This window comes from Budorcas taxicolor, chromosome X (genome assembly GCF_023091745.1).
Source record: "Budorcas taxicolor isolate Tak-1 chromosome X, Takin1.1, whole genome shotgun sequence".
In the NCBI taxonomy this organism is placed as follows: Eukaryota; Metazoa; Chordata; class Mammalia; order Artiodactyla; family Bovidae; genus Budorcas; species Budorcas taxicolor.
In genome coordinates this window covers 15,094,907-15,239,085 of record NC_068935.1, presented here as the reverse complement: position 1 = coordinate 15,239,085, position 144,179 = coordinate 15,094,907, and the positions used below count along the sequence as shown (strand labels likewise).

Sequence of the window (144,179 nt, the reverse complement as noted above, 5' to 3'; positions counted from 1 at the left end):
TTTAGGCTAGTAGAGACATCTTACATGCATGGGTTATAGTTTCTAGGTAAGTAGAATTCAGTAAAATACATTTAACCTAACTGGAAATTAATGAGAAGACATTTAGGATCTTGCTAAAGCAAAATGCAATTAATAGAGTACTGATTTATAAGCCATATAAGCATGGTTTTATTGTAGATGCCTCAGATATTTTTTTTTTCTCACCAACATTATTTGACAATTTATTCTTTCTTTTTTTCCCAGTAGACTGTGAAATTTTCCAGTTTTTATTTTTTATTTTTATATTTTTACTTTACAATATTGTATTGGTTTTGACATACATCAACATGAATCCACCACAGGTGTACACGTGTTCCCCATCCTGAACCCCCCTCCCTCCTCCCTCCCTGTACCATCCCTCTGGGTCATCCCAGTGCACCAGCCCCGAGCATCCTGTATCCTGCATCGAACCTGGACTGGTGATTTGTTTCACATATGATAATATACATGTTTCAATGCCATTGTCCAAAATCATCCCACCCTCGCCCTCTCCCTCAGAGTCCAAAAGACTGTTCTATACATCTGTGTCTCTTTTGCTGTCTCGCATACAGGGTTATCGTCACCATCTTTCTAAATTCCATATATATGCGTTAGTATACTGTATTGGTGTTGTTTGTTTGTTTGTTTTTTTTCTGGCTTACTTCACTCTGTATAACCGGCTCCAATTTCATCCACCTCATTAGAACTGATTCAAATGTATTCTTTTTAATGGCTGAGTAATATTCCATTGTGTATATGTACCACAGCTTTCTTATCCATTCATCTGCTGATGGACATCTAGGTTGTTTCCATGTCCTGCTGAGTGAGATATTTAAGCATTTTACTTTATGGTATATTTTATTAAATTACATATTCATAGTCATGATTTCAGAGCTTTTAGAATCAACCAAAAAGGTAAAGTATTTTTACAATTATAGGTAATAGAGAAATAGCTTATTTATAATTTGTAATAATTGTATAAGAAGTATTTTCATACCTGTGATTTCTGTTGGTGACAAAAATCACAGGTACTGCTAACCTTTGTAATTTGTTGCCTACCTTTATAATTAAGGGAAATGCTCAATTTCTGCTAGACATTAGTGAAGAGAGATGTAATTCCCCTCCCCCCCCAAATAATTATTTTCCCCCATTTGTTTGTTTTATTTTTCTTAGAATTTTATGGATATTAAAAGATTTTAAATTTTTTAATTAAGCTTTTTATTTTGATATAATTATAGATTCTCATGCAGTTGAATGAAAAAATACAGAGATCCCACCCACATCCTCTTTGTCCATTTTCTTCTGGTGGTAACATATTGCAAAACTACAATACAGTGTCACAACCAGGATGTTGATATTGGTAGTCAAGATATAGAATAGTTCTTCTCACTACTAGGATTCCCCATTTTACCCTTTGATAGCAACACCTACTTTTCTACTGCTCCCATACTCTTTAATCCTGGCAGCCATTAATCCGTTCTCCATTACTATAATTTTGTCATTGCAAAAATGTTGTATGGGGCTTCTGTGGTGGTGCAGTGGATAAGAATCCACCTGCCAATGCAGGGGACACAGGTTCGATCCCTGGTCCAGAAGATTCCACATGTCGCAGGGCAACTAAGCCTGTGTGCACCACAACTACTGAACCCATGCTCTAGAGCCTATGAGCCACAACTACTGAGCCCCTACATGCCCTAAATACAGAAGCCCATGAGCCTAGAGCCTGTGCTCTGCAACAAGAGAAGCCACCTCAGTGAGAAGCCTGCACACCACAACAGAGAGTAGCCCCCACTCGCCACAACTAGAGAAAGCCCCCACCCAGCAAGGAAGACCCAGTGCAACCAAAAATAATAAATAAATTTTAAAATGTTGTATGAATGGAATCATATGGCATAAAATCTTTTGGGAATGGCTTTTTTCACTCAGTGTACTTTTCTTTAGATCATCCAGATTGTTATATGTGTGTTTTTTGTTTTATTGCTTCATGGTGTTCCATGGTATGGATGGACCTTAGTTTGTGTAACTATTTGTCATTCAAATAATTTTTCCTCTATAGATCAGATGCTGTTTTTCTCTTGCTGTTTTCAATATTTCTTCTTTGTCTTTAATTTTCAGAAATTTAATTATTATTAAGTGTCTTGGTGTGAATTCCTATCATTCTGTCATCAAATTCACCAATTTAGGATATCCCCTTTAGTTGACTGCTGAGTCCTTTTGCTTAGCTTTAACTTTGTATTTTGCTTATTGGTTATCTGGTTATCTCAAATTTCCACTTGGCTCTTTTTTCTGTCTTCTGTTTCTCTGTAGAGATTTTTATTTCTTCTTTTTTTTTGCTAAGGCTATTTTTTTTGTGTGTTTTAAGTGTGTTTGTAATTTCTTTTTGATGCATTTTTATCATGGATGCTTTAACATTTGTCATCTTGGTATTGTCTTTTAAAACTCTTATCTGAGATCTTTCTGGTTCTTGGTAGGATGAGTGATTTTTAACTGAAACCTGGACATATTATGTTATGAGACTCTAAATCAGATCGAAGATTTTTGCTTTAGCTGGGTTTATTTGGCATGAGAAAGAAGGGTTTCACTGTGTTACTGTGAGGTGGGAGTAGAACTTTGTTTTCCCCAGTTCGTCTCCATTGCTACACGAGGCAAAGGGCTGCTAGTTCCTGCTGGGCGGCAGTGGGAGTTCCTGCTTCTGATGTGGTTTCCCCTGACACTGTGAGGACATGGTTCATTAACTGCTGGCAGAAATGACATCCTGGCTCCCTACTTGACCTCCTCTGATACTATCCTGGCTGGGATGTTGAGACATCTCATTGTAGCTTCACAGTGGCAGAAGTTTAGACTCCTCACTTGCTGTTCTCTGGGATAGGTAGGTTGTGGGGCCACATTTTTTTTTTTCCTGTGGTATTTGGTTACTGGAGAGTGGTTATTCTCTACAAGTTTTCTTATTGGTCTGTCTCTTTCTTTGTCTTTTGTCTAAAGAGCAGGCTTTTGTTGGGTTTTGTTTTTCTATACCCATTGTTGTTTCTTGCGGGCCAGCCTATTCGACTCCATGCCTGGGAAGTGTGAAACAGAAAGAAAACCTATGGAATTCGTTACCACAATGTTTCTTGGGTCTCAAGATTCCTAGCTGATTTGCCTTCTTCTCTCCACCTTTCAGGGTTTTCTTGTTTGCTTTATATATAATGTCCAGGGGTTTTAGCTGTATGTAGGAAGAGGAATAGGGAAAAGTACATTTTCCTGGAAATGGAAATCCTTAAGATTTAAATTTTCATGTTTTCAAATCTCTCATTCTTCTGAATTTCTCTCTCTGGACTTCTTTGTATAGACATTTTTCATCTTAAGATTTAATTCTTTTTGTTCTTTTATGGTTTATATTTTTAGGAATTTCCTACCTCCCTATTGATTACTTGAACATTTTTAGGAATCTGATTTTTTTCTAAATGATCAGTGAATTAAACCATTTTATTTCATTAAATAGCCTTTCTTTCGCTACTGATTTAAGATGCTGCCTTCCTCATACACCAAATTATTATATATGGTTAGTTCTGCTTCTGGGTGTCCTATTTTGTTCTATTGATTTGTCCTTTCTTGTTCTAGTATCACCATTTTGTTATTGTAGCAAGTGCCACTGTCTTGTAAGGTATGGCCACCTTCCCCTATTCTGTTAAAAAAAAAAATGATGCTTACTTTCTGTGGTCAACAATTTATTAAGATAGTTGATATTTTCCTGTGTTCATAAACATGAAGACATTAAAGCTGATTTTCTTATCCTTATAATACTAGATGGAGAAAATTGTGATATTGAACTCTTCCTCTCTTGTCCAGTGGAGGTGATTTTCACCCTCTCTCCCAGAGGATGTTTGGCATTATCTGGAGACAGTCTTTTAAAATAATATTTCTTTCTTTCTTTTTGGCCATGTCGAGTCTTATTTGGGGCCCTGGGGCTTGTCTGTAATTATGGGATGCGAGCTTAGCTGCCAGAGAAGGCAATTGCATCCCACTCCAGCACTCTTGCCTGGAAAATCCCATGGATGGAGGAGCCTGGTGGGCCGCAGTCCACGGGGTCGCTAAGAGTCGGACATGACTAAGCGACTTCACTTTCACTTTTCACTTTCATGCATTGGAGAAGGAAATGGCAACCCACTCCAGTGTTCTTGCCTGGAGAATCCCAGGGACGGGGGAGCCTGGTGGGCTGCCACCTATGGGGTCGCACAGAGTCGGACACGACTGAAGCAACTTAGCAGCAGCAGCAGCAGCAGAGCTTAGCTGCCATGCTGCATATGGTATCTCAGGCCCATGACCAGGGATCAAACTCTCGTCCCCTGCATTGGAAGGTGAATTCTTAACCAGTGGACCACCAGGGAGGTCCCTCTGGAAACATTTTTGGTTTTCCAAACTGTGTAAGTGTTTCTGCGTCTAGTGGGTAAAGCCCAGGGATTCTGCTAAATATTTCACAGTGCACGTAAAGGAAATTTTTACTGTCTTTGACACACGACACTTTTGACACCAAATATGTAGGGGTTCTTCCCATACCAACTAATTCTCTCAACTCTCCAGACACCAGCTGGGTATTCTACAGTTCAGTTATGACACTCACCACCGCAAAGAACTCTGGAAAACACTTGACTTACAATTTCTGGTTCAGAAATGCTGCAGTTTAGGAGCAGCCAAATAGAGAGATGCTGTAAGGCTCAGTATGGGGAGCAGCACAGATCTTTCGTGTCCTCTCCAGGCACCAACACCCTCCTAGCACCTACACCAACCCAGAAGCTCGCCAAACCCCTTCTTTTAGGGTTTTGATGGAGGTTCCATTATGTTGGCATGAATGATTAAATATTTTGCCTCTGATGATTAAACTCAGTCTCCAGTTCCTCTCCTCTCCAGGGAGGTCAGAGGGTTAGGCTAAAAGTTCCAACCCTCTAATCACTGTGTTGGTTCCTCTGGTAACCAGCCTCTAAGCCTGAGGGGCTTTCTAAAGTTCACCTCATTAACATAAATCAGGTGTGGTTGAAACCTTTATTGCTCTTGGAGCTGTTTCTGGAATTGTGAAGAAAACTCAAATAAGCCTCTGTCTCTCTCCTTGCTTAGGAAGTTACAAGGGGTTTAGGATCTTTGTCCCACAAAGGGGACAAAACCAAATATACATGCCTTATATCTTACCATGGGACAGCCCTCTGCCATAAAGAATTATTGGGTCCAATGTCACCAGTGCCATGTTGAAAAACTCTCCTCTAGTCCTATGATTAGGAAAATGAGACTTTGTTTTTTAAAAGAAGAGCTGTTGGTTTTGCATTATTTATTTTGTAACTGGCCCGTATTACTGAAACCTCTTCAATAAAGAGTAAGGCTTTAGCTTGAAAGCAAGTCATATTAAATGGCATTTGTTTCCTTAGTTACCTCTGGGTATGTGATTTAAGGTCAGGCTCCTGAAATTATACCAGTATCTAAGACACATGATCAAGATTTTAAAATATGGGCATAAATCAAGTGTAAATTTAATTAGTGCTAGTGAAGAGGTTTCAGTAATGCAGCCAGTTACAAAATAAATAATGCAAGAAACAATAGCTTTCCCATGTTTAAACAGTAGTTATTGGGAATTATAATGGAGAAAGTTCCCATGAACAATTTCAACCAAAAGTATGAAGTACCTAAGAGTGAACTTAAAAAAATGTGCATAACCTATATGAAGATGACCATAAAAGTTTACTGAGGCATATAAGAAAAGATATGAATAAATGAAGAATACACGGACTCAATAGTATAAGAATGTCATTTAGCTCCAAATTAATCGATGCATTTAATATGATTCTTATAAAACCACAGTGGGAATCTTTGGGGGAAGAAAAGGAAGGAGGGTCTCAACAAGATCCTGAAGTTTAAATGGAGGGGATAAATACATGAGATTAGTCATCTCCTGTTTTTTAAGGAAAGTAATGATAGCTTGCTTGCAGAAAAACATGAAAATATATTGTAAGTTTATTATCTGACTGTAAATTTAAAATATTTAATATAAAAATAAATGAGTTTTAGTGCTTCAATAATTGGAAATCTCTTGTAGAACAAGGATAGAAAGAAAAATCAGTGAAAAATTTTAAAGTACAGAATCAAACCTGGGTTTATGAAGATGACATTTCCATTCTGGAGAGAGAAGATGGAATAGTGAATAAATGAATTGCAGTAGCAGGCTAGCCAGGTGATTTGGGGGAAACGGGTTATGTTTTGCCTAAAGAGATTAACTGAAAGAAATACTAGGTGAATTAAAGCTAGAAAATGAAACCATAAATATTTAAATTGTATAAATATGAATATGAAAATGTATAAATAATTGTTGGGTTGGAGAGAAGACCACTTATTGAAGTATAATTTAAAAATATATAACACAGTCAGTCAAATGGTTCAAGAATAAGACTATAAACATAGTATAAATAAGTTTACTGACCCCCATCTACCTTTATTACTCCCTTCCCCTCCCCCCATCTATTCAGCTAACCACTGTAATTGTATATATCCTTCCAAAGTTTCTTTATGGCTTTGCTAGCAAATAAAAATATATGTTCTTAACCCTCTGCTTGTTTTAAAAATATAAATAATAGTATATTCTACATATTATACCTTGCTTTTTAAACTTAAAGCTTTATACACTTATTTTAAACATTTTGTAGCTCTTTCCACATCAGTCAGTATATGAAGAGCTAGGAAGCAGAATTTTTTATAGCATCATACATTGTCTGCATGTGCTATAGTTTATCTAGCCCCTTGCTGGTGGGTGTTTGGGTTGTTTCCTCTTTTGCTAATATAAACAGTGGTGCAATGGATATCATTTTACACGTCATTTTACAGATGTAAATCTTTGTAGATAAATTTCCAAAAGAAGTATTACTGGTTCAAAAGATAGATGCATTTGTACTTTTTAAAACATTGGCCACTTATTTTCCATAGGGATTATACCAGTTTACACTCCCATTAGAAATCACAGAAGTTGCCCCTTTCTTCACAGTGTCCTCAAACAGTGTATTACTAGTTTTTTAAAAAAAATTTCTTCCCATATATTAGGTAAAATTGTTCTTAATGTAGATATAATTTGTGATTTTCTCCTAAAAATGAGGTTAAACATTTCATATGTTTGAAGGAATTTTGAAACATGATATGGAGCCATAAACCATAAAGGAGAAAACAGTGGAAAGATTTGACTACATAAAAAATAAAAACAAAATAAGAAAAGCAAATGACAAACTGGGGTTGGGAAGTACTTGCAACATTTGACTAAGTAGATAAAAATCAGTAATAAGAAGATATTAATCCAGTGAGAAAATGGGCAGATGATATGAATAGGCAATTTTGAATGAAGAAATTAAAGTAACCATTAAATCCATGATAAAAATTTAGTCTCACTGATAGGTATTGAATTATAAATATTAAAACACCTTTGTGATAATTGGTTATTTCTTTAAAAGTATATATGTTATACATGTGGTGCTTCTCTTAAATGAAACATAGGGATATTCTATGATATACATTTTATTTATTATATTTTTAAATAATGCAATGCTACCATTTAAATTTTTTTCTTTTTATCATTTTATTGAAGGATAATTGCTTTAGAGAATTTTGCTGTTTTCTGTCAAACCTCAACATGAATCAGCCATAGGTATACATATATCCTCTCCCTTTTGAACCTCCCTCCTACCTCCCTCTCCATTCCACCACTCGAGGTTGATACAGAGCCCCTGTTTGAGTTTCCTGAGCCATAGAGCAAATTACTGTTGGCTATCTATTTTACATATGGTAATGTAAATTTCCATGTTACTCTTTCCATACATCTCACCCTCTGCTCCCCTCTCCCCATGTCCATAACTCTATTCTCTATGTCAGTTTCTCCATTGCTGCCCTGTAAATAAATTCTTCTGTACCATTTTTCTAGATTCCGTATATGTGTGTTAGAATATGATATTTATCTTTCTCTTTCTGACTCACTTTACTCTGTATAATAGGTTCTAGGTTCATCCACCTTAGCAGAGCTGACTCAAATGTGTTCCTTTTTATACTTATTAATATTCCATCGTGTATATGTACCACAGCTTCTTTATCCATTCATCTGTCAATGAACATCTAGGTTGCTTCTATGTTCTAGCTATTGTAAGTAGTGCTGCAATGAACAGTAGGATATGTGTGTCTTTTTTAACCCTGGTTTCCTCAGGATATATGCCTACGAGTGGGAATGCTGGTCATACAGTGGTTTTATTCCTTGTTTTTAAAGGAATCTCCATACCATCTTCCATAGTGGCTGTATCGATTTACATTCCCACCAATTCCCACCAACCGTGCTAGAGTGTTCCCTTTTCTCCACACCCTCTCCAGCATTTATTGTTTGTAGACTTTTTGATGATGGCCATTCTGACCTGTGTGAGGTGATATCTCATTGTGGTTTTGATTTGCATTTCTTTAATCATGAGCAGTGTTGAGCATCTTTTCATGTGTTTGTTAACCATCTGTATGTCTTCTTTGGAGAAATGTCTATTTAGGTCTTTTCCCCACTGTTTGGTTGGGTTGTTTGTTTTTCTGGCATTGAGTTTATTTCTGGGCTTTCTATCTTGTTCCATTGGTCTATGTTTCTGTTTTTGTGCCAGTACCATACTGTCTCGATGACTGTAGCTTTGTAGTATAATCTGAAGGCAGGAAGGTTGATTCCTCCAGCTCTATTCTTCTTTCTCAAGACTGCTTTGGCTATTTGGGGTCTTTTGTATTTCCATGTGAATTGTGAAATTTTTTGTTCTAGTTCTGTGAAAAATGCCATTGGTAATTTGATAGGGATCATATTGAATTTGTAGATTGCTTTTGGTAGTATAGTCATTTTCACAATATTGATTCTTCTTACACAGGAACATGGAATATCTCTCCATTTTAAAAAATTAATCTATTTATTTTAATTGGAGGCTAATTACTTCACAATATTGTAGTGGTTTTTGCCATACATTGACATGAATCAGCCATGGGTGTACATGGGTCCCCCATCCCGAACCCCCCTCCCACCTCCCTCCCCATCCCATCCCTCAGAGTTGTCCCAGTGCACCAGCTTTGAGTGCCCTGTTTCATGTATTGAACTTGGACTGGTGATCCATTTCCCATATGGTAATATACATGTTTCAATGCTATTCTCTCAAATCATCCCACCCTTGCCTTCTCCCACAGAGTCCAAAAGTCTGTTCTTTATATCTGTGTCTCTTTTGCTATTTTGTATATAGGGTCATCATTACCATCTTTCTAAATTCCATATATATGTGTTAATAGACTGTATTGGTGTTTTTCTTTCTGACTTACTTCACTCTGTATAATAGGCTTCAGTTTTTTTAATCTATTTATTTGGCTGCACTGGGTCTTAGTTGTGGCACCCAGGATCTTAGTTGCTGCATGTAGGATCTAGTTTCCTGACCAGGGTTTGAACCCAGGCCCCTCACATTGGAGACTCAGAGTCTTAGTCACTAGGCCACCAGGGAAATTCCCCATGATAGTTGGAGGTAGGAGGTAATGTTCCCAATTCCTTCCCAGTATCTCCTCCCTGTCCCCAAACCCCCAGTGGCCTTACATGTTTTAGATAGCAGGTCTTATTTATTGTCATGAATTGTTTAACAGTTGGATGTAGGCAGCAACAGATTCAAATAAAGTTACTTATTAAAACATTTTTCCCTTTGAAAAGGAAGAAGAATATCTGTAATTATGTATTGAAGTCTGGAAACGGTTGGTTCAGTTTAGCATAAATATTTATTGAGCACTTAGTATCCTGTGCCCTGTGCAGTGATCTATAGTGAGGATGAAAAGATAAACTGTTTTCTGTTAAGCAGTTAATCTTATTTGTGTCTTTATGTACTTGATTTCTCAAACTTTATTTCTTTTATAGTTTTTATTTTAAATTTTCAAACAGCAGCCAAGTAATGTATTTTGAAATTTTATTCCAGACTTCTATTTATTATTTTTTCTCACAGACTTATTGTATAATTCACATACCACATAATTTACCTATTTAGAGCACACAGTTGATTGATTTTTAGGATATTCACAGAGTTATGCAGTCATTACTGAAGTCTGTTTTACATTTTCATCATCCACCGAAGAAACACCATGCACACTAGCAGTCACTGCCCATTCTTTCTTCACCCCAGTTCTGGCAACCACAAATCTGCTTTCTGTCTCTCTAGACTGCTCTGTTTTGGACATTTCATATAAATAGAATCATACAATATATGGTATTTTGTGATTAGCCTGAGCATGTTTTCAAGGCTCATCCATGTTTTAGAATATATCAATACTTATTTTCCTTTTTATGGCCAAATAAAATTCCATTGTATTAATATACCACATTTTATTCATCGTCTCATCAGTTGATATTCATTTGGATTGATTTCTTTCATCTTTTGTTATGAATAATGCTTCTGTGAACATTCATATACATATTTCAGTGTGGATTTATATTATCATATCTTTTGCTTGTGTTCCTAGGAGTGGAATTATTGGGTCATATGGTAACTTTATGTTGAACACTTTGAGAAAATGCCATGCAGTTTTATTGAAGAGATTACACTGTTTTACATTCCTATCAACATTGCATGAGATTTCCAATTTCTCCATCTCCTTGCCAACACTTGATATTATCTTTTTTACTTTAGCCACTGTTTTTTATTTTTTGACGTGAAAGTTGCTCAGTTGTATCTGACTCTATGCAACCCCATGGACTATACAGTTCATGGAATTCTCTAGGCCAGAATACTGGAGTGGGTAGCCTTTCCCTTCTTCAGGGGATCTTCCCAACCCAGGTATTGAACTCAGGTCTCCTGCACTGCAGGTGGATTCTTTACCAGCTGAGCCACAAGGGAAGCCCTTAGCCATTCTAGTTGCTATGACATAGTATCTCATTGTGGTTTTGAGTTGCAAGTCCCTAATGACTGATGACATTAAGTATGATTTCAAGTGTTAGGTGGCCATTTGTACCAACAACTGCATCTTTATGACCATTCTTGTTTAGTCACCATCTTCTTCTGACCACAGCCTGGAAAGGATCTCTACATTTAAGGATTCATGTCCTTAGTTTTGCTTACCTGGATAATCCAGGATAAACTCCCTATATCACGTTACTTAACTAATTTGACCATTACCTCATCTATAAAATCTCTTTTGTCAAAAAAGGTAATGTGTTCACAGTCTCTGGGTATTAGGTTGTGACCATCTTTGGGGGACCATTTTTCTGTCTACCACACCATCTTAACAATATAAAATTTTCTGATCTATGCACATGAGATCTTTCCATTTTTTTAGGATGTCTTTCTTTCAGTAATATTTTTTGTTTTTCTGGATACAAGGCTTGCACTTCTTTTGTTAGGGTTGTTCATAACTATTTTATTCATTTTGAATAATCATAAATGAAATACTCTTAATTTCATTTTTGGATTGTTCATTGATAGTATATAGAATTGTAATTTATTTTTATATTGATCTTGTATCCTGTAACTCTGCAGAACTTGTTTATTGTTCTAATAGATTTTTTATGGATTACTTAGGTTGTTATGTATTTGTGATCATATCATCTGTTAATAGAGATAATTTTATTTCTTCTTTGCAATCTGTTTGCCTTTGTTTTCTTGCTTAATTGTTGTGGCAAAAACTTCCTATGTATTGTTGAAGTGGTAAGAGCAGACATCCTTGTTTTGTTTTTGGTGGCAGTAGAAAAGTATTCTGTCTTTCACTGTTAAGAATGATGTTAGCTGTAAGTTTTTCATAAATACCCTTAATCACATGTAAGAAGCTCCCTTCTTTTTCTAGTTTGTTGAGTGTTTTCATCATGAAAAAGTGTTGGATTTTCTCAAATGCTTTTTCTGCTTCTATTGAGATGATCATGTATTTTTAAAATAATGAGATAATTAAGGTATAATTCATATATTTTAAAATTCACCCTTTTGAAATGTACAATTCAGTGTTTTTTAAAATGTATTCACAGAGTGTGTAACTATCACTGCTATGTAATTCAAGAACATTCTCATCATCCCAAGAAGAAACCCTGTAACCATTAGCAGTCACTCCTCATTACCCTCTCCTCCCAGCTCCTGATAACTAACTACTATTATACTTTCTGTCTATGGATTTTCCTTTCCTGGACATTTCATATAAATAGAATCATACAATATGTAACCTTCTGTGTTTGAAAGTGAAAGTGTTAGTCGCTCAGTTGTGTCTGACTCTTCGTGACCCCATGGACTGTAGCCACCAGGCTTCTCTGTCCATGGGGATTTCTAAACAAGAATACTGAATGGGTTGCCATTTCCTTCTCCAGGGCAATCTTCCCAACTCAGGGATCCAACCCAGGTCTCGTGCATTGCAGGCAGATTCTTTACCATCTGAGCCACCAAGCCCAAGTATTCTTGCCTGGGAAATCCCATGGACAGAGGAGCCTGGTGGGCTACAGTCCATGGGGTTGCAAAGAGTTGAACACAACGGAGTGACTGAGCACACACGTGGATGTAACCCACCAGGCTTCTCTCAGTGGGATTCTCTAGGCAAGAATACTAGAGTGGGTTGCGATTTCCTTCTTCCAGGGATCTTCCTGACCCAGGGATTGAACTCACATCTTCTGCACTGGCAGACAGATTCTTTACCACTGAGTCACCGGGAAGCCAATACTAAGCAGTACTGTTGAACTGTTTTTTGAATCAGGATTTTACTATGTCATGACAGGACTTCCCTGGTGGCTGAGATGGTAAAGTGTCTGTCTACAGTGCAGGAGACCCAGGTTCGATCCCTGGGTCAGGAAGATCCACTGGAGAAGGAAATGGCAATCCACTCTAGTACTATTGCCTAGAAAATCCCATGGACAGAGGAGCCTGGTAGGCCACAGTCCATGGGGTTGCAGAGTCGGACACGACTGAGCAACTTCACTTTTACTATGTCATACTTATTAATTTTCCTTGCTTTGTTGTTACTTTTCTATATAAGTAAAGTTTGTTATAATGGTGTTACTTGTTAAAAATGATTTTGACTTTTTCTTTTTGCTTGTTACTTTAATTTAGGGTTACTCCAGCATCTACTTTTGCTGCCACTGCTAGTTCAAACACCATGCTATTTACCTCGTTTTCAGATTCTTCTACCTGCACTGCTGCTACTGGGCCCTCGTGTAAGTTACTAGTTGCAAAGAAAATACTATTACTTTGTATTAGGCCATTTAACTCAATTTGCCAGTATAAGCTATGGATCTCTGACACCTCATAAGTTATCATTATGCTCGATCCCATCTGTAATTGCTGATATCAGTAGTAGCTTTGCTTAAGAACCTAATTGTCATGGCTTCCATTGTGAATTTTATATTAACATGATTATTACAGCTTAACATGATGATTTTAAGCATATAATTCATTAACATTGTAATGTTTTGAAACAATTTCTTGAAGATAATGGGAATAGGAAGAGTGGGAGTTTTGCCAAGTATGTCTGAATGGTAGAAGTCTTATTATCCTTGTGAATCAGATAAAATGGGAAACAAATGTTGGAGCCTTGCTATATTTTCTTCTTCTATATAGACCATGTTTGTGATCCTTACATTTTACCTATAAGAAGTGTTACATGACAAAAGGATCAGCTGTAGTTTTGTACTTTTATGACACTGTGAGATGTCTCCTGTTCTCTCCTCTTAAAGATGAACACCTGGATGCTTTGAGCTGAGAAGTGGGACATTAATTATCTCATAACCCAACTTCTTTGCTACACATCTTCCATTAGTAGAGTAATAACAAATGTTGAGAATATTGAATTCTGTATATATCTTAGGTAATTATTTTTTACAGGTCCACATAAACTGCTGGTGCTTTGGAGGCATCTACACAGTGCCATGATATTAACCATTAGACTTTGTTACTATAATCCTAGCAGTAATACGGTCCTCCCAAAGCTCTGTTATAGCAAAATTGTCACCATTTCTGGTAATAAAACTTGCCAGGAATTCCTAATACCTAGTTCAGCATGAAAAATGGTGGCTTGCCATCCCCATCATCTTGTGCAGTTGGCATAGGTGAACATTGGTTGAAATTGCAGGTTACCACTTGAGTTGTATTTTCTTCCAAGTAGGCATGATTTTAATCTTGAGACATGACTGAGATTCTGGAAACCTCTTGATATATAATATCTTTCTCAAGTAGAATAGATGTTGTGAATATGACACTCTCTGAGGTTGGGAGTTAGAATTATTGAATGAATTCCATTTTCAAAGTCTTGACTTCTGACCTTTGATAGGTTTTTTTTCCTTTCCTGTCCTTAATGTCCTTGCCTACAAAATTAAAAGAAATCTTGACCACAGTATTTTTTAAAATTAACTTTAATGAGGAGGTATAGTCTACATGTCATAAAATTATTTTAAGTGTGTATTTCAGTGATTTTTAATAAATTTACTGAATTGTATAACTATCACAATAATCCAGTTTTAGAACATTTGTATCATCCCAGTAAGATCTCTCAGCCCCGGACAACTACTGATCTATTTTTTGTCTCTGTCTATGCCTTTTTTGTACTTTTCATATAAATGGGTTGACTATAGATTTTTTAAGTTTAGCCAAAGTTACTAAAGGACTCCTCAGATGAAAAATACTCTATATAAATTCTTCATTCACTATTTTTGATTAAAAGGGTAATAGGTAGTATTATGTTATTCTCTACAGTTGGTGCCCCAGTAACTTCAGCTGGAATGTTTGGTGATACATCTTTGGGATTTGGATTAAGTTTCTCTGGAGCATATGGAGCAGCTGCTGTTGCATCTAGTAAGATTTTACAATTATTGGGATGTATTTGGATGCTCATTGGAAATGTAACAACAGTAAGTAGGTTGTATTCCTTAGTTTCTAGGATTCAGTTGGTTTTGATCATCTCATCAGAGTATCCAAAAGGTACATCAATGTTGAGAATTGTCAAAGAGTGGAAGGAGATAGTTGATACCAATGATATTACTTCTTTTAGATGACTACAATCAGAGCTGCTATCAAACTCTTGTCAACTTTGAAGCTTAAACATTTTTATTATTGATCATACTGATTAAAGTGACCCAATATATTGGGATTCCTAGTTTTAGTCTCTAAAAATTAATCTAAGATTTGACCTGTGTTGATCCTCTCCTCAAGTTAATTACAAGAGTTTCTGTAGATGTATCCTAAATTTATTTCTGCCAGTTAGGTACTAGTTAGGTTGTAAATTAAAGAAAACTTAGTTATCCATTAGTGACAGTGTTAGTTGTTCAGTCGTGTCCTACTCTTTGCAACCCCAAGGACTGTAGCCCACCAGGCTCCTCTGTCCATGGAATTCTCCAGGTAGGACTACTTAAGTGGGTAGCCATTCCCTCCTCCAGGGGATCTTCCCAACCCAGGAATCAAACACAGGTCTCCTGCATTGCAGGCAGATTCTTTACCACCTGAGTCACCAGGGAAGCCCCTAGTTATCCATTGCCTATTAGCTATAGTTATCCACTGACTTCCCTATTGTGAGCTGGGTGGTTAGAGATCAGTTACTACTTAAACCTACCATTTAAGTTAGACTCCACTGTAGGGAAGTGTTGTTTGTTTTCACTTTAAAAAGTTTACTTAGGGCTGAAATGAATCTTTCTTCAAACCTGTCGTAAGCTAAAAGTCAGCCCCTCTGAAGTTTAAAGTAATTATTCGTAAACGGAGATGTATACCATCTTTTGCATGACCAACACTTAACTGAGTGTCTACTGTGTATTTGGCTAACCGGCCATCCTATGAGCATTATGAAGGGTATGGCTTGAGAACTTTTTAAGTTACTGTATTTGCAAAAAAAAAAATGTAACATAGTTTCCCATATAAAATGCTGAACAAAATTTGATTCTTTCAGTCCTGGGTTGAGTCAGTGAAGTATGAATTTGCAAGCTCCTTGGTGACTCTGCCGTACCTCACCCCCACCTAAGTCTTCAAATTCCTTCCTGCATACTGGCACCTCTGCTACAAGCCCATGTATCTACCATTGCCTTGTGTACTTAGCCCACCTTCCATCAGATATGTTTCAAGTCAGTACACCCAGCCCAGAGTTGTTTTTTTCCCCTACTCACCTTTCTTTCTCCCCAAGTATATTTACTTGCTCAGATTCATCTCACAAATTAGCCCTGTAGGGCAGCTCTCAGATATCTGTGTCTGTAAATCTATCACCATTTGGGATTGTTTTCTGTCCTAGATATAATCAGCAAGTTTTAAGAGAAGCTTGTTTGTTGTCAGTCTCATCTTTTGCATGAGTCTTAAGAAAGTGAATCTAAAGTGAGTCTTAAGAAATGAGTCTAATGCTGTCCATTCCTAGCATGGAATAAGATACATAGTTGTTGATCAGACAGGATAGGAGAATTTAATTGTAGGGTCTTTTAAAGGATGGTCTCACTATTTTAGGCTTCCCAGGTGGTGCAGTGGTAAAGAATCCAGCTGCCAGTGCAGGAGATGCAGGAGACGTGGTTCAATCCCTGGGTCAGGAAGATTCCCTGGAGGAGGAAATGGCAACCCACTTCAGTATTCTTGCCTGGAGGATACCATGGACAGGGGAGCCTGGTGGATTGCAATCCATGGGATGTCAAAGAGTTAGACACTACTGAGCACACTGAGCATAGCACATTGAGCACTCACTTTTTTATTTATTGATTTTTAAGATTATCAGAATAAGATTTATTTAAATGCAAATCCAAATTTTTTATGTAATTATTTTCTATTATTTATAGAACAGTGCTTTCCCTTTAGTACACAGATAACATGGAGTTGACTTGTATTTAGTTTTGACCAGAGTTGTAATTGTAAAATCAGACTGTGATAGAATCTTTATTCTCAAAACTATTGCTTCTTTTGGAATTAGTTGAAATATTATTGTTATTTAATATTGTCTACTATGACAGAGCTAATTTATACCTTTTAAAAATACCATAAAAATAAGGAATAAAATACTATATAAAAAAGTTTAAAATAATCATGCCATTTTTTATGACTTTATAAAAAATGTTTAAAATTATCATACTATTTTTTATGATTTGATTCCTTTGTGTTTAGACTGACAGGTATTAATTTTCCTGAAGGTATCACACAGCATCTTTGGAGAGGCATTGATTTATGTTAATTTCTTTGTTTAGTGGCAGTGATGGTAGTTGCTTTTCTAAATATTACAGAAACCATACACACATGCATACATACATATATCACACCTTCTAGAGGGAACAGTATGGGTCTTTCCTTAACAGTCTTTCTTCCAAACACATACAAACATACATTAAATGTGTTTGTTTTTTGTTGTTGTTGTTGTTTTTTCAAAAAATGGGATACACACACTTAATCTTAGAATTTGCCATTTTCTTAAGTATATATTATCTTTGGACATCTGTCCATGTCAGGAAATGCTGACTTAAAAAAATAAAAAAACTTCTTTGGGTGAAGATAAACTCCTTTACAAGAAAGACTTGTGTTTTTCTTAATGGTTTATCTGTTTTTCTGTCTTGAATGTAGTAATTACACAATGTTAGAATGATTAATCAGTAAAGGGGGGCGGTCTTGTCATTGGTTTTCAGCATTTCTGAGGAAGGAATTCTTTTCAGATCAGATTTTTTATTCTTAGATGAAGAATGTGATGACATGTGTCAGTAAAGAATGCTACATGGAGTCTAGTATGTAATCTCTGCAGTGTTTTAAGTGATGATGACCCCAGGGATCTTTGGTATTTGGGTATGATCTTCTCTTGCCCATTCCACTTTCTAACACAAAGAATGGGGGAATTATTGTAAGGATCCTTGTGGCCAAAAAGGAAATGAAATCTTGTGGAAAGCTATTACAGGTATTATCATGGCGATGAACTTTAAGGAAATTGGGATTTAGAAGTTGTTTTAAAGTCAGCTTTAGGGACCTCCTGAATTTAATGTTGCATTTCTGTTTTATTGACTATGCCAAAGCCTTTGACTGTGTGGATCACAATAAACTGTGGAAAATTCTGAAAGAGATGGGAATACCAGACCACCTAACCTGCCTCTTGAGAAATACATCAAGGCTGAATATTGTCACCCTGCTTATTTAACTTACATGCAGAGTACATCATGAGAAACGCTAGACTGGAAGAAACACAAGCTGGAATCAAGAATGCCAGGAGAAATATCAATAACCTCAGATATGCAAATGACACCACCCTTATGGCAGAAAGTGAAGAGGAACTAAGGGGCCTCTTGATGAAGGTGAAAGAGGAGAGTGAAAAAGTTGTCTTAAAGTGCACATTCAGAAAACTAAGATCATGGCATCCGGTCCCATCACTTCATGGGAAATAGATGGGGAAACAGTAGAAACAGTGTCAGACTTTATTTTTTGGGGCTCCAAAATCACTGCAGATGGTGATTGCAGCCATGAAATTAAAAGACGCTTACTCCTTGGAAGAAAAGTTATGACCAACCTAGATAGTATATTCAAAAGCAGAGACATTACTTTGCTGACTAAGGTCCATCTAGTCAAGGCTATGGTTTTTCCAGTAGTCATGTATGGGTGTGAGATTTGGACTGTGAAGAAGGCTGAGCGCCAAAGAATTGATGCTTTTGAACTGTGGAGAAGACTCTTGAGAGTCCCTTGGACTGCAAGGAGATCCAACCAGTCCATTCTGAAGGAGATCAGCCCTGGGATTTCTTTGGAAGGAATGATGGTGAAGCTGAAACTCCAGTACTTTGGCCACCTCATGCAAAGAGTTGACTCACTGGAAAAGACTCTGATGCTGGGTGGGATTGGGGGCAGGGGGAAAAGGAGATGACAGAGGATGAGATGGCTGGATGGCATCACTGACTCGATGGAAGTGAATCTGAGTGAACTCCGGAAGTTGGTGATGGACAGGGAGGCCTGGCGTGCTGCGATTCATGGGGTCACAAAGAGTCGGACACGACTGAGCAACTAAACTGAATTGAAACATAATTTAGCCATTCTCCTTTTGTCTTTTTAAAAATATTTTTTTAACTTCTTTTTGGTTTCTTTACCCCTTTTTCTGCCTTACTATTTTAGCTTATTTTTAATTTTGACTTCTCATGACTCTTTAATTTTACTTCATGTTTTCCCTCTGTCAGTCCTTTCAGCTCCCCTCTGTCTATTGTCTGATTCTTTCTACATGTTTGGAAATATTTCCAAATTTCTGCTTAGAGTCTGATGCTTTGCATATTTCTGGAAATACTTCCATATTTTTACCTGCCATCTGATTCTTTCCAGAGTTCTAACTTTTTGAAAATGAGACTCTGACCCATCTTTTATCCCTGTTTGGCTAGAGCTTTTTGTGCCAGACCCTCTCATAGGCTGCCAGTAACATAGATGCCCACCCTTGTGAACTAGGATCAAAGGATAGAGTTTTAGTAACTCTATCCTTCCCCATGTTTATTGCCCACTTCTCTTCTACCTGTAGTTCTCTCTTGGTTTTCTGAACTTTTATGGCAGTTTTGGTTCTTTCTTACACAATGAGCACTTAACAATGCACAAAAAAGTGTGGCTTCTAACTATAATACTGGCTAAGATGTATGCCAACTATGAGCTATGGTGTAGAGAAGCAGCAGTCTTCCCTACTGATAGGAATGCAAATTGGCAATATCTTTTTGACAGGGGAATTTGGAAAGAAATAATTATAATTTAGAGCATGCTGACCCTTTGGTCTAGCAATTTCATTTCTAGGATTAATTACACAGATATATTCAAGTAAGTATGCAAGGTTAGAGATGTACAGAGATTTTGTGTAAGATTACAATTATTCTTTTCTTCAAAGTTTAGCAGAACTTACCAGTGAGGTTGGATGTGAGAGTTGGACAGTGAAGAAGGCTGAGTGCCGAAGAATTGATGCTTTTGAACTGTGGTGTTGGAGAAGACTCTTGAGAGTCCCTTGGACCTCAAGGAGATCCAACCAATCCATTCTGAAAGCGATCAGCCCTGGGATTTCTTTGGAAGGAATGATGCTAAAGCTGAAACTCCAGTACTTTGGCCACCTCATGCGAAGAATTGACTCATTGGAAAAGACCCTGATGCTGGGAGGGATTGGGGGCAAGAGGAGAAGGGGAAGACAGAGGATGAGATGGCTGGATGGCATCACCGATGCGATGAACATGAGTTTGAGTGAACTCCGGTAGTTGGTGATGGACAGGGAAGCCGGGCGTGCTGCAGTTCATGGGGTCGCAAAGGGTTGGACACGACTGAACGACTGAACTGAACTGAACCAGTGAGGTTATCTGGGTCTGGACTTTTCTTTATGGAAGAGTTTAGAGGATTGATTCAATTTCTTTAATGGTTATAGGTCTGGTTAGGTTATAAATTTTATTTTTCTACATATTTATCCAAGATTTTCAGTTTTTAGCAGGAAGCTTAATCCAGATAACTGGCCTGCCATATAACAATGTTGAGTTAAAACCCATTACAACTTTGAATTCAAATTCACATTAAAAAGCACTTCTATGGGTTTTTTTATCCTGAATGATCAAGTGCTGAGTTTTAAAATTTCTTACTTATTAACATTATACACTTTATTTTCCAGCTACAGCATCAACCACCACTACCACCACTGTTACCACCACTACCACTACTACCACCACTAGTAGCTTTACCTTGAATCTAAAACCACTGACATCATTTGGGATTAATAACACTGTTCCAGTCAGCATTACATCTATACCTTTTACTCCGACTGTTAAGTAAGTATTCATTTGAAAATTTGTATCAGTTTCATTTTACTTGTCATACATAAGACAGTTTGCTTGTATATCAGAATAGTGTTTGAAAGTTAGGTAAATGATTCAGAGTCAAGGAGCAGTTAGAGAAAGGCTTTCTGTTTCTTAGAAGTTGAACAACTAAAAGGATACTTTTGTCTTCTGAATATCACTATAATATAATTATTACTGTTCCGAATAATAGGTAATATTTATTATGTGATTACTATATGTTGAGCAATATGGCAGTGCTTTACACACACATCATATCATTTAATCCTGACAATAACTTTATGAGTTAGGTACTATTTTGTTCTCACTTTATAGATGAGGAAACTAGAGCACATTAAGATTTTATAATCTGCCTCTGGCCATATACTTGGTAATGGTTGAGCCAGGATTAAAATTCAGGCAGTCGAGCTCTAGAGCCTGAATTCTTATAATTTATGCCAGTTTGGAAATAATTTGTTTCCAGTGGGGCTATTATGAATAAAACTGCTATGAACATTTGTGTACAGGGTTTTGGTGAACCTGGGCTTCCCTGGTAGCTCAGATGGTAAAGAATCTTCCTGCAATGCAGGAGACCCAGGTTCAATCCCTGGGTCAGGAAGATCCCCTGAAGAAAAGAATGACTACCCATTCCAGTATTCTTGCCTGGAGAATTCCATGGACAGGGGATCCTTTGGGGCTATGGTCCATGGGGTTGCAAAGAGTCAGACATGACCAAACAACTAACTCTTTTGGTGAACCTAAGTCTCATTTCTCTGTACAGCCCATCTGTACAGTTACTGGGTGGTATGGCAGTTGCAAGTTTAATTTTTAAGAAAATTGCTATAAATCTTTTCCAGAGTGGCTGTGCCATTTTACCTCTCCAACAACAATGTATGAGAGATCCAGCTTGTCTATATTCTCGCCAGGATTTGGTGTTGTCACTTTTTTTTTCATTTTTGTTGTTCAGTTGCTCAGTTGTGTCCGACTCTTTGCCACCCTATGGACTGCAGCATGCCAGGTTACCCTGTCTTTCACTCTTTCCCAGAGTTTGCTCAAACTCATGTCCATTGAGTTGGTGATGCCATCCAGCCATCTTATCCTCTGTTGCCCTCTTCTTCTCCTACCCTCAATCTTTACCAGCATCAGGGTCTTTTCCAGTAGTCAACTCTGCATCAGATGGCCAAAGCATTGGAGCTTCAGCTTCCAGTATCAGTCCTTCCAATGAATATTCAAGGTTGATTTTCTTTAGGATTGACTTGTTTGATCTCTGCAGTCCAAGGGACTCTCAAGAGTCTTCTCCAGCTCATAGTAGTTTTAATATGCATTCCCTGATGACTAATGATGTTGGACATCTTTTCATATGTTTATTTCCCATCTGCATATTCTCTTTGATGAGGTGTCTGTTCATACCTTTTGTCCATTTCTACTTGAATTTTTTTTTACTGAGTTTTGAGAATTTTATGTATTCTAGATACCTGCCCTTTGTCAGATATGTGGTTTATGAACAGTTTTTCTAACTCTGTAATTTATCTTTTCATCTTTTAAAGAGTGTTTCACCAAACAAAACTTAATTGACAAGGTCTGATTTATCAATTTTTCCTTTAATGAGTTGTGCTTTTAGTGTCAAGTTTAAGAACTCTTTGCCTAGATTCCAAAGATTTTCTCCTGATTTTTTTTCTGAAAGATTTAGTTTTACATTTGCTGTCTTTCCTTAGGATAACTTCCAGAGACTTTGAATGGTTGTTTTTGAAATAATCTTTACCAGTTTTGGTGGTTTTGTTAGGGAGCAGGTCGGGGAAATGCCTGTAAAATGTGATATTTTTTTCTCTAAGTTATTCTGTGTTATACTTTTAAAAATCTGATCATACTTTGGAAAGTATGATCATCCAATCATACTGTATCCTTCTTTTTAGTGCAATCATAACTCCTGTGATGACATATGGTCAGCTGGATGGTCTGGTAAACAAATGGAACCTTGAGTTAGAGGATCAAGAGAAACACTTTCTTCACCAGGCCACCGTGGTCAATGCTTGGGACTATACATTGATGGAGAATGGTGAGAAGGTAAGAAGATGTTCTCATTAATTTACCTGCATTGTACAAGTATTTTCTGATGAACACAGGCAAATAGACCCATGTTTCATGGTTAATTTTTCCTTTCAATATTAGTGATAAACTTAAAAATATTTTCCTTAGGTAATAAGTGCCCTGAGTTAGGAACTCTTTCATACTTGAAGTGTATATTACAAAATAAATATTGCCTTACAGTTACAATATAAATTCAAATATTTATACTATTATGTTCTTATTTTCCTTTATAGATAACTGCTTTACATGGAGAAGTAGAAAAAGTGAAACTGGATCAGAAAAGGTAGAACCTTAGCTTCCCTAGGTTGGAAGATTAAAAATCTATTTCTTTGTCTAGTTGTTTTTCCTTGTTATAGTTTATTGACATTTATTTTGTCACTCCAGATTCCTTTCATCAGCCCTTATATTGACTTTTCAGGCTGGAACAAGAATTGGATTTTATCTTATCACAACAAAAGGAACTGGAAGATCTCTTGATCCCATTGGAGGAGTCTCTAAAGGACCATAGTGTGTCTGTTTATCCACAGTATATAGATGAGCATGAGAAGACGTAAGTAACTAAATAAAGATTGAGGAATAGGGCAGGTCTTAGCTACTAAACAAAGATAAAAATGATTTTGAAGGCAGGGAATAAAAATTGGGAGAAAAGTGCAAGTTCTGGTAGTTGCCATTTATCAACTTATTTGACTGCTGTTTATGTTTTCAGGATGCTTGAAAATGAAGTAGTCAGTTTTGTTTTGTAGCATTTTGTAAACTGTTATTAATCTCAGGGTTAGACATGACCACTGTAAGGTTTTTATATTTGTCAAGTTTGTTCTTAAATTAGAAATACAAATTTTATGTGTGTGGTATCATGATATTATGGAATATTTATGACCTCCTATTTATACTGACTCTTTTAAACCTAATGTTCATGCAATTGCTTCAGTGATAAATCCATTTCTTATTTTAAAGGAAATTTGTTAATCTAGGGGCAGACTGTGTGGCTTTTAAACATTGAATGGTTTTGTCGATGTCTTAGATTTTATTTTATTTTATTTGTGTGTGATTTGGTCTTTACCTTTGGTCAATATATTGCCAATATTCCCACAGTAACATTATTTCTTTAGAACTGAGATTTGGTAATCAGGCCAAATTAAAAAATGTTATTAGAAGAACATGTATGAATGTGCTACATAAACTAAATCTGGTTGATTTTATGAATGGCTTATTAGTGAGTTAAGACTGAGCTTATTTTTTAAAACCTTGCAAGTTAACTTTTTGTAGATGTATTAAATGTGGTAAGTACAGCTAATCTGTATGAACTCTAGCTCTCTGTTTTTTCTATTGTATTTCAGCCTTTGTGAATCTTTCATTTCATTTCACTGATTATCCTATGCATTCTATCATTTTCTTGGAAAGAGTTTCATTTTCAGCCATGTGAGCCTACCTGTAGGTTGAAGAAACATTCAGTTCAGTTCAGTTCAGTCGCTGAGTCATGTCCAACTCTTTGCGACCCCATGAATCACAGCACTCCAGGCCTCCCTGTCCATCACCAACTCCTGGAGTTCACTCAAACTCATGTCCATCAAGTTGGTGATGCCATCCAGCCATCTCATCCTCTGTCGTCCCCTTCTCCTCCTGCCCCCAATCCCTCCCAGCATCAGGGTCTTTTCCAATGAGTCGGTTCTTCACATCAGATGACCAAAGTATTGGAGTTTAAGCTTCAGCATCATTCCTCCCAATGAACACCCAGGACTGATCTCCTTTAGAATGGACTGGTTGGATCTCCTTGCAGTCCAAGGGACTCTCAGGAGTCTTCAACACCACAGTTCAAAAGCATCAATTCTTCAGCGCTCAGCTTTCTTCACAGTCCAACTCACATCCATACATGACCACTGGAAAAACCATAGCCTTGACTAGACGGACGTTTGCTGGCAAAGTAATCTCTCTGCTTTTTAATATGCTATCTAGGTTGGTTATAACTTTCCTTTCAAGGAGTAAGCGTCTTTTAATTTCATGCCTGCAGTGATTTTGGAGCCCAAAAAAATAAAGTCTGACACTGTTTCCACTGTTTCCCCATCTATTTGCCATGAAGTCATGGGACCAGATGCTATGATCTTAGTTTTCTGAATGTTGAGCTTTAAGCCAACTTTCTCACTCTCCTATTTCACTTTCATCAAGAGGCTTTTTAGTTCCTCTTCACTTTCTGCCATAAGGGTGGTGTCATCTGCATATCTGAGGTTATTGATATTTCTCCCAGCAATCTTGATTCCAGTCTGTGCTTCCCCATCCCAGCGTTTCTCATGATGTACTCTGCATATAAGTTAAATAAGCAGGATGAGAATATACAGCCTTGACGTACTCCTTTTCCTATTTGGAACTAGTCTGTTGTTCCATGTCTAGTTCTAACTGTTGCTTCCTGACCTGCATATTCTTTCTAATTGTTTTTAGGTAGTCAGATTTATATTACATTGGAATCTTTACTAGAATCTTCAACAATCTAGGCAGCCAATTATCTATAAGTACTTTGGGACAGAAAGGCAGTAGTTACAAATAAATCTAACTGAATTATTTAGTTTTTATAGACAACTGTCCGTCTAGTCCAGACTATGGTTTTTCCAGTAGTCATGTATGGATGTGAGAGATAGACTATAAAGAAAGCTGAGTGCTGAAGAATTGATGCTTTTGAACCGTGGTGTTGGAGAAGACTATTGGGAGTTCCTTGGACTGCAAGGAGATCCAACCATTCCATCCTAAAGGAAATCAGTCCTGAATATTGGAAGGACTGATGCTGAAGCTGAAACTCCTATACTTTGGCCACTTGATGGGAAGAACTGACTCATTTGAAAAGACTCTAATGCTGGGAAAGATTGAGGGTGGGAGGAGAAGGGGACGACAGAGGATGAGATGGTTGGATGGCATCACCGACTCAATGGACATGAGTTTGGGTAAACTCCGGGAGTTGGTGATGGACAGGGAGGCCTGGTGTGCTGCAGTCCATGGGGACGCAAAGAGTCGGACACGACTGAGCAACTGAACTGAACTGAACCGATAGACATTGAAAAATCCTCTGCTCACTTTAATTCTCATAAACATTTTCATTGACTAGGTTAACTGTGTGTTTGTACATGCACAAATACTTGGGGTGGAAATCTTGAGAATTTAGCCAACTAATCGATTTGTTGTGAACTCAACAGATTTTTCTGACTTTGATTGTTATGAATCTCATTTCTTAAAATATCTTTTCTTGAATGATGGAGTATATTTGTATGAGATTTTACTTTGAAAATTTATGTATCCAAACTTGTTGCAGACATCTCAGCATTTCTTAAAATCACTAAACACCAAAATAACTTCTCATAAAACTAAGTAACCTATGGATTTATTCTGATATCTAATAGGTGAGGTAATGGGTGACTGTAAAAGTGGCAATGTGCATAAAAGCCTTCATCTATGTAGTCTTTTTAGAATATGGTCGTGAATGCTACATCCATAAAAAAATGCTGTTAGTCATAACTGAGACACAGTGAGAAGGTAGGGGAACGAGGACAAATTCAATTGGCAGTACCATTCTTTGTATGTCAGTAACAGTGCATAGTGGAGAAAACATTTTTTTGTTAATCCCTTTATTTTACCTTCCTTTTCAGTTACAAGTTAGCAGAAAATGTAGATGCTCAGATGAAACAAATGACCCAAGATCTCAAGGACATCATTGAGTACCTGAATATATTTGAAAGTCCTGCTGACTCTACTGACCCGGTGTGTTAACTGCTTTATCTATTTAGACAACCAAAATTTAGTATGAAATTAGCATTCTCTTGTTCCTTTGCCTAGTCACCTTCTCCTGTCCTCTGTAGTGTTCCTTACGTGCCTCCAGAGGTACGAAGTTTTGGGTGTAGTTAGTGGAGCAGGAAGTGTTCAGGAGCACAAGTTGTGAGTTTTTTGTGATTATTTCCAGGAGGGTAAAAAAATTACTGATCTCCCAAAATTTTTAGGGTTTTCTCTCTGTTCTTCCAATAAGTATGTCTCTATTCTAATTTTTCTATTCACTTACTCATTAGCTAGTTTATTTGTCCTTTTACATATTCATCTACATGGTGATATAATTGTGAGTGTATGTGTGTATATATACATATACATGTTTTGAGTCTTGTAGGTATATCCAGGCAAACCTTAATTTATAATTAGGTTATATTTCAAAAGTTCAAAAAGTCAACTACTCAAGACTTAGAGTATATTTTTCCAGAGAAATTTTAAGTATAGTTATTAGGTTTCCACCTGCCTTGTGGAATCCTAGTTAACTCATAATGTAAATTTATTATAACATGAGAAAATACAGCTGAGGCTCCAATTAGAGAGTTGAAAAGTTTTAAATTAATTTGGTGGTAAGAAAAGATTGATTTATTTTCATTTATCTATACTCTAATTAAAGAACTTATTTACTCTGCCTTTTCCTATTGTCTTAGTAGCTAAATAGAGCCCTTTTCCCCACTCCCACCCCATGACAGTAATGGTAAGAGAAGTCTCCTGTTGTGGGAGCTCAGGTTGTACTTTCTTTTTTTTTTTTAATATATATTTATTTATTTTAATTGGAGGCTAATTACAATATTGCATTGGTTTGCCATACATCAGCATAAGTCCACCACAGGTGTACATGTGTTCCCCAGCCTGAACCCCCCTCCCACCTCCCTCCCCATACCATCCCTCTGGGTCATCCCAGTGCACCAGCCCCAAGCATCCTGTATCCTGCATCGAACCTGGACTGGCGATTCGTTTCACATATGATATTATGCATGTTTTAATGCCATTGTCCAAAATCATCCCACTCTCGCCCTCTCCCAGAGTCCAAAAGACTGTTCAATACATCTGTGTCTCTTTTGCTATCTCACATACAGGGTTATCGTTACCATCTTTCTAAATTCTATATATATGCATTAGTATACTGTTTTTCTTTCTGGCTTACTTCACTCTGTATAATCGGCTTCAGTTTCATCCACCTCATTAGAACTGATTCAAATGTATTCTGTTTAATGGCTGAGTAATACTCCATTGTGTATATGTACCACTGCTTTCTTATCCATTCATCTGCTAATGGACATCTAGGTTGCTTCCATGTCCTGGCTGTTATAAACAGTGCCGCGATGAACATTGGGGTACATGTGTCTCTTTCAATTCTGGTTTATTTTTCTGGAATTGAGCTGCAGGAGTTGCTTATATATTTTTGAGATTAATTCTTTGCCAGTTGCTTCATTTGCTATTATTTTCTCCCATTCTGAAGGCTGTCTTTTCACCTTGCTTATAGTTTCCTTTGTTGTGCAGAAGCTTTTAATTAGGTCCCATTTGTTTATTTTCACTTTTATTTCCAATATTCTGGAAGGTGGATCATAGAGGATCCTGCTGTGATTTATGTTGGAGAGTGTTTTGCCTATGTTCTCCTCTAGGAGTTTTATAGTTTCTGGTCTTACGTTTAGATCTTTAATCCATTTTGAGTTTATTTTTGTGTATGGTGTTAGAAAGTGATCTAGTTTCATTCTTTTACAAGTGGTCGACCAGTTTTCCCAGCACCACTTGTTAAAGAAATTGTCTTTTCTCCATTGTTTATTCTTGCCTCCTTTGTCTAATATAAGGTGTCCATAGGTGCATGGATTTATCTCTGGGCTTTCTATTTTGTTCCATTGATCTATATTTCTGTCTTTGTGCCAGTACCATACTGTCTTGAAGACTGTGGCTTTGTAGTAGAGCCTGAAGTCAGGCAAGTTGATTCCTCCAGTTCCATTCTTCTTTCTCAAGATTGCTTTGGCTATTCGAGGTTTTCTGTATTTCCATACAAATTGTGAAGTCATTTGTTGTAGCTCTGTGAAAAATAACATTGGTAGCTTGATAGGGATTGCATTGAATCTATAGATTGCTTTGGGTAGTATAATCATTTTCACTCTATTGATTCTTCTGATCCATGAACATGGTATATTTCTCCATCTATTAGTGTCCTCTTTGATTTCTTTCACCAGTGTTTTATAGTTTTCTATCTATAGGTCTTTTGTTTCTTTAGGTAGATATATTGTTCTTTTCATTGCAATGGTGAATGGAATTGTTTCCTTAATTTCTCTATTTTCTCATTATTAGTGTATAGGAATGCAAGGAATTTCTGTGTGTTGATTTTATATTCTGCAACTTTACTATATTCATTGATTAGCTCTAGTAATTTTCTGGTGGAGTCTTTACGGTTTTCTATGTAGAGGATCATGTCATCTGCAAACAGTGAGTTTTACTTCTTCTTTTCCAAACTGTATTTCTTTTTATGCTGTGATTGCTGTGGCCAAAATTTCCAAAACTATGTTGAATAGTAGTGGTGAAAGTGGGCGCCCTTGTCTTGTTCCTGATTTTAGGGGGAATGCTTTCAACTTTTCACCATTGAGGATAATGTTTGCTGTGGGTTTGTCATATATAGCTTTTATTATGTTGAGGTATGTTCCTTCTATTCCTGCTTTCTGGAGAGTTTTTATCATAAATGGATGTTGAATTTTGTCAAAGGCTTTCTCTGCTTCTATTGAGATAATCATATGGCTTTTATTTTTCAATTTGTTAATGTGGGTATTACATTGATTGATTGGCAGATATTGAAGAATCCTTGCATCCCTGGGATAAAGCCCACTTGGTCATGATGTATGATCTTTTCAATGTGTTGTTGGATTCTGATTGCTAGAATTTTGTTAAGGATTTTTGCATATATGTTCATCAGTAGTTTTCTTTTTGTGTGTGTGGCATCTTTGTCAGGTTTCGGTATTAGGGTGATGGTGGCCTCGTAGAATGAGTTTGGAACTCTGCAATTTTCTGGAAGAGTTTGAGTAGGATAGGTGTTAGCTCTTCTCGAAATTTTTGGTAGAATTCAGCTGTGAAGCCGTCTGGACCTGGGCTTTTGTTTGCTGGAAGATTTCTGATTACAGTTTCAATTTCCATGCTTGTGATGGGTCTGTTAAGATTTTCTATTTCTTCCTGGTTCAGTTTGGGAAAGTTGTACTTTTCTAAGAATTTATCCATTTCTTCCACGTTATCCATTTTATTTGCATGTAATAACTGATAGTACTCTCTTATGATCCTTTGTATTTCCATGTTGTCTGTTGTGATCTCTCCATTCTCATTTCTAATGTTATTGATTTGATTTTCCTTTCTTTGTTTTGATGAGTCTGGCTAATGGTTTGTCAATTTTATTTATCCTCTCAAGGAACCAGCTTTTGGCTTTGTTGATTTTTGCTATGGTCTCTTTTGTTTCTTTGGCATTTATTTCTGCCCTAATTTTTAAGATTTCTTTCCCTCTATTAACCCTGGGGTTCTTCATTTCTTCCTTTTCTAGTTGCTTTAAGTGTAGAATTAGGTTATTTATTTGACTTTTTTCTTGTTTCTTGAGGTATGCCTGTATTGCTATGAACCTTCCACTTAGCACTGCTTTTACAGTGTCCCACAGGTTTTGGGTTGTTGTGTTTTCATTTTCATTCATTTCTATGCATATTTTGATTTCTTTTTTTATTTCTTCTGTGATTTTTTGTTTATGCAGCAGCGTGTCGTTCAGCCTCCATATGTTGGCATTTTTAATAGTTTTTCTCCTGTAATTGAGGTCTAGTCTTACTACATTGTGGTCAGAAAGGATGCTTGGAATGATTTCAGAATTTTTGAATTTACCAAGGCTAGATTTATGGCCCAGGATGTGATCTGTCCTGGAGAAGGTTCCGTGTGCGCTTGAGAAAAAGGTGAAATTCATTGTTTTGGGGTAAAATGTCCTATAGATATCAATTAGGTCTACCTGGTCTATTGTATCATTTATAGTTTGTGTTTCTCTGTTAATTTTCTGTTTAGTTGATTTATCCATAGGTGTGAGTGGGGTATTAAAGTCTCCCACTATTATTGCGTTACTGTTAATTCCCCTTTCATACTTGTTAGCATTTGTCTTACATATTGTGGTGCTCCTATGTTGGGTGCATATATATTTATAATTGTTATATCTTCTTCTTGGATTGATCGTTTGATCATGATGTAGTGTCCTTCTTTGTCTCTTTTCACAGCCTTTGTTTTAAAGTCTATTTTATCTGATATGAGTATTGCTACTCCTGCTATCTTTTGGTCTCTATTTGAGTGGAATATTTTTCCAGCCCTTCACTTTCAGTCTGTATGTGTCCCCTGTTTTGAGCTGGGTCTCTTGTAGACAACATATATAGGGGTCTTGGTTTTGTATCCATTCAGCCAGTCTTTGTCTTTTGGTTGGGGCATTCAACCCATTTACATTTAAGGTAGTTATTGATACGTATGATCCCGTTGCCATTTACTTTGTTGTTTTGGGCTTGAGTTTATAGACCCTTTCTGTGATTCCTGTCTAGAGAAGATCCTTTAGCATTTGTTGGAGAGCTGGTTTGGTGGTGCTGAATTCTCTCAGCTTTTGCTTGTCTGTAAAGCTTTTGATTTCTCCTTCATATTTGAATGAGATCCTTGCTGGGTACAGTAATCTGGGCTGTAGGTTATTTTCTTTCATCACTTTAAGTATGTCCTGCCATTCCCTCCTGGCCTGAAGAGTTTCTATTGAAAGACCAGCTGTTATCCTTATGGGATTCCCCTTGTGTGTTATTTGTTGTTTTTCCCTTGCTACTTTTAATATTTGTTCTTTGTGTTTGATCTTTGTTAATTTGATTAATATGTGTCTTGGGGTGTTTCACCTTGGGTTTATCTTATTTGGGACTCTCTGGGTTTCTTAGACTTGGATGATAATTTCCTTCCCCATTTTAGAGAAGTTTTCAATATTATCTCCTCAAGTATTTTCTCATGGTCATGGTCTTTCTTTTTGTCTTCTTCTTCTGGGACTCCTATGATTTGAATGTTGGGGCATTTAACATTGTCCCAGAGGTCTCCGAGATTGTCCTCATTTCTTTTAATTCGTTTTTCTTTTTTTCTCTCTGATTCATTTATTTCTACCATTCTATCTTCTACCTCACTAATCCTATCTTCTGCCTCCATTATTAGTAGAATAATGTTCCCCCAGAGTGTTTTTGATCCCATTTATTGTATTATTCATTATATATTGACTCTTTTTTATTTCTTCTAGGTCCTTGTTAAATGTTTCTTGCATCTTCTCAATCCTTGTCTCCAGGCATTTATCTGTGATTCCATTTTGTTTTCAAGATTTTGGATCATTTTCACTATTGTTATTCAGAATTCTTTATTTGGTAGATTCCCTATTTCTTCCTCTTTTGTTTGTTTTGGTGGGCATTTATCCTGTTCCTTTACCTGCTGGGTATTCCTCTGTCTCTTCATCTTGTTTATATTGCTGTGTTTGGGGTGGCCTTTCTGTATTGTGGCAGTTTATGGAGTTCTCTTTATTGTGGAGTTTCCTTGCTGTGAGTGGGGTTGTACGGGTGGCTTGTCAAGGTTTCCTGGTTAGGGAAGCTTGTGTCGCTGTTCTGGTGGCTGGAGCTGGATTTCTTCTCTCTGCAGTGCAATGAAGTGTCCAGTAATGAGTTATGAGATGTCAGTGGGTTTGGAGTGACTTTGGGCAGCTTGTATATTGAAGCTCAGGGCTGTGTTCCTATGTTGCTGGAGAATTTGCATGGTATGTCTTGCTCTGGAACTTGTTGGCCCTTGGGTGGTGCTTGGTTTCAGTGTAGGTATGGTGGTGTTTGATGAGCTCCTGTCGATTAATGTTCCGTGGAGTCAGGAGTTCTCTGGTGTTCTCAGGATTTGGAATTAAGCCTCCTGCTTCTGGTTTTCAGTCTTATTCTTACAGTAGCCTCAAGACTTCTCCATCTATACAGCACCATTGATAAAACATCTAGGTTAAAGATGAAAAGTTCCTCCACAGTGAGAGACACCCAGAGAGGTTCGCAAAGTTACATGGAGAAGAGAAGAAGAAGGAGGGAGATAGAGGTGACCTGAATGAGATGAGGTGGAATCAAAAGAGGAGAGAGCAAGCTAGCCAGTAATCACTTCCTTATGTGCACTCCACCGTCTGGACTGCTCAGAGATGTTCATGGAGTTATACAGAGAAGAGAAGAGGGAGGAAGGAGACAGAGGTGGCCAGGAGGATAAAGGGGGAAGTCAAAAGGAGAGAGACAGATCCAGCCAGTAATCAGTTCCCTAAGTGTTCTCCACCGTCCAGCACACACAAAGAGATTCACAGAGTTGGGTAGAGAAGAGAAGGGGGAGGGAGGATATAGAGGCGACCTGGTGGAGAAAAAGGAGAGTCCAAAGGAGGAGAGCACAGTCAAGCTAGTAATGTCACTCTCAAGTAAAAATGGGTCCTGAAGATGGGGTTCTTAAAGGTACAGAATTGATAACAAATACCCAAAAGCCAAGATTAAAAGTCTAGAGTAGAAGTTGGATTTTCAAAAATACAATATTAACAAAAAATAAAAACAAAGTCACAAAAATTATAACATATATATGAAGTTTGCTTTTAAAAATAGGGTCTCTTTTTTTTTTGCAAAGTAACAGTAGGTTATAAAAATGAAAATTAAAAGAGTAATAGAGGTCTTAAAAATAAAAAAATTAAAAAACTAAAAATTAAAGAATGATAGTAAAAATAGTAAAAATATATCTAGGACTTTCTCTGGTGTTGTTGTGGGCAGTGTGAGGCCAGTTCATTTTCAGATAGTTCCTTTATCTGGCTTATATTTCTCAAGATCCATAGGCCCCTTCCTATGTAGTCAGTACTAACTACAGAGTTTTTTTTTTAATTTTTATTTTTACTTTATTTTACTTTACAATACTGTATTGGTTTTGCCATACATTGACATGAATCCACCACGGGTGTACATGCGTTCCCAAACATGAACCCCCCCTCCCACCTCCCTCCCCATAACATCTCTCTGGGTCATTCCCATGCACCAGCCCCAAGCATGCTGTATCCTGCGTCGGACATAGACTGGCGATTCGATTCTTACATGATAGTATACATGTTTCAATGCCATTCTCCCAAATCATCCCACCCTCTCCCTCTCCCTCTGAGTCCAAAAGTCCGCTATACACATCTGTGTCTTTTTTGCTGTCTTGCATACAGGGTCATCATTGCCATCTTTCTAAATTCCATATATATGTGTTAGTATACTGTATTGGTGTTTTTCTTTCTGGCTTACTTCACTCTGTATAATCGGCTCCAGTTTCATCCATCTCATCAGAACTGATTCAAATGTATTCTTTTTAATGGCTGAGTAATACTCCATTGTGTATATGTACCACTGCTTTCTTATCCATTCATCTGCTGATGGACATCTAGGTTGTTTCCATGTGCTGGCTATTATAAACAGTGCTACAGTGAACATTGGGGTACATGTGTCTCTTTCGATTCTGGTTTCCTCGGTGTGTATGCCCAGCAGTGGGATTGCTGGGTCATAAGGCAGTTCTATTTGCAATTTTTTAAGGCATCTCCACACTGTTCTCCATAGTGGCTGTACTAGTTTGCATTCCCACCAACAGTGTAATATAGATCAATGGAACAAAATAGAAAGCCCAGAGATAAATCCACACACATATGGACACCTTATCTTTGACAAAGGAGGCAAGAATAAACAATGGAGTAAAGACAATTTCTTTAACAAGTGGTGCTGGGAAAACTGGTCAACCACTTGTAAAAGAATGAAACTAGATCACTTTCTAACACCACACACAATAATAAACTCAAAATGGATTAAAGATCTAAATGTAAGACCAGAAACTATAAAACTCCTAGAGGAGAACATAGGCAAAACACTCTCCGACATACATCACAGCAGGATCCTCTATGACCCACCTCCCAGAATTCTGGAAATAAAAGCAAAAGTAAACAAATGGGATCTAATTAAAATTAAAAGCTTCTGCACAACAAAGGAAAATATAAGCAAGGTGAAAAGATAGCCTTCTGAGTGGGAGAAAATAATAGCAAATTAAGCAACTGACAAACATCTAATCTCAAAAATATACAAGCAACTTATGCAGCTCAATTCCAGAAAAATAAACGACTCAATCAAAAAATGGGCCAAAGAACTAAATAGACATTTCTCCAAAGAAGACATACGGATGGCTAACAAACACATGAAAAGATGCTCAACATCACTTATTATTAGAGAAATGCAAATCAAAACCACAATGAGGTACCACTTCACACCAGTCAGAATGTCTGCGATCCAAAAATCTGCAAGCAATAAATGCTGGAGAGGGTGTGGAGAAAAGGGAACCCTCCTACACTGTTGGTGGGAATGCAAACTAGTACAGCCACTATGGAGAACAGTGTGGAGATTCCTTGAAAAATTACAGGGTTTTAATCTATTGCTCCTGTCACTTCCAAGGAGGTTCCCTCTGTTTTAGCTTCTGTTTGCTGGTCTCTTCAGTGTCTAATTTCCGCCCTGACACAAGGGGGCAGTGGTGGACACTATTTTAGGCTCACTTGTTCAGTCGTGCTATGGGAAGGGAGGGATGAGACAACACTAGAATTTTATTCAAGTCTTGGACTTGAATAATCTAAGTCTTGGACCCTTTTGTAGAATGTCAAGGGTGGACTTAATGATCCTGAATTTTCCTCCAACTATAAAAATTTTCTATTCTCTACTTCAAGTGAATCTAAAATTGAACAAAAACAAATATAAATTAGTCTGAGTTTACACATGCTACCATCTTCCTGCAAGAGTTAACATTATAGACTTTCTTTTTAGTGAAAGATTAGATCACCATTGTGATTCCAAAATTCAAGATTGTTTTGTCATAGAACTTTGATGCATAAATAAATACATGTAGATTTAGACATAAGGCAGAGCTGATGTCTTCTCTCTATCTTGAATTAATGTAAGATAAGTGTTCTAAACAGAGTATGTGAAAGGAAACTGTAATCCTATCCTTATCCTTTATCTCTGCTAAGCCTTGGATTGTTTTATTTTGTTTTAGTAGTAGGGAGTAAATGATTTGAGTCTTGCATTTCTGTTTTTCCTGGCAAGAGTGATTGAGATGTTTAAGATGAGTGAATGCAAGGATAATTGCTTCTTGATAGCAGGACAAAAGAAGCAAGAAATCAGCAACAATTCATCTCTTTTCTCAGATAGCATAAATCACTGGACAGGAAGCAGAGAAAACATTTGCTGAACAATAAAATTCTTGTAGATAATTAATTGTAACCAGATCAACAAAACCTTATTACTGTAGGCCAATACCCTAGGGTAGAAAAATAAGCAAGTATGTTCAACAGTATTCACAGTGATGAGATTTACTTGTTTATTTTTACCATTTTCAGGGGGACACAGGAAAGACCACTTACTTTCTGGAATTTTTATTAAACAAGTCTATATTATGGTATATGATATTCAGCCATAGATTTTTATAAAATTTCATTGGTCCTGCTACAAATTTTATTTCTGTTTGTTATATTAATATACACTAAATCTGTTATTTTTATTACATACCACTTAAGTGTGGTAACATTTTCGTTTCTCCTTGTTTTTCAATATTATCCTGGACTTTGCCAGAATATTTGTCTATTTGTCAAAAGTATTCTAACATTTTTAAAAGGATTAGTATTTTTGTTACAAAATAAATACATATGCTTATTCAATGTGTTAAGCTTAGAAAATATGAGAATCTGTAAAGAAAATTAAATCCCCTGTGTTACCAGTATTCTGCTAATATATTAGTATATTTCTTTCAAGTATTTTTGCTATACAGGTAAAAATACTAATTTCTTTTAAATAGTATTGGAAACACATCTATATAAAGTTTTGGATTCTGTCTTCATTTAATATTCTTTCATGGTATTTTCCCCAAATTTTAACCATTCTTTGAAAATATGGTTATAATAACTGTATAATATTTCATTAGAGATGACTTCAATCATTTTTTATTGATGGAGATATTGTTGCAAAATTTTACCATTATGAAATTAACCTGGTGTATGTTTAGATTTCATTATTTCTTCTGGTCAGATTTCTAGAAGTAGAGTATACTGAGTTAAAAGGTAAGACTTTGATGTGAAAGTCACTCAGTCGGGTCTTATTCTTTGCGACCCTATGGACTGAATTCTCTAAGCCAGAATACTGGAGTAGATAGCCTGTCCCTTCTCCAGAGGATCTTCCCGACCCAGGAATTGAACCGGGGTCTCTCTCATTGCAGGCAGATTCTTTACCAACTGAGCTACCAGGGAAACCCTGATAGCTCAGGGTTTTATATATATTTATAAATATAAATATTTGATATATATACATATATTATATATCAGACTTCTGATATTTATATAATATATACTGTTTGATATATATCATAGTTTGATATATATATATATATGACTTTGATATCTATTGCAAAAATTTACATTTTGAAGGGCTGGGTCATTTTATATTATCATAGGCTGTGTATGAACGTACCTATTTTCCACACACACTTGACAACTGAATAGTACCATTTATTAAAAATTGATGATTTGGAAATCTTGCTGTTTGCAATAACATGAATGGACCTTGAGAGCACTATGCAAAGTAAAATAAGTCAGTTCAGTTCAGTTCAGTTCAGTTGCTCAGTCGTGTCCAATTCTTTGACAAATACCATACAATCTCACTTATATATGGAATTTGAAAACAAAAAAAAACTAAAACTAAACCTAGCTCATAAATACCCAGAACAGATTGGTGATTACCAGAGGATGGAGGTGAGTGGTGGGCAAAATGGCTGAAGGGAGTCAAAAGGTACAAACTTCTAGTTACAAAATGAAAAAACCATGGTAGCTATAGTTAATAATACTGTATTACATGTTTGAAAATTGCTAAAAGAATGGATTGGAAAAGTCCTTACACAAGAAAAAAATTTTTGTAACTGTATGGTGAATGTTAACTAGACTTAATGTGGTAGTCATTCCATAATATATATGAATATCAAATCATTATTGTATATACCTGAAACTAACAAAATGTTATATGTATCAATTATACCTCAATTTAAAAAGTTAGTTTGGTTGATAAAAGGTCATATTTTTAAAGTTTTATATGAATTTCTTGTTTTGTCAAATGTCTCTTAATGTTCTTTACTTATTTTTGTACTATAGAAGTTAGGTGTTTTTTTTACTGAATTGTAGGAATTGAATTCTTAACAGTTGAAATAGATTGAACTAATATATGAACATTATAAATATAAAATAGCAAAAAACCCATGCAATTAATACTTAGCATATTCTCAGTAAATTTCTTATCAGAAGAAATGTAAATAACTTCCCTAATTTCATTTTTATGTTTATTTTTGTTTACCATATCAGAATAATCATAATCTAAGAATCCTTTGTGGTTTTTTTGTGTGTTTGTTTGTTTTTCCGGTTTTTTAAATTTAATTTTTTAGTTGAAGGATAATTGCTTTACAGAACAGTTTTTTTATTTTATTTTATTTTTTGGTCATTCAAACATTTTATTTTATTTTAATATAAATTTATTTATTTTAATTGGAGGCTAATTACTTTACAATATTGTGGTAGTTTTTGCCATACATCAACATGAATCAGCCTCGGGTGCACATGTATTCCCCATCCAGAACTCCCCTCCCACCTACCTCCCCATCCCATCCCCCAGGGTCATCCCAGTGCACCAGCTCTGAGCATCCTGTCTCATGCATTGAACCTGGACTGGTGACCCGCTTCACATATGATAATGTACACATTTCAACGCTACCCCCTTAAATCATCCCACCCTCGCCTTTTCCCACAGAGTCCAAAAGACTGTTCTTTACATCTGTGTCTCTTTTGCTGTCTCGTATATAGGGTCCTCGTTACCATCTTTCTAAATTCCATATATAAGCATTAGTATATGTATTGCTGTTTTTCTTTCTGACTTGCTTCACTCTGTGTAATAGGCTCCAGTTTCACCCACCTCATTAGAACTGACTCAAATGCATTCCTGTGTGTTTTTAGCTCCAGTGGATCTGCAGAATTCTGAATGTTCATTTGCACTGTCTACAGTGGATTAATCATACTTCAGGGGGGAGTTTATTTGTACCCTAAGTTATCTGTAAGTAGAAAATGTGATATAGGTCAGGTTTTGTGCACCATGGCCACACTCAAATAAGAGCTCAGTTGTAAGAGTATGTCTGTATTAATTCTGAAGAACTGTAATTGCTTATTTTTATAAAATGAAACAGGAAGGATAAACTAGAAACTAATGAAAATAGGGGGTGTTTAGGAATGGGGTGGAGGAGGTAGAAATGGAAACAGGACTTTCCTGGATATGCCTTTTTATACAGTTTTGGCTTCTGGACCATGTAAAAATTTAAATATTCAGAAATTAAAATGAAGCCAAAAATAATGGGAAGAAAGACAGATGCTAAAACTGAATACAAAATGAAACCAAACAAACCTGTGTAACTAATTTATAACATAAATATGCAGTTCAGATAACTTTTGTACATTGTGTTTTTGATGGTGCATCCTTACTAGGAAGTAATCTTAATGATAAAAAGAATTACAAAGAAATCTTAAACTTTCTTAATAAGTTTATCATTAGTTTCAGGTTGATGCTATATATTACATATGCATGTGGTATAATGATATTTCAACCATTATAAATATGTGTATGCTTGCTAAGTCACTTCAGTCGTGTCTGACTCTTTGCAACCCTATGGACTGAAGCCCACCTGGCTCCTTTATCCATGGGATTCTCCAGGCAAGAATACTGGAGTGGATTGCCATACCCTCCTCCAGGGTATCTTCCTGAACCAGGGATCAAACCCACATCTCTTACATCTCTAGCATTGGTAGGCTGGTAGCGCCTCCTGGGAAGCCCATCATTATAAATATAGTAGAAAGCAAATGCTCACATTTGTTAATAATAGAAACCAAGATTTTCATTAAAAGATAAAGCAGAAATAAGATATTTTTCTTTCATATTTTGTTATAAATTTGAATTGCAAACATCAGTACAAATTACTGTTCCCTTTTTCTATACATGGAAAGGGCCAAGAAGCAATGATATACCCTGATAGTAGTGAGCACATCTAGCACCTAGATCTTGGTTTCTAGATACCATTACCATTAAAATGAACCAAGGCTTCTTAGAGAAATATCTGATTTCAGGTCTTACACAGGGAAAGTACAGGGTGAGTTTGGCACTTTTTATGCCAGAAAACAAAGATAATTCAAAAACTAATGAGATATTCAGGACACGAGATGGTACTTTAATGGGCTTCTGCTGGCCAAATCAGGTTTCAACATTAAAAAAGAATAATGACAGTGATGTATTATAATACACTGAGGGAGAAAAACCTCATGAGACCACAGTGATATTCCCAAAAAAGACAGAGACAGAGAGAAATGGGAGATGCAGTGAAGAGTCTTTATAGAAGCATGGGAGCTAATAATTGTAGAAGGAATGATTGTACAGCTAATAATTGTAGAAGAAATAGGGAACCACCATTTAAAACATTTTCAAAAGAATACTTTCATTAAGGTTTCCATGATGTTGAATACTCTACCTCATTTATATTTAAACTGTCAGTCATTTCTTGGCCAAATATATATATATATATATATATATATATATATATATATATACACACATATACAGAGAGGAAATGGATCAAATATAGATTACAAGTTACTGAGTGATTTTTAAGTTTATTTAGGTATAATTTATGTACTCAATTTATATGCAGTCATTTTAATTGTACAATTTAATGAGAAAGTTACCATTTTGTAGCCCTGGCTTATTGATTGATTCTGGCAAGGGTCATCAAGGAATGTTAAAACCACTTAGTAATGTTAAAACTCTACCCATTATTTAAAAATTACAAAGGAGAAAATGTACCTTTGCAACAGTGCTATCTGACAAGTACCACTTTCATCGAGTGATCAAATTTAATATCACTAGTATTGCAATAAATTGACATTGTGTACTTCTTGATCTGACATGAGAAGTGCATAATATCCCATATGTAGTATTCTTATTAAAAATGTTTAACCTGAATCTAATGATAAGAAGATAATCAGACATTCTATGGACAATATATTCTGAAAGATAATTGACTTCAACTCTTGAAAAATCAGTCATGGGTATCTAGAAAGTTCAAAACAAAAAAGATTAAGGGGATTGTTATAGATTAAAAGAGATATAACAATCAAGTCTACCATGTTAACTTTGATTAGATACTGGATCAAAGCCAAGAAGACATTATTTAGAACTTTTAGGGAAACTGAGTATGAACCGCACATTAAATATTAAGGGATTTTTTATTTTCCTATGTATGTTATTATGGTTATGCAAGAAAATATTTTTACTCTTAGAAGCTGCATGCTGCATTTAGAGAATAAAATTAGCTGCATACTAATTTTATTTCAAGTGGTTCAACCAAAATCATTTGTGAAGAGAAAAAGATGGAGAAATTTGTGGCAAAATGGTAACAGTGGGTTAACCTAGGAAAAAGGTATTTAAATTGGTGACTTTTACTATTCTCTCAGCTTTTCAATAAATTTAAAATAAAAACTGGTGGGAAATGATTGTCATAGACCTTTGACTAAATATGGAATATATTGAGACATCAGTAATTGAGACAAATGGGAGCTAATTAACCAATTTACTATTGGTAAACTAAATAGCTAGTTACTATTTTTAAAGATGTGGTATGAAAATAATACAGATCTTCTTATTTGGCTTTATATATTCCTCATTCTCTGCATTAATAGAGGTCATCAACCATGAACTTCTGCTTCTTTCCCTTCCAAATATACCTATATCATCATCATCCATGTTTACTTCCTTCTTTCCTGTGTTAAAAGAAAATTGTCCTATTTTATTCTAAACTATGGTTTGAATCATCAGAGGGAGGATAAATTCTATATTGCTTTAGTTTGTGGTTCAGCTGGTAAAGAATCCACCTGCAGTGCGGGAGACCTGGGTTCAATCCCTGGGTTGGGAAGATCCACCAGAGAAGGGAAAGGCCACCCACTCCAGTATACCCACTCCAGTATTCTGGCCTGGAGAATTCCATGGAATGTACAGTCCATGGGGTCGCAAAGAGTCAGATAAGACAGCGATTTTCACTTTAGTATTAATTACCTGATGGGGAGAGGTTTCTGAATCAGATAAATATGGATTCAAGTCAAGGGATGTGTGTGTGTGTGCATGCTCAGTCGTGTCCAGCTCTTTGTGACCCCATGGACCTGCCGGGCTCCTCTGTCCATGAGATTTTCCAGGCAAGAATACTGGAGTGGGTTGCTATTTCCTACTCCAGGGGATCTTCCCAACCCAGGGATCTAACCCCCATCTCTTGCATCTCCCGCATTGGTAGGCAGATTCTTTACCACTATGCCACCTGGAAGCCCTCAAGTCAAGGTATTACCACTTAATAGTTGTGTGACCTTAATTGTAACTCAGTTTCTCCGAGTCTATTTCCTCATTTTAAAAATGAGTAATATTTATCTTTTAGGGCTTTTGTAAGGATTAAAAGAAGCAACATTGAAGTTTTATTAAGCAGTGCCTGTTCCATGACTGGTGGTCGGTAAATGATAGCGACAGAACTGGTTGTCAGTTTGCTGTGGGTGGAGATGGGTTGGGAGAGAAAGACCAAAAGGGTCATATGGTTCAAAAGGTAGCTATTAAATTGAGTCTAGAGAAGGCAGTTCCACACATTATCATTGAAAACCACTTACCTAGAGAAGTGGTTAAGAACAGCTGTGATGTGGAAGCATGTGGGTGGCTAGAGAACACTGAGGAATGAGATCATACAAAGTCTGACTCAGTTGTATTCCTGTCTGTTGCATATTTTCCTACAGTGAGCAGTGCTTCTTGGATGGAGTTGGGGGGATGTCAAAATGTAGTTAGGTAAAGAAAGATTATAATGATTTTTTCCTCTTAGCTGGGATCCTCTTTGTCATAAACGAAATCTCAAGGCTCTCAGTCACTGTTTTCCTACTAATAAAATTAAGGTTGTTAGTGCTACCAAGAACTTACTGCATTATGTAAATGAAGGAACTGTGGTTCAGAGAGGTTAAACGACTTTCCTAAGAACCCACAGTTAATTAGTGGGAGACCTCAGACCAGAATAATAATCAGAATAGTATTCTTTCTATTGGTATGCTCTTAAAACAATTCTGTGGGCATCACTGGATATAAAAACAAATCCCAATCATTTACTTAACAGTAGAGGACATGGGTTTTCAAAATATAATGGTAGTACTTGGGTAGGATGTAAATTCTAGTGGTCTGGGTAAAGCTTCAGTCAACACAGTAAAAAAAAAAGGTAAGACAATAGAGAGTAATGATTACTTGGAGTTACTTTTCTGTTAAAGTTGAGTTGAGCTGAAGAGGCAATGAGAGCTCATACAGGTTTCAAATGAGATGGAGAGGACATGATAATGGAAAAAAGCCTAGAGATTATTGATACTGTGGGCTCCTTTTTTCTGTTCCTTCAAGAAACCTTTCTTTTTCATATCAGGAAAAGACATGATCAGAGAATGGAGAGTAGCAGGATTTAATTATGCTAAGAGGGTGTTTTTTTTTTTTTTTGGTGGTGGTGGTGGTGGTTTATTTTACTTCTTAATAATTAATGGCATCATGTCTGCTGAAATGGTCTATGGATTAAGAAATTTAAAGGTTAAACTTTTCAATGAATCTCTTTATTCACATCCAAATAATAGTTTTTAAAAAACCCAAAACATATGTTAACAATAGAAATTAAAAAATTGTAAACAGAAATCTCTAACTGGCAGGTTTATCTATAAAATATTTTAAAGCTGAAATCTATATTTTGAAACATTTCTGGGAAATATTTTTAGGATTTGGTATCTTTAATGACAGTACAGAATTTTTTTCTGCTGTGAAACATAACTGTTGTGCTATATATTTAACTTAAAAATCAGTTTATCTTTAAAAGCGATTTGAAAATCACACATTACGCTTTATATAAATAAATTACATAGAACTTCCTTTAAATTACATAGAACTTCACTGATGGACCCAAACCAGGAAGAGGTAAGTATAAGAGTTTTGAGTGAGAGAGTGGCTTCCCAGGTGGCTCAGTGGTAAAGAACCCACCTGCCCAGTGCAGAAGACACAGGTGACACAATTTCGATCCCTGGGTCAGGAAGATCCTTTGGATGAGGAAGTGGCACCCACTCCAGTATTCTTGCCTGGAAAATCCCATGGACAGAGGAGCCTGTCAGGCTACAGTCTATGAGACACAAATAGTTGGACACAACTGAGTGACTGAGCACACTGAACATATATGCTGCTATTGTTGTTCAGTTGCAAAGTCGTGTCTGACTCTGCAACCACATGGACTGCAGCATGCCAGGCTTCCCTGTCCTTCACTATCTCCTGGAATTTGCTCTAACTCATGTCCATTGAGTCGGTGATGCCATCCAAACATTTTGTCCTCTGTCGTCCCCTTCTCCTCTTGCCCTCAATCTTTCCCAGCATCAGGGTCTTTTCCAATGAGTTGGCTCTTCTCATCAGGTGGCCAGAGTATTGGAGGTTCAGCTTTAGCATCAGTCCTTCCAGTGAATATTCAGTGTTGATTTCCTTTAGGATTGACTGGTTTGATTTCCTTGCCATCCAGAAGACTCTAAAGAGTCTTCTCCAGCACCACAGTTTGAAAGCTTCAGTTCTTCAGCACTCAGCTTTCTTTATGGTTCAACTCTCACATCGTACAGGACTACTGGAGAAACCATAGATTTGACTAGACGGACCTTTGTCAGCAAAGGGATGTCTCTGCGTTTTAATACACTGTCTGGTTTTGTCATAACTTTTCTTCCAGTTTTTTCAAATTTGATATTTATCTATTTTAGAAACATTTTCTATGCCTCTTTTCCTCATGATTAATATAGCTAACTGAAAATTAATAGTAACTATAGTCAAATACTGGTTCCTTCTCTTGTCTTTCTCTTTGTGCAAACTTATGTCATTATTTCAAGACTGGCTTGATGGCAGTGCTTGCAGTCACACATCTGTCTTCTCAATTGGCAGTCACTGAAACTGCAGCAGCTCCAGCTCTGCTGGGACCACTTATGACAGGGTTGGCAATCAATCTGAGCCAACTTGTTATTCATTTTAAATATATGAAGCTACTTCTTTTAGAGCAGGTAGGTAGGGCTGAAGGTTAGGTGTTTTGTATTTCTTCATATAACTAACCTTGTCTTGTCTGTTAATATTTATCAAACACCATAATAAAGAGACAGGCAGTGGAAAATCTTATGCTTGTCATTATTTGAAAGTTCCTTGAGTATTTTCATGGCATTTGCTTCTTTCATGAAGTGTCCCAGAGCTTTATGATGATAATAAGTGACTAAAACATATTTTACCCATAATCATTGTAGTCTCTCATGGATTACCCCATAATTATTTAATAGTTGCTCACAACATTGAGACTGCTATTTATGACAGAAAGAGAAGACTCTTTAGAGTAACTAAAATGCCATAAGGAGTTTTGTGATATTTCTCCAATATAGTTCTATTAGCACTGATCTGTGAACACCTTAATTATTTATTTTTGACATAAAACATATTTGTTCATCTAGCATAATTCTACTATCTTACATAAAATACCCTCAGGATCATTTTAGAGAAGCAACTTTTTGTGGTATGTCATAATCATACTTCACTTTTACCCAATATTAGCAGTTATTGTTTGAGAGATTATTTTAAATTGGATTTTTCAGGTCTGGGCATGTTTTTATCTTTTTTAAAAAATTGAGGTATATTTGACATGGAGCATTATATTAGTTTCAGATGTACCACATGATTCAATATTTGTACACATTACCAAATGATCACCACGATGTCTAGTTAACATCCGTCTCCTTACACAGTTACCAAAACATTTTTTTCTTGAGATGAAAACTTTTAAGATCTGCTCTCTTAGTAACTTTCAAATATGCAATACAGTATTAGTAACTATCCTGGAGAAGGAAATGGCAGTGCATTCCAGTATTCTTGCCTGGAAAATCCCATGGACAGAGAAGCCTGGTGGGCTGCAGTCCATGGGCTCGCAGAGTTGGATGTGACTGAGCACTCATGCATACACGCACTAACTATAGTTACCGTGCTGTGTTTTTTAAGAAGCTTTGGCCCAGATAAGGAATGGTTAAAAATTTTTTTATTAATTACTTTTAGCCCTCTCATATCTGAAGCGTATCTAATGCTGAGATACCAAAAGACACCTTTGAATTCCAATCAAAGTGTCTTTTTCCTATTTCATCTTCTAGAGCAGAATCTGATTTACAGATTGAGCTGGTTTCTTTTACCTCTTTTTCTGAAATTCCTTGAGAAATCTTGGTGATGCATTAGTTGATTGATGAGATCATCTCTTGTGTTCTGGAGTATAATGTTCCACTTACATTTTAACGCAAAACCATACTGTGTGTCTATAGACATTGCCCCTCTTACTAGGGAGCTACTCTTTTTTTATTTTTATTTTTACTTTATTTTGCTTTACAGTACTGTATTGGGAGCTACTTTACTCTACAGTACTGTAGGGAGCTACTCTTAAGAGGTGGTACGCTTTATATTGAATGGCTTACAGTCCTTCTGGAGTCTGTGAACCAGAATTGTATAGCCTTCAGGTAACTGATTTAGTCAGTCTGAGTCAGTAAAATTCTCAGAAGAATATATTAATTTGGATTTGGGAAAAACAGCCTGTAGAGAGGATAAGGAAATGGCAACCCACTCCAGTATACTTACCTGGAGAATCCCATGGACGGAGGAGCCTGGTAGGCTACACTCCACAGGGTCGCAAAGAGTTGGACACGACTGAGCAACTTCACTTTCACTTTCAGATACTTCAGAGGTGAAAGCTCTTGATCTGTCAGAGATGTGGCAACAACACAAAGACTCACTTTAAAGGTCTCTTTAAGCTCATCAGAGACAGCTACTTACTTGCTTCTTCCCATTGCCTATTAATTGAAAGGTATTTTATATCTTTCCATTGTTTAATGAGCTACCCACTCATCTCTGTTCCCCATTACAGACAAAATAGATTTATTGTCACACGATTTCTCCTTGATTCTGAAGAATTTCTTGTAGGTTAGATTAGCGTACTAAGATTAAAAATGATCAAGTCTTCAGCTCCTGTTACCAAAGAATGCATGATGGTTAACATTCTCAGAGCTCCTCTTCCCAAACCTCTTTTCTATATGTAAATCCAGATTTGAAATACACTCAATACATCTGCAAAATTAGATTTCCACTAATCCTCCTTGTGTACATTTTGTGCCCAAGTGAATTTCCTCAAGCTGGAGCGTTTCCCCAGATGAATTATATGTAACATCATTTAAATCACTCCCAAATAGCAGAATTTATATTGTTTGTGAGATACAGATTTTTCTCCAAAGCAATTTTCTTCCTGTTAATGACTAAAAACTATAAATATACTGGAGCCTTGCTATAATGCAGTTTAGGGGCCCACACTCCATGGCTACCTCATCTATGAGGTAATTTATTTGTGTGGTACTTTATCTATAAAGTGGCCTGGTAGTATTTCACCAATGAAATCTCCCCAGTTGGAGTTTAGATAGGACTGCCCTATTTGGAGCACTTCAGTATGTGAAGGAATAACAAATAATGTTATGTTGTGATTTCAGTTAGTACATTTTATTTAAAATTTTCATAGTATTTTACATACAGATGCATTGTAATAGAAAAAGCATTCTTAGATGGGCGTATGAAGATATGAGTCCTGTTATCAATTTTCATTACTTTTGGCTTTTGGGAAGCCACTGAGCGTTCTGGAGTTTTTAGTTATTCTCTTCATCCTAAGCTGTTGTGGGAATCAAATAAGGTAATATGCATAGGCATTTTGCTCAAGTGCTGTATAATGGAAAGTGTTCTTTTAGATGCAAGTCAAAACCACAGAGTAGTGATTCTCAATGCAAAGCACCTACTATGTGTCAAGGTGTTCTCTTAAATCGGTGTAGGAGATAGAAATATCAATGGCATACATCTCTGCCTTGAAAAGTTTCAAAGTGCAAGTGTGGGGTCAGTAAAGAAAGAGAAATCTATCTTCTGTTGGTTTCCTAGAAGAGCTAGAATTTGAAGTGAGACTTGAAGACTAAGTAACATTTCAACAGGATGACTGTCTGAGGACCACTTCAAATGTAATACTTCTACTATTTTTCTCCCACCCTGGCCTCCAAGAATTCACAATACCTTTACATCTTTTGTTTTTATTCCTTTCCTTGAAATATATTTTTTATTTAATTTTGAATAAGCAGTAGTGCTATATATAAGCAGACTGTGTTATCATCATCACCATAATGTATCAGTGATAAGATCAGGATGAGAATTCTCATGGCAGAGTTGAGAGCTTTGTACATCCCTATAAACACTCTTCTTTCCATCAGGCCATAGTTAGCACTAAGAATTCAAGTGTATTTATTCTGAGTGTTACTTTAGTTCAGTTCAGTCGCTCAGTTGTGTCCGACTCTTTGCGACCCGGGGAATCGCAGCACGCCAGGCCTCCCTGTCCATCACCATCTCCCGGAGTTCACTCAGACTCACGTCCATCGAGTCCGTGATGCCATCCAGCCATCTCATCCTCTGTCGTCCCCTTCTCCTCCTGCTCCCAATCCCTCCCAGCATCAGAGTCTTTTCCAATGAGTCAACTCTTCGCATGAGGTGGCCAAAGTACTGGAGTTTCAGCTTTAGCACCATTCCTTCCAAAGAAATCCCAGGGTTGATCTTCAGAATGGACTGGTTGGATCTCCTTGCAGTCCAAGGGACTCTCAAGAGTCTTCTCCAACACCACAGTTCCAAAGCATAAATTCTTCGGCGCTCAGCCTTCTTCACAGTCCAACTCTCACATCCATGCATGACCACAGGAAAAACCATAGCCTTGACTAGACGGACCTTAGTCGGCAAAGTAATGTCTCTGCTTTTGAATATACTATCTAGGTTGGTCATAACTTTTCTTCCAAGGAATAAGCGTCTTTTAATTTCATGGCTGCAATCACCATCTGTAGTGATTTTGGAGCCCCCCAAAATAAAGTCTGACACTGTTTCCACTGTTTCCCCATCTATTTCCCATGAAGTGATGGGACCGGATGCCATGATCTTCATTTTCTGAATGTTGAGCTTTAAGCCAATTTTTTCACTCTCCTCTTTCACTTTCATCAAGAGGCTTTTTAGCTCCTCTTCACTTTCTGCCATAAGGGTGGTGTCATCTGCATATCTGAGGTTATTGATATTTCTCCCAGCAATCTTGATTCCAGCTTGTGTTTCTTCCAGTCCAGTGTTTCTCATGATGTACTCTGCATAGACGTTAAATAAGCAGGGTGACAGTATACAGCCTTGACGTACTCCTTTTCCTATTTGGAACCAGTCTGTTGTTCCATGTCCAGTTCTAACTGTTGCTTCCTGACCTGCATACAGATTTCTCAAGAGGCAGGTCAGGTGGTCTGGTATTCCCATCTCTTTCAGAATTTTCCACAGTTGATTGTGATCCACACAGTCAAAGGCTTTGGCATAGTCAATAAAGCAGAAATAGATGTTTTTCTGGAACTCTCTTGCTTTTTCCATGATCCAGTGGATGTTGGCAATTTGATCTCTGGTTCCTCTGCCTTTTCTAAAACCAGCTTGAACGTCAGGGAGTTCACGGTTCATGTATTGCTGAAGCCTGGCTTGGAGAATTTTGAGCATTACTTTACTAGCATGTGAGATGAGTGCAATTGTGTGGTAGTTTGAGCATTCTTTGGCATTGCCTTTCTTTGGAATTGGAATGAAAACTGACCTTTTCCAGTCCTGTGGCCACTGCTGAGTTTTCCAAATTTGCTGGCATATTGAGTGCAGCACTTTCTCAGCATCATCTTTCAGGATTTGAAACAGCTCAACTGGAATTCCGTCACCTCCACTAGTTTTGTTCATAGTGATGCTTTCTAAGGCCCACTTGACTTCACTTTCCAAGATGTCTGGCTCTAGATGAGTGATCACATCATCATGATTATCTGGGTCGTGAAGATCTTTTTTGTACAGTTCTTCTGTGTATTCTTGCCACCTCTTCTTAATATCTTCTGCTTCTGTTAGGTCCAGACCATTTCTGTCCTTTATCGAGCCCATCTTTGCATGAAATGTTCCCTTGGTATCCCTAATTTTCTTGAAGAGATCTCTAGTCTTTCCCATTCTGTTGTTTTCCTCTATTTCTTTGCATTGATCGCTGAAGAAGGCTTTCTTATCTCTTCTTGATATTCTTTGGAACTCTGCATTCAGATGCTTATATCTTTCCTTTTCTCCTTTGCTTTTCGCCTCTTTTCTTTTCCCAGCTATTTGTAAGGCCTCCCCAGACAGCCATTTTGCTTTTTTGCATTTCTTTTCCATGGGGATGGTCTTAATCCCTGTCTCCTGTACAATGTCACGAACCTCAGTCCATAGTTCATCAGGCACTCTATCTATCAGATCTAGGCCCTTAAATCTATTTCTCACTTCCACTGTATAATCATAAGGGATTTGATTTATGTCATACCTGAATGGTCTAGTCGTTTTCCCTACTTTCTTCAATTTCAGTCTGAATTTGGTAATGAGTTCATGATCTGAGCCACAGTCAGCTCCCGGTCTTGTTTTTGCTGACTGTATAGAGCTTCTCCATCTTTGGCTGCAAAGAATATAATCAGTCTGATTTTGGTGTTGACCATCTGGTGATGTCCATGTGTAGAGTCTTCTCTTGTGTTGTTGGAAGAGGGTGTTTGCTATGACCAGTGCATTTTCTTGGCAAAACTCTATTAGCCTTTGCCCTGCTTCATTCCACATACCAAGGCCAAATTTGCCTGTTACTCCAGGTGTTTCCTGACTTCCTACTTTTGCATTCCAGTCCCCTATAAGGAAAAGGACATCTTTTTTGGGTGTTAGTTCTAAAAGGTCTTGTAGGTCTTCATAGAACCGTTCAACTTCAGTTTCTTCAGCGTTACTGGTTGGGGCATAGACTTGGATAACTGTGATATTGAATGGTTTGCCTTGGAGACAAGCAGAGATCATTCTGTCGTTTTTGAGATTGCATCCAAGTACTACATTTCAGACTCTTTTGTTGCTCATGATGGCTACTCCATTTCTTCTGAGGGATTCCTGCCCACAGTAGTAGATACAATGGTCATCTGAGTTAAATTCACCCATTCCAGTCCATTTTAGTTCGCTGATTCCTAGAATGTCGACATTCACCCTTGCCATCTCTTGTTTGACCATTTCCAATTTGCCTTGATTCATGGACCTGACATTTCAGGTTCCTATGCAATATTGCTCTTTACAGCATTGGATCTTGCTTCTATCACCAGTCACATCCACAACTGGGTATTGTTTTTGCTTTGGGTCCATCCCTTCATTCTTTCTGGAGTTATTTCTCCACTGATCTCCAGTAGCATATTGGGCACCTAATGACCTCGGGAGTTCCTCTTTTGGTATCCTATCATTTTGCCTTTTCATACTGTTCATGGGGTTCTCAAGGCAAGAATACTGAAGTGGCTTGCCATTCCCTTCTCCAGTGGACCACATTCTGTTACCTTAGTTTCAGTAACCTGGGAATCTTCTTAAAAGTACCAATGACAAGTAGGAGGATAGTGTTCTCTCTCTCTCTTTTTCTCCCTCCTTCCCTCTCTCTCTTTCTTCCTCTCTCCCTCCACCTCTCTTCCTCTTCCTACCTCCTTCTTCTTTTTGAATGAGAAATAAACCTTAATTAGGCTAAGCTCTTGAGATTTCAAGTTTGCTTTTAAACAGCAGCCTAACCTAGTATATCAGAGAAGGCAATGGCACCCAACTCCAGTACTCTTGCACCTGGAAAATCCCATGGACGGAGGAGCCTGGTAGGCTGCAGTCCATGGGGTCGCTAAGAGTCGGACACGACTGAGTGAGTTCACTTTCACTTTTCACTTTCCTGCATTGGAGAAGGAAATGACAACCCACTCCAGTGTTCTTGCCTGGAGAATCCCAGGGATGGGGGAGTCTGGTGGGCTGCCATCTCTGGGGTCACACAGAGTCGGACACGACTGAAGCGACTTAGCAGCAGTAGCAGCAACCTAGTATATACTACAGTAACTAAAAACCTTTAAATGTGCCTTTGGCTTAGCAATCGTACAGCAGTGAAGAAACCCACATTGGAAGCTGAAAAGATGGCCAACCATACTAAGCAGTGAGAATAAATTTGTTAAAGCAGTTTGTTGCCTCACAAAAATTTGGGGTCATATTATGTGCCTAATCAGCAGGCACTTCTAGAGGAAGTTGGGACTCAAAATCTTTTTTGTGTGGCTTAGTCTTTTACACTAATGAAATTTTTACTGAGCTAGTTGTGGATTCACATATAACATAGAAATAATATAGGTAATGAAGAAAAAATGTAGAGTTCCTGTTTCTTGTTACCTAGTTTTCCCCAGTGATAACATCTTACAAAACTGTAGTACTATATCACAACTTGGATATTAATATCAATAAAATCTGTCTTGTTCAAATTTCCACAGTTTTACTTGTGTGTGTTTGTTTAGTCATAAACAACTTTATATCCACAACCATAGTCAAAATGCAGAATAATTCTATCACCATAAGAATTCCTCATATTCCCCTTTTATTGCCACACCCACCTCTAATCCCCCTGATTGCTGCTCCCCAGTTCTTGGCAACCATTAATCTAGTCTCCCTTTCTAAATTTTGTGATTTTATAATACTATATAAAATGAAATCATATAGCATGGAAAATTTAGGGGCTGGATTTTTATCATTCAGCTTAGTTCCCCAGAGATTCATCTAAATTTCTATGTATATTAATATCAATGATTTGATCCTTTTAGTTGCTCAGTACTTTTCCATGGTTTGAATGTACTACAATTTGTTTACACATTCACCTGTTATAGTACATCTTAGATGTTCTCAGTTTGGGGCTACTTATGAGTAAAGCTTCTATCAATGTTTATGTACAGAGTCTGATGTGAACATAAGTTTTCATTTCTCTGGGATAGATGCCCAAGAGTGCAGTTGCTAGGTCATGTGGTAGTTGAGTGTTTAATTTTATAACAAACTGTTACACTGTTTTCCAGAGAGACTGTACCATTTTTTACATGCCCACCAGTGATGTACAAGTGATCTAATTTGTCTGTGTCCTAAACATTTGGTACTTTCACTATTTTTTTTTTCATTTTAGCCATTCCGATAGATGTGTAGTGATACCATTGAAATTTTAATTTGCATTTTCCTAATAACTAATGATGTTGAACATCTTTTTCATGTGCTTATTTGTCATGAGCATATCCTTTTTGATGAAATGTCAGTTTTCATCTTTTGTTCATTTTCTAATTGGATTTTTAAAAATTAATTGCAGTTGTTATTTGTAATGACATAGAACATATAGCAACCCAAATATCCATCAATAGGAGTATGCATAAATAAGTTGATGTTATATTTGTTCAGTGGGATATTGTACAAGTACTTAAAAATTCACATGAACAAACTTGACTTACATCAACGTAGGTTAATTTTAAAAACATAATGTGTGAAATGTGCAAGTTGAAGAATTATGTGTAGAATATAATATCTATTGTATCAAATATAAAAGTCTTCTGAATCACATTGTGTAATTTTTATGAAGATATATATATATTTAGCAAAATATAGTACCATTGCTGGCAATATTTAACCACAAGTTCAAGTCTGTGATTATGGCAGGAAAGGTAAGAGGTATATGGTATGATTGTGGGGAGTTACACAAAGGGCATCATCACTAGCTGGAATCTCATTTTATTAAAAACAGGAAAAGAAATAAAGTTATCAGGGTAAGATAAAATAAACCTTTATGTGGGATATATCCGTATTTATTATATCATTACTTTTGTACTATGTGTCATTAAAATATTTTAAAATAAGAACGTACTTTTTAAAAATAATAAATTAATACCAATATGTAACTATATTTCAACTTTATATTTGTTTATTTATTTAGAACATTATGAAGCTTGATTAGATGATTAATTTGGTTACTGAGAATTATATATTGTTGGTTACTATTTTTTTAAACTTTTTATCTGGTATTGGGGTATAGCTGATTAACAATGTTGTGATAGTTTCAGGTAAACAGCAAAGGGACTCAGCCATACATATACATGTATCCATTCTCCCCCAAATCCCCTCCCCATCCAGGCTGCCACATAACATTGACCAGAGTTCCATGTGCTATACAGTAGGTCCTTGTTGGTTATCCCTAACTGGATTTTTTTAACTGTTGTTTTGAGAGGTTATTGTGTATTCCAGCTACTACTAGTCCTTTGCTAGCTACATGGTTTGCAGATATTTTCTCCTACTCTGTAGCTTGTCTATTCTTAACAGAGTTGTTCATAGTACGAAAGTTTTACAATTAAGTCCAGTTTATCAGTTTTTCCTTTTATGAATCATGCTTTTGGTGTCAAGTCTAAGAGCTTTTTGTGTAGTCCTATATCCGCCCCCCAATTTTCTACTGATTTTTTTCCTACAAGTTTTATTGTTTTATATTTTACATTTAAGGCTATGATCCTTTTTGAGTTAATTTTTGTATAAGATGAGAGGTTTAGATCAACTTTTTTTCCCTTTATGGAAAATTTTCCCTTGTCAAATTGTTTCTTGGAATCACTGTTCCATAGATCTATGTCTTTCCCTCCACCAATGCCACACTCTCTTCGTTAATGTAGCTATATAGTAAGCCTTAATATCTTGGAGACTGATATTATTTTTCTCCATCAAGGTTGTTTTAGCTATTTTAATTTGTTTGCATTTCTATAAAAGTTTGCTGGGCTGTGATTTGATAGGGATTACATTAAATTTATATCATTATGAGCTACCAGGGGCTTCCATGGTAGCTCAGATGGTAAAGAATCCGCCTGCAATGTGGGAGACCCGAGTTCTTTCCCTGGGTTGGGAAGATCTCCTGTAAGAGGGCATGACAACTCATTCCAGTATTCTTGCCTGGAGAATCTCCATGGACAGAGGAGCCTGGTGGGCTACAGTCCATGGGGTTACAAAGAGTCGGGCACAACTGAGCAACTAAGCACACACACATTATAGATCAGTTTGAGGGGAAATGGACATCTTTCCCATGTAGAGTCTTCTCATGCATGAACATAGTATGTCTAGATATTTATTTAGGTCTTCTGTGATTTCTTTTATCAGCATTTTGTAATTTTCAGCACTCACATCATGTATATGTTTTGGTTTTGTTAGACTTATACTTAAGTGTTTCATTTTATTTGTAGTGATTATAAATGATACTGTGTTTTAAATTCTGGTTTCCACATGTTCATTTTTAGTACATAAAATCACAATTTTTAATGTTGATCTTGTATAGTTGCTGAATTCACTTCTTAGATCTAAGAGTTTAATTTGGGGAGTTTTGTTTTTTGTTTTTGATTCCTTGGGATTTTCTACAGAGGTAGTTACATCATCTGCAAAAAGGGACAGTTTTATTTCTTTCTTTCCAATTGGTATGCTATTTCTTTCTTTTTCTTGCATTGCACTGGCTAGAGCTTCAGTACCATGTTGAATAAGAGTGATGAGAGTGAACATTTTTGCCTTGCCTCCGAGTTTAGTCTTTCGCTAGAAGTATATGACTTTAGCTATAGGTTTTTTAATAGATGCTTTTTTAAATCAAATTGAGTTAATTCCACTCTTTTCCTGACTTCTTTTTAATCACTAATTTTTATCATTCATGCATATTGGATTTTGTCAATGCTTTTTCTACACCAATCGATATAATCATATGATTTTTCTTCTTTAACTTGTTGATATGGTGGATTACATTGACATATTCTTTAAAAATATTTATTTATTTGGCTGTATCAGATCTTAGTTGCAGTACACAGGATCTCTGTTGGGCTCCAGAACATGCAGGTTCAGTAGTTGCCATGTGTGGGCTTAGCTGCCTCTGCAACATGTAGGGTCTTAGTTCCCTGACCAGAGATCAAACTTGCATCCTTACATTGCAAGGCAGATTCTTAACCACTGAACAACTGGGGAAGTCCCTACATTGACACGGTTTTAAACATCAAATGAATCAGCCTTACATTTATGGAATAAATTCTACTTGGTCCTAGTTTTTAGTTCCTTTTATATATTATTGGATTTGGTTTGCTAGAATTTTCTTGAGGATCTTTAAGTGTTTGAGAGATTTAAAAAATTTTATTTTACATTGGAATATAATTGATTTACAATGTTGTATTAGGTTCGGGTGTACAGCAAAGTGATTCAGTTATATATATCCATATATCCATTCTTCTTCGGATTATTTTCCCATATATGTTACTACAGAGTATTGAGTAGAGTTCCCTGTGTTATACATAGGTCCTTGTTGATTATCTGTCTTTTATATAGTAGTGTGTATATCTTAATCCCAATCTCTTAATTTATCCCCCTCCATCTCTCTGGTGAGAGATTTTTAAATGTTCATGAGAGATGTTGATCTGTAGTTTTCTCCTTTTTTATACTGTCATTTTTAGTTTTGTTATTGGGATAATACTGGCTTCTGTTTTTAGAAGCATTTATGAACTGTTCTTGATTTTTCTTTAGGTATTTAGTATAATTCTCCAGTGAAACCACCTGGGCCTGGATATTTCTTTTGGGAAAGCTTTTTACATACAAAGTCAATTTCTTTAATGCTTCTAGGTCTATTCAGATTAGCTTGGTTAAATTTTCATAAGTTGTGGTTAGGTCTATTCAGATTAGCTTGGTTGAATTATCATAAGTTTTGGTTATTATAATTTGTGGTGCACTTCTACTAGGTCATTTAATTTATAAGCATAAAGTTGTTCATAGGATTTTTATCCTTTTATTGGCTGCGGGGTCTGTAGTGATATACCCTGTTTTATTTCTATATTGGTGATTTGTGTTATCTAGTTTATTTTTTTCTATCTTGGTAAAGGTTTATCAATTTTACTGATTATTTTTCTGAAGAATTAAGCTGCTTGTTTCATTGCTTTCACTCAGTAGTGTTCCTGGTTTCAATTTCATTGATAACTGGTCTTATCTTCATTATTTCCTTCCTTTTGCTTGCTTTGGGTTCATTTTACTCTTTTTCAGTTTTCTGGAATTAGGAAGTTAGATTTTCATTTGCAACCTCTCCTTGTTTCTAAAAGTATTCTCTTCTAAGACTTTCCTGATAATCAGCATTTTTGAAACCTCAGTTGTCATCTCTAACCGTCAGTTTCACTAATGTTTCTCTGACTATCTGTTCTAAAGCTTCATGTTTAACATCTGCACGTAAGATATCCCATGGCACCTCAAATTAAACTTGTATAAAACTAAGCTCATTATATTCACTCTCTCCTGGGCCTCTCAGGTCTGTAACTCCTACTTTTCTTTTTTTCAGTTGATTGCTGCTATTTATTCAGGACTTAAGGTAGGCTGATTAAATTTCATTCAGTTGAATCAGTTCAGTTGCTCAGTCATGTCCTGCTCTTTATGACCCCATGGACTGCAGTGTGCCATGCTTCCCTGTCCATTGCCAACTCCCAGAGCTTGCTCAGACTCATGTCCATTGAGTCAATGATGCCATCCAACCATCTCATCCTCTGTCATCCCCTTCTCCTCCCACCTTCAATCTTTCCCAGCATCAGGGTCTTTTCCAGTGAGTCAGTTCTTTGCATCATGTGGCCAAAGTATTGAAGTTTCAGCTTCAGCATCAGTCCTTCCAATGAATGTTCAGGACTGATTTCCTTTAGGATGGACTGGGTGTATCTCCTTGTAGTCCAAGGGGCTCTCAAGAGTCTTCTCCAACACCACAGTTAAAAGCATCAATTCTTTGGTGCTCAACTGTCTTTATAGTCCAACTCTCACATCCATCCATGACTACTGGAAAGATCATAGCTTCAACTAGATGGACCTTTGTTGGCAAAGTCATAGCTCTGCTTTTTAATATGCTGTCTAGGTTGTTCATAGCTTCTCTTCCAAGGAGCAAGCATCTTTTAATTTCATGGCTGCAATCAGCATCTGCAGTGATTTTGGAGCCCCCAAAAATAACGTCTCTGACTGTTTCCATTGTTTCCCCATCTATTTATCATGAAGTGATGGGACTGGATGCCATGATCTTAGTTTTTTGAATGTTGAGCTTTAAGCCAACTTTTTCACTCTCCTCTTTCACTTTCATCAAGAGGCTCTTTAGTTCCTCTTCACTTTTCTACCATCAGGGTGTTGTCATCTGCATATCTGAGGTTATGGATATTTCTCCCGGCAATCTTGATTCCAGCTTGTGCTTCCTCCAGCCCAGAGTTTCTCATGATGTATACTCCGCATATAAGTTAAATAAGCAGGGTGACAATATACAGCCTTGACATACTCCTTTCCAAATTTGGAACCAGTCTGTTGTTCCATGTCCAGTTCTAACTGTTATTTCTTGACCTGCATACAGATTTCTCAGGAGGCAGGTCAGGTGGTCTGGTATTCCTATCTCTTTAAGAATTTTCTACAGTTTATTGTGATCCACACAGTCAAAGGCTTTGGCAAAATCAATAAAGCAGAAGTAGATGTTTTTCTGGAACTGTCTTGTTTTTTTGATGATCCAACAGATGTTGGCAATTTGATCTCTGGCCCCTCTGCCTTTTCTAAATCCAGCTTGAACATCTCGAAGTTCATGGTTCACATACTGTTGAAGCCTGGCTTGGAGAATTTTGAGCATTACTTTGCTAGCATATGAGATGAGTGCAATTGTGCGGTAGTTTGAACAATCTTTGGCATTGCCTTTCTTTGAGATTGGAATGAAAACTGACCTTTTCCAGTCCTGTGGCCACTGCTGAGTTTTCCAAATTTGCTGGCATATTGAGTGCAGCACTTTCACAGCATCATCTTTTAGAATTTGAAATAGGTCAACTGGAATTCCATCACCTCCACTAGCTTTGTTTGTAGTGATGCTTCCTAAGACTCACTTGACTTCACAATCCAGGATGTCTGGCTCTTGGTGAGTGATCACACTATCATGGTTATCAGGGTCATGAAGATCTTTTTTGTACAGTTCTTCTGTGTATTCTTGCCACCTCTTCTTAATATCTTCTGCTTCTGTTAGGTCCAGACTATTTCTGTCCTTTATTTTGCCCATCTTTGCATGAAATATTTGGTATCTCTAATTTTCTTGAAGAGATCTCTAGTCTTTCCCATTCTATGTTTCCTCTATTTCTTTGCATTGATCACTGAGGAAGGCTTTCATATCTCTCCTTGCTATTCTTTGGAACTCTGCATTCAAATGGCTATATCTTTACTTTTCTCCTTTGCCTTTAGTGTCTCTTCTTTTCTCAGCTATTTGTAAGGCCTTCTCAGACAACCATTTTGCCTTTTTGTGTTTCTTTTTCTTGGAGATGGTCTTGATCACTGCCTCCTGTATAATGTCATGAACGTCCATCCATAGTTCTTCAGGTACTCCGTCTATCAGATCTAATGCCTTGAATCTATCTATCACTTCCACTGTATAATCATGAGGGATATGATTTAGGTCATACCTGTATGGTCTAGTGGTCTTACCCACTTTCTTCAATTTAAGTCTGAATTTGACAATAAGGAGTTCATGATCTGAGCCACACTCAGCTCCCAGTTTTGTTTTTGCTGACTGTTTAGAGCTTCTCCACTTTTGGCTGCAGAGAATATAATCAATCTGATTTCCATATTGACCATCTGGTGATGTCCATGTGTGGAGTCGTCTGTTGTGTTGTTGGAAGACGGTGTTTTTTATGACCAATGCATTCTCTTGGCAAAACTGTGTTTGCCTTTGCCCTGCTTCATTTTGTACTCCAAGCCCAAATTTTCTTGTTACTCCAGGTATCTCTTGACTTCCTACTTTTGCATTCCAGTCCCCTATAATGAAAAGGACATATTTTGGGTGTTAGTTCTAGAAGGTCTTGTAGGTATTCACAGAACCATTCAACTTCAGCTTCTTCAACATTACTGCTTAGGGCATAGACTTGGATTGAGTATTGATATTCAGCAATGAGCAAACCTGTGTTTCTTGTGTCTCCTGCACTGGCAGGTGGATTCTTTACTGCTCAGCCACCAGGGAAGCCCATTGATGATTATACTTTTTAAATAGCTCTTGAATTTTTTCTTTTAAGTAGATTTCTGTTACTGCCTTATTTAAGGTCTTATTCATCTCCTACCTTAAAAATAGAGCAGTTTTATTAGGTTTATGAAAAATATCATCTCTTTGTCCACATCACATTTCCCATTCCCCAGAAACATATTCATTGTTTTAGCTGTTTTTTAAAAAAGCATTTCCATATCTGTAAAAACTGTATATACTATTGCTTTGTAGTTTTTCCATTTTAGGCCTTCTGTACTGACTTCCCAAAGTGAGGGGTGAGGATTTAACTCTTTTTACCACACCCATTTCCTTCTCTCTATCCATGTGTGTGTAATATATATTAATAAAATATGAATGTAATATGCAATTATCTATATATATATATATAATTATGCAATACATATAATATATGTGGGGCTTCCCTGGTGGCTCTAATGGTAAAGAATCTGCCTGAGATGCAGGAGACCCCAGTTCGATTCCTGGGTTGGGAAGATCTCCTGGAGAAGGGAATGGCAACCCACTACAGTATTCTTGCCTGGAGAATTCTATGGACAGAGGATCCTGGTGGGTTGCAATCCATGTGGTCACAAAGAGTCAGACATGACTGAGCGACTAACACCACCTTTCATAATATATATACCACCATGGGTATATGGTGTTTATATATCCCCTCCCGCCCCCCCACCCCATCCCACCTTTCTAGATGATCACAAAGTACCAGGCTGGGCTCCCTGTGTTATACAGCAGCTTCCCACTAGCTACCTGTTTTACACATGATAGTATATACATGTAAATGCTAGTTTCTCAATTGATCTTACCTTCTCCTCCTTCCCCTACTGTGTCCACATGTCTGTTCTCTATGTCTCCGTCTCTATTCCTGCCCTGCAAATAGGTTCATCAGTAGTATTTTTCTAGATTCCATATATATACATTAATATATGATATTTGTTTTTCTAACTTACTTTGCTCTGTATAACAGGGTCTAAGTTCATCCACCTCACTACAACTGACTCACATTCATTCCTTTTTATGACTGAGTAATATTCCATTGTATATGTGTACCACATCTTCTTCATCCATTCATCTGTCAATGAACATCTGGGTTGCTTCCATGTCCTAGCTGTTGTAAATAGTTCACCACCACTTTGAATTACCTTTTCCTGCTGATTCCAAATCCTTTCTAGAGTTCAGATGTTACAATTTTCATAATTTTGTTCTTGTCTACTTTCTTACATCTTTGTCCTTGTGGTTTTGTGCTTTTATGTTTTTCTTCTTTTTTTTTAATCTCCTTACTGCCATTTCACAAGTGTTTTGGAATGCAGCAGTAGTAAATGCATATGTTTACATCTTTAATTAGTCTTTTATTGGTCTCATTTTCCCAGTGTTACCCCAACCCAATTCACTTTTACACAACTGCCAGATTGGTTTTGATGTAATGCTACTCTCTGCTAATCATGTCTTCAGTACTTCCCATTGCTGTATATTTTTTATTTGCATAATATACAGAGTGCCATGTATAATCTAGCCCCTACCTATTTTTCGGCCTCATCTTTTGTTTGCAGCATTACTTTTTAAAATTGAAGTATAGTTTATTTACAATATTGTGTTAGTTTCAGGAATACAGCATAATGATTCAGGTATCTTGCAGGTTATATTCCATTATAGGTTATTACAAAATATTGAGTATGGTTTCCTGTGCTATGCAGTAAATCCTCACTGCTTAACTGTTTTATGTATAGTGGATTGTATCTGTTAATCTCATACCCATAATTTGTCCCTCCTTTCCTTTCCACTTTGGTAACCATAAGTTTGTTTTCTATGTGTGTAAGTAATATTTATGGTTTTGCAAACACTCAGTATTCGTTTATCCATATTTTTAGATATTTAATTGATTCTCCCAGCATACCCCACCCCATCATTGTCTGCCTGGTAATTGCTCCCATGTCAAATCATCTCTTCTATGAAGCCTTCCTTGACTCCTATTTTTAATAGCTTGTTCTACATACAATAATGTCAACATTTATCATACACTGTTATAGTTATTTATTCACATATTTACCTTCATTACCAGAATTTGAGCTTCTTGATGATAGAGGTTTTATCTATCTTAGTTATTTCTCTATCTTCAGAACTTAGCATTGTGTGAGATGAACTTGAGCTTCCCTGGTAGCTCAGACAGTAAAGCCTCTGCCTGAAGTGCAGGAGACCTGGGTTCAATTCCCGGGTCAGGAAGATCCCCTGAAGAAGGAAATGGAAAGCCCTTCCAGTACTCTTGCCTGGAAAATTCCATGGATGGAGGAACCTGGTAGGCTACAGTCCATGAGATTGCAAAGAGTCATATATGACTGAGCAACTGGAGATGAACTTGGGGGCCTTTATATATGTTTTTAATTTATTTGTCCCCTGATATTTACACAGCACACTGTACTCAGTCTTTGATGGTAAAACAGATACAGAGGTAACAGACATGTGTACATGAATATTATACCTTATTATTAAATAGTCTGCATTTTAATGGTTGTTAAATTTTACATTATAAGGATACACTATTATTTGACTAGTACCTGTTGTTACATATTAGTTAATGTTTCTAGCTTTTTGTTTTTTTTAAATTGTGCTTCGGTCAGCCCCAATGTAGGTAAATTTTAGGATATATCCATGGTTATTGGACGTAGATAAAGTTCTTAGAAGTTAAAATGCTGAATTAGAAGTAATATTTGGCTTTTGACTTATGGTTCTTTCCAAGTAAGTTGCCCTAATTATATTTTCACCACCAATTCATTGTTGTTGTTCAGTCACTAAGTCGTGTCCTACTCTTTGCGACCCCATGAACAGCAGCATGCCAGGCTTCCCTGTCCTTCACTATCTCCTGGAGTTTGCTCAAACTCATATCCATTGAATCAATGATACCATTCAACCATCTCATCCTCTGTCATCCACTTTTCCCCCTGCCTTCAAACTCTCCCAGCATCAGGGTCTTTTCCAGTGAGTCAGTTCTTCACATCAGGTGGCCAAAGTATTGGAGCTTCAGCCAGCATTAGTCCTTTCAATAAATATTCAGGGTTGATTTCCTTTAGGATTGACTGGTTTTACCTCCTTGCTGTCCAAGGGACTCTCTCAATAGTCTTCTCCAGCATCACAATTCAAAAGCATCAATTCTTTGGTGCTCATCCTTCTTTATGGTCCAATTCTCACATCCATACAGTTAATTAGGTACCCATTTTTCTGCACCTGAAATCATCATCACTACCACCATCATCATTGTTATCATTCCTTGCTCAGAGTTATAGATGAAAATAATATTTCCCTTGTTTGATTTACATTCCTGTCATTATTAATGAGGTTGAGTCTTTTAAAAATGTTTATAAACAATTTCCTAGGAAACTTTGTTTCCTAAGTTGCCTATTTGTGTCTTTTGATCATTTTTTGTCAGATTATTTTTTCCTTTAATACCCCAATTGTTTTTCTAAAAGGAGAATAAGAGGTATACTATAGTAGTGTTTATGAGAATACTTTGATTCTGTTGATAGTGAATTTAATAGCATTTATGACACCACCCTTATGGCAGAAAGTGAAGAGGAACTAAAAAGCCTCTTGATGAAAGTGAAAGAGAAGAGTGAAAAAGTTGGCTTAAAGCTCAACATACAGAAAACTAAGATCATGGCATCCAGTCCCATCACTTCATGGGAAATAGATGGGGAAACAGTGGAAACAGTGTCAGATTTTATTTTGGGGGGCTCCAAAATCACTGCAGATGGTGACTGCAGCCATGAAATTAAAAGACGCTTACTCCTTGGAAGAAAAGTTATGACCAACCTAGATAGCATATTGAAAAGCAGAGACATTACTTTACCAACAAAGGTCCCTCTAGTCAAGGCTGTGGTTTTTCCATTGATCATGTATGGATGTGAGAGTTCGATTGTGAAGAAAGCTGAGCACTGAAGAATTGATGCTTCTGAACTGTGGTGTTGGAGAAGACTCTTGAGAGTCCCTTGGACTGCAAGGAAATCCAACCAGTCCATCCTAAAGGAGATCAGTCCTGGGTGTTCTTTGGAAGGAATGATGCTAAAGCTGAAACTCCAGTACTTTGGCCACCTCATGCGAAGAGTTGACTCATTGGAAAAGACTCTGATGCTGGAAGGGATTGGGGGCAGGAGGAGAAGGGGACGACAGAGGATGAGATGGCTGGATGGCATCACTGACTCGATGGACGTGAGTCTGAGTGAACTCCGGGAGTTGGTGATGAACAGGGAGGCCTGGCGTACTGTGATTCATGGGGTCGCAAAGAGTCGGACACGACTGAGCGGCTGAACTGAACTGAACTGAATAATATTTATATGTATAACTTAAAAGTAATTACAGTAGAAGGCTATGCTTTTGTTTATTGACCAAATTGCTAATTTTCATAAATTTCTATGAAAATCTTGCAATTTTTATCTGAAATATTTGCAAGTAGACTAAGTAAGGTAAAGAAAACGTCTGTCCCTAAGCAGAATGGAGCTAGCTGGAAGCAGTTTTACCAGAACCTTTTTTGGGGAAGTCATTTTTAAGAAATATTTTAAACACAAATATGCTGTCTTAAACAATAACTGTTTAAAGATAGAGCCCTGTGCAAACATCACACCATCTGCTTTTAGAACATTTCCATTACCTCTAAAAGTTTTCTCTAGCTTGTTTGTCGTTAATCCCCATTCCTACTCTGAACCCTAGGCAGGTACTTATTTACTTTCTGTCTTTACTGATTTGCCTTTTCTGGAGAGTTTAATTAAATGGAATCATATTATATGTGATTTTCTGTCTGACCTAATGTTTTCCAGGTTCATCTGTGTTGTAACATATCTCTGTATTGTATTCCTCTTTGTTGCTGTGTAGTATTGCAGTGTATGGACATATCATATCTTGTTTATCCATTCATCGGTTGTTTGAAGTTTGTGTTTTGTCTTCCAAATATAATTTTAGCTCTTAGGTTTAACCAGTAGTCCACCTTGTTCATAGTTAGAGGTAGGAGTTCAACTTCATTTCCATGTAGACATGTCGTTGTCCTTGTATTATCTGTTGAAGACTATGCTTCCTCCATTGAATTATCTTGGCACCTTTGTTAAAAATGAATTGACCATAAATATAGGATTTTTTCTGGCCATTTTTTCTGTTCCATTGATCTCTGTGGCTATCCTATGATAATACCATACTGTCTTGATTACTGTTGCTTTGTAATAAGTTTTAAAACTGGGTGATATAATTCCTGTAATTTATTATTCTATTTCAGATTATTTTAGCTGTTTTGGGTCCTTTGTCTTTCCATGTAAATTTTAAAGCTTGTTTATTTCTACAAAAAATAGCCTGCTGGAATTTTCATAGGCATTGCATTGAATTTGTAGATCAATTTTTGGAGAATTGACATCTTAAAACTATTGAGTCTTTCAGTCCATGAACATGGAATATCTTTTCATTTTTTTAGATCTTCTTAGTTTCTCTTAGCAGTGATTTATAGTTTTTATTGTACAAGTCTTATAGTTCATTTGCTGTTTATTCCTAAATTTATCTTTAGTTTATTTATTCCTGAGTATTTTAATTCTTTTTTATGCTATTGTGAATGGAGTTGTTTTATTAATTTCAATTTCATATTGTTCAGTACAGTTCCTTTGTAATAATGGCAAATGTGTATGGCGTATTTCCCATCAAATTTCAACTACTACTAGCATTTTACTTCTAGTATAGCACATAATTTAATAGGCCTGCAGCAGTAAAAGAATCTGCCTGCAACGCAGGAGTCACAGGAGACTCAGGTTTGATTCCCGGGTTGAAAAGATCCCCTGGAGGAAGAAGCAGCTACCCACTCCAGTGTTCTTGCCTGGGAAATCCCATGGACAGAAGCGCCTGGTGGGCTACAGTCTATAGAATCACAAAGAGTTGGACACCACTGTAATGGCTTAGCATGCACACATGCAGGGACTAATCACTGATGCATATCATGGGACCATTACTCTGGGCGGTTAAGTGCCTAAGTACAGTTTTTGCCCTTAAAGAATGACACTTCTGAAAAATATGAAGTATGTTAATACAGAAATAGTCTTGAGAATTCAATTTGAAAACATGACAAAATATTTATGGTAAGGCTTTCTTAATAATGCTGACTTGTGTTTCTCAACATTTCATTGATTTTTAAAAATGTTTATAAATTTACTCCTTTGCATTTAATATATATCAATCAGCAAATTAAGTAGATTGTGCTTATGTTGACACTTCTGGCCTCAAGTTAATGATTTGTTGTAGTGCTCATTTGTGCTTTTATCACGTTGAAAAATGTTATTTAGGGGGAAAAATTGCACCCTGCAGTTTGTTATTTCAACAGAAAGGAGATGTTTTTTGCCAGACTGTTTTCCTAGCCTTTCAGTAGACAACCATCATTTAAATCACTCGTTCTTAAAAGATGTGATCTTATAGTGCCTGTATGTCATAAGATAAAATGAGGTATTATACTTCAAAAACTCTGTAACATCTGTTCTTTTCCAATTGGCTGAAGAAAATTAAAGTATAGTGCTCTACATTTTTTAGTTTTTCTCTTGTAAAATTTGTCTTAAATTTTTGGGCCCAGTTATTGCTTATCAGCCAGTGAGCATTAATGAACACTAAAACAAATGACCATATTTATTTATGCACATTAATAGAAAAACTCAGATTATCACACTTACTTCAACAACTTATTTTTACTACGGAAAGTTACTGTTTTATATTGTAAAACTAATGGTATTTTGTGTTGCTCTGGTCTGAGCAAATTTAAGGACCACCAAGTTAAATTAATCATTAGAATGAAATAGAAATATGAAGCTACTCAGTGTACTAATTTGCTTATAGGCAACAAAGATCTACACATTCAATTTCATGGCCATCCTATATGGCACTTTTAGGCTGTAATGAGTAAAAAGCAGTTAACACTTCTCTTCAGCAAAACATAAATATCAGGATAGACCATAATTTCCATGAAAGCTAGGGAGAGAAAATCAAGAACACTCTTGTCCAGTAGTTTCCTACCAGATAGACACCTGTTTTTCTCTTAATACTTAACACTATTAAAATTGATATGTAAAGTTTTATCAATCATATGTTGAAGGGAGAATTAAGTTATTATGTTCCTGGGATATTTCTACCTCTGAGTAATGTTGTGTGCCTTTTCCCCTTATAGATATGCTGCAGAGGAAGGTAGAAGAGGTAACACAAATCCTAGAGGATCATCACTGGGAAGAATACAACGTCAAGATGGCTTTTGATTAAATGACCCTATTTTGAGCATGCTGTTTTTGGATTATACATTACCTTCAAATTTTGATGGTGTTCATTAGAATAGTATTTACAGCTACTATTCCCTCTTTGGTACAATAAAGTATGCATGTATTTTTTCCACTTAAATATTGTGTTATTTGAAAATGATACTGTAGTTTGGCTTTTAGTATTAGCAAATCAAAACTTTATCAGCTCTTCTGTCTAAGCAGCAACCTCTTTGATGTTGACCCTGTGTGTGTAATTAATTCATGGCTTACTCTCCTAGATACCATATCTTACTGCCAGTACGCATTGTCCTTTTCACTCCAGCCAGATCATAGAGTAATGTTTGCCAAAAAATAGATGCCAGCCAGTCTTTACTGGGTGCTTGTTAACATTCAGCATATAGTGTTAGCTACTGTGAAGTCTCTGTCCTCAAAGGCACTTACTGTCGCCTTTGAGATACAATTAATGCCTTCTGTATGAAAATAGTATAGACAATACAAGAAAGTGTGTTGTGAATTACAGAAAGTATGCTATAGAAATTCAGAGAAGTGGGACTTCCCTAGTGATCTAGTGGCTCAGTCTCTGTACTCCCAATGCAAGGGGCCCAGGTTTGATCCCTGGTCAGGGAACTAGATCCCACATGCTACAGCTAAGTTCACATGCCACAACTAAAGAGTTCACATGCCACAATTGAAAGTCCTTGCATGCCACAACTAAAGATCCTGCCTGCCTTAACTGAGACCCAGCTCAGCCAAATAAATAAATACATTAAAAGAATTTCAGAGAAGGGAGGAAAAGTTAGAGTGGATTTAGGGCTTGAATTAGGCTATTTTTAAAGGTTCAGGCAGTTTATTTTTAATGTGCAAATAATCTGGCATTTTACTTGATTTTAGCATGTGATGAATACTTTTGGGGTTTATGTATTTATTTGTTTTTCAAGAAAAAGCCTTGTTCTTAGCTTCTGATTTCTTGTGTTTCGTGTTTTACCTGTCATAAATAAAGGTGATGCTCTGAAAAACAAAATAAACTACTTAAAAAGTTTTTGAATGACTAGTGCTAGTTGCTTGTCATTACTGCACTGAATTTCTGTTGTACTGACTGAACATGACCATTCTGAGGGAGACATACTATAGAAAGAATATTTTTGAAATGAATATTAGCAATTTAATTCACCTTATGAGTAAGCCAAATATCAATACTTACATGGCCTCTTTTTTTTCCTATCCACACTTCTCAAAGTAGCAGCTTCTAATCAGATAAGTTTTTATTACCTCTCAAAATTATAGAATATGAAAAAATTCAGAGGCCATTTAATTTTATGGATGATTTCTGTAGGTATACAGCTTTTGAGTATAATCTTGAGTAATCTTTAATGTTGGAGTACAATATTATTACTACTGTACCCTATATAACATTTTCTGTATTTTTTTGGCAATTCAACTCTTGTAGTCTGTGAATACATTGTTTCACATTCAGGAAAGAGAACATAATATATAGAAGAAAACACTGGGTTTATTCTTATCCCTGCTTAATTAACTGGACAGATAGTTTCATTTGAAGAATTATCTTTTGTCTACAACATAATACAGTTGGACCATATGAAAGTTTTCTCAACTGGAATAAACTAGTTTCCACTTCTCTTAAGTTTTGTGGTTCCTTTATATCTTTTCACTACCAGTACATGCTTACTATAAAACTTCCTCAGTAAAATAAAGATGGGGCTATAGTTTTCCTGTTGACTTTGCATTGAGAGGACATAAAAGAGGCAAGTGAATGGCAAGTGACTTCTAAATCAGTGCAGTTACACTGTAAGCTTACTGGTGGATCTCTGTACTGTTTGGAGCCTTAGACTAAATTGTCTTTAAGGTTACTTCTGACTGTGGTTCTAATATGTATCTAAAAGACGTGGCTTCCCTGATAGCTCTGTTGGTAAAGAATCTACCTGAAGTGCAGGAGACCCCGGTTTGATTCCTGGGTCGAGAAGATCCCTTGGAGAGGGATAGGCTACCCACTCCAGTATTCTTGGGCTTCTCTATGACTCAGCTGGTAAAGAATCCACCTGCAATGTGGGAGACCTGGATTCGATCCCTGGGTTGGAAAGATCCCCTGGAGAAGGGAAAGGCTACCCTACCCAGTCCAGTATTCTGGCCTAGAGAATTCCATGGACTGTATAGTCCATGGGGTTGCAAAGAGTCAGACATGACTGAGTGACTTATACTTTCACTTTTTCACTAACGTGTCTAAAAGATGTGACATTGTTGAGCAGACATGAATTACAAGATCAGAAATAACCTATTTGTGCCAGTAATTTTAAGTCTACATTTTTGTTAGGTACTGGATTCTTAAGACCCCTCCACCCCCCAACCTTTGTTAAAGACCAGCTGTATTAGCTGAAGGAGAATTCTTAAATTTGTCATGCTAACACTTCCCCAGTGCTTATCTACTTTTTTTTTTTTGTCCTTTGAAAAAGATGCTATATTTGTTCTCTCTATAATGGCATTTATGCTATCTAATTTGGAGAATTTGAAAGACATGCACAATTGTTTACTCTTAATATTAGATGAGTGATGTTCTCCCTCTTCAAGAGAAAAGTTTTGGTTTTAGCATCTTCTTTCATATCTGGAAATTATAATTGCTTCATAATATATTCATCAAAAGTGTGTTGTGAACAAAGCACCTAAAAGGGACAAAGCCTGAAAATATGTCTATGTTAAGGAGGAACTTCTGGCTTAATTAAACTAACCTTGTTAAATTGTCAGAAAGATAAATGAGGCATATTTTTCAGCTTGTCATAAATTCTGGGGTGAATTTGTGAAATTACCTCATGATAAGATCTCTGTGCCCATGAACAACATCTAGAAATCTCAAAGCTTTTTATATACTGTCCGATATCTTTATAAACTGGGGAGAGGATGCTGTGGGAAATGGAATAGCTATTATTCCACAGTTAATAAATTTGGCAGAGCTAGAAATAGCCCAGTTTTCCTTCTAGTGCAATTTTCTAAGTGTTTTTCCCTTGGTAACTACCACTAAACTGGCTACAATTATACACAGATACATAGAGCACTTCCTTTTGATCTTGCTTTCTAGTAATTCTACCTCGTATATGTCTTTTTAGCCATTCATTCTCCACTCATCCCACCTAGTGGACTTGTAATGTAGTGTGTATCACTTAAGTACCAATAGGATATATGTTTTATTAGAAGCTGTGTACAAGTCTGGTGTGGTTGTCAGTGTAGTATTTGTTCCACCCTTTGCTACCTTCCCAGGGGACAGATACACTAGCAACCTTGGTGTGTTTTTCCATTTTGTCCTTTATCACTGTGTCAACTGGACAGCTTGGTTGAGCAGCAGAATTCAGCCCCACCACCAAATAAAATTTACCTGGTGTGGACTATGATATGACCCACACTGTTTTTGCTTAGATTCCGACCCTGTTCTGTGCCAAAGCCACAAAAGGGCATGTTAGAGCTATATCCATTTACCTGTGTGCTTTAGAAGCACAGTTTTTGCATATGCCAGGTTTTGCTTGGTGGATCAGACAGCAGTAAAGAATCTGCCTGTAATGCAGGAGACTGGGATTTGATCCCTGGGACAAGAAGATCCCCTGGAGAAGGGAATGTCTACCCACTCCAGTATTCATACCTGGAGAATCCCATGGATATAGGAGCCTGGCAGGATACGGTCCATGGGGTCACAGAGTTGGACACGACTGAGCAACTAATACACAAGGCCAGGTTTTGGATAACTCGTATTTGCCATGACAGTCTCATCTTTTAGAAATTCTCAGGATAGGAAGTATGTCTTCCTTTTCCTCAAGGTATTCTACTGCATATACAAGCAAGGACACACAAGATAGGTTGCCTAGTATAGAATTCTGTATTCCTCCACTTAGTTTTAGTGTTTACATCATATATAACGTCACAGCTAATGAACCTTACTATTAACTAAAGTGCATAGTTTGTTCATATTTCCTTATTTTTTATTCAGGGCTCTTTTTCTGTTCCAGAATCCCATCCAGGATACCACATTACATTTAGTTATCATGTCCCTTTGATTCCTTTAGCTATGACAAGGACTTTTAATGGTTTGGTGACCTCGACAATTTGGAGGTGACTTTCACTTTTCACTTTCATGCATTGGAGAAGGAAATGGCAACCCACTCCAGTGTTCTTGCCTGGAGAATCCCAGGGGCGGGCGAGCCTCATGGGCCGCCATCTCTGGGGTCGCACAGAGTCGAACACAACTCAAGCGACTTAGCAGCAGCAGCAGCAGAGGTCAGATATTTCATAGTCCATGTACTTTGAAATTTACATGTCACTTATGAGTGAGAGTAAACGTTTTTCTTTTCACATACTTAAGGACATAGTGGAGAAGGAAATGGCAACCCACTCCAGTATTCTTGCCTGGGAAATCCCACGGAGAGGAGCCTTGGCAGGGTACAGTCCATAGTGCAAGAATTTGACACGACTTAGCAACTAAACCACCACCACCAAGGATATATGTATTTCCATTTCTAGAAACTAGGAACCCATTATCTTAACTAGTATGCTCTACCAGTCTCTTGAGTTATCTTAATTATCAATAAAAATATTCATGGGCTTGAATATATGTGGTTGTCTGATTCTCAGGAAGTACAATGTCTTGTAAGCCTCTGTTAGAGACAGAGGTGAACCATTGGTGCTAGTGATGTGGTCACTCTGATCACTCTGGCTAGACTGCAGAGGGTGGACCAGATACTCGACTGGAAATAGCAAGTAGGCAGGATGTGGGATAAGAAGTCCTTGAAAGCAGAAGCAGGGTTGATAGGGACACGTTTGAAGAAAATTAGAAGAGCCAGGATCTGGTGATACTGGATGAGAGTTAAGAAGTCAAAGGCGACTCCTAGGTTTATGAGCTGGATATTTTGGGTGTTATATTTAACCTATACGAGAAATCCAAGAGAAATACTCGGGCAATTTAGAATATATCGCTTACTGAGTACGGGCTTTCGATTTCTAGCTCCGCAGGACTACAATTCCCAGAACACCGCGCTCCACCGCAATCCCCTTCGAGTCGGCCGCACAGAGTTCTGGGACTTGAAGTCCGCGGCCTGTTTTACCCAAGTTAGATCTAGGGGCCTGTGGAAACATGAAGAGGTAAGGGATTGTCTGAGAACAGACCGCGAAGGGCGCTCTGTTCTACCTTTTGACTTTTCTAATGGCTTTTGTTACTTTGGGTTTGGGGTATGTCACGTTCTGAGGATAGGGTTTTGTGTGAGCGGGAAGACAGAGGAGGAGGGAAAAGGGAAGACGGGCTGGACAGGCCTGTAGGGCGAAGTTCAGGAAGGGCCGCCGCCGCTGCCGGTCCCCGTAGGGATGCCCTCCTGGCACAGGCACCTAGGCAACGGCGCTGGCCCCGGGACAGATGCTGTGGCTCCTTTCTGTTTCAGACCGACCCACTCAGGTAAAAGGGTCTTGATCGATTTATGAAACCAGTCTGTGCCGTAGAAACCCGGGCCAGATCCTGTCCCGCCCGACCTCCTCTCCATCCTCAGAAATGGGCTCAGGGTGGGCGCGTTAATGTGCAGTGTTTGTGTTTATAGCGGATTTTTTCGGGCTCAGAGACCGTTTAGTACTTTCAGACCTGGAAGTAAGCAAGTGATACTTTGTTTCTACAAATTTGGAAGCAAAGTACCAAACCCGTATCCATCTATTGTAAGAAAAGAAAGGCACCGCTGCGAGCAGTTCCCCCTACCGGTTCTGCAGGAAATGGCAGCTTTAACGTGGCTGATCTTTGTTGAAAGCCTGTACTTGTAATCGATTACTGACGGTACACGAAACCTTTTTTAAGGCTCCTTATCAAATTAGTTTTGTATTCATTCTGCAAGTAGAATAATCACTGGAATAAGGCGGTGCATTTAAATTCTTACAGGTATGATGCGCTGCTGCACCGTTAGTTTCTGCATCTTTAAAAAAAAAAGTAGTTTCTGATTTTCCCTGCTTCAAAATGCCTTAAAAATTGTTTGTAATATCTCTCATACATGCAAAATTATGAATATATACAGGTTAAATAATAATAATAGAGTCGTCATCACTACAATAGAACATTACCAGTATCAGAAGTCTGCTTGTATGCTCCTGAGTGTTTCTCTTCCCTCCCTGAGAGGATCACTATCCAGTATTTTGCCTTAATCATTTCTTTCTTTGCTTTTTCTTTTTAAATAGTTTTGCCACATATGAATTTATATCTAAACAAAATGTCGCTAGTGTTATTCCATTTTCAACTCTATATAGACACATATTGTATGAATTTTTCTGGCACTATTTTCACTCTACATTTCTTTTTGAAATTTATGTGTGCTGATGTATTTAGCTATGATTTATTCATTTCAAAGCCACTTCAAATTTAGCAAGAACTTTCAGAATTCTAAATAATAAGGAAATATTAAGATACTTGAAAGGAATTTTTTTTTAAACCCTGGACCTATGGATCTTTTAAAATTTCCCAAAGTTGTTATAAGTCTTTCTAGAGTATGAGAATTTTCTTTATAATTATGAGAGATACATCTGCTGCTGCTGCTAAATCACTTCAGTCGTGTCCGACTCTGTGACCCCATAGACGGCAGCCCACCAGGCTCCGCCGTCCCTGGGAGTCTCCAGGCAAGAACACTGGAGCGGGTTGCCATTTCCTTCTCCAGTGCATGAAAGTAAAAAGTGAAAGTGAAGTCGCTCAGTCGTGTCTGACTCTTAGCAACCCCATGGACTGCAGCCTACCAGGCTTCTCCATCCATGGGATTTTCCAGGCAAGGGTACTGGAGTGGGGTGCCATTGCCTTCTCTAATACATCTTCTAGGTCTCATCATAACCCCAATAGTAAAGGGCTAAGAAAGGTATTTAGTATTTATTTTCCTCATCGAGTTAACTCACTTAGCTTTTTTTCTTTTAAAATCTGTTCTTGCACACTTAAATGGTCCTGCTATTTCTTTATGCTCAGAGTTCTTCATTATTTAGCATTACCTAGATATCCACACAGTAGTGCTTAAGCTATAAAATGTTATGATCCCCTTCACCTTTGCTTCTATACTCTCTCTTTTGGGGATCTCCTCTCTCACAGCTCCACATCCTGACAATACAGATGACTCAAGACTTCCATGTGCAGCCTCAGACTCTAATCTATACAACACTTCTACTCTCTCTCACTTTCCTTCTAGCCAATATCACCTTCTGTCACCTCAGGCTCAGTATGTCTTTGAAGCATTCCTGATACTTCATCCTGGTATTTCAATTGTAATAGTTAGTTGACTCAACATGGCTAAAAGAAGAATGACTTCCCTTTCCCAAACCATTTACTCCATCTGGAACTTCCTCTTTAGTTCATTGGTCCCATCGCTCAGTTACACAGCTTGAAATTTGGGGTTATTTTTCATTTCTTCCTTACCCCTATGTTCAAAAGGCCTTTCTCATTTAAGTCTTCCTTTCTATTGTCACTATTAGCACACCACTTTGAACTTTTATCACCTCACGTTTGATAAATTATATAGTTTCCTCACTAGTTCTGGTTTTGTTCTTACTAATCCATAAGGCTTATTATAACCACATTCATTTTCCTAAACCATCGCTTATACCATGTCACTTAACTGCCTAATAAATTGCCTTCTAATACCTGTACATTAAGTTTGAGACCTCTTAGTTGGTGTATCTAAGGCCATTGACAGTCTAACTATCCTTCCAACATGATCTCCCAAGGTTGCCATACATGAATGCCAGATAAATGTCCTATTATCCCCCAGAACATACTTCTGTCTATTCATGCTCTCTCTCCCTGTTCTTTCCTTCATCACACAGAGTCCTTCAAATGCCAGTGTAAGAATTACCTTTCCAAAGTCTTCATTTACTACCTTGCCTCCCAGTTATTTCTTCTGTGGACTCCTACTGATTTGGCATATGCTTCTTTATATCATTCTTCTCTTCTTTCTTTCTTTCTCTCTCCTTCTCTCTGTCACTCTCTCCCTGTACTTTTCATTCTCCCTCCCTCCCTCTCTCCTGCTCTGCCCTCACCCCCAGGCACCTGCATACAACACATCCATATCTATTACTTTTCCCTAAATAAATTGCAGGCTTCTTAATGAGAGGGACTGTGTCTTGCATATCTTTGACTCCATCAGTACCCAGCAGAGTGCATTCATTGTGTATAAACAGGTACTTAGTTAATGTTTGTGGAATGAGTGATAAAGGGCAACAAATAGAGAAGTATCTTTGAACAAATGGGATCACTAATGGTAGATAATATAGCTAAAGAATATATTTTGAGATTCAGTGTCTCTTCTACTTTCCATATATATCCTTGTATCTATTCCAGGGTAAATAGCTGTGTCAAGAGTGATGAGCATGTCCTGGAGGAGCTGGAAACAGAAGGGGAGAGGCAGCTGAAAAGCCTCCTTCAGCATCAACTGGATACCTCTGTCTCCATTGAGGAGTAGGTATTGATTTTGCAAAAAGAGTATAATAGACCCTCAGCTCCAGGTGACAGATACCTCTTTAAGTCTGGGTGGAAGACTCCTCTCTTACCCCCCTTTCCTTGGCAGATTTCTACTGATTAGTCAGGGTTTTACTTCTGTGTCTCTTCTAGGAAGTCTTCCATATCCCAGTCTGTCTGGGCTGAGTACCATTCCTGTGTCTTCCTTTAACATTCATAGTAATCCAGTAATGTTATTGCCTGCTTACTTGCCTCTCTTCTACAGTTCCTTGCACAAAGCAGAAACTGTTGTCTTTTTTCCTGTTAAATCTGCAGTACCTGGCACAGTGTCTGATGCATAGTAAGTGCTCAGTAAATATTTGGTTCAGTCATTTGTTAGTCCTGGACTACTGGTGGAATTCCATATCATTGTAGTAGTGCTTTAACCTAGAAATAGGATGTAAGAGAGAAATTGCCCCTGAGTTTCACTGTGCCTTATAATGGCAAGCCCCATTTCTGTGCATTGTGGTAACTTGAAGATGTTCTTACTCTCTTCCTGCTTGTTTTGCAGATGTGTATCTAAGAAAGAGAGCTTTGCTCCTGGTACTATGTATAAGCCCTTTGGGAAGGAAGCAGCTGGGACTATGACTTTGTCCCAGTTCCAGACACTGCATGAGAAGGACCAGGAGACTGCTTCTCTCAGGGAACTGGGGCTTAATGAAACAGAAATCTTGATTTGGAAGAGCCATGTTTCAGGTGAAAAGGTGAGTGGGGCAATTTTTTTTCTAGAGAATAAAAAGGACAATTGCTTCATTTGATACTGAGAACCTTTTCATTTTGAGTTCTCAAAACACTGAGCTTGTACCTAAATCTTCTTTGGTTTTTAAGGTAAGGACCTTGGTAAAAGAGATGCTGCTCCTTGACTTTTTTTTTTTTTTAACAAATGGGATTTTATTTTTTTAATTTTATTTATTTTTGGCTGTACCATGTGGCTTATGGGATCTTAGTTCCACAATCAGGGATTGAACCTGTACCCTCAGTAGTAAAAGCACAGAGTCCTAACCACTGGACCACCAGGGAATTCCCGCTCCTTGACTTCCTCGCTGACATATTTATAAATGACCATTTTGGGGCCCTGATCATTTTCTTTCTTGTTTAAGGTATCAGATTGTCACTTTCAGGGTGTGTCCTCTGTGATATATGCCATCTCATTTCTCCTATTTCAGAGAGCGAGACTTAGGGCAACCCCTGAAGCAATACAGAACCGTCTTCAAGATATTGAGGAAAGGATCTCAGAGCGTCAGCGCATCCTTTGCCTGCCACAGAGATTTGCAAAGAGCAAACAGCTGACCCGGCGAGAAATGGAAATAGAAAATTCTTTATTTCAGGGAGCTGATCGTCACTCTTTCCTCAAGGCTCTTTATTACCAAGGTATGTGATCACCGCTGACTTGATACACTCTTTCACTGGCAGAAAGATTTAACATCAGGGCCTTAACTATGAAGAGTTAGTGGAGGGAGTGGGGGAAAGATGAACTATTGCTACTCTTGAGGAAGGTATATATAGTCCCATGAGAAAGACAAATATGTACCTAGTTAGTTACAGTACACCCTGGAAATTGCTATTGTAGAGATGTAAATAAAATGCTGAGGGGACCTAAGACATAGAGCATCTAAGTCTAGTTGGGGGAGTCAGGAGTTTACATTTGTACTTGTACCAAGTCTTGATGGATCAACAGGCATTTGTCAGTAAATAGTGGGAAGAGAGCGTTGTGGATAGTAGGTGAGTAGGAACAAGATTGTGAAAGAACCTGGTGTGTCTAGGGAACAGTGAAAAGTTCATTGTGGCAGGATGTGGAGGACATGGTGAGGATGACACTGGAAAAGGTAGGTGAGGCTAGATTGTGAAGGGTCCTGAGGTGGAACTATAAATTAGCACAAAATATACAGATAAATGTGTGTCTTAGCCAGAAAGAGTGGATTTAACAGAGAAGTTTTGCTAGGCACTGTGGAAGGTATGCAGAAGTTTAAGAAATGACTTCTTGACTTTGTGCCAGTTGGAATCTAGTTGGACAAAGTGCACAGCATTTAGTAACAAGGCTAGATACAGTTGTTAAGTGCTGTAGGAGTTCAGAGAAGGGAAAGGTCACCGTGCATTGATGTGGCTAAAGATGGCCTCTCAGAGGAGATAAGATTTAAATGTTCTTTTAATACTACCAAGTCTTCAGGAAGGAGAGGGAGGGACATTTCACTTGTAGCAGATGTCATGAGCAAAGTCATGTTTGGAGGTATTGTGAGAGACAAAGTTAAAAAGATGGCTAAAATTTTTGAACTTTATTTGGCAAGTAGTATAGATCTACATGGAGTTACTTATTCAGTTAGTCATTTTGGGTATAGTTAAGGTCTTTGAACCAGGAGTAACATGATAAAAGCAGTATCTGAACTTGATGAATCTGGTGGCCAGTAAATCAAATACACGAGTGGGAGAACTGGAAGCAGGGAAAACAGTTTAGGAGTAATCACAGTCATTTCTTCAGGAAGAGCTGCACTAGGATGATGGCAAAGAAATTGGAAAGAGAAGTAGGTATGGTTATAAGAGACATTACAAAAGAACAATTGGTAAAACTTGTTGACTGAGAATGAAGATTAGTGGAGAGGCCTGTGTCAAAGATATCCCAGGTGTTTCAAGGCTGTGTGACTTAACAGTTGGCAAAATTAAGAAAGCCTTTATGGGGAAATTTTGAGGAAAGATGATGAGTTTGATTTTAAACATGTTAAATTTTTGAGACTGCAGGATCATCCAGTGCAGATATTGAGGAGGCTGTTGGAAATGTAGCAGTGAAATTCCAGGGAGAGGGCAGAACTAGATCCATAGAATCAGGACTCCTCTATGCTTAGACAATAAAGTCAATAGAATGAATGCATGGTTTGTTAGAGATCGAGAGACCATAGACATGGAAGAACAGTGGTGAAAGAAGGAATGAAGAAACAGCTTTTGTGGAGACATTATAGCTTGCTGATCAAGAACATGGGCTGTGGAGACAGACTGCTGGGAACATCCTGGCTCCCCCACTTACTATCTAAAGATGTGGGGCAAGTTACCATACTGTGCTTGATTTCCTTCAAGAGAATATTAATAGTAGCTGTATTGTAGGGTTGTTAGGATTAAGAGAGGTAATACATGTAAATCACTTAAAGCAGTACCTGGTATTTGGGGTGGGTGGGTAGTGTATGAATCTGTTCTGTTTCCTATCTTTGAAACTCCTTGCTTTACACCTTCACAGCATACCACAAAAAGACAAGTGCAGACAAGTACATGACCTCAATGAAGAGGAAGATAAAATTAGGCACAAAAGGCAAGTCGAGAGTTTTCTTACAGTGTTAGATTTAGGAATGTAACCTAGGGTCCCAGACTTCTAAGTTGAGTTCTTATTTAATTTCATATTCAGTATATGAAAATGTTTATAGGACATGATCCATAGGGAGCATATTATCCTGATACAGAATATTAAAGAGAGGAGTTAGAAGTTTAAAGCTTTAACATTTAGTGTTGTTGATTCTTTTCTCTATACCTTTTAAGTTATTGTACCAGACATAAAATGACCTTAATGTCTTTTTGATCCTATTTCATAATCCTGAATATTTTTAATCAGTAAAGTATAACTATTGATGATGATATAGTAGCTAATATTTTACTTTATTTTTGAAATGAACTTACAATAAAATTGCCTGTTTATTTGGGGGGGGAGGTGTGTATACAATTCTGTGAATTGTAAATCATGTTAATCACATAGATTCATGTAACCACTACCACAATCAGAATAGAGAACAGCTCCATCACCCTCAAACTCCTTCATACTATCCATTGAAGTCACTCCCAATTCCACTCATAATCTCTGGCAGTCAATCACTGATCTATTCTCCATCACTGTGATTTTGTCTTTTAGAGAATGCCATACAAATAGAATCATACGAAATGTAATCTTTTGAGAGTGACTTCTTTCATGCAGTGTAGTGCTTTTGAGATTCATCTAAGTTGTGTGTATCAATAGATCATTTTTGCTGAAAAGCATTCCATTGTACGAATGTTCCAAAGTTTGTCTATCCACTCACCCATCAAGTGCATTTGGGCTGTTTCCAGGTTATGGTGATTATGAATAATACTGATATGAATATTCTTGTACAGGCTTTTGTGTGAACATAAAATTTTTATTTCTCTAAGGCAAATATCTAGGAGTGGGATTACTGGGTCATATGGTAAGTGTTTGTTTAACTTTATAAGAAACTGCCAAACCATTTTCAAGAGTGGCTGAACCATTTTGCATTTTCACCAGCAATGTATGAGAGTTCCAATTGCTCTACATCTTTGTCAGCATTTGGTATTGTTGGTATTTATTTTAGTTATTCTAATAGCTGTGAAGTGGTATCTCATTGTAGTTTTAATTTGCATTACCTTAATGGCTAATGATATTAAACATCTTTTCATATGCTTATGTGCCATCCTTATATCCTATTTGCTGAAGTGTCTGTTCAAATCTTTTGCTGTTTTTCATTTAGTTGTTTATTTTTTCCTGTTGACTTTTGAGAGTTCTTTATATAGTCAAAACACAATTCTCTGTTGGATATATGATTTACAGATATTTTATCCCCGTGTGCAGCTTGTCTTTTCATTCTCTTAACAGTGTCTTCTACAGAGCAAACTTTCTTTTATTGTGGTAAAATATACCTAACATAAAATGGACCATTCTAACTATTTTTTAAGTGTACAGTTCTGTGGCATTAAGTATATTCACATTGTTCTGCAGCCGTCATCGCCATCCATCTCCAGAACTTATTCATCTTCCCAAACTGAAACTCTGTACCCATTAAACACTAACTCCCCATTCTCCCCTTGCCTTATCTTCTGCCAGCCACCATTCTGCTCTCTCTCTCTATGAATTTGAATATTCTAGGTACCTCATGTAAACAGAATCATACAGTTTTTGTCTTTTTGTGTCTGGCTTATTTCACTTAGCATCCATATTATAGCATGTATCAGAATTTCTTCCCTTATATTTTATTGTATGTATCTACTACATTTTGTTAATCTATTCATCTGTCAGTGGGCACTTATGTAATTTCTGTCTTTTGGCTATTGTGAATAATGCTGCTGTGAACCTGGATGTACAACAGTCTGTTCCAGTCCCTGCTTTCATTCTTTTGAATATGTTAAGTGGAATTGCTGGATTATATGGTAATTCTATGTTTAATCTTTTGAGAAACCGCCATACTGTTTGCCATAGAGACTATACTGTTTTAAATTCATACCAGCAATGTACAAGGATGTCTTTCGCCCGTTTTTAAATGGGTTGTTTGTTGTTAAGTTGCAGGGGTTCTTTATGTATTCTGGATATTACTCCCTTTTCAGATATATGATTTGGAAATATTTTCTCCTATTCTATGGGTTGCCTTCTTATTCTGTCAATAGTATCCTTTGATGCACAAAAGTTTTTATTTTTGATAAAGTCCAGTTTGTCTATTTTTTTGTTCCCTGTGCTTTTGTTGTTATATCCAGTAAATCTTGCCAAGTCTAATGTCATAAACTGTTTTTCTGATGTTATCTTCAAAAAGTTTTATAGTTTTGGCTCTTATATTTAGGTCTTTGATCCATTTTGAGTTAACTTCATATATAAAGGGTCCAACTTCATTTTTTGCATGTTTGATATCCAGCTTTTCCAGTACTACTTGTTGAAATGACTGCCTTTCCTCATTGAATGGTCTTGGCACACTCTCTGAAAATCATTTAAGTGTAAATGAAAGAGTATATTTCCAGACTCTCCATTCTATTCCATTGATATATATGTCTGTCTTTATGTTAGTACCACACTTTTTAAACTACTATAGATTTGTAGTAAACTTTGAAATCAGGAAGTATGATACCTCCAACTTTGCTCTTCTTTTTCAAAATTGTTTTCATTGTTTGAGTCCCTTGAGATTCCATATGAATTTTAGGATAGATTTTTCGATTTCCTTTTTTTCTGCCATGCCGCATGGTTTGTGGGATCTTAGTTCCCTTACCAGGGATCAAACCCAGGCCCACAGCAGTGAAAGCACCAAGTCTTTAACCACTGGACTGCCAGGGGATTCCCAGATTTTTCTATTTCTGCAAAAAACATCATTGAGATTTTGATAGTATTGCTTTGAGTTTGTATATCACTTTGGGTGGTACTGACAACAATACTTAATCTTCAGTCCATGAACACAGAATGTCTTTGTATTTATTCACATCTTTCAGCAAAATTTCGTAGTTTTCAGTATGCAAATTTTTTGCTTCAGAGCAAATATTTTAAATTTTGATAAAATCCAGTTTATCCATTTTTTCTTTTATGGATTGTGCTTTTTTATGCCTAAAAACACTAGATTTTATGAAAAAGGGTTTATTCCTTTATTTTCTTCTAACAGTTTTATAATTGTATATCCTACATTTAAGTCTATGATCCACTTTGACTTAATGTTTATATAAGGTGTGAGGTTTATGTTAAGGTTCACTTTTTTGCTTATGAATATCAGATTATCCAGTACTAATTGTTGAAAAGAGTGTTCTTTCTCCATTTACTTGTCTTTGCATTTTTGTCAGAAATCTATTGGCCATTATTTTTCTTAATAATTAACATCATAGTTAATGGTGAAAGATTGAGATTGTCCTTCCAATACCAAGAATAAGACAAGGATGTCCACTCTCACCACTTCTGTTTACAGTGAAATGAAATTAGAAATCAATAATAGATGGACATTTAGGAAATTTACAAATATGTGGAAATTATTTAACACTCTACCAAATAACCAAGGATCAAAAATAAGTTGCAAGGGACATTAGAAAATACTTCGAGATGAATGAAAACAAAATATACAAAAACTTCAGGAATGCAGTAGAAGAGGTACTCAAGGGGCTATTTAAAGCTGTAAATGCCTATATTAATAAAGAGGAAAAACCTCAAATTTATAACCTAAATTTCCACCTCAAGAAACTACAAAAATTTGTCCAAACTGATTGGATATATGATACCAAGAGTAAATGGTAAACTATAGACTTGGAGTAATTATGATGTGTCAGTGTAGGCTCATCAGTTGTAACAAATGTCCCACTCTGGTGGGAGGTAATGAGGGAGACTAAGCATGTGTGGGATCAGGGGAATAGGTGGGAAATCTCTAACTTCCCCTCAATTTTGCTGTAAAGCTATAGCTACTCTAAAAAAATTGAAGTTTAATGAAAAAAGCTACAGAAAGAAGGCAAATAAACCCATATCTAACTTAAGGAAAGAAAGAAAGATTAGAGCAAAAATAAATGAAAAATGAATAAAAAATAGAGAAAATCAAGAAAACCAAAAGTTGGCTCAATGGAAAAGGCAATAGAATTCACAGTCCTTTACCTAGACTTACCAAGGAAAAAAGGGAAACTCAAATTTCTTGTATTCTGCTTTACTTTCTTTTTTGCATCGAGTATCTTTTTCTATCCTTTTACTTTCAACTTTTTAAAAAACCAAAGTGTCTCTTGTAGACAGCAAATAGTTATTTAGATCATGTTTTTTTTTTAAATCCCTGCTTCCAATTATGTAGAGTGTTAATTTATATTTAATGCATTTAAGTGGAGTCTGTTGATAAGGTAGGTTCTACATCTGCCATTCTGCTATTTATTTTTGATATGTCTGTATCTTTTCATTCCTCTATTACTCCATTTATTCCTTCATGTTAAATAAGCTTTTACAGTGTGTCATCTTAATTAACTTGTTGCTTGTTTTACTATTTTTGTTACTCTTTTAGTAATTTGCCCTGGGGATTATAATTAACACCTTAGCTTGAATAATTTTGTTTGTATTAGTGCCAACTTAATTTCAATAATGTTCAAAAACTTCATTCTTATTTACCTCTGTTCTGTCCTTTCTCCTTTGTACTGATTGTCATACAAATGACATCTTTCTAGATTTTAAGCCTACCAACAGAGTTTTATAATTATTGCTTTATGCGGTTATCTTTTAATCTTTTAAGTCAGATGGAACAACAACAACAAAAAAGAGTACAGGGATAAAAACGTTTATACTGTCTTTAATGTTTACCTATGTAGTCAACTTTACTAATGTCCTTTCTTTGGGTAAATTTGAGTTACTATTTAGTGTCCATTTATTTCAGTCTAAAAGACTCCCTGTAGTTTTTTTTATAGGACAGATCATCTTGTAGTGAACTCTGTTTATCTTGGGATGTTTTAATTTCTCCTTTAGTGTTACATTATAGTTTTTTGCTGGACATTGAATTTTTGTTTGGCAATCTTCTTCTTTTAGCAGATTAAATGTATCATCTCAACTGCCTTTTGGCCCCTTCTAATTTCTTTTGAGAAGTCAACTATTAATCTCAGGACCCCTTGTCCATGGTGAACTTCTTCTTACTGCTTCATCTTCTACTTTTGACAGTTTGACTTCTTGTCTAAGTGTCTCTTTGGACAGACTCCACATAGGTATCTTCGAATTCATCCTACTTGGAGTCTGTTGAAGTTCCATGATGTATGGATTAGTGCTTCTCATCAATTTGGGAAAGCTTTTGACCATTAACTCTGCAAATATTCTTTTTGTTTCTTCTTCTTCTGAGAGTCCATTATGCATGTGTTGGTTTGCTTGCTTGTCTCCCATAGGTTCCCAAGGCTCCGTTTTCTTTTTCTTTCTGCTCCTCAAATTTAGTAAGCTTCCTCAGATTATGTAGTTGACATATCTTCAGGTGTGATGATTCTGCTGTCAATTCACATCTCCTGTTGAGCCCCTCTAGTGTATTTTTCATCTCAGTTATACTGCTTGAAAATTTCTATTTGATTCTTTATTATAATTTCTATCTTTATTTTTATTCTCTATTTGGTAAGATATTCTGAAACATTCTTTAGTTCTTTATACATGGTTTCCTTTGTTTGAATAACTTATAATAATGATTTAAAGTTTTTTTTTTTCTAAGAAGCCCAGTGTGCTTCCTCAGGAGAGTTTCTATCAACTGTTTCTTTTTTCCTGTGTATGGATCATACTTTCTTGGTTTTAAGGCGGGGGGTGTTTTGTTTTGTTTTGTTTTGTTTCAATGCCTTTGTCATCTCAGGCTGCTATAACAAAGTACCAAACTGGGTGACCTATAAACAACAGAGATGTATTTCTCACAGTTCTAGAGGCTGGAAATCTAGGATCAAGGTTCCATTATGGTCTAGTTCCAATAAGAACCCTCTTATGGGTTTCAGACTGCTGAATTCTTACTGGATCCTCACCTGGTAGAGAGCAGAGAGAGGAAGCAAGCTCTCTGATGACTCTTACAAGGGCATTAATCCCATACATGAGGGTTCCACTCTTAGGACCTTATCTAATCCTAATTACTACTAAGCATCCCCACTTCCTGTTACTATCATATTGAAGGGTGGGGATTCAACATATGAATTTGAGGGGGCACAAATATTCAGTCCCTTACAGTCTTATAATTTTATTGTTGAAAATTAGACATTTAAAATAATATTATGTGACAACTCTGAAAAGCCAATCAACCCCTCCCCACCCGGGGTTTGTTGGTTACTATTTGTTTGTTTAGTGATGTTCCTGGACCAATTCTGTCAATTTTTAATTCTTTGTCATGTAAAGTCACTGAAGTCTGTGTCCAGTTAGCGTAGTGAGCCACTAATGATTGGAGAGTTTTTCTTAAATGTCTTAAACCAAAAAGCATATGGGCCTTTATCAAGGAGCTCTGTGTGGGTGTGTTAAGTTACTCTTTCGGTGCTCAGGGAAGCAGTTTGCAACTCTGTCTTAGACTTCACTTCCTGCTTATGCTGAGCCTCAAGATCAGTTAGAAGTGAGAGATTAGTGACTTCTGAGGCCCTCACTTTCCTTGGCATACACTTACACATGCACATATATCTCATTGTGACTTTGATTTGCATTTCCCTGATGATTAATGATGGTGAGCACCTTTTCATGTACCTATACAAATGTTGGCCATTTGTATATCTGCTGTGGAGAAATGCCTATTCAAATACTTTGTCCGTTTTTTAATAAGGTTTTATTTTTATGTCATTGAGTTATAGGTATTTCCTATACGTTTTGGATATTAACCCCTTAACAGATATGTAGTTTGCAAATACAGTTGACTCTTGAACAACATAGGGGCTGGGGGCACTGACACTCCAAGCAATCAAAAATCCATGTATAACTTTATAATCAGTATTCTGTATCCATGGTTTCACATCTATAGATTAAATCAACCACAAATCTTGTAGTACTGTAGTGTATATTTACTGCAAAAAGAAAATCTGCATTAAGTGGACCTGTACAGTTCAAACTGGTGTTGTTCAAGGGTCTACTGTATATTCTCCCATTCTATAAGTTTCCTTTTTACTCTATTCTTTCTTTTGCTATGATAAAGCTTTTTAGTTTGATGTAGTCCCACTTCTCTATTTTTGCTTTCATTACCTGTGTTTTGGAGGTTATATTGCCAACACTAATGTCAAGAGGGTTTCTCCCTATGTTTTCAATAGGAGTTTTAGAATTCAGGTCTTATGTTTAAATCTTTAATCCATTTTGAATTGAGTTTTGTGATAGTAAGGGTACAGTTTCACTTTTTTTGCATGTGGATATAGACTTCCCTGGTGGCTCAGATGGTTAAGTGTCTGTCTACAATGTGGGAGACCCAGGTTTGATCCCTGGGTCGGGAAGATCCCCTGGAGAAGGAAATGGCAATCCACTCCAGTACTATTGCCTGGAAAATCCCATGGACAGAGGAGCCTGGTAGGCTACAGTCCATGGGGTCACAAGAGTCAGACACAACTGAGTGACTTCACTTTCACTTTCATATACTTTTCCCAGCACCATTTGTTGAAGAGACTATCCTTTCCTGATTGTGTTTTCTTGGCACCCTTGTCAAAGATCAGTTGACTATACATGTGTAGTTTATTTCTGGGCTCTCTATTCTTTTCCACTGGTTCACATATCTGTCTTTAAGCCACTACCATATTGTTTCAGTTGCTATAGCTTTGTAATCTATTTTGAAATCAGTGTGATCCTTATTCCCTATGTTTCCTTTTAAGTTTTGTTTGTCAGCCTTCTCTTAGCTCTAGCTGGTAATGCCACTCAAGTACCTGCAGGGTTAAATAAGCTCCACTGATTGCTCTTGACATGATCTAGGTGTGAACCAAGTCAAAGACAAACCCTCAGAATATAGCTTTTCAGTTCAATTCAGTCGCTCAGTCATGTTCAGCTCTTTACGACCGCATGGACTGCAGCACACCAGGCTTCCCTGTCCATCACCAACTCCCAGAGCTTGCTTAAATTCACGTCCATCGAGTCGGTGATGCTATCCAACCATCTCATCCTCTGTCGTCCCCTTTTCCTCCTGCCTTCAAACTCTCCCAGCATCAGGGTCTTTTCCAGTGAGTCAGTTCTTCACATCAGGTGGCCAAAGTACTGGAGCTTCAGCTTTAGCAGCAGTCCTTCCAATGAATATTCAGGACTGATTTCCTTTAGGATTGACTGGTTTGATCTCTTTGCAATCCAAGGGACTCTCAAGAGTCTTCTCCAACACCACAGTTCAAAGCATCAATTCTTGGTGCTCAGCTTTCTTTATAGTCTAATTCTCACATCTATACATGAGTACTGGAAAAACCATAGCTTTGACTAGATGGACCTTTGTTGGCAAAGAAATGTCTCTGTTTTTCAATATGCTGTCTAGTTTTGTCATAGCTTTCTTCCAAGGAGTAAGCGTCTTAATTTCATGGCTGCAATCACCATCTGCAGTGATTTTGGAGCCCAGAAAAGTAAAGTCTCTCACTGTTTCCATGGTTTCCCCATCTATTTGTCATGAAGTGATGGGACCAGATGCCATGATCTTAGTTTTTTGAATGTTGAGTTTCAAGCCAGCTTTTTCACTCTCTTCTTTCACTTTCATCAAGAGGCTCCTCAGTTCCTCTTCACTTTCTGCCATAAGGATAATGTCATCTGCATATCTGAAGTTATTGATATTTCTCCTGGAAATCCTGATTCCAGCTTGTGATTCATCCAGCCTGGCATTTCTCCTGATGTACTCTGCATAAGAAGTTAAATAAGCAGGGTGATAATATACAGCCTTGATGTACTCCTTTGCCAATTTGGAACCAGTCTGTTGTTCCATGTCCAGTTCTAACTGTTGCTTCTTGACTTGCATACAGATTTCTCAGAAGGCAGGTAAGGTGGTCTGGTATTCCTCTCTTTAAGAATTTTCCACAGTTTATTGTGATCCACACAGTCAAAGGCCTTGATGTAGTCAATAAAGCAGAAGTAGAAGAAAGTCAAATAGTGATGTTTCTCTGAGGATGGAAGCTCTGGAACTGCTCTGCTTCCTTCAATGTAAGTTAGGCTAATGCTTTTCACAACTATCATAGTAGCTGCTGAAAAACTGGAGAGAGGGAAATGGGATTATGGAAAGTTAAAATACAACAAATCTTACTGTTCTTACTGCAAATCAGCTGTTTTTCTTGAATACTGTTCCTCGTATTGTCATAAGCCTTTATTTAATTTCCAGACTTACCGAAAGTTTTATTTTGACTTTTCCCAGTGTTCTTTTTGCTTTTATGGAGCAGCAGATTTTCAGAGGTCTTTACTCCAACATTCCAGAATTACTTTCCATTTTACTTTTATCCTATTTATATTATATTTGAAAGTGAGTTTCATATTTTGAAAAAAAAAAAACAAGTTTCTTATAGAATGTAATTGGATCCTTTTTTTCACTTCTTTATTGAGTTATAACTATTGAATGGTTCATAGTAAATTTACAGAATTGTTCAACCATCACTACAATTGAATTTTAGAACATTTTCATCACCCCAGAGATTGTTCTCAGTTACTGTTTTTACTCCCAACCCAGAGAGCCACTAATCTACTGCCTATCCGTATGGATTTGCCTATTCCAGACATTTCCTATAGATGGAATCACATAATATAATCATATCATATAATATATGGCCTTCTTTAACTTAACACAGTGTTTTAATTATTTCTAGAACTAGTATTTTTCCCAGTACTGAGGGATTTCCCAGTTCTGAAGGACTTTGTGTGCAAGCCAAGGACATCATCAACAGTCAACCAAGCAGTTAACTCCATTGTAGCCTTCACTCCCTGCTTGCGCAGAAACTCAGTATTAGTCAGTGGTGAGAGCTCAGGGATTTTTCAGGTCTTTCCTGAGTACACACAAAGCTCTGGCCATGTGGACAGCTCTGTGCATGTGCATGGCCTTCTAGATTCTTCAAAATATGTCAGGGCCCCTAACGACGTTTTATACTCTAGGATTTCCTTCTAAGCATATTGGTAACCTATTGTTTGTCTCAACTCCACCACCTCAGCTAGCCACAAAATTCAACAAGTGTCTGATTGCTTTTGACAGAAGTTCTCAGGAGAAAGGCTGTTAGCACTGGATGAACTCTGAGCCAGGTCAGATAAAGAGAACGTTGCTTGTGAGATTTACTAGATAGATCAAGTAATGACAGTTCTCTGGGAATGGGGCTTTGAAGGAACTCCAACTCTGTTTTCCTTCTTTAGTGGTGTTCTCTGTGACATAGGGTTGTTGGTTTTCCAGGTTACTACAGACCTGGGGAAAAACAATGAGGAAAAGGCAAGTTAAAATGCTATAAAACTTATTATTCTTACTGATATTCAGCTATTTTTTTTCAAAAAATGTTTCCCAGATTACTACAAGCCTTTGATTAATTTTCAGAGTTCTGAAAACAAGTTGATTTTGACAGTTTCTGTCAGTGTTCTCCTTTAAGAGATTCTTAACTCTGCCATTTTCACTGATACCACCTTTCTTAACAGCATTTTCTGAAGCTTGAGAGTTTGTGATTTTGATGAAGTGTAATTTTTTTATGACTTCTGCTTTTGATCTTGTAACTAAGATTTCTTTCTAACCCAGGATCATAAAGATTTTCTTCATATGTGTTCTTCTAGAAGATATATAGTTTTAGGTCATACATTTATGCCTATGAACCATTTTGAATTAATTTCTGAATTACACATAGGGTGTAAGATTGTGTGTGTGTGTGTACATGCTCAGTTGTGTCCTACTCTTCATGACCCCTTGGACTGTAGCCCACCAGGCTCCTCTGTGCATGGGATTTCTCAGACAAGAATACTAGAGTGGGTTGCCATTTCTTTCTCCAGGGGATCTTCCCAACCCAGGGGTCAAACCCACATCTCCTGAATTGCAGGCAGATTCTTTACCACTGAGTCACCGGGAAGCCTGGTGTAAGGTTAGGGTTACATTAATCTCTTTGCATATGTATGTCCAATAGTCCTGCCACTTTTCGTTGAAAAGATGATCCTTTCCAAATTAAACTATCATGGTACTTTTTAAAGAAAGTCAATTAACCACAAATTTATGGGTTTTTAAACTTTTTGTCCTTATTCCTCTACTTTCTTTACCCTGTTTACTTTTCAGCAGTTTGATTATGATTATGCTGTGTCTGGACATGAGTTCTTTGTTATTTCAAGTTCTAAATTTCTTATCTATTCCAACTTTTGCTTTGTAGTTTTCACCGTTGTCATGTACTTTGTGTAGTCTCTCTAGTTTTATAGCTACATTCAGTGGGAGAGGCAAGGTGAAGTACCTTACCTGGAGAAAGAAGGTGAAGAATCTTACCTGGAGAAAGAATTCCTAATGGCTAATAATTTTGAGGGCTTATTTGTACTAGTCCTTGTGCTTAGCATTTTGCACATTAACTCATTTAAACCTTACAGTAGCCCTATAAGATAGTATCTATATTACAGATAATGAAATAGAACTTCTGAAAGAATGAATTTCTCAAGGTCAGTTATTAAGTAACCAGGCTAGAACTTAAATCTAGCTCTGTTCAGTTCAGTTCAGTTCAGTTCAGTTGCTCAGTCATGTCCGACTCTTTGCGATCCCATGAATCGCAGCACGCCAGGCCTCCCTGTCCATCACCAACTACCGGTGTTCACTCAGACTCACGTCCATCGAGTCCATGATGCCATCCAGCCATCTCATCCTCGGTCTTCCCCTTCTCCTGCCCCCAGTCCCTCCCAGCATCAGAGTCTTTTCCAATGAGTCAACTCTTCTAATGAGGTGGCCAAAGTACTGGAGTTTCAGCTTTAGCATCATTCCTTCCAAAGAAATCCCAGGGCTGATCTCCTTCAGAATGGACTAGTTGGATCTCCTTGCAGTCCAAGGGACTCTCAAGAGTCTTCTCCAACACCACAGTTCAAAAGCATCAATTCTTCGGCGCTCAGCCTTCTTCACAGTCCAACTCTCACATCCATACATGACCACAGGAAAAACCATAGCCTTGACTAGACGGACCTTAGTTGGCAAAGTAATGTCTCTGCTTTTGAATATACTATCTAGATTGGTCATAAAGCTCTGTTCTTAACATGGAAGTCTGTGCTCTTGATCATGGTATTTGTATACATGATTTTGAAAGATTTTTTGTTGTTTTTTTTTAAGTGTGATTTTACTGTATCTTGAAATAACACTGTATTTAAGTAATACATATCCCATTTTCTAACCTTAAATCAGTGGGAAAACAACATATAGTCTCCCTAGAAATATACTTCTTCTGAAATCTTAAACTCCAGTATACTACTCTTAATCATAACCTTTCGCTTATCCTTCTGGCTCTCACAACTCTCTTAACAATCATTTTACCATTCCTTCAACCCTGTTAAAATCTCCAGCTCCTTGACCTTTTTTTTCCTCCCAATCTGTCATCCCCTTCCTGTTTCCTCTTCCTTTCACATCTCCCTTAGACTCCATCATGCATTATTTACCCAAGTTCTTGCCACTGAGTCATTTTCCTTGCTTCTTTTTTTGTGCATCATACCCACCCAGCAAATCCTCAGCCCTGAATCAATCCAACTGATTACCTTCTTTATTGTTGCATGATGGATTTTGAGCACTACTAGAGAAAAGTAGTATAACTGTGTTGATTAGTACCTCTTCAAATTCCTCATCTCTGGTATCATCTAGAGCCTTCTTTCTTGTTTGGCAATGTCTCCTAGTCTCTGGTCAGCTCTCTGTTTCATTCCTTAAAAATACTATTTTAGATCCTCATTACTATTTCCTATCCTACTGCTATTTCATTATTTTTAGCAGGTAATCTTCTTTTCCTATATCAAAGGAAACAATGCCATCAGTAAGAACCTTCATCTACTTTCTGCCTGACTGCTAACTTCTGTATCCTAGCTATCATTTTCTTCCATTTCAGCTCAGTGCTGAGGACATCCTTCCTGCCAAAGGTTACTATTTATTCCTTTGTGCTAGATCCTCTCCCTTTTATCTCCCCAGGGACCTCAGTCAGCTATCCCCAGTATTACTTTTTTCCTTTCAAGAATTTCACGTGATTTGTACCATTTGCCAGTGTCCATGGTGTACATACTCCTACTGGGAACTATCTTTTAAAAAGTGATTTAAAAAAAATGCCCTTCAGTTGTTTTGCTACTTGAGCAAATAATACATTTAGATTCCCTCCCTTCACTGTATACCGTAACAAGTAGCAATTGGTTTAAATAATGAAATATAAAACTTGAAACCCAGAAAAGATAGGGCGAAAGTACATATGTTAATATTTTTAATATCCAAATGGGAAAATATTTTTCCAGTATTTAATGAAAAATTTTAAACCCACAGAAAGGTTGAAAGAATTTTATCACAAACACCCAGTGATGGCTATCTAGATTATATCATTAATATTTTACTGATTTATCACATCTGTCTATCCATCTATTAAACCATCTTACTTTATTGATTTATTTAAATGGATCACCAATGTAAACACATGTACCCCTAAATATGTCAGTATATATATTGTTAGCTAAAAATGTATATTAACATTTTTTCTTTTGATGTAAAATTTCCATGCAATGAAATGCACAAACCTTAAGTATTCATTTGCTGACTTTTGACTTGTGTATACATCTTTGTAGTGATGTGTGGGCAAATATTTAGCAGCCAGCTCTCTAGGAAAAAAGATTCTTATCTGTATTATTTGCAAGTTCATGATATACATATTCCTACAATGGCCAGTTTCAAGGTACTGTTGTGTTATCACACAATCATTGGACCGACCATGTTCAACATACCTGCATCTGTGTGACCTAACACATAAAAGGTTACCATCACCCCCAGAAAGTTTCATCATACTTCTTCTCAGTAACTCCACTTCCCAGAGGCAACTAGTATTTTGATTTTTTTCCATTATAGGTTAGTTTTTCCTGTTATAGAACTTCAGATAGCTGTAACCATACACTTATATTCTTTGCATAAGATTCCTTTAACTTACACAATGTTATAATGTATGTTTTTGAGATTCATTGATACCGTGTATATCAATAATTTTGCCTTCTCTCTATGAAGCAAAACTTCTTGGAAGAGTTTTCTAAAATCACTGTTAGTTTTCTAATGCTGCCATAACAAATCTAGTGGCTTAGAACAACAGAGATTTATCCTCTCATGGTGGCTAGAAGTCTGAAATCAAGGTGTTGACAAGGCTTTGCTCTTTCCTAAGGTTCTAGAAGAGGATCCTTCTTCATCTCTTTTAGCTTCTGGTGATTGCCAGCATTCCTTGGTGTTCCAAAAGCATCACTGTCGTCTCTGCCTCTGTTATAACGTGACAGTCTCCTTGTGTGTCTGTGTTTCTGTGTCTGCACATGCCTAGTGCTCAGTCACATCCGACTCTTTGTGACCGCATGGACTGTAGCCCATCAGGCTCCTCTGTCCATGGCATTTCCCAAGCAAGAATACTGGAGTGGGTTGCAGTTTCCTCCTGCAGGGGATCTTCCCGACCCAGGGATCAAACCTGAGTCTCCTGCTTGGCAGATTAATTCTTTACCTCTGTGAGCCACCTGGGAAGCCATGTCTTTACATAGTATTCTTATTAAGGACACTAGTCTTTGGATTTAGGATCCATCCTAATCCAGTATGGCCTATGTTAACTAATTACATCTGTCAACCCCCTATTTCTGAATAAAGTCACATATTGAGAAGCTGAATGGACATGAATTTTGAGGGTTCACTATTCGACCCAGTATAATCAGCCCTCTGGCCTCTTCCATGAATTCATATCTGTCTTACATGGAAATACATTCACCTCATCACAACATCCCCTAAAGTCTTAACCTATTTCAGCATCAAGTCTAAGTCCCAAACCTCATCTAAATATTAACTCAAAAAGTCTGAAATCTCATTATCTAATTCATCTAAATCAGGTGTTGGTGGACTCTGAGTATGTTCCATCAGCAAAATTCCCTTCTGTCCAGAGACCTATGAAACTAGGCAATGGTGAGACAGGCGTAGGGTAGGCATTCCCATTCTGAAAGGGCAGAAAGGAAAGAATAAAGGGGTTACTGTTTTAAAGCAAGTTAGCAGCCCAACAGGGAAAATTCCATTAGATTTCAAGGCCTAAGAGTAATGTTTTGGCTTCAGGGCTCTGTCCTGTGGTCACCAGGGGTAGCCTTGCTCTCTGGGTACTCTGGGACAGCTCCATCATCTTAGCCTACCAGGCCAGCTGCAGCCCCACCCTCTCTGGCTTTTGTGGCTTCATTTTACCTTCCTTCATTTTAGCTTGTCTCTGTCACTTTTATGTCAGGCTGGCACTGTTTCTGCTCATATAAAATCCTTATAAACCTTCTTGGTTTCTTGTGTATGTCAAGAGAGCCACACCATTACATATGAGGATTCTTGACAGATCCTTTCTGGATAACCCCTTGTCTGTTCCTGGCTTCTGCTGAAAAGGTTGACTGGATCCAGGAGTCACATACATAATCTCTTCAGTGAAAGATTGTCTAAAGTTTGTCTAGCCACATACCATTGGCCCTTTTTCTAGGGCTATCTAGATTGACTCAGAATTCTCCAGATCATCAAGTTCTGAATTTCTTTTTAAACAGGTATTTACTCAATTTAACTCACTCCTCTCTTATTTTACAATTATCAGTGAGAAACCAGGCTATGCCTTCCCCACTTTGCTTGGAAATCTCTTCAGCTAAATATAGAAGAGATACCCCACGTCCAAGATAAGAGAAACCCAAGTAAGATGGTAGGCGCTGAGAGAGGGCATCAGAGGGCAGACAGACTGAAACCACGATCACAGACAACTAGCCAGTCTGATCACACGGACCACAGCCTTGTCTAACTCAAAGAAACTAAGCCATGCCATGTGGGGCCACCCAAGACAGAGGGGTCATGGTGGGGAGGTCTGACAGAATGTGGTCCACTAGAGAAGGGAATGGTAAATCACTTCAGTATTCTTGCCTTGAGAACCCCAAGAACAGTATGAAAAGGCAAAAAGATAGGACACTGAAAGAGGAACTCCCCAGGTCAGTAGGTGCCCAATATGTTACTGGAGATCAGTGGAGAAATAACTCCAGAAAGAATGAAGGGATGGAGCCAAAGCAAAACAACACCCAGATGTGGATGTGACTGGTGATAGAAGCAGGTTCGATCCTGTAAAGAGCAATATTGCATAGGAACCTGGAATGTTAGGTCCATGAATCAAGGCAAATTGGAAGTGGTCAAACAGGAGATGGCAAGAAGAACGTCGACATTCTAGGAATCAGCGAACTAAGATGGACTGGAATGGATGAATTTAACTCAGATGACCATTATATCTACTACTGTGGGCAGGAATCCCTGAGAAGAAATGGAGTGGCCATCATAGTCAACAAAAGAGTCCAAAATGCAGTACTTAGGTGCAATCTCAAAAACAACAGAATGATCTCTGTTCATTTCCAAGGCAAAGCATTCAATATCAAGTAATCCAAGTCTATGCCCCAACCAGTAACTCTGTAGAAGCTGAAGTTGAACAGTTCTATGAAGACTTACAAGACATTTTAGAACTAACACCCAAAAAAAGATGTCCTTTTCATTATAGGGGACTGGAATGCAAAAGTAGGAAGTCAAGAAACACCTGGAGTAACAGGCAAATTTTGCCTTGGAGTACAGAATGAAGCACGGCATTTGCCAAGAGAACACACTGGTCATAGCAAACACCCTCTTCCATCAACACAAGAGGAGACTCTACACATGGATATCACCAGATGGTCAACACCGAAATCAGTTTGATTATATTCTTTGCAGCCAAAAGTGGAGAAGCTCTATACAGTCAGCAAAAACAAGACCAGGAGCTGACTGTGACTCAGATCATGAACTCCTTATTGCCAAATTCAGACTTAAATTGAAGAAAGTGGGAAAAACCACTAGGCCATTCAGGTATGACCTAAATCAAACCCCTTATGACTACACAGTGGAAATGAGAAATAGATTTAAGGGACTAGATCTGATAGATAGAGTGCCTGATGAACTATGGATGGAGGTTCGTGACATTGTACAGGAGACAGGGATCAAGACCATCCCAAGAAAAAGAAATGCAAAAAAGCAAAATGGCTTCCTGATGAGGCCTTACAAATAGCTGTGAAAAGAAGAGAAGCAAAGGAGAAAAGGAAAGATATACCCATTTGAATGCAGAGTTCCAAAGAATAGCAAGGAGAGATAAGAAAGCCTTCCTCAGCGATCAATGCAAAGAAATGGAGGAAAACAATAGAATGTGAAAGACTAGAGATCTCTTCAAGAAAATCAGAGATACCAAGGGAACATTTCATGCAAAGATAGGCTCAATAAAGGACAGAAATGGTATGGACCTAAGAGATGCAGTAGATATTAAGAAGAGGTGGCAAGAATACACAGAAGAACTGTACAAAAAAGATCTTCATGACCCAGATAATCACGATGGTGTGACCACTCACACTCACCAAGAGCCAGACATCCTGGAATGTGAAGTCAAGTGGGCCTTAGGAAGCATCACTACAGACAAAACTAGTGGAAGTGATGGAATTCCAGTTGAGCTATTTCACATCCTGAAAGATGATACTGTGAACGTTTTGCACACAATATGTCCACAAATTTGAAAAACTCAGTAGTGGCCTCAGGACTGGAAAAGGTCAGTTTTCATTCCAATCCCAAAGAAAGGCAATGCCAAAGAATGCTGAAACTACCACACGATTGCACTCGTCTCACATGCTAGCAAAGTAATCCTCAAAATTCTCCAAGACAGGCTTCAACAGTGCATGAACTGTGAACTTCCAGATGTTCAAGCTGGATTTAGAAAAGGCAGAGGAACCAGAGATCAAATTGCCAACATCTGCTGGATCATCGAAAAAGCAAGAGAGTTCCAGAAAAAAAAACATCTATTTCTGCTTTATTGACTATGACAAAGCCTTTGACTGTGTGGATCACAATAAACTGTGGAAAATTCTGAAAAAGATGGGAATACCAGACCACCTGACCTGCCTCTTGAGAAACCTGTATGCAGGACAGGAAGCAACAGTTAGAACTGGACATGGAACAACAGACTGGTTCCAAATAGGAAAAGGAGTACGTCAAGGCTGTATATTGTCACCCTGCTTATTTAACTTATATGTAGAGTACATCATGAGAAATACTGGGCTGGAGGAAGCACAAGGTGGAATCAAGATTGCCAGGAGAAATATCAATATCCTCAGATATGCAGATGACACCACCCTTATGGCAGAAAGTGAAGAAGAACTAAAGAACCTCTTGATGAAGTGAAAGAGGAGAGTGAAAAAGTTGGCTTAAAGCTCAACATTCAGAAAACTAAGATCATGGCATCTGGTCCCATTGCTTCATGTCAAATAGATGGGGAAATAGTGGAAACAGTGGCTGACTATTTTTCTGGGCTCCAAAATCACTGCAGATGGTGATTGCAGCCATGAAATTAAAAGACGCTTACTCTTTGGAAGGAAAGTTATGACCAATCTAGACAACATATTAAAAAGCAGAGACATTACTTTGCCAACAAAGGTCTGTTTAGTCAAGGCTATGGTTTTCCCAGTAGTCATGTATGGATGTGAGAGTTGGACTATAAAGAAAGCTGATTGCCAAAAAGTTGATGCTTTTGAACTGTGGTGTTCGCAAAGACTCTTGAGATTCCCTTAGACTGCAAGGAGATCCAATCAGTCCATTCTAAAGGAGATCAGTCCTGGGTGTTCATTGGTAGGACTGATGTTGAAGCTGAAACTCCAGTAGTTTGGCCACCTGATGTGAAGAGCTGACTCATGTGAAAAGACCCTGATGCTGGGAAAGATTGAGGGCAGGAGGAGAAGGGGACGACAGAGGATGAGATGGTTGGATTGCATCACCGACACAATGGATATGGGTTTGGATGGACTCCGGGAGTTGGTGATGGACAGGGAGGCCTGGCATGCTACAGTTCATGCTGTTGCAAAGATTCGGACAGGACTGAGCAACTGAACTGAACTGAACTAAAATATGCAAGTTTATCATTTAAATTAAACTTTCTACCCAGCACCCGAACTCAATTCAGCCAAGTTTCTGCCACTTGATAACAAAGATCGCCTTTCTTTCAGTGTTCAATAGCGTGTTCATCATTTCCTTCTAAGGCTTTACCAGCAGCACTTTTAATGTTCATATCTCTAGCAAAATTTTGTTCATGATGATATTGGTGTTCTCTAAGATGATAGAAGTTGATAGAAGTTTTCTTTACTGTCCTCTTTACTTCCTTCTGAGCACTCACCAGAACTGGAATTAGCATTCATTTTTCTACCAATGGTCCCTTCAAAGTAACCGATCTTTTACTATCACCTCAAAAATTCTTCCAACCTCTACCCATTACCCAATTTCAAAATCACTTCTACAGTTTTAGGTGTTAGTTTCCCAGGACTGCTTTAACAAAATACCACAAACTGGATGGCTTAAAACAACAGAAATTTATTCTTTCACAGTTCTGGAGGCTAGTTCAAATCAAAGGTGGCAAGGTTGGCCTCTTCTGGAGGCTGTGAGGATGAATCTGCTCGACACCTCTCTCCTAGCTTCTAGTGGTTGCTGACAGTTCTTGGCTTCTAGATGTTTCACCTGTCTATGCTCCTATCATCATATGATATTCTCCTTGTGTATCTGTGTCTTCACATGGTCTTCTTAAAAGGACATAAGTCATTGAATTTAGGGCCTACTCTAATCCACCATGACCTCATCTTACCTAATTATATATGCAAATACCCTATTTCCAAATAAGATTACATTCTCAGATGCTGGACATGTGGATGTTTCCATTTGTGGTGATGTAAGTATCCATGCTGCTACTATGATCATTCTTGTATATGTATCTTGGGACACGTGCAGGAGTTTTTGGGGCTCTAAGAGTGGAGTTAAGGCGTGAAGAGTTTACATATCTTCAGCTTTAATAGATGTAAACTCTTTTATGAAGGAATTGTCCCAAGTTAAAATTCCACCAACCATGTGTGAAGGTTCAGGTTGCTCCATATCTTTGTCCATGCTAGGTATTGTCAGACTCTAATAGGTATTTGCTTGTATTTTATTACAGTCTTTTTCCCTTTCTGAACACTTAGCATTCATTTATATTACTTTTTATTTTCTTAATCTTTAGTAAAGTGTTATTTTCCATGCTTTCTATTTTTAAAATTTTAAATGTGGAGAAAAATTGAAAGAATAGTACATCTATACCCCTCACCTACATTTAACAACTGTTGGTATTTTGCCACATTTGCTTTATGTCTCTGTTCATCTGCATGAGAATGGTGTATACATGTATGTGTGGTTTGTTTATTGCTTAACTATTTGAAAATAAGAGACATTAAGTTTTACTCCTAAATACTTTGTTATGTATCTCCTAAGAACACATCCTCCTATGTTATCACAGTATTATGATCACTCTTAAGATATTTAGCACTGTTAAAATAATATTATCTAAAAGTTTATAATTAGATTTCTCAATTTTAAATCCAGGATGCAGTCAGGGATCACATATTACATTTAGTTTGCTTAAGGACAGTTTCCCTGACTGTGTGTGTATGTGTATGTGCATGCAAGTGACTTTCTGTCTGTGTGTCTGGTTTTCAGGACATTAATATTTTTCAGGAGTCTAGGTCTATGTTGTTTGTTTCAACTGATTTTAATTTTATTTTCTTGATATCTAGTGAGGTCAGAAACCTTCTCAGACATTTATTGACCATTCAGATGGCCTCCTTTGTGAAATGTCTCTTTAGTTTTTTTGCCCATTTAGGAAATGTAGAAATGTCTTTTTCCTGCATGAATATCTTTCCATCTGTTTGTATCTGTGTCGAGATGCAGTCTCTTTTCTTTTTTAAAAACTTTTTAAAATTTTATATTGGAATATAGCTGATTAACTATGTTGTGATAGTTTCAGGTGGACAGCAAAGAGACTCAGCCATACATATACATGTATCCATTCTCCCCCAAATTCCCATCCTATCCAGGCTGCCACATAACATTGAGCAGAGTTCCCTGTGCTATACCTTGTTGGTTATTCATTTTAAATATAGCAATGTGTATAACTAGTGAGGATCTACTGTGCAGCACAGGGAACTCTGCTCAATGTTATGTGGCAGCCTGGATAGGATGGGAATTTGGGGGAGAATGGATACATGTATATGTATATGTATATATATGGCTGAGTCTGTTTGCTGTCCACCTGAAACTTTCACAACATAGTTAATTGGCTATACTCCAATACAAAATAAAAAGTTCAAAAATAAGTAAGTAAAGTGATGTGTACATGTTCATCCCAAACTAACTAAATATTCAGATGCAGTCTTGTTTCAGAGGTCACTAAGCATATATCAAAAGAATAGTTCATTGGTGGGAATGCAAACTAGTACAGCCACTATGGAGAACAGTGTGGAGATTCCTTAAAAAATTGAAAATAGAACTGCCTTATGACCCAGCAATCCCACTGCTAGGCATACACACCGAGGAAACCAGAATTGAAAGAGACACGTGTACCCCAATGTTCATTGCAGCACTGTTTATAATAGCCAGCACATGGAAACAACCTAGATGTCCATCAGCAGATGAATGGATAAGAAAGCTGTGGTACATATACACAATGGAGCATTACTCAGCCATTAAAAAGAATACATTTGAATTAGTTCTAATGAGGTGGATGAAACTGCAGCCTATTATACAGAGTGAAGCCAGAAAGTAAAACACCAGCACAGTATACTAACACATATATATGGAATTTAGAAAGGTGATAATGATAACCCTCTATGCAAAATAGCAAAAGAGACACAGATGTATAGAATGGACTTTTAGACTCTGTGGGAGAGGGAGAGGGTGGGATGATTTGGGAGAATGGCATTGAAACATGTATACTATCAGGTAAGAAACGAATCGCCAGTCTATGTTCGATACAGGATACAGGATGCTTGGGGCTGGTGCACGGGGATGATCCAGAGAGATGATATGGGGTGGGAGGTGGGAGCGGGGTTCAGGATTGGGAACTCATGTACACCCGTGGCTGATTCATGTCAATGTATGGCAAAACCAATACAGTATTGTAAAGCAAAATAAAGTAAAAATAATTTAAAAACAAACAAACAAACAATAGTTCAACCCCAAAGCCCTAGGATATGTATAGCAGATCTCAGTGATTACTACTTACTTCAGTACTGCTATAGAGAAGAGGATGTTAGAAACGTGTTGTGATTATATGTCATGAATAGTCCATCTCCAAATTTCATCTCTAATCTTATATGGATTTCTTATAAATTTGTACAAGTTCTTTATCATTTTGCATACTTACTTTTTGTTAACTTATATCTATTCCCATTCTTTGGCTTTTCATTTCACTGCCTTTATGGTATCTTTTGATGAATCAAAAGTTCTTCATTTTTATGTAATAAAATTTATTAATTTCTCATTTCTCCTTAGTGCTTTTGTATTTTGATTAATCAATCCTTCCCTACATAAACTCAGGAAGATACTGTCCTTTATTCTAAAAGCTTTATGATTTTTTCTTTTCACATTTAAGTCATTAAATTGATTGATTAATATTTATAATATGAAATAAGGATTCCAGTTTGTTTCTTTTTTTCATATAGATAACCCTCTATCCCAACACCATACATTGAAAATATTGTCCCTGCACTGTTATAGTATTTCTAGCTCTGTTATATGTCAGGTATTCATATATGCCTGGGTGTTCTTCTGGGTTCCTTTGATCTTTTTAAATTTTACAGAATCAGTATCATAAGTTTAGCTTTTTTATGTCTTGATACCTTGTATAGCAGAAGGACAATTTCTTCTACCTCGTTCTTCAAAAAAGTTTTATCTACTTTTGACACTTTGCTTTTCCATGGAAATGTTAGAATCAGCTCATCAAGTTACACGCACACACACACACACGCGCGCGTGCGCATGCACACATTTACAAACATATACTCTCTCTGATGTGATTTTGATATTTATAATATGTATCTTCAAATCTTGGAATGTAAATATGATATATCTTTTCATTCATTCAACTGTTCTTTAATTTTTCAGTATATTTTCTTTATTCTGTTTCTTATAACATTTTATGAAACTGATTAGTTTTCCTTAATTTTTAAAGCAGCTTTTGTTGTTGTTTAATCGCTGAATTGTGTTCTCAACTCTTTGGGACCCCATGGGCTGCAGCACGCCAGGCTTCCCTGTCCTTCACTATTTCCTGGAGTTTGCTCAAACTCATGTCCATTGATTCGATGATGCCATCCAATCATCTCATCCTCTGCCTCCCTCTTCTTTTGCCTTCAATCTTTCCCAGCATCAGAGTCTTTTCCAGTCTCCTCTGTTCACCAGGTGGCCAAAGTATTGGAGGTTCAGCTTTAGCCTCAGTCCTTCCAATGAATATCCAGGGTTGATTTCTTTTAGGATGGACTGGTTTGACCTCTTTGCAGTCCAAGGGACTCTCAGGAGTCTTCTCTAGCACCACAATTTGAAAGCATTAATTCTTCAGTGCTCAGTCTTCTTTATGGTCCAGCTATCACATCTCTACATGACTACTGGGAAAACCATAGCTTTGACTAGACAGACCTTTGTCAGCAAAATGATGTCTCTGCTTTTTAATATATGATGTCTAGGTTTGTCATAACTTTCCTTCCAAGGAAGCATTTTTTTCATTTCATGACTTCAGTCACCATCCTCAGTGATTTTGGAGCCCAGGAAAATAAAATCTGTCACTGTTTCCACTTTTTCACTTTCTATTTGCCATGAAGTGATGAGAGCAGATGCCATGATCTTAGTTTTTTGAATGTTGAGTTTTAAGTCAACTTTTTCACTCTCCTCTTTCATTCTCATCAAGAGGCCCTTACACCCCCCATAAAGAGGTATAAGGCAGGTAAGGTAGTCTGGTATTCCCATCTCTTTAAGAGTTTTCCACAGTTTGTTATGATGCACACAGTCAAAGCCTTTAGCGTAGTCAACAAAACAGAGGTAGATGTTTTTCTGGAATTTCCTTGTTTTCTCTATGATCCAGCGAATGTTGGCAGTTTGATCTCTGGTTCCTCTGCCTTTTTGAAACCAGCTTGTACATCTGGAAGTTCTCAGTTCACGTACTACTGAAACCTAGCTTGAAGGATTCTTTTTTTTTTTAGTTTACAATATTGTATTGGTTTTGCCATACATCAACATGAATCCGCCATGGGTGTTCACGTGTTCCCCATCCTGAACCCCCCTCCCACCTCTCTCCCCGTACCATCCCTCTGGGTCATCCCAGTACACCAGCCCCAAGCATCCTGTATCCTGCATTGAACCTGGACTGGCGATTCATTTCTTATATGATATTATACATGTTTCAATGCCATTCTCCCAAATCATCCCACCCTCTCCCTCTCCCTCTCCCTCCCACAGAGTCCAAAAGACTGTTCTATACATCTGTGTCTCTTTTGCTGTCTCGCATAGAAGGTTATCATTACCGTCTTTCTAAATTCCATATATATGTGTTAGTATACTGTATTGGTGTTTTACTTTCTGGCTTACTTCACTCTGTATAATAGGCTCAATGGAGTATTACTTGGCCATTAACAAGGATACATTTGAATCAGTTCTAATGATGTGGATGAAACTGGAGCCTATTATACAGAGTGAAGTAAGCTTGAAGGATTTTGAGCATAACCTTACTAGCATGCAAAATGGGCGCAGTTGTGTGGTAGTTTGAACATTCTTTGCCACTGCCCTTCTGTGGGATTGGAATGAAAACTGACCTTTTCTAGTCCTGTGACCATTGCTGAATTTTCCAAATTTGCTGATGTATTGAGTGAAGCACTTTAACAGCATCATCTTTTAGGATTTGAAATAGCTCAGCTGGAATTCCATCACCTCCACTAGCTTTGTAGTAATGCTTCCTAAGTCCCACTTGACTTCACATTCCAGGATGTCTGCCTCTAGGTGAGTGACCACACCATTGTGGTTATCCTGGTCATTAAGACCTTTTTTCATATAGTTTCTTCTGTGTATTCAATTTACATATGATGAAATTCACCTACTGTGTTCAATTAGGTACTGTTTATTAAGTTTATTGAATAGGACAGTCATTACTACATCCAGTTTTAGGACTTTTCCTTGACTTTGCAAAATTCCCTTGAACTGATTTGTAGTAAATAAATTCCCATGTCTACCCTATATCTTTGTCTCTATGAATATATTATTTCTAAATATTTCATATAAATAAAATCTTACAATATTTGATGTTTGACATTTTGCTTCTTTCAGGTGGCATGATGTTTTTGAAGTTTGCTCATGTTGTAGCATGTATCATTAATTCATTCCTTTTTATTGCTAAATAGTTTTCCATTGTATAGATATACCACTTTTTGTTTATCCCTTCACCACTTGATGACACCAAGTTGTTTCCACTTTGGGGCTATTATGAACAATGCTATAAACATTTATTTGCAAGTTTTTGTGTGGATATGTTTTCATTTCTCTTGAGTGAATATTTTCTGGGTCAAACTCTATGTACAAATGTTTAAGGAACTGCCAAATGGTTTTCCAATATGAAAGTATCATTTTACCTTCTCATCAGTGATGTATGAGCATTCCTACGTCTCTATATCCTTGCCAACAATTGTTATTGCATATTTTTAAATCAGCTCTTCTTGTGGGTGTGCACTGGTATCTAATTTTAGTTTTATTTTTAATTTCTATAATAAATAATCTTGATGCTATTTCATGTGTTTATGAGCCATTTATATGTCTTTTTTGATGAAATGTCTATTCAAATCTTTTACCCAGGTTGGTTTTCTTTGCTTTTTTAATTATAAATTTATTTGTTTTAATTGAAGGATAATTGCTTTATAGAATTTTGTTGTTTTCTTTCAAACTTCAATATGAATCAGCCATAGGTATACATATATCCACTCCCTTTTGAACCTCCTTCCCATCTCCCTCCCCATCCCGCCCCTCCAGGGTGATACAGAGCCCTGTTTGAGTTTCCTGAGCCATACAGCAAATTCCTGTTGGCTATCTGTTTTACATATGGTAATGTAAGTTTCCACGTTACTCTTTCCATACATCTCACCCTCTCCTCCCCTCTCCCCATGTCCATAAGTCTATTCTCTATGTCTGTTTCTCCATTGCTACCCTGTAAATGAATTCTTCTGTACCATTTTTCTAGATTCCATATATATGTGTTAGAATGATATTTATCTTTCTCTTTCTGACTTACTTCACTCTGTATAATAGGCTCAAGGTTCATCCACCTCATTAGAACTGACTCAAATGCGTTCCTTTTTATGGCTGAGTAATATTCCATTGTGTATTTGTACCACAGCTTCTTTATCCATTCATCTGTCGATAGACATCTAGGTTGCTTCCATGTTCTAGCTATTGTAGATAGTGCTGCAGTGAACAATGGGATACATGTGCCTTTTTCAATTTTGATTTCCTCAGGGTATATGCCTAGGAGTGGGATTGCTGGGTCATATGGTTGTTTTATTCCCAGTTTTTTAAGGAATCTCCATACTGTGTTCCATAATGGCTGTATCAATTTATATTCCCACCAACAGTGCAAAGGGTTCCCTCTTCTCCACACCCTTTCCAGCACTTATTGTTTGTAGACTTTTTGATGATGGCCATTCTGACTGGTGTGAGGTGATATCTCATTGTAGTTTCAATTTGCATTTCTCTAATAATGAACAATGTTGAGCATCTTTTCATGTGTTAGCCATCTGTATGTCTTCTTTGGAGAAATGTCTGTTTAGGTCTTTTTCCTCCTTTTTGACTGGGTTGTTTGTTTTTCTGACATTGAGTTGTATGAGCTGCTTGTGTATTTTAGAAATTAATCCTTTGTCAGTTGTTTCATTTGCTATTATTTTCTCCCATTCTGAGGGTTGTCTTTTCACCTTGCTTATAGTTTCCTTTGCTGTGCCAAAGCTTTTAAGTTTAATCAAGTCCCACTTGATTGTTTTTATTTTTATTGTTTTTATTTTGTTTTTATTTCCATTACTCTAGGAGGTGGGTCATAGAAGATCTTGCTTTGATTTGTGTCATTGAGTCTTCTGCCTAAGTTTTCCTCTAAGAGTTTTATAGTTTCTGTAAATCTTTTAGCCAGTTTTTGATTGGGTTGTTTGCTTTCTTAGTATTGAGTGGTAAAGGTTCTTTGTATATTCTGAATGCAAGTCTTTTACAAGATATATGCTTTGCAAATATTTTCTTCTAGTCTATTCTTTTTATTTTTGTAATAATGTATTTTGAAGAACAAATTTTTAAAATTTTAACGAAGTTCAATTTATTGTTCTTTTATGACTTATGCTTTTGGTATTGTATCTAAGAAATCTTTGCTGAATTCAAGGTCAGAAAGAGATTCTCCTGTTTTCCTCTAGAATATTTATAGTTTTAGCCTTTACAGTTACATTTATTATCTATTTTAAGTTCATTTTTCTGTGTTAAGATATAGGATCGAAGTTCATATTTTATGTTTGAATATCCAGTTGTCCCAGCATTGTTTATTGTAAAGATTATTATTTCCCCGTTGAATTGTCCCTGCACTTTTGCAGAAAAATGGTGATGGTGGTTTAGTCACTAAGTCATGTCCAACTGTTGCAACCCTGTGGACTATAGTCACCAGGCTCCTCTCTCCATGGGATTTCCCAGACAAGAATACTGGAGTGGGTTGCTATTTCCTTCTCCAGGGTACCTTCCTGACCCAGGGATTGAACCTGGGTCTCCTGCAGTGCAAGCAGATTATTTACTGACTGAGACACCAAGGAAGATTTTTTTGTAGAAAAATCAGTTGATCAAAAATATAAGTGTTTATTTCTGGACACTCAGTTTGGTTTCCTTGATGTATATGCCAATATATATGCCTGTCCTTACACTCTGAACCTCCTTACCTTTATAGTAAGTTTCAAAATCAGATAGTATAATTCCTCCAATTTTGTTTCTCTTTCTCAAAATTGCTTTGGTTATTCTAGATCCTTTATATTTCCATGTAAATTTAGAAGGAGCTTGTCAATTTTTCTACAAAAAAAAAAAAAGGCCTGCTGGAATTTTTATAAGGACTGTACTGAATCTGTAATTCAATTTTGGGGAAATTTCCATTTTAATAATATTGAATATTCTAATCATGAATATGGAAGGTATCTTCCTTTATTTTGATTTTCTATAATTTATTTCAGCAATAGTGAGAGCAGACATCCTTGCCTTGTTCCCAGTCTTAGGGGGAAAACATCAGTTTTTAACCATTAACTATGATCTTACCTCTAGATTTTTTGTGCATGCCTTTAGAAATATATTACTTTCTTATGGATGCTGTAACTAATTACCATAAATTTAACAGCTTAAAGCAACACAGAATTTTTCTCTTACAGGTGTAGAGGTCAGGTCCTAAAATCAAGATGTTCACAGGGCTGTATTCCTGCTGGGGTTCTCTAGGGGAGCCTTTTTCAGCTTCTGGAATCCACCTGCATTTCTTGGTTCATGGCCCCTTCCTCACATTACTCTTACCTCTACTTCCATCCTGCATCTCCTACTGTTTCTGACCCTTCTTCCTCCTTCTTGTAAGGACCCTTATAATTTAGGGCCCACCTCCATAATGAGTGACAATCACATCTGCAGAGTCCCTTTTACCATGAGACATTTTCAAAGATCCCAGGGTGCTGGGTGCAGATATCTTTGGTGCCTACGCCATGCAAGTTGAAGAGGTTCCCTTCTATTCCTAGTTATTTGAGAGTTTTTTAAAAATCATGAATGTGTGTTAGATTTCGTTTACTGCTTTTTCTGCACTTACTGTAGTGAGTATGTGGTTTAAAGTTTTAGTCTGTTAATATGATGTTTTATTAACTGCTCTTTACATGTAAAAACAATCTTTCATTCCTGGGATAAACCCACTTACAAGTATATCATTATAATCATTTTTATATGTTGCTGGATTAGGCTTGCTAATATTTTATTGAGGATTTTTCGTCTATTTTCATGAGAGATATTGGCCTGTGATTTTTCTTTGCTTGTGGTATCTTTTTAAATTTTGGTTTCAGTGTACTAATGACATAATAGATAAGTTGGAAAATATTACCTCCTCCTTTATTTTCTGAAAGTGTACAGGATTGATGTTATTTCTTAAATATTTGGTAGAATTCACCAGTGAAACCATCTGAATCTGGACTTTTCTTTGTGAGCAGTTTGTTGACCACTAATTCAAGCTCTCTTATTATAAGGTTTTCAGCTATTCTTTTTCTTCTTAAGACTGCTTTAGTAATTCATATCTTCCTAGGAATTTGTTCACTCATCTAAGCTTTCTCATTTGTTGGCCTAAAGTTATATATAATTTTCCCTTTTAATTGTTTCTATTGGTATAGGATCAGTAATGATGCCTCCCTTTTAATTCTTGACTTTAGTCATTTTGCCATTTTGTTAATCTTTTCAAAGAACCAGCTTTTGGTTTCACTGATTTTTCTCCTGTTTTCTGTTGCACTGATTCTGTAATCTGCAATCTGTAAAATTGCCACTGACATGTGGTATTAGTATTCTTTTTTATTTTTTGCCAATATGGTATTCCTTCTCAATTAGTATTTCCCTGAATTCTGATATTGAGCCAAAATTTGCTGACTTTTATTGTAATATAGGATTTTATTATATAAACTTGCTATAGTTTTATAATTGATTCTTCTTAGATGGACATTTATATTTTTTCTCATTTCAGGCTATTATAAATAGTACTGATCTAAATATTCTTATTATGTACCTTGTTGCACTATGCTCAAATTCTTCTAGGATATATTTGTAGAAGTGGAATTGATGGATCATATTATGAGCATATTCAGTGTCAGTAGATAATGTTATAGTGATTTGCACATTCCTACCAGCAATGTATTTGCTCCACAACTTCACTGACATGTGGTATTAGTATTCTTTTTTATTTTTTGCCAATATGATATTCCCTTCTTAATTAGTATTTCCCTGAATTCTGATATTGAGCACGTTCCTTGTATTTATTAGCAAATGTATTTCCTCTTTTGCAAGGCACCTTTTTCTGTCTTTTGCCCATTTTCCTAGTGATTCTCTTCTTTATCAATTATTTGTACAACAAATATCTTTCCTCATTCTGTGAGTTTTTTCTTTAGGATATTTTTGATGAACAGAATCTTTTAATTTTAATGTAGTTGAATTTGTCAATATATTCCTTAATAGTTACTGCTTTTTAGGTCTTAAGAAATCCTTTCATAAGTATTCTTATACCTTGCTGGTGGAAATTCAGAATAATACAGTTCTTACAGAGTGAAATTTAGAAATACATAGAGAGAAATTTGTTATACATTTACCCTTTATCTCAGCAGTGCCGGTTCTTAGAATCAATTTTAAAGACATACTGAGAAAATACAAAATCCTGTATGCACAGGCTGTTTGTCAGGGCATTATTCACAGTAGCAGTAAAGACTGGAAACAACGCCAGCGTGCATCAGTAGGGGAGTAGTTGAATAAACTCTTGTACATCCACACAGTGAAGTACTATGCAGCTATAAGAAGGAAAGGGAAGAGCTCTCTATACATTAACATGGAATTATTACCAGGATATATTGTTAAGTGCAAAGAAGTAAGTTGTACAACAGTGTTTATAGTAAGTTACCTTTTATATAGGAGAAGGGGATATACTGAATTATATATATATACATCAACCTACTCCAGTATTCTTACTTGGGAAATCCCGTGGACAGAGGAGCCTGGTGGGCTACAGTCCGTGGGTTGCAAGAGTTGGACATGACTGACCAACTAAACAAAAACATAAATACACACACGTGTGTGTGTGCATGTGTTATGTGTTTGTGCCTATTTACTTATATTTCAAAAAAAACCAATGGAACCATAAAGCCAAAACTAGTAAACTTATCATTTATGGAGAAGGAAAGGAGTGGGATGAAGTTTACAGAGATGGAAAGCGAGACTTCTTTGAAGGTACTGTATAATAAAGTTTTCACTTTAGTGAAGTGAAAGTGAAAGTTGCTCAGTCATGTCTGACTCTTTGTGACCCCATGGAATTCTCCAGGCCAGAATACTGGAGTGGGTAGCCTTTGCCTTCTCCAGGGGATCTTCCCAACCCAGGGACTTAACCCAGGTCTCCCGCATTGCAGGTGAATTCTTTACCACTTAAGCCACAAGGCAAGCCCAAGAATACTAGAGTGGGTAGCCTATCCCTTCTCCAGCAGTTCTTCCCAACCCAAGAATCAAACTGGGGTCCCCTGCATTACAGGCAGATTCTTTACCAACTGAGCTATGAGGGAAGCCCTCATTTTCATTTTAGACCCATGTAAATGTTTTGCATAATTTTAAAAATTAATCAAAAGGGAAAAACTAAATCCCTAAAATTTATAAACAGCCTGAAGCAAATTAGCCTAACTGTGAATAAAGTTGGTATCATAACCATACAGAGAAAATTATTTAAAAGAATATTTGCATATTCCTAATGAGATATAATTTAAGGGAAAAAGTAACTGCAAAGAATTTTAAAACTATAGTCAGTAGTTTTATTGTTGATAATCATGTTAGTATTGTTATTGACATTTTAAAATTCTATATGTTGTAGGAAATAGCTAATAAATAATTTTGTTAATATCATTAGGAGCCAGTATCCTAAGCACATGTGAGAGAGATACAAGTCAAAAATCATGGACTTGAGTAATAATCTTATAATCTTAATTTGAAGTAGAAATACCAGTATAAATTTATGGTTTATCTTTCATAAAAATTTTCCTATCTTGTTCACTGAAAAAGGCCTAGAAGCAACAACAACTCAACATTTATGAACAGATTTAGCAACATTTTGTTGTTTCTAAATACTATTTCACATTAACAGGAGCCAGTGGTCCTTAGAGAAATATTTCAATTTTGAGTCAGGAAATAGGTAAGATGAACTTAAGGTATCTTGCTATGCCAGAAAGCTAGAAAGCAGTACGGGAGCCAATTTTAAGGGACTTTCACTGACCCTAGGGCTTCCCCAGTAGTTCAGCACTAAAGAATCTGCCTGTAATGCAGGATCCTCAGGAGACATGGGTTCAGTCCCTGGGTGGGGAAGATTTCCTGGAGGAGGGCATGGCAACCCACTCCAGTATTCTCGCCTGGAGAATCCCCATGGACAGAGGAGCCTGGCAGGCTACATTCCATAGGGCTGTAAAGAGTTGGACACAACTAAAGCAACTTTGCATGCATGCACTGATCCTAAGTGGAATAACTTGATCACTAAAAAGGATGACTACATTTAATTGAAACACATCAAATATATGAAAATACACGTCTCAGAATTATACTAAAAACATAATCATTGGTCACCATTGGACTACTTTAAAGTACCAACTCATTAAACTCTTTTAGTTGAAAAATAATGGGAAACAAATCAAGCATTTGTCCTACTTTTCCTATATGAACTTATGTAGCGAAGCCAAATAGATGATGATAAGTCCATTATAGGATTCCAAATAATTAATACAGAAGAAATAATAGAAATAATAAGTACAAAATAAATAATAGAATTAGGGGAGCCCCACTTTACAACTCTTAATAAATTAATGGATTTAAGCAATGGTCATCAATGGATGCAAACCTCTTAGTTAAAAAGCAAATGGTTCATGTTTGGGAACACATGTAAGAATTAAAGATTTTAAAATTTAAAAAAATAAAATAAAAAAAAGGAAAAAAAAAAAAAAAGCAAATGGGAAAACTTCATAATGAAAGGATCAGACCAAAAGCACCTGAATCTACTGATCAATTTTAACATCACTAGAAATGGGACCACTGAACATTATGTGCCTAACGATATAATGTAATAGGAAATACACATCTATATAATATATGGAGGATTCTTGACTAAAAATATTGAACTCAAATCTAGACCAACAATATCCCATAAAACTTTTTACAATAATGTAAATGGTCTTTATTCTGCCCAGAATGATATCTAGTAGCCACATGTGCTTGTTGAACATTTGATATTCATAGTTTAACAGAGGAACTAACATTTAAAAAATTAATTTAAATAGACTCATGTGGCTAGTGGCCACATGGTAGCATAGCTCTAGATTTGACTACCAGTTTGTAAGAAATAGAGGGGATTGAGGAACAAATTAAATAATAGCATGAGGAACAACCAATTAAATTCATTTGTTCTGAACAAATGATGTGGCTTCTCTAAAGAATAAGTGGGATTGGGGGAAAAAAGATTTGAGGGCTGAGAAAGAAGGGAAGCTTTGTATGTGTGTGTGTGTGTGTGTGTGTGTGTGTGTGTGTGTGTGTGTGTGTGTGTTTTAATGAGGCTTTAAAGACATAACAGCCAATGGCTGGTTTAGATCTTGAACCAAGTGTAAAAAGACATCTTTGAGAAAATCAGGGCCATTTGAATATGAATTCAGTAGTAGATAATGGTAAGGAATTATTATTAATATTGTGAACTATGATAATGCTATACTAGTTACATTTTTTCAAATGCCTTTATCAATTAGATGCATGTACTTGCATGACCCTGAGAGTGAGCACCTCAAATTTTGGACCCCAGGTGCCTCACTTGCCTCACCATAGTCCCAGGCTTGCCCAAGATGCACTGTAATAATATAGCTATATATTATTGTCATTTTCACAGGTTGTAAATACCTGCCCCAGCAGAGTTTCATTATCTGAGATTCAAGATTTAATTTTTATTAATTTGTCAAAGGTTGTTTTGGTAGGCTTTGTAGAACTTCCGTATCTCTTTGTCTTGATCCAGATGAACCCCAAAAGAAGAACAAAGGTGATCCCATGAACAAGCTGGAAAGTTTTTACCAAGAGATGATAATGAAAAAGCGTCTTGAAGAGTTCCAACTAATGAGAGGTGAACCCTTTGCTTCCCACTCACTGGTCTCAGCTACATCAGTGGGAGATAGTGGCACAGCTGAGAACCCGTCATTACTCCAGGACAAGGGAAAACAGGCAGCACAGGGTAAAGGTCCCAGTCTCCATGTGGCAAAAGTTATTGATAATTCACCTGAGCAGTGTTGGACTGGGCCTAAGAAGCTGACGCAGCCAATAGAATTTGTCCCAGAAGATGAGATCCAGAGAAATCGTTTGTCAGAGGAAGAGATCCGAAAAATTCCTATGTTTTCTTCATATAATCCAGGGGAGCCAAACAAGGTATAGGCCAAACCAAGAAAAAAAAATGGGTTGTTTTCATTTTTATTAATCTCTACTTAAAGTAATACTTTTGTATTAGCTTTGATTATACCAAAGAATCATGACATAGGCACAGTGATTGTGTTTTTCTTTGACCTTTACTATTAATTCTCTGCTATATAAGTAGCTCTGACTATATAAGTAGCATATTTCCTATGATGTTCATTGTGGTTTTCTAACGTCGTAAGCTATCCTTAGAATTTTATTTAAAAAACAAGAATTTTAAAGAAATCTTGATCAGACTCTAGTCCATGCCCACTAGAAACCCTCAACTAAAGAAAAACTCATAGGCCCACCATATCTAGTAGCCATGTGCCTGGTTGTGAGTAGGGTTTGCTATACCACATGAGTTTTCTCTTCAGAATGCTCCACCTGGCTTTCATATGACATATGACTTAAATTGCTGGTAGCTTAGCAGCAAAGTGAAAGCACAGGGCCTCTAAGCCTTGAGGAATTGGCGAATATCTAAGAAAAGTTGTAAATAATCCTCATTTGGTTGATCAGATCATTATGTCACATTCATAGTATGTGTTACATCCAGAATTGAAAATTTCATTATCATGTCACTCAAAAAAGCAACACAAGCCCCTGGAGCATATACTTGTGTTCAATTTAAAAAACAAAACCAGAAAAATAATGTTAGCTTCTGGCTGTCCCTAAATTTTTAAAAAGGTGTTGTCGAGGATTATTAAGCAGTTTCCTTTGAGTGATTACATTTCTAATATATTCTTGATGTTCAAGGGTAGCTGGATTTTTATTTATTTTTTATTATGAAAATTATTAATTATGAAAAGTTACAGAGAATAATATAGCAAGAACCTTTGTACCTAACCAACTCTCTTTACCAATTCTTGCCTTTTTTTTTTTCCCTTGGCCGCGCCGCACAACTTGTGGGATCTTAGTTCTCTGACCAGGATTGAACCCAGGCCCTTGGCAGTGAGAGTGCGGAACCCTAACCACTGGATTGCCGGGGAATTCCCTATCAATTCTTAACAATTTCCATATTTGGTTGATTTTTAAAAATAAGGCCTTACAGAGACACCTGGAAACTTTCATGTATCCCTCACCACTCCCATTCCCCTTTCTCTTTTCCAGTGGTAACCACTATCCTGTGTTTGCCATTTGTCATTCCCACGCATGTTTTAAACTTTTACTATAAATCTGTATATTCATAAACAACATGTAATTTTATTTATATTTAAACTATCCTTCTACAACTTGCTTTTTGACTCAATATACATGTTTTTTAAATTTACTTCTAAAGATGTAAGGAACTGTGTAGTATTCCATTGTAGAAAGATACTATAATTCATTTGTCCATTCTCCTGAAAATTTTTTCTTTTCTTTTTTTTCCATTCTAGACAGTTCTGCAACAAATACTATTGTACACATCTCCTGTTGCACATGTACAGGAGTTTCTCTGGGACAGTTTTACAAACTTTAGATTACTATTAGTAGGTCACAAGCAGCAGTTTTTTAAAGAAATAGAAAATATCAAAGTGCATTCCATAGAGTAGTAAGGATAATTATTGTTTTTTGAAGCTTTTGTTTATTGTGCTTTTGTGTGTGATATGTGTGTGGGCCAGAATACAAATGCATTTCTTCCTATAGATCTCAGTCAAAAGGGCCAGAAAAACATTGCTCTATTGCAGTGATTCTCAAACGTTAGCATGTACCAGAATCCTCTGGAAGGCTTGTTAAAACACAGATTGCTGGGTTCTGCCCCTAGAATTTTTTGTTCTGTACATCTGGAGTAGGACCTGAGAATTTGCATTTCCAAGTTCCCAGGAGATACTGATGATGCTGCTGGTCTGAGTGACGTTTTAAGAATCACTGTTCTAGGTTATATATCTAGGAGTGGAATCACGGTAATATAGGATACATATATTTTCACCTCCATGAGCAGACTTTAAGAAATCTCTTTCATATCTTTGCTAAGACTTTAAAATATTTGACTTTTTATTTTGGCCAGTCTAATATATTCGAAAGGTATCTCGTGGTTTTAATTTCAGTGTTCCTGATTTCCAATGAAGTTATGCATGTATTCATACATTCATTAGCCTTTCAGGAACTGTCTGTGAATTGCCTGTTCTGTTTCTTTCCCATTATTTATTTAATTTTTAATAGTATTTATAGATTTTGATTATTTAGGTTTTAGTATATTACCTATAGATTTTATTTTAGAATTCTAGATACAAACCTTTGCTGCACCAGGTGAGTAGCTTGTATTTTTAACATTGTTTCTGATATCTTTTGTTAAGCAGAAGTCTTTCATTTTGACGTAATTAAATCATCAGTATTTTTTTGATGGTTTGTGCTTTTTGAGATATTTGAAGGAAATCTTTCTCTATCAATCAATAAGAAAGAGACAAGCAATCCAATAAAAATGGCCAGAAGATATGAACAGGCAGTTCATAGGGGAGAAAACACAAATGACCACTTAACATATAAAGTCAACCTTGGTAATCAGAGAAATGCAAAATAAACCTACAATGAGATACTATTTAATATCATTTAATACTTTTTTTACATTTGGCATACATTTAAAGGCCTGACAATGCCAAGTACTGGTGAATGTATGGAACAGTAAGAATTCTTTAATATACTGCTGGGTGAATATAAATGAGTATAACCACTTTGAAGAACATTGTGGCAATACTCAGTAAAATGAAAGATGCTCAACACTGTAGGTCAGTAATCCCACTTCTTGGTATCTATCCTAGGGAAACTTTTACACATACACATTAGGAGATGTTATAAGGATGCTCATAGTAGCATTGATTGTGAACAACATGCATGTTCATAAGCAAGAGAATGGATAAAGCATGGTGAATTCATAAAATAGAATATGATATGGAAGAAAAAATGAATGAAACAGAACTACAGGTATCAACATGGATGAAACAATGTTGAATGAAAAATGTTTTGTTTGAGACTTTGGGTTTCAGTGCCAACATGTAAACTGCTTAGAAGTCATCACTACTGTCTTACAGCAGGAAGAACAGCTGAACAGACTGAAAAATCAATGACTTTTCTTGGATTTATCAGAGATTTGAAGTCAGAGAGCAAACTGCAACCATGAAATCTGGACAGACAGGCAATTACAAAGAATCACTTCCCAGATCTGCTTATCAGAAGCAGAAAGCAGTGAGCCATAAATTGGTAGGAACACTTAAGTGGTAACTTGGACAAATTGCAGAAAACAGAGTATAGATTAGTGTTTGAGTAATAAACTTCTGGGGGCCACAGTCTAAGGGGGCCCCCACATTTTCATAACTTTTACCTTCAGGAACCCCACTGGGTTCTCAGTGTAAAGAGCCAAGAATAAGTCTTCTGTTTCTGGCATGTTGATAGGAAAAGGAATCAACTTGAAATACATCCAGAGCGTCTACCTAACAAAGAGCTATCCAGAAAGTAAAACAACTTAACCAAAGCCTTCTCTAGTGTGGGAGAAGGGAAATTACTGAACTCCAGGCCCCTCTAGTCTTACTGTGTCATCTACAAGAAAGAGAATAAAAGCTATGAAATACTTGTGAAGGTTACAGGCTGGATACATGGGCACAGTAAATGCCTGAGACTTAATTATAAGATGCAGAATGTTTTCCCATACCCTGCACCTTACTACCACATCAACAGGTTTTCAGTATGATAACTATGAATTATAGCTGAAGAACCTGCAAGGCTCAAACTCTAAAATGTTTTTAGGGAAACTCAAAGAAAACAAGGGAGACAAAACAAGGATATTAGAGGAAACTGAAAAACCTCTGACACCTACAGTTAAAGCAAACATTAAACATAGCCCAACTTCTAGCCAGATTAACATAAAACCTCACATGAAGGGCCTGTTTATCTCAGTTTCTACTGTGTTGCATATAATGTAACAAAAAAGAAATGATTTTTTCCTTTCAACAAAAAAGAAATGATATGGCTTACCAAAAGATAAACCACAGTCTCAAGAGACAAAACCAACATCAGAACCAAGCTCAGATATGACACAGGTTTTTAAAAAATAGCTATAACTAATATGCTAATGAGTCTTCTAGGAATAGTTTACAACATGCAAAAACAAATGGATAATATAAGCACAGATAGAAACTCTAGAAAGAAATGTAAGAAATCAAAAACAGTGTAACAGAAATGATGCCTTTGGGAGTTCCCTGTGGCCTAGTGGTTAGGATTCTGGGATTTCATTTCCAGGTTCAATCCCTGGTCAGGGAACTGAGATTCTGTAAACCATGTGGCATGGCCAAAAAAAAAAAAAACACAACACAAAAAAACGCCTTTGATAAGCTTATCAGCAGACTGGATACAGACAAGGAAAGCTTGAGTTAGTAGCTTGCTGCTGCTGCTAAGCCACTTCAGTCGTATCCGACTCTGTGTGACCCCATAGATGGCAGCCCACCAGGCTCCCCCATCCCTGGGATTCTCCAGGCAAGAACACTGGAGTGGGTTGCCATTTCCTTCTCCAATGCATGAAAGTCAAAAGTGAAAGTGAAGTTGCTCGGTCATGTCCGACCCTCAGCAACCCCATGGACCACAGCTTTCCAGGCTCCTCCATCCATGGAATTTTCCAGACAAGAGTACTGGAGTGGGGTGCCATTGCCTTCTCTGGTTAGTAGCTTGAAAACATGTCAATAGGAACCTTCCAAACTGAAATGCAAAGATTGAAAAAAAAAAGACTTTAAAAATGTAACAGAATATCCAAGAACAATTTCAAAAGGTGTACCATGCATATTATTGGAATAGTGGAAGAAGAAAGGAGCAGAAGGGGAAAAAAAGAAATATTTGAAGTAAGAATGACTGAGAATTTTCCAAAATTAATGACAGACACTGCATTACAGATCCAGGATCCAAGCAAAGACAAAGTAGGATAAATAGCACCCCCCAAAAAAGACACCTAAGCATATCATGTTCAAACACAGAAAACTTAAGACCAAGAGAAAATCTTGGAAACTGCCAGAGAAAAACTCTTTACCAGTAGAGAAATAAAGATAATAATTACATTGGATTTCTCCTCAGAAATCATGCAAGCAAGAAGAGAGTGGAGTGAAATATTTAAAGTAATAAAAGGGAAAAATACCTACCTATAATTCAGTATCTAGGAAAAACAGTCATTCAAAAGTGGAGGAAAAATAAAGACTATCAAAGAAAAACTGAGGGAACTTGTCACCAGGAAACCTGCCTTACAAGAGATATTTCTGTTTAGAAGTTCTCCAGAGAGAAGGAAAAATTATATATGTCAGAAAATAAGATCTCTATAAAGAAAGGAAGAGTGTAGGAGAAAGGATACATGAAGGTGGAATAGAATTTTTAATTTCCTATTTTTAAATGATCTGAAAGATAACTGTTCCAAGTAGTAATAGCAATATGATAGGTAATCAGAGGATATGAATAAGTGTAATGGATGGCAGAAATGATAGAATGAAGGATGGAAAGAAGGAATTTTATTTGGTGTGTATAACTGTCTCCACTATCTGTCAAGTGGTATCATATTATGTGATAGTGGACTTAGTTTTAAAGCTATATTGCAAACTCTAAGGTATTTTACTAACAATTATAAAAAGATATAATTGATACACTAAAAGAGAGCAGAAAATATCCATTTGCTACAGTCTTTTCCAGAAAATAGAAGCAGAAGAAATACTTTCTTACTGACTTTGAAACCAGCCTTAGGTTAATACCAAAATCAGATAAAGATATTACAGTAAAGAAGGACCATGAACCAATATCTCTTTTGAGCATAGATGCAAAAGTCCTAAATAGAGTAGTCCCCTATTATCTTTAGGAGATGCATTCCAAGACCCCCAGTGGATGCTTGAAACGACAGATTGTGCTGAAACTTAGTTTTGTTTTTGTTTTTTTCTTATATACGGATGTGAGAGTTGGACCATAAAGATGGCTGAGTACCGAAGAATTGATGCTTTCAAAATGTGGTGCTAGAGAATACTCTTGAGAGTCCCTTGGACTGCAAGGGTATCAAATCAGTCAATCCTAAAGGAAATCAACCCTAAAAATTCATTGGAAGGACTGATGCTGAAGCTCTAATACTTTGGTCATTTAATGTGAAGAGCCAACACATTGGAAAAGACCCAGAAGCTGAGAAAGATGAGGGCATGAGGAGAAGGAGGCAACAGAAGATGAGATGGTTGGATGGCATCATTGACTCAATGGATATGAGTTTGAGCAAACTCCCGGAGATGGTGAAGGACAAGGAAGCCTGGCATGCTGCAGTCCATGAGGTCATGACAAGTCAGACTTGACTGAGCGACTGAGCAACAGTACCTACCTATGAAAAATTTTAATTTATGGAATATCCAAATTGCCAGCATCTCTACTCTTGAGCTTTGTGGCCATTATTAACTGATAGGTTACTTAAACATAAGCACTGCAATACTGTGATGGTTGATCTGATAACCAAGATGGCTACTTAATGGGGCATACAGGGTGGATATGCTGAACAAAGGCATGATTCATGTCCTGGGTGGGACAGAGCAGGATAGAGTGGGATGGTACAAGATTTCATCATACTACTCAGAACGGTGTACAGTTTAAAACTTATGTATTGTTTATTTCTGGAATTTTCCATTTAATATTTTCAGACCATAGTTGACCTTTGTAACTGAAACCACAAAAATTGAAACTGGATAAAGGGGGACTATTGTATTAGGAAAATCAAAATATTTTTATTAAAAAATGAAATATTAGGAAATCAAATCCTACAATATATCACTATTAAATGGGATTTCTTCCAGATATCCAAGACTGATTCAACTTTTGAAAACCAATTAATGTAATCCACCACACCAACAGACTAAAGAAGAAAAATATTATTTCAGTTGATATAGAAAAGGCATTTGACAAAATACAAACACCCGTTAATGACACGAACTCTCAGCAAACTAGGAATAGAGGGGAACATTTTCAACTTGGTAAAGTATATCAACAAAACCCCACAGCTAACATCATACTTAATGGTGAAAGCCTGAGTGTTTTCCCCTTTGATCAGAAACAATACAAGTATGTCCCCTCTTTCAATTTCTTTTCATCTCTGTATTGGAAATTCTAGCTAGTGCAAAAAGAGAAGGAAAGGAAATTAAAAAGCACACAGATTGGGAAAGAAAAAATAAAACTATCTTTGTTAACAGGTGACATGTATGTCTTTGTAGAAAATTCCAATCTATCAACAAGAACATGAAACAATTACTGGAACTAAGGAGTATATGAAAGTTGGAGGATATAAGATTTGTATTTGAAAATCAATTGCTTTCCTGTATACCAAGAAATGAACCATTAAAATTGAAATAAAAAGCACAACACCCTTTATAATACCACCACAAAATAGTGAAATACTAAGGTACAAATCTAACAAAATATGTGTAGGATCTATATGCAGAAAAATATAAAACCCTGGTGAAAAATTAAAGACATAAATAAATGCAGAGATGTCCTCTGTTCATAGATTGGAACAGTCCCAGAAAAATCCCCAGCAAGCTATTATGTGGATATAGACACACTAATTCTAAGTTTATATGGAAAGAGAAAATATCTAGAATGCTCAACACAATACTGAAGAAGAACAAAGTTGAAAGACTGATGTTACCTAACTTTAAGGCTAACTATAATCAAGTAGTTTGATGCTGGTTGAAAACAAAATAAATTGAGTAAAATAAAGACTCCAGAAATAAACTTTCACAAATATAGTAAACTGATCTTTGATAAGGGAGCAAAAGCAACTCAATGGAGGAAGGATAATCTTTTCAACAAATTTTGTTAGAACAACTGGATATCCACCTGCGGGGGGGGGGGGGGGGAAAGCTAGACACAGAGTTTACATTCTTCAAAAAATTAACTCAGACTAGATTATAGATTTAAATGTAAAACATAATATTATGAATCTTCTAGAAGAAAACAGAAAATTTAAGTGACATTGTGTTTGGTGATGTATTTATAGGTATAACACCAAAAGCATGATTTATGAGACAAAAAATTGATAAATCCTACTTTATTAAAATTATAAACTTTGCTATATGAAAGATGCTTTTAAGAGAATCAAAAGACAAACCACAGACTGAAAGAAAATATTTGCAAAACACATGTCTCATAAAGTACTTATATCCAAAATACAACAAAGAACTCCTAACACTCACCAGTAGTAAAACAAACTACCCAATTTAAAAATGAGCAAAGGAACAGACACCTTGCCAGAGAAGTTATATACATGTCAAATAGGCATATGAAAAGAAGGTCATCATCATTTGTCACCTGGAAATTGCAAAATAGAATAATAATGAGATGCCATTACACACCTATTAGAATGGCTAAAATTGACAATACCAAATACTATTGACGATGCTAAACAACAGGAACTTTTATTCATTGCTCTTATGCAAAATGGCACAACCTCTTTGGAAGATAGTTTGGCAGTATCTTACCAAGTTAAACATGCTTTGCCATACAATCCAGTAATGAAGTTCCTAGTCATTTGCTCAATTGATTTAAAAACTTACATTCATACGAAAACCAGCATGTGACTGTTAACAGCAGTTTTATTCATAATTACCAGAAACTGGAAGCAATCAAGGTGTCCTTCGGTAGATGAGTGGATACATTCATCTGTGCTACATCTATACAATGGGATATAATTCAGCAATAAAAAGAAATAATCTGCCAAGTCACAAAAAGACAGGGGGACTATAAATGCTTATTAATAAGTGAAAGAAGCCAGTTTGAAAAGACTACATATTGTATGATTTCAATTATATGACATTCTTAAAAACACAAGACTGTAGGAACAGTAAACAATGGTTGCCAGGACTTCAGGAGGAGTAGAGAAGAGAGGAATGGGTAAACACAGAGGATTTTTAGGGCAGTATAAATTTTCTGTATGATAGTATAATAGTGGATGTGAGAAATGCATTTGTCAAAATCCATGAAACTGTACAGCATAAAGAATGACCCTTAATATAAATATTTTTTAAAAAATCATTTAGGAGATTGAGTAACCCCTGGAAAGAATGCAGACTGTGACGAGAATTTAACTATTACAAATATATAACAGAACTTCAATGAAGGAATGGGAGAAAAGATGCTGAGCATGTTGTAGTGCAAGAAAGTAAGCAGGTGCTCAAAATAAGGTAAAAATATTGTTGGGGATATGTCAAAGGCACACAGGAGCCAACTGAGAGTTTCCAATAACTAAAGAGAGAACAGTTTGTACAAAAAGTAAGTAAATTAATATTGGATTATAACCCAAAGTATAGAATATCTGTGAGTCAAAACTGATAATAAAATCATTGAGTCAATCAATAAATGAGGGAGAGGAGACAAATATCACATGAAGAATTGGAAGCAACCTAGATGTCCATTGGCAGATGAATGAATAAGAAAGTTGTGGTATATATATGCAATGGAATATTACTGAGTTATTAAAAAGAATGCATTTGAGTCAGTTAATAATGTAGATGAAACTGGAGCCTATTATACAAAGTGAAAGAAAAGCACCAATACAGTATAACATATATAAAATTTAGAAAGATGGTAACAACAACCCTATGTGCAAGAGAGCAAAAGAGACAGAGATATAAAGAACAGACTTTTGGACTCTATGGGAGAAGGTGAGGGTGGGATGATTTGAGAGAATAGCATTGATAATGCTATTGGTAATATGGTGTATTACCATATGTGAATCAGATCACCAGCCCAAGTTTGATGCATGAAGCAGGGCTCTCAAAGCAGATGCACTGGGACAACCTAGAGGGATGGGATGGGGAGGGAGGTGGGAGGGAGGAGGGGGGATCGGGATGGGTGGACACATGTACACCAGTGGCTGATTCATGTCAATGTGTGCTAAAAACCACCACAAAATTGTAACTACCCTCCAATTAAAGTTAATTAATTAATTTTAAAAAATAGTTTATGTACTAGCAGATTCTCTGCCTCAAGGAAAGGAAGCATAACTCCCAACCACTTAATTTTGAGCTACTCTTAGTGACTTCTTTCCAAAGAGTACAGTTTGGAAATACAGGGGAAAAAAATCATGTTACAGTGTAGAAACCTAACAAACACTGCCCCAGTCAGGCAATCAAAGCAAAGGTCAGTCATAAATCATGTTGATAGTATGTATGCTTGATATAATGTGATCAGAGTTGCTTCTTTTTCTCTATAGTCTTCCTTCTAGTAATCCATAACCAGAATATAACCATGAGAAAACAGCAGAAAAATTCTAGTAATGGAACATCCTATAAAATATCTGACCAGTACTCCTCAAAAATGTGAAGATCATTAAAAACAAGAAAAGTTTGAGAAACTGCCACAGCAAAGAGGAGGCTAAAGACATATGAAAAATAAATGTACTATGATACCCTGGATGAAGTCCTGGAACACAAAATGGATGTTAGAGGAAAACTAAGGAAATCTAAATAAGCTGTGGACTTTATTGTTTTCTATTTTGGGGGTTGGGTTTTTTTTTTTTTTTGGAGTATAATTGCTTTACAATGTTGTGTTGGTTTCTGCTATACAACATGAATCAGCTGTAAGTACATATATATCCTATTCCTGTTGAGCTTCCCTGCCACCCCAAATCCCATCCCACCCTTCTAGGTCATCACAGAACACTGGGCTGAGTTTCCTGTGTTATACAGCAGCTTCCCACTAGCTATCTGTTTTACACATGATAGTGTATATAATGGCACCCCACTCCAGTACTCTTGCCTGGAAAATCCCATGGCCGGAGGAGCCTGGAGGGCTACAGTCCGTGTTGTCACTAAGAGTCGGACACAACTGAGCGACTTCACTTTCACTTTTCACTTTCATGCATTGGAGAAGGAAATGGCAGCCCACTCCAGTGTTCTTGCCTGGAGAATCCCAGGGATGGGGGAGCCTGGTGGGCTGCCGTCTATGGGGTCGCACAGAGTCAGACACGACTGAAGTGACTTAGCAGCAGCAGCAGCAGTAGCAGTGTATATATGTCAATCCAACTCTCCCAGTTCATCTTACCTTCCCCTTCCTCTGCTGTGTCCACATGTCCATTCTCTATATCTGTATCTCTATTCCTGCCCTGCAAATAAGTTCATCTGTACCATCTTTCTAGATTCCATACATATACATTAATACCCGATATTTGTTTTTCTCTTTCTGACTTACTCTGTATCACAGACTCTAGGTCCATCCACATCACTACAAATGACCCAGTTTCATTCCTTTTTATAGCTAAGTACCACATTTGTATCCATTTATCTGTCAATGGGCATTTAGGTTGCCTTCATGTCCTGGCTATTGTAAATAGTGCTGCAGTGAACATTGAGGGTACATGTGCCTTTTTGCATTATAGTTTTCTCAGGGTATATGCCCAGTAGTGGGATTGCTGGATCATATGGTAGTTCTGTTTTCTGTTGTTTAGGGAACCTCCGTACTGTTCTCCATAGTGTTTGTATCAATTTATATTCCTACCAACAGTGCAAGAGGGTTCCCTTTTCTCCACACCCTCTCCAGCATTTATTGTTTGTAGATTTTTTTGATGATCATTCTGATCAGTGTGAGGTGACATATCACTGTAGTTTTGATTTGCATGTCTCTAATAATGAGTGATGTTGAGCATCAAACAACTAGCAGGATAGGAACCCATTATCAGACAGGCTGCCTAAAGTCATACTAAGCTCACAGACACCCTGAAGCACACCAACTGACATGGCCCTGCCCATCAGAGGGACAAGATCCAACCTTCACCCACCAGAACAAAGGCACCAGTTCCCCACCACCACCAGGAAGCCTACCCAAACCACTGGACCAACCTCACCCACTTTGGGCAGACACCAGAAGCAAGAGGAACTATGACCCTGCAGCCTGTGGAAAGGAGACCCCAAACACAGTAAGTTAAACAAAATGAGGAGACAGAGAAATATGTTGCAGACAAAGGAGCAAGGTAAAAACCCACAAGAGCAAATAAATGAAGAGTAAATAGGCAATCTACCTGAAAAAGAATTTAGAATAATGATAGTAAAGGTGGAAATATAATGGAGAAAAATACAAGAAATATTTAACAAGGACCTAGAAGAATTAAAGAACAAACAATGATGAACAGTTCAACACTGAAATTAAACATACACTAAAATGAATCAATAGCAGATAGAGGAAGATCAAAGAAGTGAGCTGGAAGATAGAATGGTAGAAATAATTGCCAAGGAACAGAATAAAGAAAAAAGAATGAAAAGAATTGAAGACAGTCTCAGAGACGTCTGGGACAACATTAAATGCAGCAACATTTGAATTATAGGGGTCCCAGAAGAAGAAAAAGAGTCTGATAAAATATTTGAAGAGATTATAGTCAAAAGCTCCCTAATATGAGAAAGGAAATAGTCAATCAAATCCAGGAAGCACAGAGTCCCAAACAGGACTTTAGTTAATAGTAATATACCAATATTTATTTATTTATTTTAAGAAATGTACTGTAATAATGTAAGATGTTAATTATAAGAGAAACTGGGTGTGGGGTGTATGGGAATTCTTTATACTATCCCCTCAATTTTTCTATAAATCTAAAACTTTTAAAAATAAAGTGTATTTTTAAAAAATTTAAACAGGTAGATGCAGAAGAATGCATGCAGTATAACACCATTTATATAAAGTTCAAAACATATAAAACAATAATTGCAGAGGAATACCGGGAAGAGTTTCATCCTCTATTATCACTTAAAGTTTCTGTTTTTCTCTTTCACAGAAATATTTATCTTGTTTTTGAGCCTAGTTTTGTCTTTGTGTGTATCTTTGTATATATGAATATGTATGTATGTTGTAAATATATACATACATATATAACCATGTATATTGTATGTATGTATGCATACATATATGTATATTTTGGGAGCAGAGAAGATGCATCTATGCAAGAAGTGACCAAGCTATCTTGACCAGATGTCCTCTTGATTTTTTAAAAATGTTCATGTTAAAGGCAATAATCTTAGTATGGATCTTTCCTACTTGGTGAGAAACTTCCAAAATATTTCACATACCTCTCCCTTTCTGTGGTTATTTAATTTAATGATATTTTTATAATGAGTATTTCAGAGCCAAAACTAGATCACCTGAAATTACTCAAGTGAATCACCAGTCAGTTATTCTATGCCCTTGCCTTTAAGAGTATAGTTAAATGCTAAATATGTGAATATCCAGCTTGTAAAGGGTTTGAGACATAAAGAGTCTACTGCTTATTGCAATGTTCAACGTATTTACTCATACATTTCAGTGGATAAGTCATTTAAGCTGGCTCTGTTTTCTAGCTCTTTGCTTTTGCTGCTCCTATCTGAATTTTTTCTCAAGTTTTTTTAAGTTATAAAATAAGTAACTTATGCATCTCTTTTTCCTCCAGTGTAGTAAAATACATGTAACCTGAGATCTACCTTTAATAGTATTTCAAGTGTATATTACAGTATTGTAAACTATAGGCATAATGTTTTACAGCATATCTCTAGAACTTTTTCATCTTGCATGACGGAACTTTATACCTGCTGAACAGCAACTCCCCATTTCCTCATCCTCTCAAGTTTTGGCAACTACTATTCTATTTTCTGCTTCAGTGAGTTTAACTACAATAGATACCATATAAAGTGAAATTATGCAGTACTTTTTCTTCTGTGACTGGCTTATTTCAGCATAGTGCCCTCAAAGCTCATCTACGTCATAGCATATTACAAGGTTTCCTTCCTTTTTTCTAGCCAAATCATATTCCATTGTATGTATATGCCACATTTGTTGTTGTTGTTGTTTTAATTCACTCATCTGTGATGGACATTTAGGTTGCTTCCACCTCTTGGCTATTGTGAACAGTGCTGCAATAAACACGTGAGTTCAGATATCTCTTCAAAACTCTGATTGTAATTATTTTGGATAAATAACTGGAAGTGGGATTCTTGAATCATATGGTAGTTCTATTTTTAATTCTTTGAGGAACCTCCATACTATTCTGTATAGCAGCTGCACCATTTTCCATTCCTTCCAAAAGTGCACAAAGATTCAATTTCTCTCCATCCTCATCAACACTTATTTTATGTATGTGTTCTTTGAAGAATTGCCTATTTATGTCATTTGCCCATTTTTTCAGGTTATTTGTCTTTTTGCTATGGAGTTTTTGTATTTAATTATATATTTTAGATACCAACCTCTAATCAGATATATGGTTTCCAAATATTGTCTCCCATTCTGTAGGTTGCCTTTTCACTTTAGACTGTTTTCCTTTGCTGTGCAGAAGTGTTTTAGTGATACAGTACCACTTTACCTTTGCTTTTGTTACCTGTGCTTCTGCTGTAATATCGAAGAAATCATTGCCAAGGCCAGGATCATGAGGTTCCCCCCTATGCTATCTTCTAGAAGTTTTAGAGTTTCAGACCTTATGTTTAAATCTTTAATCCAATTTGAGCTGATTTTTGTGGATGATATAAATGAGGCCAGTTTTATACTTTTGCATGTGGATATCAACTTTTCCCAACACTTTTGGTCAAAGGGACTATCCTTTCCCCATTGTGTATTCTTGCCCCACCCCCCTGCCATTAATCAGTTGACTGTATATGTGTGGATTTATTTCTGGGCTTTATATTCTCTTCTATTAGTCTACATGTCTATCTTTATGCCAGTATCATACTGTTTTGATTACTGTAGATTTGTAACATATTTTGAAATTAAGAAATGTGAGGCCTCCCCAGTTTTGTTCTTTCTTCTCAAGATTGCTTGGCTGTTTAAGGTTCCCCTCTCATTCCTTATGAATCTTAGGGTTGTTTTTGTATTTCTACAAAAAATGTCATTGGGATTTTTATAGGAATTACATTAAATCTATAAACTGATTTGGATAGTATGTACATTTCAACAATTTATTCTTCAAGTCCATGAACATGAGACATCTTTTCATTTATTTGTGTTGTCTTTAATCTCTTTGAGTAGTGTATTGTGGTTTTCAGTATATAAGTCCTTCACTTCCTTGGTTAAGTTTTTTCTTTTTAACTGAAGTATGTTTGACATTATAAAAAAGCTGTGCATATTTAATGTATGCATTTTGTTGGGTTTGAAGGTACATATACACCATGAAACAATCACCAATACAATGCCCTAAACTTAACCATTACCTCCAGAAATTTCCTCCCTCCAGTTTTTCTTTTGATAAGAACATTTAACATAAGATCTATCCTTTTAACAAAATTTTAATTATCAAATACAGTATTGTTAACTATCTATGCTATGCTATATGATAGATCTATAGGATTTATTCATGTTGCATATGTAAAACTATATACCCTTTGATGAACACTTCCTTAGTTACCCCTCTTCCTAGCCCCTGGTAAGCATGATTCTACTCTCTGCTTCTATGAGTTTGACTACTTTAGATTCCTGATATAAGTGGGATCATGTAGTATTTTTTCTTCTGTTTCTGGTTGATTGCACTTAGCAGGTCTTCCAAGTTCACCTCAGTTCAGTTCAATTCAGTTCAGTCGCTCAGTCGTGTCCGACTCTTTGTGACCCCATGAATCGCAGCACACCAGCCCTCCCTGTCCATCACCAACTCCCGGAGTTCACTCAGACTCACCTACGTTGCAGCAAATGACAAGATTTTTTTCATTTTTAAGGCTAGATAATATCCTTTTGTATTTATATACCATATTTCCTTTATCCCTTCATCTCGCAATGGACATTTAGATTGTTCCCAAGTCTTTGCTTTTGTGAACAATGCTGCGGTGAATATGGGAATGCAGATTTTTCTTCCAGATTTTTATTCTAGTCCTTTTAGATATATAGCCAAAAGTGGGATTGCTGGATTATATGAGTTCTAGTTTAAATTTTTTAATGATCTTCCAACTGTTTTCCATTGTGGTTGTAACAGCTTAAACATTCCCACCAACATTGCATAAGGGATAAAATTTCTCCACATCCTCACCAGCACATCTCTTTTTTTTTCGCTTTTGAGTTTCAGGAGTCCCTTATACATTTTGGGCTTCCCACGTGGTGCTATTGGTGAAGAACCCACCTGCAAATGCAGGAGAAAGAGACACGGATTAGATGTTAACCCGTTATTAGATATATGATTTGAAAATACTTTCTCCCATTTTGTAGGTCACCTTTTAACTTTACTGATTGTTTTCTTTGCTACGAATATGGGTTTGAGTTAATGACACTTGTCTGTGTTTGCTTTTGTTCGCTGTGCTTTTGATATCATATCTAACAAAGTATTGCCAAGGCCAATGGTCAGGAAGATTTTTCTGTTTGCTTCTAGGAGTTTTGGAGTATCACATCTTATTTTTTAAGTATTTAATATTTTTAGTTGGGTTTTGTGTATGGTGTAAGAGAAGCATCTAATTTCATTTTTTATCCTGGATATCCAGTTTTCCAAACACCATTTATTAAAGAGACTGTTTTTTCCCCATGTGTATTTTTGCCCTCCTTGTCTAACATCAGCTTACCATAAATGTGTGGTTAATTTCTAGGCCCTCTATTCTAGTCCATTGGTCAATATGTACTTTTTTATGCCAGTACCTTACTGTTTTGATTACTGTAGTTTGAAATCAGGATATATGACACATACTACTCTGTTCTTCTTCCTCAAGATTGCTTTGTCTATTCATGGTCTCTTGTGGTTCATATGAATTTTAGGATATTTTTATTTCCATAAAAATCATCATTGGTATTTTGATAAGAATTGCATTGAATCTGTAGATTGCTTTGATTAGTATTATATTTTGACAGTATTAATATTTCTAATCCTTGAGTATGGGATGTCTTTCCATTTATTTCTCTTCATTAATTTCTTTTTTATATTTTTTTACTGAAATATAGTTAATTTACAATGTTGTGTTAGTTTCTAGTGTATAACAAAGTGATTCAGTTTTATATATATATAAAACAACTTTTATGTTTATATTATATATATATATATAATTTTTAGATTATTTTCCATTATGGTTTGTTGCAAGATATCAAATATGGTTTCCTGTGCTGTACAGTAGGATCTTGTTGTTTATCTTTTTTATATATAGTAGTTTCTACCTGCTAATCCCAAACTCCTAGTTTATCCTTCCTCCCTGCCTTTTCTCTTTGATAACCATAAGTATGTTTTCTATGTCTGTGAGTCTATCTCTGTCTTGTGATTTGTATCATATTTTAGATTCCACATGTAAGTGATATCATATAATATTTTTATTTCTCTATCTGACCTACTTCACCTGCTATGACAATCTCTTGTTCCATCCATGTTGCCACAAATGGTATTATTTCATTATTTTTTATGGCTGAGTAGTATTCCACTGTATATATTAATATATACCACATCTTCTTCCCATTCATCTGTTGATGGATATTTAGTTTGCTTCCATATCTTGGCTATTATATAAAGTACTACTATGAGCATCGAGGTGCATGTATCTTTTTGAATTAGAGTTTTCTCCAGATGTATGCCCAAGAGTGGGATTGCTGGATCATATGGCAACTCTACTTTTAGTTTTTTAAGGAACCTCTGTAATGTTCTTCATATACACCAATTTACATTCCCACCAACAGTGTAAGAGGATTTTCTTTTCTCTACATACTCCAGCATTTATTATTTGTAGACTTTTTGTTGAAGTCATCCTGACCAGTGACATGATACCATATTGTAGTTTTGATTTGCATTTCTCTAATTAGCAGTGTTGAACATCTTTTCATGTGCTCATTGGCTATCCGTATGTCTTCTTTGGTGAAATATGTATTTAGATCTTCTGCCCATTTTTTGATTGGGTTGTTTTTTTGTGATTGAGGTTTATGAGCTGCATGTATATTTTTTAAATTAACCCTTTGTTGGTCACATCTTTTGCAAATATTTTCTCCCAGTATGTAGGTTGTCTTTTAGTTTTGTTTATGGTTTCCTTTGCTGTACAAAAGCTTCTAAGTTTGATTAGGTTCCATTTGTTTATTTTTGCTTGTATTTCTATTGCCTTCAGAGACTGACCTAAGAAAACATTGGCACGTTTTATGCCAGAGAATGTTTGCCTGTATTCTCTTCTAGGAGTTTTGTGGTGTCCTGTCTTATATGTAAATCTTAAAGCCATTTTGAGTTTTTTGTGTGTATGGTGTGAGGGGGTGTTCTAACTTTATTGATTTATATATGGCTGTCCAACTTTCCCAACACTACTTGCTGAAGAGACTGTTTTTTCTCCATTGTATAGCTTGCCTCCTTTATTGAAGATTAATTGACTGTAGGTGTGTGGGTTTATTTCTGGACTCTATTCTATTCTGTTAATCTAGATGTATGTTTTTGTGCCAGTACCACTCTTTTGATTACTGTAGCTTTCTAATTGTCTGAAGTCTTGGAGAGTTATGCCTTCCGCTTTATTCTTTATCTTCAGGATTATTTTGCCAATTCTGGGTCTTTTTTTGTTCATCATAAATATTAGACTTATTTGTTCTAGTCTGTGAAAAACATCATGGGTAATTTGATAGGGATGCATTAAACCTGTAGATTGCTTTGGGTACTATGGCCTTTTTAACCATATTAATTGTTCCAATCCAAGAATATGGTGTATCTTCCCATTTCTTAAAATCATCTTCTGGTTCTTTTATCAGTGTTTACAGTTTTCAGCATATAAGTCTTTCACTTCTTGGTCAAATTTTATTCCAAAGTATTTGATTTTTATGCAATCTTAAAAGGATTATTTTTTTTCTATTTTCCCTTTCTGATATTTTTATTGTAAAGCAATGGAACAGGTTTCTGTAAGTTAATCTTGTATCCTGCTACTTTGCTGAATTTGCTTATTGGTTCTTTTTTTTAATTTAAATTTATTTATTTTAATTGGAGGCTAATTACTTTTCTTATATCTTGCTAATTTGCTGAATTTGCTTAGTAGATTTTGTGTGGAGTCTTTCAGTTCAGTTCAGTTCAGTCGCTCAGTTGTTTCTGACTCTTTGCAACCCCATGAACCATAGTACGCCAGGCCTCCCTGTCCATCACCAACTCCCAGAGTTCACCCAAACCCATGTCCATTGAGTCAGTGATGCCATCCAACCATCTAATTCTCTGTCATTTTCAAATGAGTCAGCTCTTCTCATCAGGTGGCCTAAGTATTGGAGTTTCAGCTTCAACATCAGTGCTACCAGTGAACACCCAGGACTGATCTCCTTTGGGATGGACTGGTTGGATCTCCTTGCAGTCCAAGGGACTCTCAAGAGTCTTCGCCAACACCACAGTTCAAAAACATCTATTCTTCAGTGCTCAGTTTTCTTTGTAGTCCAACTCTCACATCCATACATGACCACTAGAAAAACCATAGCCTTGACTAGACGGACCTTTGTTGGCAAAGTAATGTCTCTGCTTTTCAATATGCTGTCTAGGTTGGTCATAACTTTCCTTCCAATGAGTAAGTTTCTTTCAATTTCATGGCTGCAATCACCATCTGCAGTGATTTTGGAGTCCAGAAAAATAAAGTCAGCCACTGTTTCCCCATCTATTTGCCATGAAATGATGGGCCCCAATGCCATGATCTTAGTTTTCTGAATGTTAAGCTTTAAGGCAACTTTTTCACTCTCCTCTTTCACTTTTATCAAGAGGTTCTTTACTTCTTCCTTAGTGTCTGCTACAAGAGTGGAGTCTTTAGGGTTTTCTATATGTAGTATGTCATCTGTATATAATGGCAATTTTACCTCTTCTCTTCCATTTTTGGATACCTTTTATTTCCTTTTCTTGTTTTATTGCTATGGCTAGAATACTATGTTGATTAGAAATGGTAATAGTGGGCATCATTGTCTTGTTCCAGATTTTAATAGGAAGGCTTTCAGCTTTTCACTATTGAGCAATGGCTGTGGGTTTGTCATAAATAGCTTTTACAGTATGTCCCCTACGTGTGAACCTTCAAGTTGCAAACTCTCAAAGATGTGAAAGTGTGTATCATCAATGTCAGGTGGGAGTGAAATTGTAACCTGGCCTCCATCTCCTATTTCTGATGATCCTTCAGCTCTTCCATCTCCCAGCTCTTCTCCCTCCTCCAGTCAGTAACTCTTCTTGCCTGTTCACTCAATGCCAGCCCCTATATGCCAGCTATTGTACTGTACTACTGTACTTTTCAAGGTACTGTATTATAATATTAAAGATACCTTCTTTATTTTTTCTGCTTGTTTTTTATGTATCATTTGTGTGAAAAGTATTGTAAACCTATTACAATACAGTACTATATAGCCAGTTGTGTTAAGTTGGGTACCTGGGCTAACTTTGTTGGACTTATGAACAAATTGGACTTATAATCGTGCTCTTAGAACAGAACTCATTTGTATGTAGGTGACTTACTGTATTATGTTGAGATATGTTCTCTCTAGACCCACTTTGATAAAGAGTTTTTTTTATCATGAATGGATGCTGAATTTTATCAAATGCTTTTCTGCATCTATTGAGATGACTATGTGAGTTTTATCTTTTCTTACGCTGATGTGATGTATCACACTGAATGATTTACATATGTTGAACCATCCTTATGACCCTGGGATAAATCCTACTTGATCATGGTATATGACCTTTTTTTATGTGTTGTTGGATTTGGTTTGCTAACATTTGGTTAAGGATTTTTTGCATCCGTATTCATCAAAGATGAATGTAATTTTCTTTTTTGGTAGTGTTTTTGTCTGGATTTGGTATCAGAGTAATAGTGGCTTCATAGAATGACTTTGGTAGTATTCCTTCCTCTTCAGTCTTTTGGAAGAGTTTGAGAAGAATCAATATAAGTACTTTGTATGTTTGGTAGAATTCCCCAGTGAAGACATCCAGTCCTGAACTTCTGTTTGCAGGAAGGTTTTTTGTTGTTGTTGTTGTTTTTTAATTACAGATTCTATTTCACTTCTAGTGATTGGTGTGTTCAAACTATCTATTTTTGATTCAGTTTTGGTGGGCTGTATGTTTCTAGAAACTTATCCATTTCTTCTAGCTTGTCCAGTTTGTTAGCAAATAACTGGTCATAGTATTCTCATGGTTTCTTTTGCATTTCTGCAATATCAGTTGTTATTTCTCCTCATTTAATCGGGGCCTTCCCTCTTAGTGAGCATGGCCAGAGATTTGTCAATTTTTGTTTACCTTTTCAATTCTTGTTTTCATTCATTTTTTTTCTATTTTTATCTCTATTTTATTAATTTCCTCCCTGATTTTTATTATTTACTTCCTTCTGTTGACTTTAGATTGTTCTTTTTCTAATTCTTTTAGATGGTAGTTTAGGTTGTTTATTTGATATTTTTCTTGGTTTTTTTTTTTTTTTTTTTTAGGAAGACCTTTATCACTATGAAGTTCCCTCTTTGGACTACCTTTTCTGCAACGGGTTGAGTTTTCATTGTCATTTGTCTCAAGATATTTTTTAATTTCCTCTTTGATTACACTGTTAACCTATTAGTTTCTTTAGTAGCATGTTGTTCTCTTTCCATGTAATCTTTTTTCCTCATTTCTCTTTCTGTGGCTGATTTCTAGTTTCATGCTATTGTAGTCAAAAAGATGCTTGAAATAATCCTTGGCCTCTTAAATTTCTTGAGGCTTATTTTGTGTCCTAGTTTGTGGTCTATTATAGAGAGTGTTTTATGTGCACTTGAAAAGAATGTGTATTCTGGGTTTATTTTTAATTTAATGTCCTGAAAATAGCAATTAAGTCTAGCTATTCTATTGTGTCATTTAGTATCTGTTGCCTTACTGATTTTCTGTCCGGAAGATCTGTCCATTGATGTCTATTGAAATGATTTGTGATTTTTATCCTTCATTCTATTAATGTGCTATATGATATTGATTGATTTTCATATGTTGAACCATCCTTGCACCCAGGGATAAATCACATTTGGCCATGATCCTTTTAATGTGCTTTTAAATTCAGTTTACTACTTTTCTGTTAAGAATTTTTACATGTGTATTCATCACAGATATTAGCCTATAGTTTTCATTTCTTATAATATCTTTTTCTGTTTTGGGTCATGTTAATGCTGGCCTGATAAAATTAGTTTGGGAGTGTTCCTGCCTCTTCAAATTTTTGGAAGAATTTTAGGAGGATTGGTATTAATTCTTTAAATATTTGGTAGAATTCACCTGTGAAGCCATCTGGTCCTGGGCTTATCTTTGTTGGGAGATTTTTGATTACTGAATAATTGTATTGCTAGTTATAAGTCTATTCAGATTTTCTGTTTCTTCATGATTTCATCTTGGTAGGTTTATGTTTCTAGGAATTTATCGTTTTCTCTAGATTATCCAATTTGTTGGCATATAATTGTCAGAGTAGTCTCTCATAATCCTTTTTTATTTCTGTGGCATCAGTTGTAAAGTCTCCTCTTTCACTTCGAATTTTATTTGAGTCTTCTCTTTTTTCTTAGCCTAGCTAAAAGTAGTCAATTTGGTTGATCTTTTTAAAAAACAGCTCTTAGTTTGGTTGATTTTTTTCTATTATTTTCCTAATCTCTATTTCAGTTATTTCTGTGTAATCTTTATCATTTCTGTCCAATAACTTTGAGCTTAGTTTGGGGTTTTTTTCCTAGCTCCTTGAAATGCAAAGTAGTTTGAGAGCTTTCCCCTTGTTTAATGTAGGCATTTAATGCTATATACTTCCTTTTTAGTATTGACCTAGTTGCATTCCATAAATTTTGGTATGTTGTAGTTTCATATTCCTTTGTATCAAGGTATTTTCTAATTTACCTTTTGATTTCTTCTTTGACCCATTGGTTGGCCTAGATTATGTTGTTTAGTTTCCACATATTTGTGAATTTTCTAGTTTTTCTTTTGCTACTGAAAGTGAGGTTTGAAATCTCCTACTAGTGTTGTGTTGCTATTTATAGCCCCCTTCAGTTTTCTCAATGTTTGCTCATATATTTAAGTGCTCTGATGTTGTGTGCATATATATTTATAGTCATTATATCTTCCTGGTAAACTGACCCTTTTATCATTATATAATGTCCTTTTTTGTCTCTTTTGAAAATTTTTGATTTAAAGTCTATTTTATCTTGATTAAACATGGCCAACCTTATTCTTTTTTGGTTGCAATTTGTGTGGAATTTCTCTTTTTATCCTTTCTTTTCCAGCCTGTGTATGGCCTTAAATCTAAAGTGAGTTTCTTGTAGACAGCACTTAGTCACATTTTGTTTTTTGTTTGTTTAACCACTCTATGTCTTTGACTAGGGAGTTTAATCCACTTGTATGTAAAGTAATTAGTGATAGAGAGGATTTACTATTGCCATTTATTAGTTGTTTTCTTTTTATAGCCCTTGTTGCTAATATTTTGGTAGTGACTTGCCTTTTTCCTTTCTCATTTTGTGTGCCTTCTATAGGTATTTTAACTATGATTACACAGGTACTTACTTAAAACACCTTGTAATAATCTATTTTAAGCCAGTGAGAACTTAAGTTACATCACATTTAAGAGCTCTTTTTGTTTATTTTCTTGAATGTTTCTTTTTTAAGAGCATTTCATTCCTAATAGATGGAATATTTTCTCTTCTTTCTCTGAGGATATTAGTGATGGCTCTTTGAAGTTTTTTTTTTTCCTCCTTGCATAGTTTCTGTTTTCTCCCACTTGCTTTTATTTATTTTTTTGTTCTGTCTCTTTCACATTAGTTGCTTTTCTCAGATGCCTGATAATTTCTGCTCATATTTATGAGTAGGAGCCAAAAACGGATTGGAAGCTCTGATCAAATGAGTGATCCTTACTGAATTTAAGCTTCTCTTAAAGTCATCTGGCTCGTTCATTTGTTGGAGAAATTCCCCATTCTAAATCAGCATTTTTAGACCTTTCCTTTTGGGGCTGATTAGATTTCCCAGAGAAGACTTCACAACTCTCACTTGGGGAGGGTACCACCAGCATTGTAGGAGCCAAATGAAGGAAAGTGTTTTGGATATCCCCATCATTCAGAATACAGCATTTCTCTTAAAGCCTAGTTTTCAGGAACAGTGTTCACATCCTCAATGGTGTCTAACATTCCCCATGTTCAGAGAATGAACCTCCAGTATACAGCAGGATTGGGAGTGGTCTTTACCCAGTAGCATTTTGTAGGGGAGGGTGTTTAAAGATATAATCTAATTTTTTAAGGAACTTTTAACATACCCACCTTATCTTAACTCCAGCTGTTTATATCCATTTCCAGAGACACTAGAATATATCAGTTCCTTAAATGTTTCAGGATTCTTAGATGTGGATTGGGTTAGCTCTTGGTTTCCCCCACTGCTGATTTAAGATTCAGCTTTCTCGAGTATGCTTGTTCAGTTATTTTACAGTTTCCAGAATATTGTTGCTATTGCCTCATTTCCTTGTTCTTCCTTACTTTTTTTTTAAAAGTCCCTATAGTTTTAAAGTTTTTTGGAGGGATTGAAATTAGATGCATGTATTCAATCCACCACCTTTATCTGAAACTAAGTCCTTCCACAATGAAATAGTTAGTTGCCTTATCTCCCTAATGTGATATTTCTGTTGATCCTTGGTTTGTATTAGGTGTTATACCTGAAGAACCTTAGCCCTCGGGTGACTGAAAGAGATCTAGTCTCATTATTCGCTCGGTTCCAGGAAAAGAAAGGACCTCCAATTCAATTCCGAATGATGACTGGACGAATGAGGGGACAGGCTTTTATCACTTTTCCCAGTAAGTAGCTTCATCTGGATAATTACTCAGTTATGGCTGAGTCACTAATAAGTTCATTAGCAACTACATATGCCCTCTTTAATTTAAATATAGCCCACAAAAGAAGCACGTAAGAGGAAGGGAATTAAGGAAAACATGTTCTTTTTTTTTCTATTCTCCCTTCTGTGTTTCCTCTCCTTATTTGACAGTGCACCACCACCTTACACCATTGTCCTCTCTTTTCCCCAGTCTTGGCACTTCCTACTCACTGTATCAAAATTTGCTTTCCCTCTGCTAAAAGTAATATTTTTAGTCCAAATTATAATTACATTAATTGTTAATATATTGATATTCTTATCAGAACACTTATAGTTACATTATGCTCTATTCCTTTGGGAGTAAGACTGCAAGCTATTGTGATATTATGCTATATTATGCTAATTCATTAGTAATTCATAATTAACTAGTGGGTGATATATTGTTCAACTGTTGTTTCCATCCTAATACATGACTTCAGTATTCTAAACCATAGGGAAGATTAATATAGGCGTGTCTCAGGGATACTGCAGATTCAATTCCAGACCACTGCAATAAGGTGAATTATCTCAATAAAGTGACTTGCATGAATTTTTTGTTTTCCTAGTACATATAAAAGTTATTATTACACTATCAGATGCAGATTATCACCATAGACTGGGAGAAAGGGTGCATGTATGCATGCACTGTCACTCAGTTGTATCTGACTCTTAGCAACCCCATGGACTGTAGCCCACCAAGCTCCTCTCTCCATGGAATTTTCCAGGCAAGAATAGCGGAATGGGTTGCCATTTCCTCCTCCATGGGATCTTCCCAATGCAAGGATCAAACCCACGTCTCCTGTATCTCCTGCAGGCAGATTCTTTACCTCTGAGCCACCTGGGAAGCCTTATGTTTATACTATACTGTAGTATATTAAGTGAGCAGTAGCATTTTGTCCAAAAAACAATGTACATACCTTAATTTAAAAATACTTTCTTAGTAAAAAATACTATCATCTAACAGTTCAGGGTTGCTAAAACCCTTCAATTTGGAAAAAACACATTATCTACAAAGCATAATAAAACAAAGTGTAATTAAACAAGTTGTATCTCTATAGGAATTCCAGTTTCTAGGACAGACCAGACTATCTTTCTTTTTTGGTGGAGGCTAGGTAGGAACTGTGCCTTTTATTATCCCTAAACTATCATAATTTATATATTGCATAGTAATGTATTTAAAGGTGAGTGCTTTTGCACATGAGCAATGCCAAATTCCCCTGCAGTCTTCTTGTACAGCATTGTACCATCTTTCTTATCTCATTGAACGTTTTTGGATCCTCAGCTCTAGTGATTTTCAGTCTTTTCAAGTGTAAGAACCCTTTTAAACTTAAAATATTATTTCATGTACCCCCATCTAATATGATCCATTAGTTGAAAAAATATATAATAAAAAGGCTTTATACACTAAGTACTTTTAAATAAATAGCTGTTTTACTAGTTATGAATATATTTGAAAATTTGTAGAGCATACATATAAGACATAAATTGGTTCAATCTAAAACCATTGCTTGTCTACTTAGGATTTGACAGACTCTGGGCAATAAGTCCATTCCTTCCTAATTTCCCACATCTAGACTCTGAGACCCATAAATTAAATCCTCCTGCTATACCCTGTATACTCTTACACCTCAAGCTTCCATATGCCTACAGGGATTCTTAAACTTATCCAAATGAGGGCTCTGACAACCACTCTCTAATCAAAAGGAAAAGTATTAATAGGAAAATGTCCCCAGTACCATAATAGCTTCTTTTGTGTTTTCTATTTTGAAAATTATTTCATTCTCTTAGCACTTATAATGTGTTATCTAAGATATAGATTTGTGTATTATTAGATATGGCTTAGCCCTCTTTAGCACACTGTCTGTATCCTTGTTTTGTTTCGTTTTTTTTTTTTTTACCTATATCCTTGAATTAGGAGACACTCTCAAGCATCCTTTTTAAGATTCTATTGTAATTATTCTTAGCCATTAGTTTAATCTTGCTGAGTTATACAAATTTTGGATTGTGGAAAACACAATAAACTCAAATAACTACATGGCCTTATAACCTACATTGTACTCCAAGGCAAAACAACATAAACTAGACTTGGAATAAAATTGAATTATTAAGCCATACGTAAACTGGTGGTTTTTCTTTCTCTTTTAGATACAGAAATAGCACGGCAAGCATTGCGTCTAGTAAATGGATATAAGCTACGTGGGAAAATATTGGTGATAGAATTTGGAAAGAACAAAAAGCAACGGCCGGATCTCCAGGCTGCTTCCCTAATATCATCTACTACAGATAATACTACTGAAATCAGTGGCAGTTAGAAGATACAAAAACTGTGAGTCCCAGGAGGTCTTTTTTACATCAGAATTTAGGATCTAGGGTTTGTGTATAGATAGCAGTTTGTTTGGAATTGAAGAAGAGAAACTGAGGGAGAGAAAGCAAAATTAAGACAATCCCTTTCAGCTTTTGGAAAGCATTGGCAGAATACATTTTCTATAATCAAAGATTATCTAGGATAGACAATATAATATAGAGTATAGAGGGTTGGGTATAAAGAGTATCATTTTCTCAGGATAAATTACAGTAGATTACTTCCAAGGATTTTTAAAATCATTGTAATTTATATGAGGTCTTATATATTTGTCCCTAGAGATGACATTCTTTCTAAGACTGCCTCCTATATATATATATATATATATATATGTAACTTAAAAAAACGAATTAAATATCTAGAGCCCACTTGTCCCTAATTTTATTCAGCTAGTAAATAAGTGACCAGGGGCCTAAACATTGGCAAATGCTGTTGAATTAGACCTTCAGCAGTAACAGTAGGTAGTTTTCATAGGTTAGTCAGCAAATACTTAATGCACACTTCCCTATTAAGTTATCAGTATCTTCAAAAAGCTATTCATTTTTTCTAATGAAAGAATTTAGATAAAAACATTAATGTTCTCACAATTATTTACACTAGCTACCATTGAATAATGATTGAATTCAAAGCAATAAGCATTGAATCATTGTCAGTACATGTTAGGGATTAAATATATGAATTTTAGAAGAGGAACATACTAGCAAAGAATACCAAAGGAGGGTAGAAAGAAAGAGCTTTCTAGAAGAGAGGCAGCCAGCCCCAAGTCCCCCAGTTGTTTGTTTATAGTTGCTGGAGAATAGAAAAATGACATGATATAGAGGAAGTAGTATAAACTTTGAAATCAGACCTGTTTGAACTCCACAGCCATATTTAACCACTCTATGACTTTGGCAAGTCATTAAATCTGAGCCGCAATTTTTTTCATCTGTAAAAATGAGGATAGTAATATTACTTCATTGGGTTGTGATGATTAAATGTGATCGTATCCAGGATGAAGATCAGAAAGAAAAAAGAATGAAAACATAACAGAGTATACAACCATTAAGCACTCTTATGTACTTATAATGGGAATATCAGAGAAAGAAAAGAGCAGAAAAAAATATTCCAATAAATAATGGCTGTAAACACCTCAAATTTGATAAGAAACATTATCTACACATCCAAGAGATCTCAATGAATCGCAAGTAAAATAAACAAGAAATCCACAAACACACCACAATAAGAATGCTAAAACCCAAAGATGAAACTTTTGAAAGCAAAATGAGATAGATGAAGCATCATTTACAAGGAAACTTCAATAACAGATGACTTCTCATCAGAAACAAAGGAGGTGGCAGTGGGAAAACTTACTCAAAGTGATGAAATGAAAAAGAACTATCAACATAGATTCCATATTCAATAAAACTGTTTTTCAAGAATGAAGATGAAATAAAGACATTCCCACACAGTCAAAAACTGGGAGAATATGTTGCTGTCAGACCTGACTAGCAGGAAATATCAAAGGAAGTTCTTCAGGTAGAAAGCAGGTGACCTCAGACAGTAATTTGAATCTACACATACAAAAAATTAGCACTGGTAAAGGTAATTGTGTAATTATAAAAGATAGTCAAAATACATTTTTCTTTCTTGATTGATTTTAAAAGCTATTTTATCAAGCAATATATATGTAATTGCATTATTAGATCTATTACATATAAAACTAGTATATTTACCAATAGCAAGACAAAGGTAGAAACAAAGCTGTATTGAATTAATGACTCCAGGTGGTAACTCAAATCCATAGGAACAAATGAAAGAAACAAGAAATAGGCAATAAGAAGGTTAATATAAAAAAATCTATAAATAATATGCTTGCTCTTTCTTCTGTCAGCTTCTTTAAAAGACATAAAATTATACTAAGTAATAATTATAATGACATATTACTGGGTTTATATCATGTAGAGATAACACTACTAACAATAATATCATGAAAAATGAGAAAAGGAATAGGTTTACATAGGAATAAGGTTTTTATATCTCAGTGGAATTTAGTTAGTATATAGCTAAAGCCAGTTAAGATGTGTATGGTAAACCCTAGAGCAACCACTAACAAAATAGCTAAAAATATTTAGTAAAAATATTAAATACACTTAAATGTCTTAATAGAAAATGTCTAATGCAAAAGAAAGTAAAAAGGAATGGAGAAATAAAAACTTGAGACATAAGTATGAATGGATTAAACAATCTAGTCAAAAGGCAGAGATCATCAAATGGGAAAAACAAACAAGACTTACCTCTATGCTATTTATTGTAGTCACACTTTAGATTCAAAGATACAGATTGAAGGTTAAAGGATAGAAATATCAGGCAAATGGCAATTATAAGAAAGCTGGAGTGGCTATACTATTATCTAAAGTCTATTTAAAATGAGCTTTAAAGCAAAAAAATTGTTGTAGATAGTGACATCTATTATAAACACATATGCATCTAACAACAGAGTAGCAAAATACATGAATCAAAAGCTGAAATGAACGGAGAAATATAAAAGTATACAACAAAAAGTGGGGGATTAAGTATCCCATTTTCATTAACAACTAGACAGAATTATGAACAAAAGAATAGAAGACTTGAATAATGCTATAAATCAACTAGACCTTAAAGATACGTATAGAACACTTCACCTAACAAGAGCAGAACACACATTCTTCTCAAATACACATGAAACATCTCCAGGATGGGCCATATCACATTTTGTTGTTGTTGTTCAGTCACTCATTCTTGCCCAACTCTTTGCAACCCCATGGACTGTAACACACCAGACATCCCTGTCTTTCCCTGTCTCCCAGAATTTGCTCAAATACATGTCCATTGAGTCAGTGATGCCATCCAACCATCTCATCCTCTGTGACCCACTTCTCCTCCTGCCCTCAATCTTTACCATCATCAGGGTCTTTTCAAATGAGTTGGTTCTTCACATCAGGTGGCCAAAGTGTTGGAGCTTCAGCATCAGTTCTTCCAATGAATATTCAGGGTTGATTTCCTTTAGGATTGACTGATTTGATATCCTTGTAATCCAAGGGACTTGCAAGAGTCTTCTGCAGCACCACGGTTTGAAAGCATCTGTTCTTCAGCACTCAGCCTCCTTTATGGTCCAGCTCTCACATCCAAACATGACTACTAGAAAAATCATAGCTGTATCACATACCATAAAATAAATCATGGTAAATTAAAGTGGATCAAACTATGCAAAGTATGTTCTCTGACCACATACAATGAAACTTCTGTTAGAAATCAATAACAGAAAGTCAGGAGACACAAATAGGAATTAGATACACTCTTAAATGACCAATATGTCAAAGAAGGAATTACAAGGTTAATTTGAGATGAGTGAAAGTAAACATCAGTTCAGTTCAGTTCAGTCGCTCAGTCGTGTCCGACTCTTTGCGACCCCATGAATCGCAGCACGCCAGGCCTCCCTGTCCATCACCATCTCCCAGAGTTCACTCAGATTCACGTCCATCGAGTCAGTGATACCATCCAGCCATCTCATCCTCTGTTGGCCCCTTCTCCTCCTGCCCCCAGTCCCTCCCAGCATCAGAGTCTTTTCCAATGAGGCAACTCTTCGCGTGAGGTGGCCAAAGTACTGGATTTCAGCTTTAGCATCAGTCCTTCCAAAGAACACCCAGGGCTGATCTCCTTCAGAATGGACTGGTTGGATCTCCTTGCAGTCCAAGGGACTCTCAAGAGTCTTCTCCAACACCACAGTTCAAAAGCATCAATTCTTCAGTGCTCAGCCTTCTTCACAGTCCAACTCTCACATCCATACATGACCACAGGAAAAACCATAGCCTTGACTAGACGGACCTTAGTCGGCAAAGTAATGTCTCTGCTTTTGAATATACTATCTAGGTTGGTCATAACTTTTCTTCCAAGGAGTAAGCATCTTTTAATTTCATGGCTGCAGTCACCATCTGCAGTGGTTTTGGAGCCCAAAAAAATAAAGTCAGCCACTGTTTCCACTGTTTCCCCATCTATTTCCCATGAAGTGATGGGACCGGATGCCATGATCTTCGTTTTCTGAATGTTGAGCTTTAAGGCAACTTTTTCACTGTCCTCTTTCACTTTCATCAAGAGGCTTTTTAGTTCCTCTTCACTTTCTGCCATAAGGGTGGTGTCATCTGCATATCTGAGGTTATTGATATTTCTCCCAGCAATCTTGATTCCAGCTTGTGTTTCTTCCAGTCCAGCGTTTCTCATGATGTACTCTGCATAGA

General features: G+C 36.6%; 1 protein-coding gene across 1 annotated transcript; it reads left to right on the top strand.

Moving 5' to 3' along the window:
* The first annotated feature begins 72,114 nt into the window (after positions 1 to 72,114).
* On the top strand, positions 72,115 to 139,876 carry RBM41 (RNA binding motif protein 41). Its single transcript, XM_052663401.1, has 8 exons — positions 72,115 to 72,141; positions 75,344 to 75,460; positions 76,011 to 76,203; positions 76,666 to 76,870; positions 78,723 to 78,794; positions 112,481 to 112,884; positions 137,361 to 137,508; positions 139,710 to 139,876. The coding sequence occupies exons 1-8, from the start codon at positions 72,134 to 72,136 to the stop codon at positions 139,874 to 139,876; spliced, it is 1,314 nt and encodes a 437-aa protein (XP_052519361.1). The 5' UTR covers positions 72,115 to 72,133.
* The last annotated feature ends 4,303 nt before the right edge of the window (positions 139,877 to 144,179 follow it).

Excerpts from the sequence above, each read along its gene's own strand:
- RBM41 (XM_052663401.1), top strand. Across the intron at positions 76,871-78,722 it reads CAAGGCTCTTTATTACCAAG|CATACCACAAAAAGACAAGT; the intron begins GTATGTGATCAC and ends ACACCTTCACAG. Across the intron at positions 112,885-137,360 it reads ATCCAGGGGAGCCAAACAAG|GTGTTATACCTGAAGAACCT; the intron begins GTATAGGCCAAA and ends GGTTTGTATTAG.